Source organism: Pectinophora gossypiella, chromosome 22 (genome assembly GCF_024362695.1).
Source record: "Pectinophora gossypiella chromosome 22, ilPecGoss1.1, whole genome shotgun sequence".
Classification (NCBI taxonomy): Eukaryota; Metazoa; Arthropoda; class Insecta; order Lepidoptera; family Gelechiidae; genus Pectinophora; species Pectinophora gossypiella.
This window is the reverse complement of record NC_065425.1, coordinates 4085189-4225869: the sequence shown is the minus strand read 5'-3', so window position 1 is coordinate 4225869 and position 140681 is coordinate 4085189. Positions and strand designations below refer to the sequence as shown.

Genomic DNA, 140681 nt, shown 5'->3' with positions numbered 1-140681 from the left:
TACGGTTAAGTACAATAAAATATGGCAGTTTAATAGCTATTTAATTATATCTAATCTAGCCGTAAAATGATCCCACTGGGGGGCAAAGGCCTCCCCTACCCTTTTCGTCTCCCGAAGTCTTGTGCGGGGTCGAATATTTATTGCTTTCATTAATTATAAGTATGTTAGGTAATATTAAAAGATAAATATTTTTGAACCTAACAATATTTATATTCATTTGATAAAAAGTAAGTAATCGAAAATCACACGTAGCTACAAACAAACAGTAATAAAATTTATTATATTTTTTTTATTTTTAAGAACTCTGAATGTTCTATTAGTCGCGTTGAAACATTGGCACAGTTAGTAAGAAATTTTTACTGGCCGTAAAAACATGAAATTGTGTTTTTATTAATTAAAATCAGTATCTAATAAATTAAATACTTTGAAAGAAATATAATACTTGGTTAAGACTTGTAGTAATTTAGGAATTCATAGTTTATTATTGACCTAGGAAGCTAACCTAATTGTGTATACCTACGCAAATTTCAAACAAGCGGATCAAAACTTCGAAGTCGTCGTTGACTAATAGAAAACTACCTTGTTTTCGATTAAAGAGCGTAGTGGGGATACAGTGGAGTGGGAGGCATCATGTTTGTGCTTGTACAGTCATGAGCAATATAATGTACCCACTTTAGGACTCTGTCGCGCTAACATATTTGACATTTAGTGAGAATTACAGTTCAATTTGTCAAAAAAGTTAATGTGACATGGTACCAAAGTGTATACATATTAATGCTCGTGACCGTACACTAACTTTGAAACAACGTTCGCCAGTCTCGCACAAACCTAAATTTTAAATTAAATTTAGAGATGAAATGCCGCCATTGGACGAGTGGTTTTATTTATAAGATGTGTAAAAATGTATAAAAATGTCCGTGACATGCTAATCTGATTCGCGCACCGAAGGGTCTGTATTTGTACAGATCCAAAACAAATCAAGGCTTTGACTTTGCCGTTGAAAAACAACTGTCTCCTTACATCGGTGTAAACCGCGAATAGAACAAATGTTCTATTCGAGATAAATATCTCGGGAACGTGTGAAGGTATCAAGTTGAAATTAACATCTAATACTTAAATGTCTGCGGTATCTTAAAACCGTTCGAAGGTTTCACTTATTCGTAAGAAAGATCTTGAGGAGATGGGCCTCCTTTTAGTTACTAACACTCTATGGACTTAAGTTGTCTGAAAATAAACAATTTTTATTTTTATTTATTTATAAATAAACGTCCGAACTGGATGAGTATCTTGTATTGTCCATCAACACATACGAAATGTTTATGATACAGAAGGTTACACGTTAAAAACTGCCTATCTAAAATCCCGGAGCGAATTTAAAATGCATCTGTCGCCTAGTAAACCTTTCACTAAGAGAGAGGTAAGATGCGGGGTTAGCGGTGTGACGTATGTCCAAGCGTGAGTCGAATTTATTTGACACTGACTACAGGATTATTCGGTCTTGTCATACGCCACAATCTTAAAGAAAAGTGTAATGTTTATAGGATAACAAGAATTTCCCCATTCCGTAATTTTCCGGTAGGAAACAAACGTGATGAGAATTAGATCTACGTATGTTTGTTTGAAATAATCAAGGAAAATGTCGCTGTAAGGTTAATATTATGATAAAAGGATATTTCTTAAAATATCTACTACGACTTCCATTGATAAGAAAATATGAGTGAAAATGTAAAATGACGTAGAAAAACGTTATCGCATTTGCTGCCAAAGATTAAATAATATTATGAGGACGGTACTTGTAATAATTTATGAAATAAAAATAATTTATGAAATGAAAATATTTATCTCAGAATAAGATCAAAGTAGTTTGAGCTTGTTTGCTTAGAGCTTGCGGTTAGAGGGCTTAAAATTTCAGGTGCAATGATTATAGGTTTCCATGATGAATTTGAACCTTAAATACCTGGTATACAACATAATTCGAATAATCATCGCTGATCTTGGTAAGTAATATATCAGCATTATTTTTTGTTAAAGTGATTTGTGTCTTTTATTCAATTGCAAAAGTTGAAAATCAGTTTCGCCAAAAATTCCAATGATTTCAATGTATTTTCAGTGATAGAGGTACCTAGCCGATTGTTAAAAAATGAAATTATGTGACTTAATTTATGATTTATTAGCCTTTAATACAGTTGAAGTAGGTACCTTGCTCCAACTGCCTTCACAGATAAGTATTCTTGACAAATTAGCTAAACATCATAATAAATAAGTAGATCATATTAAAATTATGTTCGAAAAACATCAGCACTTTTCCAATACCTATTTTGAAGTACGTGTTGTGAACTCAGTGAAAATAAAACTGAAGAATCTATATTGAAAACTTTATTTCTTAACAAACTATGGAGTTGATTTCACGACTAAAATGGCGATGCCATATAGCACGTCTGCTCTTTTCTTTACTGGTCTGCAGCATTATTACGATATCTGACAATAAGACTACTTCCTTGCATGGGTTGATTTATTATTGTTGATTTCTCTAGTATAATTTTGGACGTTGTTGATTATTGGCTTTGTTGGTATTAATTCAATGTCTTCAGCATTGCGAGATCTAACAAAAAGACCTACTTTTTGCATAGGAAAATCTTTACCTGAAGTGTTCGAATCTGAAATATTGGGCGTAATAGATTTAGAAAGTGTGGACTTGATCGGTTTTTCAATGTCTTCATCATCATTGCGAGATCTAAGAATGAGACCAACTCTTTGCATAGGAAGATCTTCAGCTGTAATATTCGAGTCTGAAATTTTGACTGTAGATTTAGAGACTTTCGGTTTCACTGGTACTTTAATATCTTCATCGTCATCACGAGATCGTAGAATAAGACCAACTCGTTGCATAGGATGATCTTCTTTGGAATCTACCTTTACAGTAGCGGTTTTGCTATCTCTGTCTGTTGTAGAAGTGAGTTCAGTGGCATTGGTTTTTGTAGCATTGTGTATTTCACCTCCAGACGCAAGTAAGCGCTTTTCTTCCTCTTGTTTCCTTCGCATGGCTGATATTTCGCTTTTAGCGGGACTGCAAAAATATAAGAATATTTTTTCTTTATACAGAATGTTAGTGACACCGAAAAGAAAAAAAAATAGAATTGATTGATTGATTTTTGTTTTTATAGCACTCCCCCGTGGTTAAGAAAAGTCACAAAGAGAAAATAAGCCGAAACCGAACAAATCTGACTCGGACGGGACTTGAACCCGCAGCTCTTGTCAAGCCGGGATCAACGTGTTAACCATTACACCACCGGGTCCTCCTCCTGTCCATGCGAAATTCTTTCAAAAAAAGTAGCTAAGGCTTCATCTTTACGATAAGTTGAAATCTACATGTTACTGTAGACTTATCGGTCTAAGTAATATTAGTACTCAATATTCTATACTCAATTTCGCATGGACAGGAGGACCCGGTGGTGTAATGGTTGACTCGCTTGTCCCGGCTTGACAAGTGCTGCGTGCGGGTTCAAATGCCGTCCGAGTCCGAGGAATTTTCCAACAGTAAATTCCACTTGATATCAACTCGGAATAATGTCTGAATCATCCCCCAAAGTTGTCGTTACAATTGTATAATTTTCAATTGTCAATTCCACGGGTTAGTAAAAGTAGCGTAGTGAAATACACTCCATACTGCATCTGTGCAAGAAAATCTTACCCGTCAGGGTGATCAGACCAATTCATCTCCACTTCAGTGTAAGTGTCGCTAGATCTGAATAGTTTATTGCAGTCAGTACTGGCAACAAAAGAAAATAAGGTTAGCATTAGGTATGTTGTTTATAATTTTAATATAGCAAAGGTGGCTCCATCCTATCGTTGTTATATAATTTTATAACCATGGTGCGTCTTATTATTTTACTACTGTCTAGATTAAAAATATACTTAATAGAATGTTTTAATTATTGAATTGTGGACATTTGAGGTGACCGTAGAATCGCCGGTTACTCCAATTTCGTTGGTGTATTTTTAAAGTACGTTGGAAGGAAATATCTGGTGATAGGCACTAGTCGGCATTAAGTGGGCAGCAATTATTGAACACTATTTCAACTTAAAATACGCAGACAAATTACGAGTTAGCGGCGATTCTGACGCACACCATTTGAGCGTCCATCAGAGCGGAGTATAACATGATAATATCACTAATCAAATATAATTAAAATAAAATAAAATAATGGACTCACGCGACGTTTTTGTAAATTGCACAGTTGATAAGCATACGATTCTTGTAAACGCTGGTGTAGAGGAAGGGTCCGTAGCATTTGTTGGTTTTCTCCTTGACTAAACACGCGGAAATGATGCCAATGACCATAGAACTGGTGCCTTGTCCGTGCACAAGAGGGCCGCCGTGGTCGTTCTAAAAAAAAAACAAAATATACAAAAAGAGTCCTTGAGATGCCACGCTACCAACATCGCATTAGGACGTTGATGCTTCATCGTTATGCATCTTAATTATTCCGATTTCGACATGACACAGTCCGTTCTTCCTATTGGGAAGGAGTTTCACGGAGTTCCCAATACCGATAATGATTTTGATTAAAAAAAGCAAGTCACCAAGCCAAGCCAAGTCAGTGAACTTTTAAATGTACCATCGTATAATACAAATAAATCACTAGTGCTTTTTTTCAATAGATAAGTGAAAGTGAAAATAAGCGGAAAAAGTAACTTCAGAAATATATTCGCTAAAATGACATTTAATTTCATTATAAGACCTTTGTATGAATTGACACTTTTATATTTTAAATTTTATAAATTTTGCATGATTTATGTAATTTAAATGCACGGTAAACGATATTTTTGTAACATCTGTCACACTGCATTTATGGCAAATAAACAATCTTATCTAATTATCTTGTCTAATCTTAGGTAACAGCTACACTACCTCACAGAATCCACCATTCTTTATCTTGTCGCCCTGTCTTCTGAAGAATGAGTTGTTGTGGTTTGCAGAGTGCACGCGCGCGTTATCAGGTATGTCAACACTCCATGATCTTCTACCAGCTTCATCAGAGTCTTCTAAAATGTCAGAACAGTCTACGTATTTCTCCTGGGAATATAAATATTTAATATTACATAAAAAATGAACAGCAAACATCTTGCGTTATATTCGTATTGGGATTATTTTTGATGAATTTGTTTCAGATTTTTTGCAGTAAGTAATAAAAAGTAACTAAAGAAACGACGAACGTCGTGTCTTATAAGGCAGTCAAAGAATTGGCCTTTGATAGACTAAAGTGGAGAATACAACACACACAAAAGCAAGGCTCTTAAAATAATGACGATGAATAAAAAGAAACTGGAATGAAAATAACTTTTACAGCCATTATTTTTTATTATGATTACACAAAATTAATACTACTTGCTAGTACGGTGTCAAGACAGCAGGGCCAAAAGATATAGTCTAGAGGTAAGAAACAAGAAAATATATTATTGTGCCAATTGTCTGACACACCATAGGTACAATGACAAAAAACTTATAAGCACTGATTTGCTACAATACTTGAGGAAACTAACCTGACAAATCTCACTCAGTTCTGAAGCCATGTCGTTGGTACAGACCATGTAATTGTCGATGATGTTGTGATACCTTTGTCCCCAACGCTTCTTGCAAGGAATTTTTCCCATTATTGTCACTGGGGCCTCGAGTAGGTTAGTTAGATCCAGGTTCTTGCGTGAATTTACCCACTGCCAAAATTGTAAGCATTGAATAAAGGTAAATATTCATCCAGTTGCAGAAAACAATAAGATAAGGTTCGATTTTTTCTTTTGTAAAGAAAAAATGAAGCCGAAACAATTCTGCCACGGGCTGAAGTTGCGGCTTCAAATCACACCCACGCGGCGCGGTTAGAATTTTCGGATCTAATTTTCTTTTTCCCCTTCCGGTCAATGGAGGAGGTCTGTGCCCAGCATTATAGGCTGTCTTTTGTATGTACATCATGTAATTTTCTATAAAGCACAAGACAGTAAGTGCTATTATAACAAAAATCATTCACATCTTTTTGTTATGTTCTAATACACTTTTTGATCACTCTTCCAAATCCCTGGGATCTTAATTAATAGCACTGGATACATACTCGTATATAGAAGCCCTCATTTTACCTAGCCATAGTGGATAATAAAGATGTGATACAACACCTACATAAAGTTAACATGGTCGTGCATTAGATGATAATTATATAAAAAATACATACGTCATTATATTTATCAGTGCTGCCCCAACCGGCAATAGACGCAAGAGCATTAGCTTCTTCAAACTTGGCACTTTGATTATTGTAACAGATGGGTCTCGGAGCGTAGTCACATCCCCTGACACGCCTTGTGAAGTCGAACTCGTCTTCCAGTTTCACCACAGCGATATCGTTGTTCATCCATCGAATGTTGTCATTCTCATGACCGTCGAACACGTAGTCTGGAAAAAAAATACATGTATGACTCATCAGCATGAGAAACCGTTTTGTTATTTGTCGTCATCATCTCCTTAGCGTTACCCTGTTTTCATAGGGTCCTTTTATCTAACCTGAATATTTGACGAGTCATTTTGTTCTTTGAATCATCTAAAAATTATAAAAAATAAGCAAAAAATAAGAAAACCGTTTGTATGTCAGTTAAAAACATTATAAAACTGAAAAATGTCTTTAAAAAATTATCTTACTTCTTGGAATACATTTCCACACAGCTTTTTTGGCACCGTTTTTGATACAAGGATTGTTATAGCGATCAAACTCGAATGAGAATCTGTGAATACGTAACATATTATAAGCTCACGATTATACTACTAACTACTAAGGGAAAGATAAAATGTAACGAAGATATAACTAGTCACAGTTTGAACATAAATCTTGAAATTCATTAACGGTTTAAACTGAGTCAGCTGATGGCTAATTGTTACCCTTGGACTTGTCAAATGACGACATTATTAAAAGTCTAACTAGTATTATTTACGATTATATCTGATATAATTGTTTTTATCATTAGAGGTACATCCATCGTAAGATAATCTAAGTTACAAAGCTCACTCAGCTATCTGTGAAAGTGAATGATTTTCTATTACTGTTGATAGATAATTTGTAACTTTTCATAACATAACATAGTATCACGTCTATATCCCCAAAGGGGTAAGCAGAGGTGTATCGTATCGTACCCGCTCCTCGCCAGCTATGTTTAAATCCCATGTATTAGGAGGCGAGCTTATTGCTATTAACCGAGTACCAGCAATGCTGGAAACCACATGAAATTAATTATCTATGTATTTCAAATTCTTTGCTAGGTACATAAGGGAATATCGATGATACTTTTAAATGATATTAAAAAGTTAAAGTAAAATACATATCCAAGTTCAGCGGGTTGAGATATGAATATAGATACAACGCAACAGACATACTAAAATTCAAACTAAGGCAGGATGAATGAAATAATAGGTACTATAAAATACTTGTAAGTCCCCGAGACGACGTAGAAATGCCTGACATCTTCGATGCAGGCGGCTGAAGTGAGGATATACTCCTCATGTACAATGACTCCACCACACAACCAACGCCGGTAGTCTTGGAACTTAGCGCTGTTCGAGGGTAGTTTTAGATATACCTGGAAATGTACAAATAGTTTAGAATGCTCATACAAATGTATGAAGACTTTGGTTCCTTATGTTGTTGTCTACTAACCAAATTTTATACCGGGGTCTGTCTGGGTCAACTTTTCGTAATAATACATATAGTTATGAACAATACTACAAAAATACGAGGCGTTCAACAACATCAAGGAGTGGACGAAGGTGGCCACGGTAGAAGAGCTATTCCACATGGTCAGGGACAGGCCCACATTCCTTGAGCTGATCGCCAACCTCCAATAATGGACAAGCAAGACAAGAAGAAGTTATGAAGATTTTCACATTATAAATATTGAAACCTGAAAATATTTTTTCTGACAAAGACCCAAAAATGACTAACATTACATGCTGGAGTTACATTAACTTGCAAAAGAATAATGATATTAATCCGTTGGTCCCCTACTTACTAATGTAAGTAAGTAGTCGTTACATGAGCCATGTCAGAAGCCTCTGGCGGTTCACTAAGCCTGAATCCAGGTTGCTGAGGTTGTAAATCCACCTCATAACCCACAGGATAAAAGATAGAAATATTTCTTACCATATAAGGACGATTATGTGTAGCCTCTGTGCCAGTTATTATCCTTCTAGAGTTGTTCAGAATCTGTCGTATTTCACTGGGATCTGCCTTTTTTATAGCTTCAACTAAATTCTGTGGTAACACTGTGCCTGTCTCTATCGATTGTGATCCTGTACATAATATTTAACAATTAATATTATGTACCTATTTCAATACCTATTATACTTATTTTTTTTTTAAGTTATTTTAATGCCTATGATTCATACTTATCGGACCCATTAGTAACAAATTAACATATTTTACGACACAAACTCACCTAAAATGTGACAAGATGACCAAATTAGACATATTAGTCGATAACTTAACCGGACAGAAGTTTTCATCTCGAATTTCTTATAGAAAGAGTTTTCCAACATAAAAATACGTATTGTTAAATCTTATACATAATTTCACGAATGGTTGCAAAGCTGATTAGTCAAGGAAATCTCGTTTCCGTTATATCGACTCGGTAGATGTTCATTTTTAATATTCCGAGTTTTTATGCTTCCGAGTTATAATTGATTTTATGGAAATTGGCATACCGATGGTTTCGTGAATAAACAGTTTAGAAATGTATTTTGTTGTTTATTTTTACGGTTTTCTGAAATTGTTTTGCCATGTTACAAACATTTTGTTTACTGTAGATCTGCAAATGGTGGACAAGGTGGACCTATTGAAGGTCGCGGGAAAACGCATGATGCGGGCAACAGAGAGGATCGGCTATTGTGGCGAGTCTTGGGGGAGAGCTATGCCCAGCAGTGGACGATTTCCGGTTGATGATGATAATGATGAGATCTGCAAAAAGCTTGGAAACAAAGTAATAGATCTATAAGAACTTTCATTCGGTACTATACCCTGAACATTTAGCAAAAAATCCTGCGCTGATTAGCGAATCTTTTCACTATAATGATAAGTCAAAAAGCAAAAGATATAAATAAACGATCGACATAAAGAGGGGGAAATAAGTACTTCCTCTGCATCATCATCATCCCTAGCTTACCCCATTTCGCAAGAGATCCGCTTACCTAACTTGAAGATTTGGCAAGTCCAGTTTTATACTGGACCGCATTTCTCGGGAATGCGGGTTTTCCCACGATTTTTTCCTTTATCGCTAAAAGTGAATGTGTGAAAGAATGATTATTATAAGCACTTTCGTTAAACATTTATGAGAATTTTTCAAAGTGCATTTTACGAATTTTTACTTTTTTTTTCTAAAGTGTTGAATACAAAATTAGGGTACCATTAGATCCTTAAGGGTCGCGCAAATGATATTTTTCGACAACAAAAAAAAACAACCTAAAATCGTAAATGCAGAGGTGCCTAGAAAAGGAAAAGGCATAAAGGTTAAAATTTTAAGTAGACATTTTTTTGCCGTTAATGCTATTTATAAACATTATAAACATTAATTAATAAATTATTAAGAATTATAAACCTTATCAAAATTAGTTTTTATTAAAAATCATAAATTATTTTTATTTTAGTTACGTTTTGAACGCTTTTATGGAGAAATATAAAAAAATAACAGACTCAATCTTCACTACCTATTACCTTTTTCTTTTATTTGACTTTTTGACCTTGTATTCATGTTTGGATCATAATAATTGATATCATGTGGTTTCCAGGATTTGTGCCTGGTTAATGGCACTAGGATCTATCCCTATTGCTGACGAGTGGGTGTATAAGTATACTATACACTCCTCTGCCTACCTGTTTGGGGACAAAGGCGTGATGCTATGTTATGTGTTACATTCTTTACGCACACATCTCATAAGCACCCAATTTTACTTAGGTACTTAATTAAAATAAAATACTACCTAATTAATAAGTTACTCTAAAATAAATAAATAAAGTGATGTATACGTTTTTACAATAAAATACCAGATAATATTTTGAATTTTTCAGAAAATAAATTTAAAGCTCATGTGAAGCTTACTTTACGTAAAAAAAGCTTATTATAATAAGATTATGATTACCTAAATGATAAAAATGTCTGGTATTGAATGTGTTCCTCTAGTTATTAAATAACTGGTAATGTGCCCTCATTGATTTAAAAGATGTGTTGATGTTGCAGTTTCTTGTCATTTCTTCTCCTCAGCCATAACACCTTGCGAAATGACGTAAATTCAAAAATATTACAAGTGTTAAATGTGACCTTCAACAAGTTTATCCATGATAGTTACGTTGTATAAATGATTCTGATTCTGACGTTTGACCTTACTAACCCTAATAGCGGAATTCATGTGCTACCAAAGATCCTATTTATAAGTAGGTAAATCATTAATTTGTAATTATACTATAATCGTATAATGCAACGGAAAACGCTACGGTTAGATGTGGTAAAAAAATAAATTGGTATGTTCACATAGAAACTGCAAAAGTGATAAAGATAAAACAAACATAAATAGATTTTTTGCAGACCGTACGTAAGCGATTACCCAATGACGCAATGCCAATTCCTTTTAAAAATAATAAAAACAATATTATTCCATTCTACCTTTATAAGTACCATCTAAAAAGCAATATTGTAATTTGACATTTATGCACATAAATGTAGTTAAGAGCAACGCTAACAAAAATGTCAAATAGCAATATTGTTTTTTTAGGTGTGCTTCAATATGGCCATTAATCCCCCTTGTATCATAGAAGGTATTTACTTATAGGTATAATCCTTAATTCAACTTATTCTGCTAGTTAACTCACGTCGGCGTGTGACGCGCACCAAGACATTTCTAGCTGAACCGCTACATCGATTTACCCGCCGTTCATTGCGTACTAATACAAGCGCTAGTTGTGGTAGCGCGATACCAAAGAAGCAATGAATAACGTGGAAAGTTCTATAATACGATCGTTGCCTCAGAGAAACATTTCGTTTTGTGCATATTTCGGTCCCACCAGCTATGCCCAGGCATGTCTCTATAATAAAAACTATGGTAACACTACACAAGCATATCAGGCAGGTAAGCTCAATGAGAAAATAAGGGAATTTCAAGACTACGACCAAAAAAAAAATAGATGGCACTATACATATTGCCTTCGTTTATCGTTCTAATATAATGGATAATAGACAAATATGCATCTTGTGGTTGCGTATGAGACAAGCGGGATTAATGGATGGCCATTAATCCCCCTTGTCTCATAAGGATGAGGTATAAGGATGCATATGGATGCATCCTTTATCTTTGTTTTTGGGTATAAACGATGACCCTTGTTATTGCACCCAGGCACAACACATCTTCCACGCATTATTATTCTGATTAAAATAAAGACAAGCAATACAGGTAACAACATAATTCTATACATATATGATCCAATTATCAAACAATAATTATTTTTACATATCCTCTGCTATTACATTATATTTTTGAAATATACCCGAGCAACGAGAAAATAGGTTATTATTACGTTAAATGTATACAGCGCCATCTATATTTTGTTTAGGAAACGTAGCCTGGAAAGTCCTTCATTCAGTAAAAATAAAAGAGAAACATCAATTACGACACTTTATTTCTGTAATAAATTATGGTGCAGCTGCTGTGGTCGCAACAGCAATTTTAGGAGTTGTAGCCTGTTGAACTTTCGGTTTTAGAGTTTCTTCATCGTCATGGGACCTAAGGATGAGACCAACGTGCTGCAGAGGAGTATCACCTTTGTTTTCAGTAGCATTAGCATTGGATTTAGTTGCATTAGCAACGCTTGCGCCACCACTAGCGGCCAGTTTACGTTTTTCCTCTTCTTCCTTTCTTCGCATGGCTTTGATTTCACTTTTAGCAGGTCTGTGGAAATTTTTAATATGTCAGAACTTTTTTTTTAATTCAAAGAGTAGCGGTGGTTGATATCCACATTACTGTCACACACTGTCTGCTACCCTCACGGAATAGAAGAAAGAAGTTAGAAAGGCCCTAACGTGCATTTTGTATGAGAACCGTTGTCGCCGGTTCAACCCCACTGTTTTTACTACTAATCCTGCAAACAGATAGTAACTAGTATACTAGCTCTACTGCTTCTATAGTAAGGTTTAGCTTTCTTGTGATGAAATAAGGAGGGATCTATTGTCGCCGAGTCAGGGTCCTAACACCCCTATCGTCATTATTTACTTAGGTAGGTAGCACTACTCACGAAAAAGCCAATTTGCAAAATGATAAAGAATAAAAACAACGGTCCGCGCGCAGCCTTCACGATTCAAGACTAAACTATATGACGAAACCTAACCCAGACGCTGGTGGGGAGCGGAGTTGCCGTTCTATACATAGTATTATTTCTTATTCTATGTCTCTGTGGGTACTCATTTGAGAACACAGAATAGATAGTGTTCGTGTTAACTGTAATGTACCTTTTGAGCACAAATGTGGTAGGCATTTATGTTGTCACTTGTTACTTACCACTCTACGCGATATATACACTTAGCTAGCTATTTTCGAAGTTAAAAATTGCTTGGAGTAATTTTAATGATTTCTTACCCATCAGGATGATCAGACCAATTAAATTCCTCTTCAATATGCGTGATGCTAGCTCTGAATAACTTACTACAGTCATTCCTGGGAACAAAAAAGGATAATTGGATTTACACGTTAAAATCGCGAATCTAGTATTAATTTGTATTCGCTTATCTTACAAATAAATGGATCTGTGTTGTCTTTTAATATTTCGAATAAGTAAATATTATTATTATTTGTATGTCGTTTTCATATCTCGGGACTATGGAGTCCTGGACTTTTGGGAGACGTATGTGGGGACCAAGCCAACATCTAGAGCCCCTTAACACAATTTAATCTAAATGTAGAGTGATACCAACAGGCGATTATCCCTGTATGCACTATGGGAGTACACCCAAAGACGATCACCGGTTCGTGTAGGGCTATTGCATAATTTATGGTAACAAGGGGAACTGGACTATTGGGTTGGGGGTTAGTGGACTGGGATACTGGGGCTATGGGGGACTGCCATAGTCCCCCATAGCCCAATGCTTGACCAATGTTGGTAAACATGGATAAAATGAGCACTCACTCGCCACTCACTGGATGGGCCACCTATCTATCGACTCGACAGGACCGCAAGGCATCATGGTTGCGAGCAGCTCAGTGTATCGAGAGGTGTACACCGCTTTCTGCGAAGCGGCTTCTTACCCGCCTCACCAACTCGCGTGCTAATTACTTCCACCCTGCGGGCGTATAGCTCTAAGGCAAGCCAGAGGAGAGAGTCCTGTGGCCCCCGCTGGTGTCCACTCCAGCCGGCCAGTTAAAGCAAGTCGGAGACGGAGGGTCTGACCCACTCTCGGTGGATCTCAGCTCCGTGGTGACGTCATTCACCAACAACTCGCCACAAGCTGGCCTGTTGTAACTGAGTACACTGTTGAATTCACAAGGTTCACTGGTGAATTCACCAAGGCGCAATGGGGTCGTCACATCCCTACGCCCATATTATTATTATTATTGGGTTCCACAGAGGTGTATATTAGATTCGGAATGACGATTTACACTGACGATATCGACAATATCTTACCCGACGTCTTTATAAATGGCGCAGTTGATAAGCACACGATTCTTATAGATGCTAGTGTAAAGGAAAGGCCCGTAGCACTGGTTGGTCTTCTCCCGGACTAAACACGCAGAGATGATGCCAATAGCTAAGGCACTTGTGCCTTCGCCATGCACCAAAGGGCCGCCGTGGTCGTTCTGAAAAATGGAAACATTTTTTATGACGTGGTAACGATTACGTTTCTTTAAAAAAGACGTGGACTAATGAAATCATCCTCCAGATAAAGACAGGTCACTTGAAGCGTAGAGAGCTTACACCACAGAGTATTTACAACACAGAGATGCCGCGGGAGAATAGCCAGTAGGATCGAATTATGCACAAAGCAGTCATGTAATGCAACGATCCTGTTATAAATCTTTCCACGTCATTCATTGCTTCTTTGGTTTCGCGCAAGCACAACTAGCGCTTGTGTTACTGAAGAAGGCAATTCAGTAGAAAGTTCCACAACTGCACAGCTCAAATACTATTAAGCCTATAGGCTAGTCAATGTGGATGTCGCTGGATGAATTTACGTTGAGCGTTCAGACGCGTGTGTATGTTATTATGGAGCTGATGAATACTGCCAAGAATACCAACCGGGTGGCAAAATACTAAGCTTACTATCGATCTCTAGATAAGAAAATGGCGAAAGAACACACCTCACAGAAACCACCGTCCTTTTTCTTCTCACCCTGTCTTCTAGAAGTTGAATAGTTGTGGTTGGCGGAATGCACAGGAATGTCATTTGGATTTAATGATCTCCGTTCAGTCTCATCTTCCACGATGTCTGTGCAGTCTACATATTTTTCCTGTCAGCAAATATTATTTAGAGACATTTTAAGACTATTAAGTTTGATTTAAGCTATTATTTAAATTTTTGCTTTAATTTCGTAAAGATTTGACATATGAGATTCAGTAACTTCAAAACAGTACCTAAGTACTAGTTTATTTAACGAATTTGATGAAATTATTGTGCCATTAATTAAACGATAAGTTATTATAAACTGTTATTTATTATATACAAACAAAATAAAAACAAATAAAGAAGACATGCACCTATCAGAAACTCTCTATAGCAGGCCTCGCGCGCGACACGGCAACGGTGCCGCGCGCGGCCCGAATTATATAAGCTTCGGCCAATAGACGCAGCGAATGCTATCGACGTAGATAGACGTCGTACGGCTATTGGACAAAGCAAAGCCTACAGATGGGTAAGATATAAATGGAACTGCATCTGACCTGGCAAATCTCACTGAGTCCTGAAGTGAAGTCGTTAGTGCAAACCATGTAATTGTCAATGATGTTATGGTACCTCTGGCCCCAACGTTTCTTGCACGCGGCCTTGCCCAAAATTGTGACCGGGGCATAGAGTAAGTCGGTCTGATCGTTTTGCTTACGTGAGTTCACCCACTACGGAAGATAAATAGTGTCAAAAATGTATTCAAAATTAATCACAGACTGTCACAACAATACTAGCACAGGCTAAATCCGTGGTATAGAACTCTTGCGTCGACGTCAGCCTCAAAAACAATGTAACAGAACGAAAATTAACCGAATTGACACAAGCGACTCAGGCCATCACGTAAAAAAATAGCTGTCAATTCCATTCATCACTTTAATTCGAACGAGTCGGAAGAACGCTGATTTCACTGTGATGTCGCAGGTTTGGACTTCAACACGGGCTTAAACCAATGATTTTCGAATTCATGTTTGTATCGGAAATGTTTATCGCGTGCTTAGCCGTAAAGATATACATCGTGATGAAACCCATATTCCCGAGAAATACGTTTCGGAGGTATGTGACTTGTATGGGACTGGTTTTCTCTTCGCGGCTTAAAAGGTCAGTCTGGCAGCAGTCGGTTTTGTAAAAATCCAAACCGGTCAAATCTTCAGGTTAGGTGACCGGAGACTATGAAATACAGGATAAAGCTAATGTTTAGTAACGGCTTAGTGTTGCTTAGAAACATAAGTGTTAAAAGTTAATACATATTGGCGTTGCCCTTAGGTACCAGACGACGAAACATGAAGACGATGGTGAAACATGAAACATATTCACATACGCACGTCGTTATACTTATCAGTACTACCCCAACCGGCAATGGAGCCAGGGGTACCTTCTTCTTCGAACTTGGCACTTTGATTATTGTAACAAATGGGTCTCGGAGCATAGTCACATCCCCTGACACGCCTCGTGAAGTCGAACTCGTCTTCCAGTTTCACCACAGCGATATCGTTGTTCATCCATCGAATGTTGTCGTTCTCATGACCATCAAAGACATAGTCTGAAAGCTCCAAAACGTTGTTTTCCATCCAAAGCTTGTCACTTTTGATTTTGATAAATACACTGGCCTGCAAAACTACTACACTTTCCCAATTTTTTTTCTAAACTACAGAAGTTACATATTTGAATAAAAAACCGTTTTATACATGATTTTATCAGCTTTCTTTGTAACTATTAAACTGTACCTTAGTGACATTTCAAGTCCTTTTTATTTGGGAAGATTATCTTATGTACTTAAAAAAATATTATAATTTTAAAAGTATAGTACTTAGTTTTGCAGGCCAGTGTATTATCCAAATAGTAAGTGACAAGAATAACATTTATGAAACAAATAAAAGAGAAGGTGCAGGTCTTGTCGTATCGGGAGGTGAAGGTTTTGGCGGGAAGAAGAGAGGAATGGCGATTACTCCACCGACAAGAGCGCAGCTCTTAAATGGAGAGAGAGAGAATTGAAAAGGTAGCGGATCATTAATGATCATGATCCGTTATTAAAATAAGCTAAATAATAAGCTACATTTAGTGACAACCACGTAAGCGCCATTTTGGAAAAAATCACATTATGACGTGATTTTTTTTCGAAAAACAACTCGGATTTCTTTCAGTAAATTTCAATCCGGGTAAAAATTGAAACGATAATTATTTACCCGGATTGAAACTAGCGTGTCTATTGAAAAAAAAAACAATAAAAAAACACATTTGAATGTGATTTTTCATACACGGCGCTTATGAAGTTTTCGCTATAAGGCTATAAAGGTTTAACATGATAACTAAAACTTACTTCGGGGAATACATTTCCACACAGCTTTTTTAGCGCCATTTTTGATACAAGGATTGTTAAAGCGATCTTGGTCGAATGCGAATCTGTGAAAAAAATAACATTAGGTATGTTGACTTGACAATATAAGAAAAAGGTGAACGTCGTGTTTTATAAGGAAGTCAAAGAATTGGCCTTTGATAGACTAGAATGGAGAATGCTACACCGTAAAAAGCATGGCTCTTAAATTAATGCGTGTCTGTGGATGGATTGCGTGAGAAGGATGGTCCTGGAGGAAATATTTGAGAACTTGAAGATGTCGACCGACAGAGATGTACGGAAGAAGAAGAGGATACAAGTGGTGCTGATCCCACTTAGAATAAAATGTGGGATACATTTTAGGGGAGAAAGATAATGATATCAATTGTACCACCCGCCAATTGTAACAAGTGTGCGCGATTGTATCCTCCACCAACCCGCATTGGAGCAGCGTGGTGGAGTATGCTCCGTACCCCCTCCCGTTCATTGAGGGGAGGCCTATGCCTACCAGTGGGACGTATATAGGCTGTTTAATATGTATGTATGTATGTGTGTATCAATTGTACACGTGGATTTATGATGAGCATTTAAGCATTATAAAATTACGGCTGTAACTACGACATTCGACATAACGTAATATAACATATTATAAGTATACCTATACACCCACTCCTCGCCAGATAATGTTTAAGTCGCATTTAATAGGGGGCGAACCTCTTGACATTAACCGGGCACAAATCTTAGAAACCACTTATGATCCAAACATGTATATGACGATAAAAGTGATTGGATACGGCTCGATGATGGCTCAGACAGCTTTCATTCTAGACCTAAATAATGAAATAGGACTGTATAAAAAGAACAACAAAAATACTTGTAAGTCCCTGAGACGACGTAGAAATGCTTGACGTCCTCGATACAGGCTGCTGAGGTGAGAATATACTCCTCGTGGACGATAATACCACCGCACAACCAACTGCGGTAGTCTTGGAATTTGGCGCTGTTTGACGGTAGTTTCAAGAACACCTAGAAAAAGATAATTGAGATAAAAGTTGTAGATTTGCGCCCATTAATTGTAAGTAAAAAGCAAAAACATGGAACGGTCGAAAAGATATACACGTTTAAATTTAGTCCCGTCATCTTGTTGTCAAGATGGATCAATAGTATAACCAACAATATGAACATGACAACATTAAGCAATCGGGCGGATCGGTCGTGCCACTTTGTCGCTAATGATTAAAGCTCCAATTAGATAGTTACCTAGGTCAAAGATAAATTATGAAATTGTGATTATGACTAAATAAAGACAGATTTAAAACTCACGAAAAACATTTCCTTTTTTTTCTATTTAACTTATTTATAAATTTTAATCAAGATAAACGAATAAGTGACACATTTTGTCACGTTTTTCTATGACGTCACAGGTTGTTTATTCATATAAATTCCATAGTAATTTCGTGTTTTGACGTTTAGTAAAAAGTAGGTAACTGATTGGAATAGTTGGAAACTACCCTTTTGAGCATAATTAAATATGTATAATGATATAATGACATTTTGAGTGTTGCTCTTTCCATGTGGAGGAAGCAAGAGAAGTTTAGTGTGTCAGGATCGAAACAATTGGAATTCCATAGTTTCCATTTACAGCGAGAAGTAAGCATTAGGTTATGCATATTCTCGGGATTCTCTTAAAATGCATAAATGTTTTTGTCATAATTTTAATTATCATAATCCTTTTTGCATAAGGTTTTTTAGCATAATAGTACTTTCCCATAATAACATCTAGGAATACTGGTTTGTTAGGTATAACTTATTTTTGGACTAATATTTGTTGGCATAAATTTGATTCGCATATAAATAGCTTTCCATAATTCTTTTTTAGAATAACAAATAGTGTTTTGTCATAATTTTTACAAGGGATAATAGTAGGTTAGGGTGCGGCGGGGGTGGCCCTTGGGCCACCCCTACGCCGCCAGCATGTTTATCTTACACATCAAAAGTATATTGAATGATGACCAACAGCATGAAATAGTGTCAAAAAATATAAAAGTCACAATCATGAACCAAATGCAGCCAAGGATAAGTAAGTTTCGAAAATGTTCAAAGTTGTGCCAAAACTTTTCTTATTCGGAGTATAATTTTTATGTTTATAATAATTATGCTTATATATCATTATTGGCATTAATTATTATGCTTATAGTAGTTATGAGTTTCAAAATTATGCTTAAAAGGTTATGACAAATTAATACTATGCGTAACTAATAATAGGACAAGTAACAGTATGCCAAGTTAAATTATTACATAAAATTTTATGAGTAAAAATAGAGAAAACATATTCTCTTACCATATAAGGTCTTGAGTTCGTAGCTTCATGGCCAAGTATAATCCTTCTGGTGTTATTCAGAATCTGTCTGATTTCGGTAGCGTTGGCTTTTTTTACGGAATCAAGTACATTCTTTGGTAACACTGTTCTGGTCTCGAGCGATTGTGTTCCTGTACAATAATTGAGTGAAAAAAAAAAAACAGGATTAAGAGAAAAGGCCGCACGGCCCAGTGCTTTCTGAATAAGATATAACTTATAGCTTTAAGTATTCCAATTCCAAGCTCTGTCTGCCCACTACTTCGCTGCTGAGCTGCTTTGGGCGGACTTCTTGCCAGAGGTAGGGGTGTTTCGACGCTTTAGACGCAATTTTAAGTTTTTAACATTGTATTTCTTCTTCAATTGAGGTATATATCGTATGAGTTGCCTGAATTATTAATTGAATAAGTAAGGCATCGTCAGCATAATTTTACAGGTCGTCTCTGTAGTAGTCTGTCTTTGAACACACACCCCCTAGCATTCGCTAGTTATTCTCGCATTTACCAGGAAGCTGAAGGAAGCAGTTCATTCAGTTATAACTCAAATATGTAGGAGTAGTCTTAGAACATTGCAACACTGCCAAATATTCGACTGCTAGACGTTTCTTAAAAACCTTTACTAGCGTAAAATAAATAGAAGCAATTGACAACCCATAAGTATATTTCCAATGCGTTGATGTTACTCATTGTTTATACATATTATAAAAAAGATTTTCTTTCGATGACACTAAATTGTTCCTGTTACAAATGTTTACAATGCAGCTGTTAATAACTAATGAACACGTTACAAACTCACCTAAAATGCAACAAGACACCCCAATCAGACATAAAAGCCAAAAATCTAAGTCCAAACAGGTTTTCATCTCGAATTTCGTAAAGAAAGAGTTGGCCAATAGCCAATATACACAATTCAAATAAGAAATAATTAATAAGTCTTATACATAATTTCACGAATGATTGCAAAGCTGATTAGTCAAGGAAATCTCGTTTCCGTTATATTGACTCGGTAGACGTTCATTTTTAATATTCCGAGTTTTTATGCTTCCGAGTTATAATTGATTTTTATTGAAATTGGCATATCAGTATGGTTTTGTAAATAAACGTTTCTTGTTTTTATGGTCTTTATTGCATATTTCTTGGACTATGTTGTTTTTCACTTATAAAAGACTTACACATATAGTTTAATTTAAGTTGTTTTTTTAAGTTTAGGATACTGAATTTTGTTATTTTCATGTTATTTAAGTTCCACTTTTCGGCCAAAGGTCTTGTAACCAAAGCCGCAATAAATAAAAAAAAAAGATTTACACTTCAATTTAAATGACAAATACAATCTGAAGAAACCAATTAAGCTACCGGCTACCGTTACGTTGTTAAAACCCATATTATTTATTATGTGCTTTTAGTAAAAGGACGGAGCACGGAGGCTAAAAGCTTTTTACCCTCAAACTTAAAGCTTTATTCTACAATTAACAATAACACTACGTATTACGCTCCGCACCTATTTATATCTCGCCGAAAACAATTCTTATAACTGGTATCATCGCGATATTTTTTTTCTCCGCATTAAGTACCTACGTGATATCAAGTATGATCCAATCTAATCTAATCTAGCCTACACGATCCCACTGCTGGGCAAAGGCCTCCCCTTCCTCTTTCCATTTTCCGCGTCCCTGTGTGTACTCCGGCCCGTCCCTCCGGCAAGCGTTCAAGTCGTCACGCCATCTCTTTCGAAGTCTACCACGACACCTGTACCCGTCATGAGGCGGTTAGGTTAGCGAGGTTATAACTAGTCGGAAAAACAGACGACGGCAAACAGTTCCAGTCCTTTGCTGTTCGCATCAAAAAGGAAGAGGCAAAACGTTTAGTGCGGATCGGTGGTTTATCCACAACATAAGGATGAAATGCATGCCGATGCCAACGTCTAGTTGTCCGTAGATAAATTTGTTTTAGTTACCCGTACATTGCATAATTTGCAAGAATATATAACAAATGTATACATACTAATATAATATGCGTAATATAGTGCTACCAAAAATGCAGAATAGGTGTTTACAAACATTTTTAGCTACTTCTTTTGAGTTTGGCTTAATATTGTGTATCAATTACTGATAATATTATCATGTCCATTGATAAGTTTGCACAAAAAAAATTGTCAAGTAAATGAATTTTCTTATAAGTAAATTTTATTTTTCCAAACAGGATAAAGTACTTATAACAGAAGGGTATTTTTAGTGATGTTACATTAACTCCAAATTATTTTTTAAATTTATTTTCTAGCAGGATAGACTTTGTTATATTATAACATATAGAATTATTTATAGCATTTAAATACAATTTGTCACTTATAAATTAAAATTACGATAAATTAATACATATTAAATTATAGCACAAACACTGCAGGTCAGTCTAAAATACCGCCCCCTCTCGTACCTCGTTCAAAGGTGCCCATTATACTAGCCGCGTTACCGCGCACTATTGCTAAGGAAACCTGTTGAACCAGGAACGAGCTGGCGCGGGGGTCACTACCGTGGTCCCTCAAGCGCCTCCCCAACACGCGAATAAAATCCTTGGCCGCCGAGCACCACACACCCGAAGTCTCGACGGCAAATGGGACAAAATCGCGGGTCCGCGTTAAGTTCCCATATATCAAATTAAAAATTAATTATATTGCAGTTTGACAGTTTTAAGACTAGCTCTTTCCCTTTCTTGTACTTATCGGAAGATAAGGATAGCATTATTCTGAGAACTGACAAAAATTGAGTTATAGTTAATTCTGCGTCGTCGTCTGCCAGAATACGCACAGTAGGTATATGAAACTGAATAAATAAATAAATAAATACCAGGTTATATAGTTATCAATATTTTAGTACGTTTGATTTCTCGAAAATACTTGATAGGATTCTTCGAAACGAAAATATTATAAAGGAAAAAAGTTATAATTCATTCATTTACAGGCTGATCCCTTGTAGCAATACAATTCATCATATCCATTCAAGCTGCAAGTTGTCTTCGATCACTTGTAGCTCTGACCTATTAGGGGTTTGAGTTAATATATGAATGTATATAATTCATTCATTCATATGAACACACACACACAGCACACACGTAGGCACGCACGTGCACATTACAGCATAAAATGACGTAGAAACGTTATCAGATTCAGTGCCAAAGAATAAAGTTGTACAGACTGTTCATTTTACTTGTAGAAAAACGTGCCTATTTTATTTAGTTTGCCTCGGATAGGGGTGAATACCAAAATGTGTCAAGTGCACGAAAAAGGATAGTTCTAGCTGCAAGGAACAAGTTACCTCGTAACTAGAACTATCCATTTTCATGTCGGAACCCAGTTTTTCACGAAAACATAATATGAAAGTTCGTCACCAAACTTGGCACATTTTGATATTCACCCCTAGAAGTCAACGAGGCGGGTTAAAAACTACGAAATAGGTTAGCTACTACAAACATGCACCAGCCAGCAGAATGGTCAAGTATGCACCATATCCCATTCAATTGATTAAGGGTATCTGCGCCTATCAGTGGGACGAAAATAAGTTATTTATGTTTATATTTTTAAATCACTGAAACTGGGAGCACTAGTTCGAATGAATGACCGAAAGTAAGATGATTCGTGCTTCGGAAGTGATCGGAAGGCACGTTAAGCCGTTGGTCCCGGTTATTACTTACTAATATTAGTACGTAATCGTTACATAAGTTACGTCAGGGGCCTTTGGCGGCTCAATAATAACCCTGACACCAGGGTTGATGAGGTTGGTCATCCGCCTCACAACCCACACGATAGAAGATCAGTAGACTGGACCATTTTTCCATAAAGACGGATACGGCTCACTACGTTATTTATTACCAACCAACGTTATAGAACGTTGGTCTAACAGCTCGGTGAAGTGTGGGTACTCAGTTCATCTCACGATGGATGTACCCCTGACTAGCCCAATTGGGAATACAGTGGTGAGCTTAATGTTAACAGCCTCCGTGGTCTAGTGGTTAGAGGCACACGATCTGGAGGTCTTGGGTCGATTCCCGATGGGGACATGGTCGAAATTATCACCTGATTTTCCGAAAAAGTAAGATGATTCCGTACTTATTATTAGCCGTAAAAAAATGGAGCAGCGTGGTGGAGTATGCTCTATCCTCAAACCCCCCCTCCCTCCCAAAGCTGCTAATGTTTTAAGACTAAAAAATATTTATACTTTTATGTCATAAGGTAAAAAAAAATATTGTTTATTTTTAGTAATATTTATTTAAATCTAAATGCTAAGACTAAGTAATTGCGTCCACTATTCTTTGGTTTCAGTACTATTCATTGGTATTATTTTGAAGGTAGTTGCGTTGAAGATGTCATCATCATCATCATCAGCTCGTAGGACAATTTGCTCTCGACCCTTGTCGTTGAATTTGTCCTTTGATGGTCTGTGAAAAACAATGAAATGTTAGTCGGTCGGTGAAGAATGGGTACTTAGTTCATCTTGCGATGGATGTTGGTTCATCCAGTCAGAAGTCTGACTATCCCAATGAGCGTCTTTCCAGGCTATGTTCCTCCAAAAAAAAAAAAACAATAAAGATGGCGTTGTAAAGACTTCCCCTCGTTTAACCTTAAAATTTGGTGGATAACAGACATAATGCATCTTTTATCTTTGTTTTTGGGTATAAATGATGACCCTTTTTATTACACCCAGGCACTATTACATCTTCCACCCATTATTATTCTGATCAAAATAAACAGAAGCCATATAGGTAGCAAAATAATTCTATACATAATGTGATCCAAATATCAAGCAATAATTATTTTTATGCATAGTGTTGGTGATATCGTAACGAAAACTTTGAGGGATGATTCAGACCATGATTCTGAGTTGATATCAAGTGGATTTTTCCGTCACCACCGTACGGATAACTGATATGACGTTGTTTCCAGAATTTGTGCGTGGTTAATGGCAATGGTTAATGGCAGGCTGATCACCTGATTGTCCAAAAAGTAAGATGATCCGTGCTTCGGAAGGCACGTTAAGCCGTTGGTCCCGGTTATTACTTACTGATGTAAGTTAGTAGTCGTTACATGAGTCATGTCAGGGACCTATGGCGGCTCAGTAATAACCCTGACACCAGGGTTGATGGGGTTGGTAATCCACCTCACAATCCACACGACAGAAGAAGAATGGCAATAGGGTCGCTCCCTTATTACATGGGACTTAAACACAGCTGGCGAGTAGTGTACATACTATCTGCACACCCCTTCAGGGAAATAGGCGTGATGCTATGATTGTTTGAGAAAAAAATACTATTCACCCATCAGGATGAGCTTTCCAGGAGAAATACGTTTCAGTGATTTGAGTTCGACTCGCTCTTAGTAGTTTCCTGCACGCCGCTCTGTAAATACAATATATTAGATATAATTGAAATATTATAAACGGATGTAGAATATATCGAAAATTGGTAGACTTATTATTTATTTAAATAGGTAGGTGGATATATTATATGTGGGTAATGATTTAGAGCTGCGTGTCACCTGAAACGTAATCGGACATAATTATGTGAATCTAAAACGCCGCGAGGCATGTGCCCCGCACGCCATGCGCCACAGGCCTCGCATGGTGTATACCTTCATATTTGCGGCGAGGCACATACCTGCTACGCACGGATAACAACCATGGCGCGCGGAGCACATGCCTCGCAATGTTCATTCCACTTATATAATATTGTTATAATTCAATATAGAATTTAAATAACCTAATTGGATACTAGCCCAAACACCAACTCGCAATAAAGCAATGTGTGGTAACATGCTCCATAACTGGATATGATGGAACTTATTATAACAAGGGATCAGCATAAAAGTACCGTAGAGAAAGCGCGTCACGTTTAAAAAATTACGTAGGTATAGTCGTCGTATTAGCATCTATAGAACGTGGTGTATAGTAACGTGGTCGGGTTATAAAAAATGTCAGGCATGCATCTGCTCCAACTTTTCGTCCCACTTTTTGAGCGCTCATGGTCAATCTATGGTACTTGTATTCAATGCAGCTGAATGATAATAAAGGAAATATAATCATATCCCGTTTTTCACAGGGTTCGCTTACCTAATCTACGCTGAAGATTTGCCAGGTCCGGTTTTTTACAGAAGCGACTGTCTGTCTAACCTTCTAACCGGCGAAGGGAAAACCAGTCCAATACAGTTTAGGTTACAAACCTCCGAAAATTCATTTCTGGGGAATGTAGGTTTCCTCACGATGTTTTTCTTCACCGCTGAGCACGTGGTTGTCATTTATGATCCAAACATGAATTCGAAAACAATTCGACATTGGTTTAGCCTGTGCTGGATTCGAACCTGCGGCCCCAAAGTGAGAGGCAAGCGCAATAAAGGCAATATAATGGAGGAAACAAAGACATACCCCATTTCCTTATAGATAGCGCAGCTGATGAGATGTCGGTTGTTGTAGACGCTGGTGTAGAGGAAGGGTCCGTAGCATTGATTGGTCTTCTCTCTGGTGAGACTTGCAGACATGACACCAATCACCGTGGATGTCTTCCCGTGACCAACTACCAATGGTCCACCGTGGTCATTCTATGACCAAAATAGAAAAAAATATAACAACAAACTTTATATTATGGGATTTTTAAAGCAAAATTTAACTTTCGAATTTCTACAAAAAGCAATTTTGCTATTTGACATTTCTTGACATTACGCACTTACTTTCACGTGCCCAAATGTCAAATTGCAATATTGATTTTTAAATTGAATTGCTTCTATGTGGCCTTTTAACCCCCTTGGTGAGAGTGGCCATCTGAGGCAAACCTACAATGAGTCACGTCAACATGGAGAACAATCCAGAACTTTATGTACTACCTCACAAAACCCTCCGGAAATGGGCTTGGATCGCCGACCTCCCAGAGGCTGTAAGTCATCTGGTTGTATTATCATCCCGGACCTCCGCAAATCATCTTCTGTTTCATCGGAGTATGTCAACTCTTTGCAATTTACTTCTTGTTCCTGAGAAAAGATCAACAAAAATTAAGGCCATGTTATAGAATGAGGAATAATACTACGTATATAACGGACATCCTCCGCAACCCCCCCCCCCCCCCCCCCCCCTTCAATTCAGTCTTACTTTAGTCTTCAATCGTAAGGGCGTCAGACGTCACACGCGCGTGTACGGTAACGTCAATGTGGTCAATATGTAGTGTCTGTGTAAAAGGTGTTTTAACCTATATATTTCCCAACATATAGGGTAAACATAGGTTATAGGGTAGGGTGGAGTGGGGTAGGGGAATGCTACACCGACAAGAGCGTGGCTCTTAAATTAGTGATGATGACATAGGGTAGACCTTTTGGTATAAGTACTTTTTTATTAGCCGGGATTGGCCTACTGCTGGGCAAAGGCCTTTCCTCTGAGCTTAATTCTCCCTGTCCAATCCGTCTCAAACACATGCAGGTCTCTCCATCTTTACAAATACACTTTATTGCACCAAAATAAAAAGAAATAATTACAAAAAAAAAACAAATAATTAATAAAATAAATAAAAACAAAAAATAATAAAAAAATAAAATAGAAAATAAAGAATAACTACAAATAATACAAAATAAAAATAATTATTACTATAGTTATTTATGTTTAATTTGTAACGTGTACAAAAAAAAGTATACGTACACTGCAAGCTTTGCTCATGGATTCGGTGTCCATCCCATCTTTGCCGCAGATCATGTAGTCATCGATGATGCGGTGGTAGCGTTCCGGCCAGCGCTTCTTGCAATTCTTCTTCGATAGTAACACCACCTCTGTCTCCAACAGAGTCTCCGAGTTCTTAGCTGACCTTACTATCGCATCCCCAGCCAGAATCTAAACATCATCATCCCCTTAGTATTAACCCGTTTTTCACAGGGTCCACTTACCTAACTTGAAGATTTGACAGGTCTGGGTTTTTTACAGAAGCGACTGTCTGTTTGACCATCGAACCCGCGAAGGAAATACCAGCCCAATACAGTTTAGGTCACATACGAAAATGTATTTCTCGGGAATGTGGGTTTCCTCACGATGTTTTCCTTCACCGCTGAGCACGTGATAATCATTTATGATCCAAACATGAATTCGAAAATAAATTCGAGAACCTGCGACCTTAAAGTGAAAGGCAAGTTCTAAACATAACGTACTATTTTTATGTATAAGGGTCCCGATTCCTGCAGACACCGCCTAATTTTATTTTAAATTAGACCCGTCATTCTCTTATCCGCCGAAAAGGAGAGGGACGGATGTTTGACAAATTTTAATTTTAAAATAAACAGGCGAATAGAATAAGCAACTAACTTGATATGTAACCCATTTGACGGGTGCTGTCAACTTAATTCTGTAGAGTTATTATTGGTCGATGTAAAATTTTGAGAGGGTTGTTTACATTTCTGCTTAAAATTGACGTATGTTCCATAATTTTATTTTTATCATGTCGTCCAAACCGTATCCGGCGACGGCGACTCCTAAATATCTATCCCGGGTCGTTGTTGTGGTGGGCTCTGATGTGGCGGGCGAAACCGAACTTCGACTTGAAGGTCCGATCACACGGCACACAATAAAGCTAACCTAACGAATTGAGTGTGTAGTTATACGAGGGTTTCGGTCGAGTCTTCCGTATTTGGCGCTTTGCGTCGAGATCTTGTAAACGCTTTAAATATACAATGACTCATTGGTGCAAATCGGGGTACGAACCGGTGCCCGTTTGAGAAGCAATCCGATGAAGTACATTACCACAGTGACTACCTTGTCGATACAGAATAAACTGCTTACGTCACTGAAAGCATCTGTAGAACCCCAACCAGCAATAGACGCCAGCGAGCCAGCTTTCTCCATGTCAGCGCTCTGGTTGTTATAAGCGATCTTCTGAGGAATAAAGTCGCATCCTCGAACACGCCGGTTGAAGTTGAAATCGTCTTCAACTTTCACAACTGCAATGTCGTTCGCCATCCAGCGGATGTTGTCGAAATCGTGACCGTCAAATACATAACCTACAAAAATATTGCGTTAATTTGTGTAAATGAAATACTAATCTAAGAACATTTAAAATCAGTGCTTTTTTTGGACGTGATTATCGTAGAATATTCCATTCAGGGGCCCTACCGGCTAACGTGCCCTCCGAAGCACGGATCATGTGGATACGAAATATCCGAAATAAAGTTTTTTTTTTTAATTTATGTTTTAAATAATTTTCAAAGGCACTGTTGTTGAAAAGAATGAAAGAAAAGAATGAAATAATTAGGAAACATGTAGTATCTTTGCACATTTGACTTTTACAAATGCAGACTCAAATAAAATAAAGACAGTTCTAAAGGTAACAAAAAACATTTTCTTTTTTATATTGAACTTATTTATCAAAATTAAAACACATAATAACGGGTTCTTACCGCGTTTAAATGGGGATATGAGACTCCCGATATTTCGACACTGTTGCAAGTGCCATGATCACGGGATGACTGATGAGATTGGAGTGGAGCAGGTAGATCCATAATATCATAATATATATTATTTATCAATTTAAATCAAGAAAAATGTAACAATAAGTGCGACATTTTATCACGTTTTTCTATGACGTCACAGGTTGCTTTTTCATACAAATGGCATAGTAATTTCGTGTTTTTATGTTTAGTAAAAAGTAACTGATTTGACTAGTTGGTAACTAGTCTATGTGAGTGAGTCAGAAAAAACAATGGTGCTAATTCCTGTAAATACCATCTAATTTTATTTTAAGTTATATCTGTCATTTTCTTCTCCGCCGAAAAGGAAAGGGACGGGTAATCGACAAGCATTAAATTTATGGAACACACGTCAATTTTAAGCACAAATCTAAACCAACCATCTAAAAATTTTACATCCGTCAATAACCCGACACAGTTAAGTAGACAGCACGTCAAACGGATTGCATACCAGCGACGTACCTTTTGATTCGGCCGGGTTATTCATTCATTTACTCATTCTTCCTAAAATTAAGAGCTGTGAATCATCCGTCCCTTTCCTTTTCGACGGATATAAAAATGACGGATATAACTTAAAATAAAATTAGGCGGTGTCTGCAGGAATCGGGGCCATTGTCTACTCATTAAACTATAAAATATTGTTAAATAAACTCACTTTTTGGTACGCACTTCCATACAGCTTTCTTCGCACCATTGACTATACATTCGTTATTAGTGTCAGATGCCGGAACCCAACTACAAATATATAAATACTTTTTTTATTAAAATATATAAAAATAAACTCACGACAATATTCCCAATTCAGGTAGTGACATTAATCATACAATACATACTTTTATACATCGATAGGCCTCGCAATAATCAGAAGTAACAATATAATAAAATAATTAACAAAATAATAAACTATTATTACTAAATAATTAATTTGGTTATTATTATTATTACAATACAATAACTCTTTATTGCACAGAAAATAATTATAAAGAATTATTATTATTATGAGGGACTTTCCAGACTACGTTCACCAAAAACAAAATAGGTAGATGGCGTTGTTCAGTTTAAACGTGATAATTATTCGTTGCAGACGTCGCAAGATGACGTATCTATATTTTTGGCGAAACTGATTTACACCTTTTGCATTATTTTAGCAAAACATTGCAGATACGTCAGTTTGCAAAGTCAGCCACGAATTACTTATTTTCTTCTGACTTGGATACATAACATAACATAAACTGCCTATATACGTCCCACTGCTGGGCACAGGCCTCCCCTCAATCAACCGGATGGGGTATGGAGCATACTCCACCACGCTGCTCCACTGCGGGTTGGTGGAGACTTGGATACATACTACATAGTTATTACAAAACACAATGTAATGGCAGAAGCATATTTGACACCTTAAATATGTCTCGATCGCGGTCTAATAGCCGGCCAATTCTTGCCAGAGCGAGGATGTCGGAGAATAAATGAAAATTCGAAGTGAATGGTCGTCAGGTTATATTTTCTGAAGTCCTGAACCGTCGAATGTTGCCAGAAGTATAATATTCGTTCACAAAACAGTAACGAAATGTAATGAACATAATAATTGTATTTAATAATTAAACTATTAAATAAAGCGTGCGTTCCAGAACGCCACACATATATAAAAATAATTGTTGCTTGATATTTGGATCACATTATGTATAGAATTATGCTGCTACCTATATTGCTTCTCTTTATTTTGATCAGAATAATAACGGGTGGAAGATGTAATTGTGCCTAGGTGTAATAAGAAGGATCATCATTTATACCGAAAAACAAAAATAAATATATGTATATCTATTACTCATAATCATGTATCTTTTTATATCTAAGACTGAACGATCTTCAGTCGCATTAATAAACTGATCGTCTTGCCAAATACACGTTTAATTTCTCTCGTATCGAACCTACTTACCTCAGTGGTATTGGTAATGTTCAAGGCCACCAATCGTTACTCTAGTCAGACTAACAGTATTTGGGGTGCATATAAACTGTTTTTCGTTTATGTAAATAAATAATTAAACATTCCAACGAACCTTTTCATCCCGGAGACGACATAGAAATGTTTGATGTCCTCGATGCAGGCTGCTGAAGTCAGGATGTACCGCTCGTCAATGATGACCCCGCCGCATAACCAGTTAGCGTCCACCGTGACTTCTGTATTTTGTGGGTTTGGTGCTGGTCGCATGTATACCTGTACAGGGGTAACAACATAAAGATAAACATAGAATGATGCCTGTATTCCCGAAGGTTAAAGCAGAGGTTATCATCTACCTAGCATTATCCCGTTTCTCACAGGGTCCGCTTACCTCTGAAGATTTGAAAGATCCTTTTATTTACAGAAGCGAATGCCTGTCTGACCTTCCAACCCGCGAAGGGAAAACCTGCTCAATAGAGGTTAGGTTATATAGCTCCGAAAATGCATTTCTCGGGACAAATTAGTCTGGAAGTGACTGAAACACACACTGCACAAATTGAATAGAATCGATTGGATGCGACTAAAACTGTCAAAATTGACTGAAATCGACTAAAATCGATGAGAAGAGATCCAAAATAGGATATTCTCACAATTTTCTAGCAATTTTAATGTTATCAAAAGCAAAAAACACTTACCATATACGGCCTCGTGTCACCAACATCGCGTCCTCTCAGGATTCTTCTAGTCTCGTTCATTTCTTGTGGGGGCAACTCTATTCTGAACAGTGGATCTAAAGGTAGAATAAAAATGGAGGTTTTATGAAAATCAACACGATCGAAACGGCACAAAATGAGATAGACTTTTTAAAAATTTGTTTCGTTTTACTTTTAATAATTATATAACTTGTAATAATAATATTTTCTTTTTATTATTTACAGGCATAATATAATAAAATAATAATTATAAAAATACGTCCATTAATAAATAAAATACATTCATTCATATACACAATTTCAGAATTTTCTTTCTAAAATAAAATGTATTTTCGTAATTTTTGAGTGATTAGCTGTCCATTACAAGAGACGATGCGGGTGTTAATTGAAAAAAGAAATAAATTCTATGAATGTTTTCTGTTCACTTTAATAAAAAGCAAATAAATAACCCAACAAAATAATAAAATAAAATAATGTTAGTTTTAATTATTTTAGTGCTTATTTTGATACTTCAGGAGTTTCGGAAGACACAAACGTCCAAGTTACAACATGTTACTTACTTAATAAATTAAATTACATTCTGTGTGCGTACTTACCAGAACCCACTAATTTTAAAAACATGATAATATTTATAAAGACAAACATCTTTCACAAAATTTTGGACAAGTGTAGTTGAGTCTGACAAGTTAATGAGAAAAAAATATATAAATATAAATAGCTTCAGGTATAATTTCATGGTTGATAGAAAAAGCGATTAATTCAATAAGTGATTTCGTTGCGAATAGAAGAAAGTCGCCGTTTTTACGACCACTCCGAGTCCGTTTTTAATATTCCGAGTTTTTTTACGAGGCTTCCGAGTTTTATGCGGGATAAAAATAATTAAATTGTTTACTAACATCAACATTTTATGCTTATTGGCATAAAAGGTATGTCTGATTATAAACGTTATGTAAATAAACAGTTAAGATACGGTTTGAAATGTTTCTGGTTATGTAGTGAGTGCAAATTAATGTGGAGCCGGCGCGGAAGTCCCTCGGCCACGGCGCTAGTGCCGCAGTATCTGGATAGTTTCTTTTTTATCTTTGATGGGTTTGCTCTTGGCCCCAGACTTGTTCGAAGGCATTGACGAGGCCTAAGATGCAGCTCGCTCGCCCAGAAGATGCCTTTTCACTCTGGCCTTGAAAGCACCCGGGTTATGCATTCGGAAATATACAACACGGCAGATAATTCCACTCCCTAGCAGTGCGCATAATGAAGGACGATGCGAAGCGCTTTGTGCGAATAGTTGGGATATCCACCAAATAGGGATGGAACCCGGCCGTACGTCTGGGAGTCCGAAGATAAATGGGGGATGGTGGAATGAGCTCGTGCGGGCACACTCCCCGAAGTGCAGTCTACAGAATACCGACATACTGGCGACTTTTCGCCGATGTGCTAAGGTGTGTAGCTTAGTTCTTAGCCGCGTGTCGCTGATCATCCTCATGGCTCTGCGCCTTTATTATTAAGACTTGTCAAGTAGTTCCATTAAAATCCGCGGAACTTCTTTCGTGATGCGTACTCTACCTTTGTTTTCTAACCCATCACATTAATAACTAGTAAGTATTACAATGTTAGGTAAATATTGGCCCCGATTCCTGCAGACACCTCCTAATTTTATTTTAAGTTATACCCGTCATTCTCTTCTACGCCGAAAAGGAAAGGGACGGATGATTGTCAACAAGTTAATTTTAAAATGAATTAATAACCCGGACGACTAAAATAGGCATCTCGTTGGTATGTAATCCGTTTAACGTGCTGTCTACTTAACACGGTTGTTTTAGATTTCTGCTTAAAATTAACGTGTATTCCATAAATTTTATGTATAACTTAAAATAAAATTAGATGGCGTCTGCAGGAATTTACACCATTACTGAAGTAAAACGCAGGTATGACTAATATTATTTAAAGTTGATACGGTTTGTTATGTTTCGAGTAATGGCAAAATCTACATAGGTACATAACTCACGGGGTAGGCAGGACCACAAGTAATTAGAAGACACCGTCCACCATGTTGATACGAAGTCCTAAGATGGATATGATGAACGATATGGTGATACAAGGGATCAGCCAATTGCCCATAACAACCCTTCAGTGTCTCCGCCCATAGGTTTTGTGTGTTGTGTACTAACTGAGCAATATCATGTACCCACTTTAGAACCCTGTCGCACTATCATATTCGACATTGAATGAGACAGTTTAATTTGTCAAAAAAGTTAATGTGACATGTTTTCAAAGTGTATACCATATTAGTACTCGTGACCGTACTACAATTACCGACTTGCCATCTACCAAGCTTTCATCTTAGCTTTTTCAAAGCTTCAATTAGAAGTGTTACCACTATTGGCCAACAGATGCCACTCGAATGGTTGTTGTATCCTACTCACCGCTAGATGTCGCTATGATTTATTCAAAGTAAGGTCGTGCTTTTAATAGAGTTCCTTAGATTAATAATGCAATTTAAAAATTGGCTCTACCATTACTAAAAATCGTGTAAAAATTGGTCGGAAGAGAAAATCTAATTTAAATTATATATATTAATGTATTATACGTATATTCATCGGTTATAAAAATATCGCTAAAAAAGATGTCAGGGTCTCGGAATGTCTCCTATGTAAGGGTAGTAATTTTGTGAGGCTTCTCTTACAACCCAGATTCTAAGATTTGTGTTTGTTAAAGAGATAACACAGCATCACACCTATATCCCGGAAAAGGGTGAGCAGAGGTTTATAGCATAGAGAGGGTTAGTGACATTGTAACGATTACTGAGGGTGATGATTCTCATGACTCTGAGTTAATATAAAGCAAGTGGAATATCCCGTCGCAAAATGCATGTTTATTTTTTTCTTTTTAAATGATTTTCAATTTTATACTTTAACGGTGGAAAATTCTCCTTGATATCAACTCAGAATCATGGTCTGAATTATCTCTCAAAGTTTTCGTTACGATGCCACTAACACCATCTACTCCTCACCAGCTGTGCTCCTTCGAGGATACAGGCAAGATCTTCTTTGCAGTCGATGGCGATCGAAACTAAATTTTTGCTGACCAATAATTGGCCACGCTTACGGCATTGTCAGTGGCTTCGTTAAGGTCTTTAATAGTGCAGGTGTAAGGGTAGGTACTTAGGACAGCACAAAAGGTGAGCCTTTTGTACAGGCAAGATGAAGAAAATAGATTACAGGTGGCGATACGGCTCTACAGCTATTACATTGGTCTGACAGAAATCTCGGTGAAGCGTAGGTACTTAAATCATCACGCGATGGTTGTACTGTCATGAGCAATATAATGTACCCTACTTGAGGACTGTCGCGCTAACATATTTGACATTTAGTGAGACTTACAGTTCAATTTGTCAAAAAAGTTAATGTGACATGGTACCAAAGTGTATACATATTAATGCTCGTGACCGTACTTCTGACTAGCCCTACTGGGAACATAGTCATGAGCTTATTTATATATTTATATCAAGTAACAAACACCCATAGAAATATGCCTTGACCTAAAATACATAACGCGCGCTTCGTTTCGCGTTATTTTGCGTTCGTTCATTTGTTTGTCCGACAGGCAGTCACTTCTGTGGAAAACCGGACCTGTCCAATCTTCAGGTTAAGCATGCGGACCCCGTGAAAAAGGATAATGCTAGGGAGATGATGACTGTTCGTCTTGCTTGCCTGAAGCGTCGGAACTCCATTCCCTCTGGCCAGAAGTCCACATGAAGCAGCTCAGCGGCGAGTATTATGTGTTTTTAATAAGAGGTTCCAACTTAAGCGATGGTGCCCCAAAAACACATACACAAGCTCACGTATATCCCAATTGGGGTAATCCAACGCTAGATGAACTAAGTCTGGCGACATATCATAAAAAAATCTACAATGCAATACAGATACACTTTATTGCACCAAAATAAAAAAGAAATAATTACAAAAAGACTCTTAACTAAGTATATGGCAAATAATAATAATAAAATATAATTGTATTGTATTGTATTTGTATCTAATATAATTTTATTCTCAACGTGTTTCAGTTAACATAATAGAAAAATTCTTCTGGATACCTCTGACTATTCCTGTTGGGATGGTGTTATGTGTAATGTAATGTATTGTATGTGTAAGAAAGATATTTATTTGTTTATTGTTACATCACCATTACCATTACAGTCGCCCAAAGCGATAAAAGTTACATCATGAGTCAAATACAAATTACGAATATAAAATATAAATTAATTATAACATGACACAACATAATATTAAGACTAACTAAAAAATATTGCCATTCCATTTCCATAATTATTGTACAATATTTCAAGATACTAATCGATAAATGAGCATTAAACGCTTCGAATCTATCTATTGCTGGTAATCAGTAATTCACTGGTTGATCCATTCATGTCTATTATGTTGGTTGATCGAACTAAACGGCTTAACTATTCAGATTGATTTCAGTACACAATTGCATAGGGGGTACTACACGATGTAGGTTCTCATAAAAGTTAAAATAAAATGGACAAAAATTACGGGTTCAAATCCCGCCCGTGGCTGAATTTTCGATCTTTTTCTTTGGAGTTTCACTGCGCAAGGGCACACCACCCCTAACAATGTGCCGCCTTACCGCGTAAGTGCGAACGAGACAGACAATCCACGTGCGCTCTTGCTTACTCCTTAGCAGCTTACGGCCATTCGGACTAAAAGACTTAGAGGGGGTGAGGTAAATCTAGCTCGGCGCCTGACACGATTTGGTGCGGGGCGCAGAGCGGCCGTTCTATAGATGTGTACTTAGTATTATTATTAATTCTAATATGGATAAGTGTTATGAAAACAAAAAGAAGAATGTTTTTAATTAACTTAATATCTGTCGGATTCACGGCGCGACTACAGCAACTCAATAAAGTTGCAAGCACTAAAAGAGATAAATCCAAAATCGATGTAGTGTCAAAATATATCAAATGGACGTACACAAATACATTTCCAATACATTTGCGGTAACCATTATTGTAAGCAATCTCCGTTCTCAGTTTATCTCGCAGAACCATAATCTTGTAACAGCCTTTGCCACTCTACTGTCTGGCTTAATACCATAAAGTAGCTATCTCCTACAATACATTATCCTTACTTATCTGTGACCATAACACCAAACTTCGGATCTATTTTATTATAAAATGCATTGTCTATGGAAGCTCGGTCGACCGCCCGTAAATAATTTAACTGTCTTAAAAGATTCAAAAATAGTTTCCTAACATTGCCCCCCTTAATATGTACACCATTTGTCAGACCATAACTGGATTTAAACGACGCGTTACAACGCGAGGGGTCACGCCTCCTCACGGAATTAGGACTTCTCTTTCTCTCTTTAGATGTCTCTATAAGCCGGGCGATGTAGAGAAGTGTAGTCATCTCACTCTCACAAACAGCGCTGCTCATGTTTACCTTGTTACAAAACCGATAAAAATGTGGTAACTGCTCTCGTGCGGTGACAGAAGCTACGCTCTACATGTAAACGATAAGGTCGACAATAGCTCAGATCTGAAAACGAGGGGGGATACAATCGAAGCGAGAGAATCCACGAAAGGGACGGAACACCGCTTCGGTTAACTTACTGAGTCCAAACGAGTTTTTATGTTTGGAAATCGTATTAAGCTTTTGTTGGAAACTGTTCCACTCAACGGGCAATAGTTGAGCCGTTTGTACGGTCAAACTATCACGTTCGTAATTCGAAAAGTGGTGGGGGCGAAGCTGATTGGCCGGTATTGTTTGTGCCGATTCGGTCGCGTGCGGTCGACCGTAGCGCGCGAAACGACCCGCTTTTGAATTAAGAACCCGATTTGATTTCGAAATTTAATTGCGCGAATTAGATTATTTTTAGTGCTTTTAAAATGTTTAATGACTGTACACTAATTAGGTGATTTCGTGCCAGTGTTAAAAGACTAAAAGGCAAAATGTCGTCAGTGCATTCGGATGATGACCAGGAGGAGATTAATGTGGACTCTGATAGTAGACTGTCAGGGCACTGCGACAGAAGCATAGCATCTGAAGACAGGGATTCTGAGCATAGTTATCATGACAGGTATCACGATTCCCCAAACGATCATATGACTGACACGCAACAGAGGGTGAACTTACCGTTCAGCATATCACGACTATTAGGTAAACAGTTTGAGGAAATAGAGAAGCGTCGGAATTCAGGGGAGAGTGACGATAGGAGTGATCAGGACACTGAATCCGAGAGTGCTAAAGACGATACCAAAGACAATGGGTTGCCGTTGAACTTTTCGCATACTCCGGGGTTGTATCCTAACTCTGGGTTGTTATTGAGACCAGGGTTGGGTTTGGGGGCCGGTTACGGGTTTGGAGGGAACCCTGGGGTTGTGCGAGTGCCCGCTCACAGGGCGCTGGGTGCCCTGGGCGCGTGGGGAGTGGCTTTGGACCCCATGAGGCAAGCGGCCGCCGCGGCTTTCGCTCATCAAGTTGTTAAGGACAGATTGAACGGTAAGTGCTTAAAGGTGTAGAGTTTTTTATTTGTCAATTTCGATGATTGAAGAGATACTATATGAACACATAGGATTTCTAAGTAGGTATAATAGATAATTTTATAGAATCACAAAAGACGCAAGGTATGTGTCTTTAATGCCACCTGTAAATACTAATACACTTTCTTACTTCAATATTCTTTATTCTTTATTTGCATACTATGATTTGCTTAGCCAAACAACGCGCATCTTTTAATGTTTTGCAAGTAACACCTACATTGTAGGTATTAAATCTTTTTATCCATAATTAACCATTCATACTTATTTTGTTACCTATGCAGTTCCTCTTACTTATAGGTATTTTAAGTAAGAAGTTGTAGACACTTAAGATGCTTGACTACTCCAATTTAAATTACTTATGTAAAAATATTTTCGGAAGTTCGTAAAATATTTTGACGAGAGATTTTGAAAAATAAAATGTAAGTAGATTGAAATATTTAATATGCTATTTCATATTAATCTTGATTACTTTGCATACCTAGCTATTAAATTTAGTCCACACCTAATAAATATTGTAGGTATGTTCTTAGGTGCCTATTGATGACATAATATTTCACTTTTCATACCAATTTATAAACGATCAAAGTATTTTTAAGGAAGACTTACCATAAGTACTTAAATCTGAAGTTAGACAAGACACGAGAACGCTTCCAAAGCTCCAACATCTCCCTACGACAAAACAATAAAACAATTATCAGTTACTTTTACTTATCTGTAACAATACAAACAACACAATTGACTTTTAAATACCTTTGCAACAAAAGAAAAAACAACAATGAAATTACTTTACCGTTGGTATCTATATTTATGCAATCTTTACCGCGCAATAAAAAAAAAACAAAAAAGCTAGTGGCATAATGGCATTACACCCTTGCGTGCGATGACACACCTAGAGAACTATTTATTTTTTCTTTACTTTTTTTGGGTGTTTTTTCCGTCGCGGCGTGAGTTGGAGGCGCCCCGTTGTAATTTGTCGCAGATCCGGCGGGCAAAGGCTTTTATTTTATTTGTTTGGTGACACGTGATTTTGGGAAGGAAATTGGATTTGGTAGAGAAGATTGTAGGTATAATGAGAGATAATGGACGGAGCACAATTATTGAAAGGACTTGGGCTGTTACTTGTTTCTTTTTGCCTAATTTGTACTCTCTCAAGTAATCATTCTCAACGATCATTTAAACCGATTACATCGTATCCCATTCTATGTAATTGAATGGTAATTAGTGAAATCATAATGACTAAATAGTCGACTTGAATAAAACAACACATTCTCAGGAACATGAAACATCTTAAAACTTGAAAAACAGCTTTGCGTTCCGGCTAACCTCTTCTTTAAGTTTAATCAAGATATTTTATATACAAGTATGATAATCTTGCTGTAGACAAAAGTACCTAGTGCAAATAGAAAAAAAACCTCAAAATCGATTCATCAAATGTAACAAATTAACGTCAAACAGACTTTACTGTTTGTAGATCTCCCGCCGCGTGCGTTTTTCTTTTATTTTTTTGCGCGACCACCGGCTACGGCATAGGAAGCGCGGACATCCAGCCTATAATTGAGACAAGTTCCTTGTAAACGCGCGCCGGAAATACTTGAGTGGTGACATAAAAACACCTTCAATTTGGCGCCAATAATTTGACAGCTCGTTTGTTGCGGCCTTTTTGATCGTCGTACGTGTTGGGCAAAGGAAACGGCAATTGGAGTCTCAGTGTATTTTAAAATATGGGGCAATTTTCTATAGAACAATTTAACGAACGTTACCGATTTATAAGCCTGTCCTAGAATTGTAGCCATAATTTAAAAAGCCCCCTAAATGAATATAAAAATGAAAAATAAACACGATTCTCCTACTCCTTAGGGGGTGATTCTTCTATGTTCTTCCCTTCATCTCAAACTATACACATACATACATAAACTCACGCCCGTAATCCCAAATGGGGTGGGCAGAGCCACAAGTAATCAAAGACAACTTGAAAGACAAAGACATCTCAAACTATATTTATACTAAATTTCATCTAAGTCGATTCAGCGGGTTAAGCGTGAAAAGCTAATCGACAGACAGACAGAGTTACTTTCAATTTTATAATATTAGTGTGAAAGTGTGGATTATTTATCAAATTCAAATGAAAAAAACTCCCGTTAAAAGCTTTTTTCGCGTTTTTTACTTTTACTACGACACTTAGCCGCTGTTAGCTGTAACAAAAACGTCTCAGAATCAATAGAGAGAGTAATTGCTATAGTTTCTTGTAATCGCCATGGTCTTTCTAGTAATGGTCATCGTTTCCGGCCGAGGCCTATTACGTAGACCGATAGTAGACCGCAATTTACAACAACATGATCTCTGTGCCAACTAGGTAACTTTTTTATGAAGATTTTTTCGACAAACAAGGTGAAATGAGAATTATTGTTTCAAAATAGAATCAAATCGTAATTGCTGAAAAATTTTGATATCGGTACGTATTTTTTTTTTGTTGTATCAAAAATTGTTTCTTTGGTTTTGCTTAGCTTTCGACCAAAATAAAATACAAAACAAAAGCTTTACCAGCCCAATTCAGCGTCGTGTGATATTTCCCTCACACAAATGAAGTCACATAAAAAAGATTTATATTTTATATTTTTATGTAGTAACAAAAATCGCTACCTATATATAAGTGTCCCTTGTCTATCAAATTCCGAAAGCCACATTCCGTGATACCTAATATCTACCTTATTTAACATAACATGAAGGTAACATAACGAAAGATAATTCTTGTGAATCAACTTTGTATCAAACCCCTCCTTGCCCGACGAATGATTGACCGAAGCATTCACCGAACAACTGGAAATTCGAAATGATGGCTCGTTAAAAATATAATTCTAAAAATATTTCAGTCGAATAAGCATTCATCGAACTACTGACATTCGAACTTAAGTTTCAGACCCAGTCAAAGGTACATCCATCGCAAGATGAACTAAGTACCCACACCTCACCGAGCTTTCTGTACCACCTCATTTATACTTTTAAATTAAGTCATCACTATTGCAATAGTTATAAGTCGTATCCTGGTTCATTCCCACTACTTCAAATTAAGTAATTTACTTTATTAAGGAAGATTGTTTAATGTATGACTGTTTTTATAATCAAGTTGTAAAAAAAAATGCAGTTGTTGAACGAAAGCAATGAATAGATCTTCAACAGAACGTGTTATTAGTACTATTACTGACTTTAACGTAGTTCCGGTATTACCTCATGATTTAGTTATGTTTCTAACCTGGACTGGGAGCAAAAAAAGCAAAGACGGCATGTCGTAGAAACCGACAGAGGAATTGGCTTTTTGAACACCTTAATTTAATGTGACAGAGAGAGTATCAAGCCGTAGAGTCGATAGTGGAAGGCCTAGGCGGACATTATCACACATCACTAATTTAAGAGCCACGCTCTTGTCGGTGTAGCATTCTCCATGCTACTTACATAACATAAACAGCGTATATACGTCCCACTGCTGGGCACAGGCCTCCCCTCAATCAACCGGAGGAGGAATGGAGCATACTCCACCACGCTGCTCCAGTGCGGGTTAGTGGAGGTGTTTTTACGGCTAATAGCCGGGACCAACCATGCTACTTATTAGGGAAAAATAGGGCAGTGGTTTCCCTCTTGCCTTCCGCTCCGCAGTACTCTGTCTGACGCGAGTGGGATGGCGCCCAGAGTGTAGTAGTAGGCGAACATACTGCGACTAAATCTAGAATGTTCTAAAGATAGGCCAGGTTAAGAGTAGTTACTCTAAACCGGCGAGCTTGCATGAACTGGTGAGAGTTGAAGCAGCGAAAGCGGTGTTTCAGGATCGTAGTAAGTGTAATTCTTGATATCTGCCTATCCCAACGAGAAATAGGCGTTATGAATGAGTGATCATCACCCGACACTATACGCTTCATCGTAACCAATATGATCACTTGCTCTGCTCAGCGCACACCTTTAGAAATCACTGTACTGGTACCTACTTTTAATTATTTATTTTGTTAGAATGCACTAACCCGCCATTATTATACTTGTACAAAATTTTCCTGTACCCAAAGGTTGCCTGGAAGAAATTGCTGCATGAGCAATAAGGCCGCCTGTTGTGCTTTTCTGTATATGCTCTCTTTATCTCTGTATTTTGTGTCCATTGTGCTCAATAAAGTATTTTATCTATCTATCTATCTACATACCTACACTCGTGTGAGGTATTGTTGTAGAAGCAGATCTAAAACTTGCAAAAAGAAAACATTCTATTCTATTGTCTTCTTCTTCTTCCTTGCGCTATCCCACTTTAGGTGTGGTCGGCTCTCCTAATTTTGCGGCGCCATGACATTCTAGAAAACATTCTATTCTATTGTATTGTATTATTTGTGGCTGCATCGTTCAGAAACGATGATTCTGCCAACGTCAAGGTAAAAAAAAAAGTCTGTCAGATTTTATTTTAGTTTCGATTTGACAGTTCTAAACTTAGCGCTTTTGGTCTGTGTTTAGTCCTATAGTTACACATACATAAGATCACGCCTATTTCCCGTTGGGGTAGGCAGAGACCGCGGAATTCCTCTTACTACCTATACGATCCTGACACACCAACCTCGCTGCCTCCACTTTCATCAAAGATTTCATGCACGCTCGCTTTTCATTAAAACATCCTATAGTTAAATAGATTTATATACATCAATGGTTCAGTCCAGCCACATCTCATTAATGACATAATTAAAAGTCATCTCCGATAGCTCTTTTACAATACCATGTTTATTTTATTAATTTATTATTATTTTATTAAGACAGCGGTCCGCCGCCGCCATTTTGTAACAATAAAATAATTTAAAATGGAGTCTTGACCGCTTGATAGTATTTATTAACTAAATTATGTAATTGACGCGTTAAAGTGTTTTATCGTTTAATCAAATGGTTAAAATAAGTTCGTGGTAATAAAGAAACGGCTTTTGATCTGGATTGTTAAGTTTTATCTTCGGAAATGTTTAATTAGTATACGGTTTTAATGATAGAGCAGTATAATGTTTGAAACGCATTTTTTAACATAAATTACCTATCTTTATGTCCGCGTCTTCATGCGCATTGACTTACACTTATCACTAAGCCCGGTCTCAAAAGTAATCTATCGTCCCTTTCATCATCTCTCTAGCATTATCCCGTTTCTCCCAGGGTCCGCTTACTTAAGCTGAAGATTTGACAGGTCCGACTTTTACAGAAGCGACTGCCTGTCTGACCTTCCAACCTGCGAAGGGAAAACCAGCGCAATACATGTTAAAAGTAATTTATGGCATCTAAATTTAGCTCTCTTTCTTACACCTATTGTAAGTGAAAGACGGCACTATTCAAACTAACGTAAAATAAAGTTTGGTCCGCCAAAATCGGCACCGATCTGGCGTTAGCCATGTTGCAAACGATTATGACAAGGACAGTGATAAAAATGTATGGAATTGACATAAGGTGACATATATGTCTATCGGCTATATAGGTTGTGAGAAACTGCAGTAGTTTTAGGCGGATGACGATTCAAAGTGTAAGTAGGTACTCGTAGGTTACCTATTATGAATAAAGATATTTTTGAATTTTAATTTGAATCCCATATATCACTGTCACTGTCGATTGTCATACTTCCTGCAACTTGGCTAAGGCCCTTGTGCTATCGAGAACCTTTACTCAAAGATACACATACAACACACGAGATAAAAGGTTAATATAAGAAAAAAAAAAGAGAAAGTAAAAACAAAATATTTCAACGTTTATGTTTCGCTCCCTTCACTACTCTGTTCATAACCCATATATTTTTACTGTATATCGTCTCTGCGGTGCATATGTGCCACAAAATCATCGATACCGAATAACGTGTGGCTAATATTGCCCCATCTTCCCCTCTGATATGATACTAGTGATGTGGCGTGGTTACGTGCCCTCAGATACGTGTCTGGGGGCACTCCCGTGCCCCCGCCAAGACGAGCTAAGTGTACTTCTAAAAAAAGAAGTTGGAAGAAGACTGTCAGCTATTTTTCATACTTATTGGTGTGAAATTAAGTTGCTACTATGCCATTACTTTATTTTGTAACATAAGCTCATGACTATATTCCAAATGGGGTAGTCAGAGGTACATTCATCGAAAGATGAACTAAGCTCACCGAGCTTTCTGTTAGCCAACGTGATAGGTGGTGAACCGTAGCGCCATCTATAATGTAATAGTCGAGTTTTGCTGTTATTTGTAATTTTAGGCAAATCTACAATATGTCAAGTGCAAATAGAAGCCGAAAAGAAGGCCTATAGGATGAGTAAAATGTTATTTAATACATTTATCTTGTACTTTCATGTCCAATAAATTACAACAATTCGAGTGATAGACACACGAAGCAATGACAGACGTTTTTACATACATTGCATCACACCTGCATCCCTGAAAGGTTAGGCAGAGGCATATAATACATCCTCGTCAGCTTTGTAAATAGTTATTATCCCGAAAAATACTCGTTATCATTTCGAATATGATCTGGCAGGAACGGGTACAGTCATGAGCAATATCATATATCTACTTTAGAACCCTGTCGTACTAACATATTTGACATTTAATGTGACATACGGGTCAATTTGTCAAAAAAGTTAATGTGACATGGTACCAAAGTGTATACATATTAATGCTCGTGACCGTTCACCTCCCAAAGCCTTTTGATTCGAAACCTCCGCCAGGTCTTGATTTGCCTTGGTTTACCTGGAAGTCTCTAAATAGACTTCGGATTCAGGTGGGCCGAAGTAAGGACAATTTGTTCAGGTGGGGTTTCTCGGATGGCTCGGATTTAAAGCACTGCTCCCCAAACGATGGAACATCTTGCATCGTGTCCTGCGTGCCCGAACACTTGCACGCAGGAGGATCTGATGAGCGCTGCAGATAGCGCCATACTTGTTGCCAAGTTTTGGGCCGATACTATTTATTTTGCCATCGACACGATAAAAAGAAGATTTCGAATATTAAGTATCGAATAACTGGTAGGTATTACGAGTACATGTCCCATCCCTAGCAAGCCTTTAGCCCGCATTTCCCGAGGGTACAAGCATCGTCGGCGTTATATGAAAATTTGACATGAACCAATACGCGATGATACGCCCCCGGGTTATGGTGTTTTTGCATGTGTTAAATTATACCTCGACTTCCCCTCTGTTATATCCGTATGAAGATTACATGCTGTAACCTACTTGATTTTTTGTTTTTTTTTTTTATCCAAAGATCCGTAATCCGTAAATTGCTGTTATATAAATTACAGTAATTTACATTATGTAACTTTTGGCCCTTAAAGTGATGAACTTAGGTACCTACAATAATATTATTAGACGCAAATATTTAGGGTAGCTATATATTATATAATAAAATAAATTAACCGGCCTTTTGCAGCCGTAAATTTTACGTATTTTACAAGCACTTAACTGAGTAAATGAGTAACAAACAATTCAAAATAATATATTCCAGATTAAAGTTTAATAAAAGTATGTTGTGCCTGGGTGTAATAATCAGGGTTTAAACCCAAAAGCAAAGATAAAGGATGCATATGTCTGTTATCCATGAAATTTTAGAGCAAAATTAAACGAAGCCAAATCTGTACGGTCACGAGTACTAATATGTATGTATGTATACACTTTGAAATTATGTCACTGTTTATGACACTAATTTTAGCATTGTTAAAAGTCATTGTTTATGTTGTTCAGAGACAAAAATAAAGAGAGCTGTTCACTGTTTGATTTTAGCATTGTGTTTGTTTTAAATTAAACGGATTTGTACCTATTTTAATTGAATTTTTATTTAGAGAAACACACGGTTACAATGAATGTTTGAAGGAAGAGGAAGTGTTGCCATAGATGAAAATAAATGTTTATTTACGTCTTGAACAGTCACATTATCTTTTTTGACAAATTAAACCTTAAGTCTCATTGAATATCAAACATGATAGTGCGACAGGGTTCTAAAGTGGGTACATGATATTGCTCACGACTGTACAGCGCCAATTGTTGATTTTTTTGGGAAACGTAGCCTGGAAAGTGCCTCATTGGGAACATACATCTTATATATTACCTATTTATTTCCAAATAAACATTGGCCTCTTCTTCATCACTTCTTATACGACTCATCACGCATTTTACGATATCCGTAAATTTTTCTACCAATAACTACTACATAAAGGACTGTTTTGGCCTCACATAGGGCCACAACTTGATATATTTTACAGCCGATCCATATCTTGAGAGGTTATAAAAAGGGCCATATTTCAAATGTGAAAATATATGGGAGTGGTGTGAGGGAAAGACGCGAATGGACCAATATACATAAAATATTATATTGCTATTTATATTTTTAGAAAGATTAGCTTGGGGGTTAAATTGGTTTGCGTTCAGTGTTTATTTGCTCTGTAGTAAAATTGCAGTGTCTCTTTTGGGACCATATTGATTTTATACATAAAAATAAACACCTATATAAGTTTAAAAACTAAAAATAATGCTCTAAATGGTAAAAAATGGTAAAACAAGAAAATAGGTATATTTCTCAGAAATTCTATCGAATGTGATGTTTAGGCCATAGCCGTGGTAAACTCTTATGACAGATTGGCATACGACCACGGCTATCTTCAAAACATCACTATTTCTTATAATGTACGTATACATTATAATAATTTTAATAATAATAAGTCACAACGAAAAAAAAAACCATGTAGGTAAATAAACAAATTGCAATAAACGCAAACGGAAATTACTTACAATTTCCCAACAAAACCAGAAATAAATGGCATTTCATCCGAAATGTATCCAAAACTAAATTCCCATACGTTTGTCGAGATTACCCGCAATTAGGGACCACTGTGCCCAGTGGTCCGGCTGATGACAGACGGGCAAAATTTTAATGAGCGAAATGAGCGGCCTTGTTCGTAATCGTATTTAAATTTACGAATGTCACATTGAACATTAAGTAAATAAATATTTAAGCCGCGTGTGTGGTTATGCGGAATGAAATCCAAACGTTAAATATTTTAGGTGTTTAACTGTCTGTTTCGACTTCTCAAGATTGTTTGAACATTATTATCGTAGTAGAAATTGATACCTAATTGATGTGACTTTTAAGTTTTTTCCGTTAGAGCTTTTGGGACTCTAAATGGATTCAGCGGTTTATGTGTGAAAATGTAACAGACGACATACTTCAAGTATAGATAGACATTTTTTCTTGTTTCTTTTCTAGACTTTCTGGTAAGTTCTCTGCAGAGTTCGCGACTTACATATACCTATCGGGTACCTATCGGGTATAGTAGGGGTACCTTAGGCTATTTATATTTAATAAGTAAATATGAATTTATTAGTGACGGTAAGTATATACCCTATGCGTGTGGATATTTTTTATATGTGCATTATAATTTTGTTACTTTATCCCACTACATATTTATTTAACGTCGAAATAAAACCTCCAAAAAGGTTTCGAATACAAACAAATTCTCATACAACCCAACCAGATTATCCACAATTAGCCGGTTTACGTAACCCAGTGGTCCGACCGATGACAACGCGGGACAAAATTTTAATGAGTAAATGAGCGAGCGTGCGGATAATCGCCCACTGTGCCCATGTGAATGTCTCACGGACATAATTAACTCAACCTTTATGGTGGAATTCGTTTGCGTGGCTGTTTCTTTTTTAATAGTCTTCTTTGATTTCGATGACACTTAAAAGTCTTAAAGTTTTGAGAAAGCTTTAAAGTCGTAAGACCAAATGTCGTTTTAAAATCCAAACACGATTGTTTATCTTTTGTGTCTTGAAATCTCGGTATTAGGAGGTTAGTAATAAGTTGAAATATTATGTTTTTTTTTTAAGATTTATATAAGCTGAGCCATGTCAGGCGCCTTAGACTTTGACTTGGCTGTTCCATAATAATTCATCTAACCAGAGTTGGATAAATTTCCGTGAAGCGTGTGTGAAATACATAAACAATGCACGTAGACATAATATCTTATAAATGCCTGTAATATTTTATGAAAGGCGAACTTAAAGCAACATCATGTTAGGTCAAGACGATTAACTTTATCACCGCTCATAGGGTCAAAGAAAAGGAACGCTCAGAATTTGTGTAAACCTAAACATACAATGTTACGAATGATAGATAACGCTACCAACTCATACCCGACATACATTTCCTTTAAAATTCAACAACACTACAAGCATTGCATTTCTTTAAAACACACCGTATATTCGACATTTTATGCACAGTGCTTCCTTTTACAGAACAAAAAGGCACATTGTGCAGGCGAAGCACATAGGCGAACGTAACGAAATACGAGCTAGCGTGTAGTACAACTGTTTGTACAAACGAGAGCGCACTAAAAGTACGAACGTCATAAAGCCTTTGTTACCTACCGAAATGCAAGCTAAACCAGTATCCCGATTGCATTCAGCTTTCAACCTGTGAATAGTTCATGAGTTCACCGTATTGCCGATTCTGTACGTTTGGCCCGTAACTAGTGGCAATCGGAATCGCTTGTAACGTGCAATATGTATGAGATTTTGTTCATTTATTTTTTCCGCCGCCCCACTGGGCGTAATTGAAAAATGTTGTCTGTGTTCTTGTATCGATTTTTTATTTACGTATTGATAAGTCTGTTTTAACGGCAGTTTTTATGCAAAGCGAAATAATGTTAATTCGATTAAGTTATCGGCTTTATCAATGCCCTCGTTTGAACGTGAAAGCTTACTTCAAAATGATTTACATTCTTGTAGATAAAAACTCGTTTCGGCCGATTTTAAAGACTACAAGAATATAAATAATGTAAGCAAGTCTTCGATCATAATATGATGAAGCAAGTAAAAAAAATGTTTCTGTGAAGAGCTAAAAAACTAGATGAATACATAAAAAAATTATGTTGAATGTTAGAAATTGGATGTTAGAATGTTTGAAGCGACACAGATGCTTTTTGACTCTTTTTTTATGCTTTTTAACTTGTTTTGTATGTTGTGTGAAATAAAGTATATTTGTATTTTTATAAGCTTTAGCCGACTTTAATATAATTTTTAATTTTCATACGCCCTAAGCGCTTGTCATTTTTTGTATATCACGTAAAAAAAAAGGTTTTAAAAAGCAAGTAATGTAGTATCCGTATTTTCTCATAACCAGTTTTACCCTTGGCAATTTACCCGACCAAGAAGGTTACTAAATACGCCGCGGTCGTATTCTATAAAACAAAACACGCTCACCGCGTCAGCATGCAAAAATTGTGCGTCAGTAAATCTTAAACGCTTCAACAGGCGTGAACAAATGCTAGCAGCGGAGTGATGGAGATACGCGTCAAATCCCAGGTGTCTCCACCCAATTAGAAGTCGAGCATTCGTCTTGCCTCCCTCTCGAGTCGTGGGAGCGAGAATAGCTTCGTTTAAACCGAATTGGGGACTTTATGTCGGATGAAAAATCGCTTAGAGTAAAACCTTCTTTCCTTTCTTTTTTCCGTTTTTTGTCATCGCAAAAGAATAAAATTGAAAATAATTCAAAAAAAGAACATGAATTATGCGACGAAAAATTCGACTTGGTATTAACTCAGAATCACGAGCTAAATCATCCCCCTCAGTATACGTTACGATGCCACTAACACCCTGTATATTATGATTATGTTGGTTGGTGGCAGGTTGTCGTCTGATTGTCCGAAACAGTAAGATGATGCTAAGAGTGGTATTTCTACTATCCTTCGAAACAACATGCTGAGTCAGTCCCATTTCCCTGGCAGTGTATTTTTAATTTGTATACTTATCTTTGTCTTCTTTACTATTGTACTGCACTGTTTTGGGAATAAAGTTATTCTATTCTATTCTATGATTCCGTGCTTCAGAAGGCTTGTTAACCCGTTGCTCCCGGTTATTATTATTAGCCGTAAAAATACCTCTATTGTAGAGTATGCAGCTTCCATACCCCCCTCCAGTTGATTGAGGAGAGACTTGTGCCCAGCAGTGGGACGTATATACGTGTGCAGTTTTTTTCTGTAGACCTTTCTATCGCCCTTTACTAGGTAAAGGCTTCGCCTTCTCTTTTCAACCATCTCTGTCTTGACCAACGTTCAGCCAGGTGCTCTATATTCAAAATTATAAAAAAAATCTTATCGTTCCGGAAGATTTACTAAAAGCAAGTAAGTACTTACTTTCAATAGTCTTTTAAAAACACTTAGAGGAATAGACGCGTCACATTTCAAACCACATAAAGTAGGCTTGACACGGCAATAAAATTGTGTAAATAAAGCAGATTCACTTTGGTGGGCAAACCAGGGATGAGAAGGGTTGCCCGAGGGGACGCGGCTACAAGAGTGTACAACTTCGGATATGCCACAGAATATTTTGACTTCTCATATCGTAATCGTAACTAGGTAAATACGATTTTGACGTTGTGTGCAATGATACCATTGCACACAACCAAACATACAAACATTTAGCAACAGTACAAATGGGCGACCTTATTGCTCTGAAGCAATGTATTCCAGGCAACAACTACCAGGAATCGGCCATAAAAAACACTTGGATGCGGGACGGTGCAACGACAACGGGTATAAACTACAGTTTATATCTATTCGCACACACTATACATTATAATAATATACTCAAAATATACATATAATACATATTAACCTAATAATTCCTAATCACACTATAGAGAAAATAATAAACTGAATAATCAGCATTCTTTTGTTTCCTTACTTTTGATGTCTTGATTCTTAACATCGCTAAAGCATCGTTGTTAGGATATTCAATATTACATAACATTATATAGCATCACGCCTGTATCCCCGAAGGGGTAGGCAGAGGTTTAATAGTAGATATTTGCACCAACCCCTCGCCAGCAATGTTTTAAGTCCCATGTAGTAATAGGGGCGATCCTATTGCCATTAATCGGGTAAAAATCATGTAAACCATGTGATATATTATACATACATAAACTCACGCCTATTTCCCACCAGGGTAATCAGAGACTATAGAATTCCATTTGCTTCGATCCATTATTGTGATTATATTATTGTGATATATTGTCTTTGATCCAAACGTGAATTCAGACTTATAAAATAGAATTCTGCGATTTAGCCCGAGATTCACATAACGTCACTAGGTTTTCAAAGAGATATACATACTTTCTAGCTGAAATAAATTAGTACAGTCATGAGCAATATCATGTACTCACTTTAGAACCCTGTCGCCTACTCGTGACCGTACCTAGTACATTAAAACTTATGTAAGTACCTAACCTTTTTGCGTTAGCAAACAACAAAACTACATCATTGCAGTATTTTGAATTTATCGAAGAGCAAGCACCAAAAGTACCATTAATATTAAAAATATAATTATAGTATTATAATAAAGCACCTTGTGTCGACTCTTTTATATTGCTGTGCCCTTGCAGAGCGTCGCACATACCTTCTTACTATGTTCCACCATCATTATGTTTGTGACATGCAATAAATGAATATGAATGAATGTACGTACTTTTGGGGGGTTAAAATGCCCACATCGAAGCAATTCATCTAAGAATGCAATATTGCTTTTTGACATTTGTTTGCATTGCGCACTTACTTTTATATGCGCAAATGTCAAATTGCAATATTGCTTTCTTAGATGAATTGCTTCGATGTGGCAATTTTATCCCCCTGTCATCATCTCAGGCCTTTACATTTTTATCAGATGATTCAAACAGCGTTTCTGTGGCAGATTTTAAAATGGCTGTAAAGTCCGATGCGAGAGCGACAGTAGCGGCCGCACGACTGGCATCCCCCTGTACTACTTAAAATATATTAGAACTAACCGAAGTTTTGCGTAAGGGTCGAAAAGGGTAGTCCAAAGGATAATATCATAAAGGGATTACGGTCCCAGACGGATCAACCCATCAATGTTAATTTGTTTGTTAATTTTTCTTCGAGTTCATCTCCGTTATAATTACTTTTGCGATTAAAATTAGGGTGATGAGTTTAAAAGGGCATAAAAATTAAAAATGTCTTGGGGTTTAATTTGTTTGAGAAAAACTGTGTTATTTGCTTTGAAACCAGTGAGTCCTGGGGGGTTAAAAAGGCCACATCGAAGCAATTCATCTAAAAAAGCAATATTGTAATTTGACACTTGCGCATATAAAAGTAAGTGCGCAATGCAGACATATGTCAAATAGCAATATTGCTTTTGTAGGTGAATTGCTTTAATGTGGCCTTTGTAACCCCCCTGCTTGGAGAACGGGTGACTTACATCGTAAGATTACGAATCGCGGCTCGAGCTCTAGAATTCTAATTCTAAATTCGACTTTATGAGTTTGAATTCATGTTTAGATCGTACATAATTGATATCACGCGTGTCCAGAATTTGGCCCGGTTAATGGCAACAGGCCTCGACCATTATAGTCGGCGATATGGCTCACCACGCTGGTCTAACAGAAAGCTCGGTAAGGTGTGGGTACTTAGACTAGTTCATCTTGCGATGGATTTACTTACGACTGTGACGTCATAGAAAAGTGTGATAAAATGTCGGACTTATTATTACGTTTTTCTTGATTAAAATTCATAAATAAGTTAAATAAATAATTGTACTGGGTGCTAAAGCGATTTTCACACTGCCCCGCATGATGCAGCGTAGCGTGTGGATGCGTGTCCTTCCGTTGCTTGTAAGTATCCTCGTTTGTATAGAAAACACGCAGAAAATTCATCCACGCGCTACGCTGCATCATGCGTGGCAGTGTGAGAATCGCCTAACGAAGCCAACGCAAGACTTCTTCCTCTTGTGCTTCATTGATATTACGACCGATGTGAACATAAAAAATATAACATCCAAAGCCTACATATACTTAATTCATGTTTACCACCAAACACACGTGCACCATTGTACAGAAAGCACACCGCAGATCCGACATGAATCATACTATAACCGGATTACCCGAGAATCTTGTTACTGCACCCTTCGTGGAGGGTGTACATGAGTACCAATGTTGTACATTATATGTAATGCGGTCTGTTTAGTTTTAACGACATGTATATAAATAGGTTTTATAACAGTGTTTTGAGAGACCTCCGCCAGGTCTTGATTTGCCTTGGCTTACCTGGAAGTCTCTAAATAGACTTCGGACTTAGGTGGTCCGAAGTAAGGACAATTTGTTCGGGTGGAGTTTTTCGGATGGCTCGGACTTAAAGTGCAAGTGCGGCACTGTTCACCAAACGATGGAACATCTTACATCGTGTCCTGCGTGCCCGAATACCTGCACGCAGAAGGATCTGATGAGCGCTTCAGAGAGCGCATGCCTGGAGGTTCAATAAAATAAATTGATAACAATTGAAAAAAATATATCGTCTAATAACCCGCCTACCTAAGAAATATATGTACAAGTTTCGGGTCTAAGAGAAAACAGCGGCAATTTTAAAAGAAACATTGGTTGAATACACTAAGTAGGTATATACGCTTCCCAAATAGAGTTGATATTAGATGCTACGTACAAAATTATATACTCTACTATCAACTCCACTTGGGCAGATTCTAATACACGAAATAACACCAAATGATCCACAAAGCACGTCAACCACTGAAGCTACAAAATTGCATCAACCAAGACTCCAAAGACCTCAAATGAAACCGCAGTAAAAACTCGAGCATTCAACCCGTTCGGTTCGTGTCACAATCACAATCCAACCTTGCCTTTAAACTTTAACAGCAACAAAACGCTCTAAGGGCGTATACAAATGGTACTATATTTACCGCAAGTCTAGGTACCTACACAGGGTGTTAGTGACGTCGCGTCGTAACGAATACTGAGGGGAATGATTCAGACCATGATTCTGAGTTGATATCAAGTAGAATTTTCCTGTCGGAAAAGTTTTTGAAATTATTTTCAGTTCTATACATTTGCGACGGAAAATTCCACTTGATATCTGTCTGAATCATCCTTCTAAGTTTTCGTTACGATGTCGCTAACATGTATATTTTGTCAAGGATTTACAAACCAACCAAAAAGCTTTTGGATATAAAACGATAACAATGAAGTTTCAAATCAATTTTTTTTATTTATTTTTTTACGAAAGAATGAGTGAAGTAGAGTACGTTGTAAGTTTTGCTAGTGAACAGAGGTTTCCCAAGTAAAGTTTTGCTTCAAAATTTGCATTTTCTCGCGGGCTCTGACAATTCGAATCCTTATGGTGATTTTGGCAAAGCTATGTTTATCTTACTATTAGTTTGACCTTAGTTTTAGATTCAGATATATTTTATAATAATTTCCAGAAATTATAACTGTATTTACAGCAAAGAAACATTGTTCTAATTGCCCTTTACCCATCTGTATAAGCCCTAAAGTTAAACAGAGAGGGAACAAAACTCACTAACAATTCTTAAACTATGGTTAAACTTACGTATACCTCGCAATTGCTACGTAATTTGCGGTCACGTGAAGCAGCCATTATGATTGTCGGCCGACCAATCGGAGCGCGCCGTTTAATGCGGTTCCATTTTTGAAAACAAAAATACAATACAATTTGAATTTAGACTAGGGTTTGGAACGGGGTTGTATACGTTTACCTTTTTGTATTTAGAACTGTCTGGGCAATCGAAATGATAAAAAAAGTATATTTTTTTGTATTTGAGTCATAATCAAATTAAGACTGAATAAATAAATTACATTTTGTATTGTCAAAGTTTTTGTGACTTTTCGGTTCAGTAAGTAGTTTAAATCTAATTGAAAACTTAATAATACCTAATGTTGAAGCGTTTGAAATGGATATCAATTTGTAGTCTACATTGATTGCCGCATTCTAGTTAGCAACACGATCTCATCTCACGGATCATTTAATGCAAATCGATCTACGAGCATTACGGAAAACACCGGCCATTACCGAGCGCGGACCAATCACAGCGCGTAGTTTAAACGAACGTAATTGAGTTTCGAATTTTAAAAAATGTCCGCCATCTTGTATGTAATTCGGAGTAACTGCTACTTTGAAGTGATTGGTAACGATTACTGCTTCCTTTTTTAAAAGTCTCTAATGAGGCTATTATGTACAGATATTACGCGGTTACTCTATATCGCCAGTTTCCACGAATGAGTAGGTACTTATATGAACATGTAATTTTAGATTTATTATGGACAGAACTTTTGATTGCTATTACAAGCGGTAATAGCCACAGTGATTGTATGAGCAATTTAACTACGAATGAATTTGATGAGATTTTTATTTATTCATGACTTTTTGTAATGGTCGAACTTTGCTTTATTCGACGATAAGTTCGTGATTTCAATTACAAAGATAAGATGTAAATATACGTTGCTGTAAGTAGTTTTTGTAATTGCACAGATTGTTCTCTAGATATTATGGAGCGAGGCCTGAATTGTAAAGATATTATTAGCGTGGTTCTTAAAAGGTAATTTAATTATGGAGAGTGTAAGTTCGCCCTGCATTTTCCTAAATGAAAACTTTGAAACAAAGAAATTAATACTTTTGAGCAAAATTTTGTAGTTTTCAATTATAAAAGCAATTGTACTCATTTCTTCAGCCCAGTCGTATCGTACATAACCGAAAAGTAGCAGGTATGAACTTAAACCTCCTAAGGCTAAAGATTTCCAGACACAATACTTAAAAAATATGGTTTGGTTTCTTTAAGGACTTTTTATTTGAATCAAAACACGTCAGCTCCATCGATCCGTATTAAATGAATTATAAGGCTTGTAATTAATTTTAAAAAATATTTACACTCACTTATATCTAAAGGCCAGGTGACAGAGCATTCTGGCGGAATCTGGTGTAGGTTGCGCCAAAATTCTTTGTAAAATTCCTGTAGAGGTTTGGATTCGGTTTTACGACTTTAAATTACTTTATATATGTTAAGGACTGGAATCGAACGTTCCAATTTCGTAATTTATAATATGATGTAGATATGATGTATTATATCTATAATATACAGTTCATCATACCCAGATTAGGTAGGGCTTTGATCCAAAAGTAGGTGCAAGTTATCTTTCAGTCGTTTATGTATGTGACTAGGTAAATAATTCCATCAATCGTCTCTCTCTACATTCTTCTAACGTCTATTCCACCTCTTCCAGCATCGTTCCCGATCACGAGGCGAATCGGCCATCCGTACCAGAACAGAACTCCTCCAAAACGCAAGAAGCCCAGGACTTCCTTCACCAGACTCCAGATAGCCGAGTTAGAAAAGAGGTTCCACAAACAGAAATACCTTGCGTCTGCTGAACGAGCGTCGCTGGCCAAGACCTTGAAAATGACTGACGCTCAGGTGAAAACCTGGTTCCAGAATAGAAGAACAAAATGGAGGTGAGGTCACCTATATTTTATTTACTTTTTGATGTCGGTATTTCGTGGTTTGCAGAGCCGTGGTAACCCAGTTAGTAGAACGCTTGCCTCTCACTTTGAGATCACAGGTTCAAATCCAGCATTGGCCTAAACCAATGATTGTCGAATTTAATTTCGAATTTACGTTCGGATTATAAATGATTTTTATACATCCGCTCGATATTTATACATTCGAACGGTGTGATGCGAGATATGACCGACTTGATACTCGAAATTTGCGTTCAGGAGATTTTGAGTCCTAAAAATAAAATGTACATTACCTACCTACTTAGTAGTAAAAGGAATATTTAGTAATCTTCTATTTCCATCAAAACTGACAAATCTAAAATGTTTTAGAACCCATTTAAGTAAGCACCTACTCAGTTTTCAAAAGAAAAAATATAGGTATATGTTGGGTGGACAGCTAGAATCGCGATTTCATTGCGAAAATGTTTGTTTATTTAAGTATTTACTCTACAGGCAATCAAAAGCTCTTTCAAGTAACAAACAAGAAGTTAACAACATAGGTAACGCTATCAATACACCTTTCTTTACTTTTAATAATTTAACCCTCAAATAGTCAACTAATAGACAAAAAAATACTTCTTCTTCTTCTTCTATCGTGTGGGTTGTGAGATGGAATACCAACCTCATCAACCCTAGTGTCAGGGTTATAATTCAGCCGCCAAAGGCTCCTAACATGGCGTGTAACGACTACGTACTTACATCAGTAAGTAGTAAACGGGACCAACGGCTTGACGTGCCTTCCGATCCACGGATCATCTTACTTTCGGACAATCGGGTCGGGTGATCAATCTGTAATGTCCTATCCAAACTAGGGATCACAAAGTAATTTTTAGTGGTAGTATGTATGAATTTGGATTAGAACTCGGGACTTGCGGATCGTGAGCCTAACGCTCATCCACTGGACCACGGAGGTCGTACCGATATACTTAAACGACATAATCATAATTTATTTATAAACACGACAATTTATTCGCAAGACGTAGAAGGCGGTTGCGGGGACTGTTGCGGTATCGCGATTCCGTGCGGGGAGGTGATTGTCCTTTCTGTACACTTAGTACTATATAAATTCTGTGGTACAGGACTATACCGCACCTTACTCATTACAGTCCTTGTATTATGTTGTCCTATAACCATTTGCTTTACAAGATTTCATAGTGTCTCATTTAAATAAATAATACCTTCTAACGATGTCTTATAAAAGTCAAACCATGCTTGACTTGGCTTTCTTGTAGTCATTGAGATAACGCACAAAGTGACCAGGAAAGCTAGACCTTAGGTACCTTAAAGCTAAAATACTGTAGCAGAGGTCATAGCCAACTGGTCAGTGTTACCCTACTAATAGTGTTGGATTGTAAAAACGTAAGTACATGAAGTAATACTGATATCGTTTAGTGAGGAATTTGTTTTAAATTATGGCTCCTCGTAAAATGGTAGAGTTGTTATGTTGCTAGTAAAACCTATTAACATTTTATTTCATAAATATTAACAACTTATAGTATTTTGATATTATATGGGGCGTAAAGACGCGCTATAATCTGCACAACTTTTAAGATGTGTTTAGATACTACCTACCTACTTCATACTTGACATAGGTACAAAAATCGAGAAACTCTTATTCAAATCTTCTTCTTCGTACATTTATATCCTTTAGAATTTGACTTGCAATAATTATGCGAGAGACGTAAAACGTTTCGAGAATTAGCCATTTTCTAAAACGGTCCAATTACGACGCACTTGCCATTATGAGAATTAAGTCTTCTTTGACTATTTATTATTTGTTTATTTATACATTTATGTGACAAAACATTATTAATACATAAACATTATTATTACTAAATACTTTCTTGAAACCTATGAATAAAAACAGCAAAATAAGTTATATTTCAAATTAGGTAATAGAAATTTCTTTTTTGGATATATTTTTGTAATATGCGCAGCATTTTTTTAAATATCTTTAGACATACTTACACGAACCTGTGTCAAACATATAATTAATACAATTCAATCAACGCGACACGTGTTCTTTAAAAGCTTTTAAATGGATATGAATTTTAATATAAAAGACAGCCATACAATAAATTACTAAGGCACACGTTCAAACCTAAGATAAAACTAGAATTTTACGCATTATTATTATGTTCGTTTTACTCTTATACAGTCGTTTAAAAGGTATTTTAAATTCAAATTGATGTTTTTACCATAATTCATTTGGATTTATAAGATGTTGATAACATTTTATTTATGTAGAGCGTTCAGGCAGACAGATGGTGATACAACGCCAATGATTTTTATGCGGAAGTTTTTAACGTAATATTGCTAAATGTGACAGACGATCAAACACTAGTACTCACGCTCGTAATCCCCACCAGGGCGGGCAGAGACACAAATTAGCAGAGATGAAGGCAACTTGCAACCACTTTTTTCTTATTGTTTATTCATGAAAATGTCAAATGGCGGAAATTAATCTCACTAATTAACTTTTGCTATATTAGAAATGGGTTTATATATACGTATTATAATAATGGTTTTCCCTTCGCCGGTTGGAAGGACATACAGGCAGTCGTTTCTGTAAAAAACCGGACCTGTCAAATTTTCAGGTTAGGTAAGCGGACACTGTGAAGTACGGGATAATGCTAGGGAGATGATGACTTAGAAAGGGGAATAAGACACGTAGGCGTATAACAAAGGCTGCTCGAAAGAGATTTGCTACTTACTACTTAGGAATGAGGTCTCATATTGTTCTTTTCTTTTTTTTATATTTTATTTATTTATATCTTGTATTTCCTGTCTAAGCAGTATAGTATTTAATTTGTTATATTATGTAATAACATTACATTACTTATTTTGATGATCAAAATCTTTATTGATTGATCCATTGCCTACAGGTGATTCCCAAATTAACAAAGCATATCCAATCCTTTCCCACCGTCATCAAAAACCCAACGCGTGTATCCGAACACAGAAACAGAATTCCAAATTGAAAAACTGCGAGACAATACGACCGTGTGTTGGTGGCATCACAACCGATTACCTTCTAATGGACAAGCTATGTTTGTGTACGAACCGATAACGCGTGCTCGATACGCGCGGCGCCATGCCACTGCCTTTTATTACAATAAAAAAGTAAAAAAGAAAAACAAAACTAGTGGCGGGAGATACTCGTGATCTACTGGCTGATAGGTTATGTTTTGTTTCCTTTTGTGATTTGCAGTTTTCGTGGCAAAAGTATTGTATGTTTGAGCCTAAGAAAGAAAAAATAAGAGTCATAAACGCGAAAAAAATGTAAATAGACTTAGAAATCTACATAGACTTAGATTTTTTCGCGCCCAATCGTGGTCCTATTATAAATAGTCTTATGACATAATATGATTAGTCCAATCGTTTTGTGACAGAGTACCAACCCAACGCCTATTAATCCTATTCATTATGTTTGAAAACACATTATTTATTAGATGGCTTTAACGAGATGATAAACAGTTAAACACATTCTAAGCACTTATGCTTAATTATTAGCTCTCATTATAGTAGAGAAGCTAATAAATAACGTAAAATATGATGAACCTATTTTATATTATACACCTTCTTTCCAGTGGGGTAACCAAAGACAATAGAATTTAATTTGCTTCGATACTGACACACTTCTCTTGCTTCCTCCACATTCATCCATCGTTTCATACACCTTTTTTTAGTCAATGTATATTGCTGTTTGTGTATATCGGTATATAGACTACACGAAGTGCTATTGATATTCACTTTTAACAATGCCTTTCCAACGTCTTTCCACAATGCCTTTTTCTATCATCCCAAAGTAAACTCAGAAATTCAAATATCTCGAAAACCTTCAAATAAATCGTGGTCCGTATTATCGTAAACTTAAATGAGTGTTTCATTTCGGTAAAACGGTAAAGGGTGAGTGCGACCGAATGACCGAAACCCGAAATTCCAATGTCCTCTTAACATTGTGCCGATGTGTTGGTATTTTAAAAGATTATTCTTTTTTATTTGTTTCAATATAGACAAGAGAAGAATTTACATCATACTGTTTTTTTTTAAATCAACCAATGTTTTGCGTACCTTTTTTAAATTAATTATAATGTTAATAGTTTGACCACAGATACTATGAATAATTTTAGAATGAGGAGAATTAGGAGAATTTAGATTAATAGGAGAATTTTAGAATGAGGTTATAAAGAGAAAATTTAAATAGAAAAGAATCTCACTCCGACGGGACTTTACTCCGTAGGTCTTGTCAAGACGGGACGAGTGTGTTAACCATTACACCACCGGGTCCTCCTCCTGTCTTGCGAAATTCTTCGATCTATGTATCATGAATCGTCATTAAGTCGACGCCTTGGCATAGAATAAGGAATATACTTCGTATAGAACGGCAACACTCCGCTCCCCACCAGCGTATGAGCTAGGTTTACCTCACCCCCCTCGAACATAGTTTAGACTTGAATCGTATGGCGTCAGACGTCACACACACAGATGCGCGTATACGATAACGTCAATGTGTGGTGTCTGTAAAACTAGTGTGTATGAAGTGTCCGGGGTGTGACCTTGGCCTCTTTATGAGTTTCCCTAAGAACGCGTGAATGCAATAAAAAAAATCTAAGAGCATTTTTAAACTTGCCGCAACTCAATTTTGCGGAGACTGCAGCCTTAAATCATATTTTTACTTTATTCTTTTCCATAGGTAATATTCTTATCAAATCTCAAACATTTATAATAAAAAAAAAGAAATGTTTCCGTCAAAAAGATTGGACAGTAAATTAATCAAGCGGACTGAGACTCTATCAACATAACTAGCCGTCAAGTCTCATTAGCAGATAACACTCTTCAAGAATAAGAAGTCCGACGGGCGCCTCTTGTGCGGACAAAAAATAACTTTATTCTTTTAATAAGGAGCTTTAATGAAGATGTGATAAAGTGGATAATTGTTTAGTTATTTAATGAATGTTACATCTTAAAAAACAAAATAACATACAATGTCTCAAATAAAAAGACTAATAAAAAACGCAGAAATTCATATTTAAATAAAAACTATAGCAGGGTTCCCTGCTTAGTCCAACAGAACCCCCCCCCCCCCCCCCCCCGCCTCACCCCGCGCAAAGATCTCCATGACACTCATAGCGTGGCCACATCGAATGGCGATGGACAGCCTTTTCAGAAATACTACATTATCTGTGAATTAACTGACTCCTCACGCTTCACCCAGATATATCACCTCGCATGTCCTTTAGAATTACAATCTTTTCCATCCGAAAGAGTGAAATAAATAGCAATTTAATTATTTATGAAAAACTATTTTGTATAAAAAATAAAAGTTTTATCAGTTGGCGACATTGTGACAATTTAACCGACTTCAAAAAAGAAGTAGGTTATTTACACTTACCTTTTAGAATTGGAATCTACATTAACCGACTTTTAATAATACGCACTGTGACAAAAACGAGGAGCTATAGATAAGCCACCATTAACACGGCCGGTTAATACGACGCGACTGATAAACCGACCGAAAAATAGACGTGTTTTTTTTTGTTTGATCGGAATTTGAATTTTGAATGTCTGGCAAAGATGTGTGCGCCTTCATCTGAAAGGAAAGACTCATCGTAAGTAGCGTTTGAAAACCTATACTTGGCCGGGGAGAAAGGGCACAAATTAAATAAATTAATTCGCTATGATTCGTGAATAACGTATGAATATCGTTTGAATAATAATGAAATCGTAAAATGTACTCGCCCAAATAAAATACCGACTAAGGGAATGGCATAAATGCACAGGAATTCACCTTAAATTTTGTACCGGGTGAGAGCCTTCAGCGCTCCCCATTTGCCCGGCCAAGTAGTTAATGTCATCTGCGGCAAATCTACGGTACGGTCACGTCAAAAAAAAAACAGGAATTCATGATCCGGAACTCTCGAGTTCGAATCCCAGTGGGGACAGATCACAAAAATCCTTAGTTTGGTTAGGACACTACAAGCTGATCACACGATTCTCCGAAAGTAAGATGATCCGTGCTTCGGAAGGATCTTTAAGCTGTTGGTCCCGGTTACTACCTACTGACGCAAGTACGTAGTCGTTAGAAGGCCCTTTGGTGGCTGAACAATAACCCTAACACCAGGGTTGATGAGGTCGGTTATCCACCTCACAACCTACAAGGCAGGAATTCTTTTGTATTTGCTATTTTTTGACTCCGGGACTAACGCAGCTCAGGCCTCATTCAGAGACACGCGTGGCGTCAGTCGGCGACCTTAGGTAGGCGTATGCTTAACCAGAACCATAGAATAAGGAATAATACTACACATAGAACGGCAACTCTCCGCTCCCAACCGCGTCTGAGATAGGTTTACCTCACCCCTTCAGACGTAGTTTAATCGTCAATCGTATGGCGTCAGTCGCCACACACACAGATGCACGTGTACGAAAACGTCAATGTGTGGTGTCTGTGTAAAACGAGGTGTTTTGCATGAAGTGTCCAAGGTGTGCCAGAACATATACGATAAACCGTCTATGTACAATCAAAGAACAAGAGTTCAGTCCAGCGATTATTTTTAAACAGTGGTGAAATTATGAACCATTGGTTGTCATAATTATAAAAATTGTGTTTTTGGTCTATTACAGAAACGACGTGTATTATATTGAGCGCTTCGACCAATAAACTATTAGTCGAAAGCTTCGATATAATTCGCGCCGCGCAATAATGCTATTTGATATTTGCGCATAATAAAAATAAGTGCGCAACGTCAGCAAAAGTCAAATAGCAATAATGCTTTTTAGATTAATTGCTTTAATATTGCCATTTTATTGGTGGCGAGGTCGTGGTGGCGCCACCATGATCCTAGTGAGATATGTCCCTAACTACTTAAGTCTATTCGAAAACTATGTATTATTATGACATCTTAAATCGGTATCAATTCATTAGAACGAGACAGTTCATGTCACAAACGAACTGAATTTATCTATGACAAATGGGTACTCTCTATCGAATGGTCCACCGAAAAAGGCTGGCAACAGAAATAAGAATAAAAATCTGGGCTACCGTCGTCTGTAACATTGATGTATAATATACTAGCGACCCGCCCCGGCTTCACTCGGGTGCAATGCTGAGGAAAAAATGAAATTATTTACGACATCACATTAAAAACCTCAAAAATAACAGTATTTGTCCACTATTTAATGGATGTTATTATACATAATATAAACCTTCCTCTTGAATTACTCTATTTATTAAAAAAAACCGCATCAAAATCCGTTGCGTAGTTTTAAAGATTGAAGCGTACATAGGCATATAGGGACAGAAAAAGCGACTTTGTTTTATACTATGTAGTGATTATGTTATTATAAATCTGTAAGGACATGACGCCATGGAGTAGTAAAGAAAATATAATGAAAAAAAACTATTTATTTCATAGATTATTTGAGAATAACACACCTGCAGGTTTAATGCGCAAAGTGATAAAATTATCGATCGATACAATAAATTTTGTCGAAATCGATATTTTTTTTCCCTAACATGCGTGGCATGTGATTCTGTTCGTATTTTGACAGAACGACATGCCCAGTGCGGATTGACGGTTATTAACGACTGCTAATGCAGCCGGGACCAACCGCTTAACGTGCCTTCCGAAGCACGGAGGAGCTCGAGATGAAAACATTTTTTTTGTGGTCACCCATCCCATGACCGGCCTTTGCGAAAGTTGCTTCACTTCAACAATTGCAGACCGAGCGCGTTTACCGCTGCGCCACCGAGCTCCACCAAGCACCAAATGATAAGACGACATAATTATATCGTCAGAATCGATAAAATGACCGTGACAAAATTTTATCACGTTGCGCGTGTAGTTGCACATACTGGGTAGTTTTTCAAACATCGGAAGTCAATATCGTTATCGTAAATGCAAAAACTATTCAACCAAGCATCTTTACACTTATTATTACGTTTGTGTTAATATAATGAACATCGAACAATGCGTGCTTATAAATAAAAAAAAACATTCTCACGAAAAAAAAAACAAAAGATTACACGTTCCTCATTCTATAAATTTAAATAAATAATAGTTTAAATATCAATTCATCTCGGAACAATAGCACCATACTTTACCTCCACACCTATTTTCATTCACTGGCTTATCGAGTCGATAAGACGGACATTTTAATAAATGAGGTATCGATAAAAATGCACATATCGACACACGGTTCTTGCGTAATCGATTTAGTAGTCATTCCTTTTTTAAATGTCAAATTTATTAACTATGTCATTGATTTAGAAAGTGGTAGGTTAAGTAGGTATTATGTTTTAATTATTTGGGAGTATATATACGAACTAGCTTTTGCCCGCGACTTCGTCCGCGTGGCGTGTTATAAAAGAGATATCTTTGTGCATATCAAATTTAAAGCATCTAACTTATGCAGTTTAGGTTTTTTCATACAATTTTTTTTCCCGCCAACTCCCATTTTTCAAAATACACCCATAACTAAACTTTATATTTACTAAGGTATGCATGCATGCTAGATTGAAAACATCTATCTTACGCGGTTTCGACTTTTTCATTCAAATGTTTTTTCCCGCTAACTCCCGTTTTCGTGGGAATTTTGCAATATCCTGTTGCAACTAAGCTTTAAGTTAACTAAGGTACCTGCATGCCAAAGGATTTTCCCGCTAATTCCCGTTCCCGTGGGAATTCCGGGAATTCCTTTCTTAGTGCACCTCTACGGTACCTAAGCTACGTCCCTTCCAAATTTCAAGTGCCTACGTTTAGCCGTTTAGGCTGTGCGTTGATATGTCAGTCAGTCAGTTCGTCCTTTTATATATTTAGATAAGAAGATGGGTTTATACTACCGTATGAGGGATTAGAGCCCGACTTTATGTATGTAAGTATGTAAAAACTTAAACAAAGACAACCAAACCCCGTATATAACCTTAACACGCAGAGTAAAAGTCAGAAAAATAGGCAATAAACTCGGAATGCGTGTAAAAATGGCGCTGTTTCTACCGCAGTAAATAATAGATGGATCTAACTGCTGAGTTCTGTTCTCATACATTATTCACCTCCCCACTGGCCTGTGTTACCGCCTCTGTTATCCTTCATACATACATACATATAGGATACATGTACCAGACGGGGATAAATACACATGACGTAATTCTAAAAAAAAAAGTTACAATACAATACAATACATATACACTTTATTGCACCAAAATAAAAAAGAAATAATTACAAAAAGTCTCTTAACTAAGTACATGGCAAATGGCGGCCTTATCGCTTAAAGCGATTTCTTCCAGACAACCATAAGGTGGGGGAAAATGTAAAAAAAATATTGAAACGTTCCATCCATGAAGAGTTTATAATGAATCATATTAGTAACCGTGTGTATGTCTTTTGGGAAAACTTGTTACTTCTTGGAAATGAATGTTACTTCTAAATAAGTAAAATTGCTTTACACGGTCTAATATGTTCGCAAAAAAAAGAAGAAAATGTTACAAGTAATTACGCCTGTCCTATTATACAAAAAAAATATCTGAAAAATAAATTAAGTAACTTATCTTATACATAAGACTTATTATAGTTATTTTGCAACATTTCTTTCGCGTGACTTTTGTAAGTTTAACTGCAATACTTGGGCGGACAAATGGGTGCGCTATCCAACTGGTACCAAAAAATACGACAACATGCTTGAGCGTGCCCATTTGGGATCGAACCTCGGCTCAGGGCGTCTGAGAGGATTACATTTAAAGGGTTCGATTCTAGTGGGCCGATGATGGCAATCGCCCCTGTCATCGACTACAATGACAGGGTCCTCAAAACACGCAACAAAACAACAACTTAGAGTTATAAAATAATGGTGCTGATTCCTATATTCCGTGCTTCGGAGGGCACGTTAAGCCGTTGGTCCCGGCTATTAGCCGTAAAAACACCTCCACCAACCCGCATTGGAGCAGCGTGGTGGAGTATGCTCCATATCCCCTCCGGTTGATTGAGGGGAGGCCTGTGCCCAGCAGTGGGACGTAATAGGCTGTTTATGTACACCATCTTATTTTATTTTAAGTTATACCTGTCATTTTCTTATTCCCCGAAAAGGAATGGGACGGATAATCCACAGGCATAAAATTTATGGAACACACGCTACGAATAAATAACACACGTCAATTTTAAGCAGGAATTTTAAACCCCTCCCAAATTTATATATTGGCTAATAACCCGACAGAAATAAGTTGACAGCACACGTCAAGCAGGTTGCATACCAGCGAGATGCCTATTTTTCGCCTGGGTTATTCTCTGGCAATCAAAGTCACTCCACTCACTTCGATTCGCTATTTACACATTCTAAAGGTCCGGATTCTACGAAATCGATTCCGCATTCCTAATCGGATCGCAATATAACACGTAATCGGCAAATAGGACACGAACATCTTTACTTATTCATTCGCCTTGCTTCATTTCCTCCCTGTAATTCATTCCCCCCTATAAGTGAATATTAAAACTAAGAATTGGGGTGCCAAAATGGCTTCTCTGGAAACCTTTTCTTTTTCGCTCGCAAATAGAACAACTTTTGAAAACTGTCTTTTGTTTAATTTTTGCCTGTCATAGCGCTAAAATAGGGTCCAACTAGTCAAATCAGTTACTTTTTACTAAACTTCAAAACACGACATTACTTTTTTTTATGAAAAAGCAACCTGTGACGTCATAAAAACACGTGACAAAATGTCGCACTTATTGTTATATTTTTCTTTATCACACAAAAAATCTAATCAGAATTTCGTAATTTATCTTTCACTTAGGAAACTATGGTATAGACAACGGAATTCTACTTACTGCGATAACGACAGACCACTTTCGTTTCTTCCACTCTGACTTTCCTGAAAATCGTCATGCATTCTCGTCTTTTTCTTTTTTCCTGAAGCATTGTTATTGTGAATTTATTTTCGCGTTCAAGAGATAGAAAGAGTGATTCTTATTTCAAAATTGCGAAGACCCAAAGTTGATTTTGTTTCCGTATCTCATTTTTATGCACATCTTACTGTTTTAGCACATTCAACCTTATTCAGTCTGTATAAGGATCAAGTACTCCATCTGGTTGCGTATTTACAAAATACGAAACGTTGGTAGTAATTTTTGGTTGTCTCCTCAGGAATTAGGGGGCAAATCCCACCGCTGATTGATACGGGGATCGAAGGGGATGCGTGTTTCGTCCTCGTTAATTTTTATTGCACACCGTCTTTCCTTGTCTGTCACTTGTGATAGGATACAACATTAATTTGTTTGGAGTTGGCGGGACGATTTCGCTGTGGACGCGTATTCGTACGAATTCGTCTCGTGCAAACACGTACAAATCCCTAGACGCAGGACAAATAAAAAAAAATGACGTGACTTATTGTAGATTTGCCGCAGATGGCATTGCTTTCACCCAGTACAAAATTTAAGACAACAGGCATGAGAGTTGGGCGTGAACCCCAGTTGGGCGCGAACCTCGGCTCAGGGCGTCGTCTGAGAAGAAGAATATTTGAAAGAATTAATCGATCCTAATGGATCGATAGCGATAAGCGCTGGATGAAGGAAATCGTCGACCACGCCGGCGGGGTCGGTATCGGGGTTCAGGACAAATCTCAACCTTCCAAATAAGTATATAAGACATACTACGGAAGCGCGGACACTGGATGCGAATTGGTAGACCGTACTCGTACGTTTACCGGTCGGTTGTTTCATAACAATTCCGAATTGGTTTAGTCAGGGAATGTGCATCTGACTAGACCGACGCGGACGAATAGACCAAACTAGAATAGACTAAATACCTTCCTTCTTCTCTTCTACAGTTCCTTAGAGTCTTGCCAGTCTCTTTCAAAGAAAAAAAAAAACGTTTTTAGAACTTCAATACCAAGTGTTACGAAGACTATCTACTCAGATAAAGATTACGAAGATTATTTCATCTATATAAGTTTAGGCATGATCTAAACCTGACATTGCATACTTTAGTATGCGATTATTATAATAAATTTCAGTTCATTGATACGAATTCCTATGTTAGGAATTTTTATTTGACCAAAGGTAGATATTACTATCTATCTAACTTTTACAAAAGACAAATAGCGAAGTCGCTATCCTTTTTTTTTACATTAGAATCAGCCAATTCGTTGGCTTTTAACGCGTCTGCTCCTATTGAGCAGCCTATTTTTATTTCTGACATTTGTAATTTAAATTAAATTTAATGACAACAGAGAAAAACTTTGGCTGTAGTAAGTTAAATGAGGACATATTAAATATAAAATGCAATAAGAAAAATACAAATGTAATCAACCTGGTACACCAAAACATACAAGGAATATTGGGCAAGGAACTTGAAATTGAACTTTTTTTAAACAGTAATTGTGTTGATATTATGTGCGTAACTGAACATTGGCTAAAAAAACATGAGTTCGTTTGCTTCAATAATCACCAGGTTGCCAGCTCGTACAGCAGGGAGACGGCTATCCGTGGCGGTTCATTAATATTAGTACGTAATTGTTTAAAATATAAGGAACGAACGGATATTGTAAGTCTCTCAGTTGAGCGAACTGTTGAGCTAGCCTGTATTGAACTCAGCCGGCTTATTGTATTGAGCGTATACAGACCCCCCGCTTCATCTTATGATCTATTTGAGAAAGTTATTGATGAAGCTTTATGCAAATTATGTAATAAAAGCAAACATGTTATCGTCTGCGGTGATTTTAATATTGATATTCTGGAAAATTGCTCATTAAGTACTACATTCAAATCTTTATTTCTGTGTTATAATCTTGTAAATCTTTTTTCAGAACCAACCCGAATCACGTCACAGTCCGCGAAATGTATCGATAATATTTTTAGTAACTTAGAACCTTGTGATAAATTAATAATTAATAAATTAAAGTCAGATCACTGTGGTCAACAAATATCTTTCAACTTATTTGTTGACCGCTCACTGAAAAAGGATGTTACATGCAATCCCATATCAAGTAGTCGTTTAGAACAATTCAAAGATAATATGTCAAACAAATTACCAGAACTTCCTTACTGTGATGACCCAAATTTGTTATATAACTCCCTATTTAATCTAACAAAATCGGAATTTAATAAAGTATTTAAGGCAAAAACAATTAAGAAAGCAGACACACCAATTTTTAGTGACTGGGCGACGGTAGGAATTTATAAGAGTAGAAACAGGTTGTATGAACTTTACGAAGAAAGAACATACAATCATAGCGTAGCTTTTCACGACTATGTAAAACAGTATTCAAAAGTTTTCAAACGTGTTTGCGTTACCGCGAAGGCAATGTTTGTTAGCAGTAAAATTAAAGGTAGCTCAGATATTATTAAAATGACTTGGAAAGTTATTAATAGCGAAACTGGGAAAGTCAAAGCACGCGATCTCGAGTATCAATTACAAATTGACGGTAAACTACTCACAAATGATAAGCAAGTTGCTGAAGCTTTTGAAAAATTCTTTACTGACATTCCATTTTCGACTACCAAGGACTTGAAGTCATCTCCTGCACTCGCTCAATCACTTGTAAGGGAGCACATAGATACGTCCAAAGTAGATAAACTAACATTTACACACGTGAGTCCTAGGGACGTCTTAAGAGCTTTTAAATCTTTAGAAATCAAAAAGACTGCAGATCTTCATGGTCTCTCTGTTAAAGTCATTAACTCCGTGATTGATTGCATAGCTCCCTATCTATCATGTATATTTAATAAATGTGTAGACAATGGTGTGTTTCCAGATTTAATGAAGCACAGTAAAGTCATTCCATTGTTTAAAGCTGGTAGTACTTCTGACCCTACTAATTTTAGACCAATATCTATACTACCCACGCTTAGTAAAATATTTGAAAAAATTTTATTACTGCAATTACTTCAACATTTCAATTTAAACAATTTAATGTCTAATAAACAATTTGGTTTCACAAAGGGTCGCTCAACAACCGATGCTGGTGTTGAGTTAATAAATCATGTTTTTCAGGCTTGGGAGGAGTCCAAAGATGCTATTGGTGTCTTTTGCGACCTTTCCAAAGCCTTCGATTGCGTTTGTCATGATATCTTGATCGCGAAACTTCGTCACTATGGAATAACTGATAATGCCATCGCTCTTTTGGAGTCATACCTTAGTGGCCGCGTTCAGAGGGTTGATGTGCATGGCTGCAGATCGTGTGGATCTAACGTCACTATAGGCGTCCCGCAGGGCTCAATTCTAGGTCCATTTCTATTCCTAGTTTACATAAACGACCTACCTAGTCTTGTAAAACATGAGGTGGTGCTGTTTGCAGATGATACCTCCTTACTTTTTAAAGTAAAGAGACGACAAGATTCCTTTGACGATGTAAACAACGCCATTTCAGAGGTAGTGGATTGGTTTACTGTAAACAACCTGCTACTTAATGAAAATAAAACAAAATATGTTTATTTTACGTTATCGAATGTTAGTAGGCCCCTCGATTCTATTATTGTAAAAAATAAGGAATTGGACCTCACGGATACTGCTGTATTTTTGGGAATTACTTTGGACGCTAAGTTGCAATGGAGTCCTCATATTGATAAGTTGTCCAAAAGGCTCAGCTCAGCAGCATTCGCGGTCAAAAAAATTCGTTTAATAACCGATGTAGAAACCGCGCGATTAGTTTATTTTGCCTACTTCCACAGTCTAATGTCGTACGGCATCTTGCTGTGGGGTCATGCTGCAGATATGAACAGCATTTTTGTTCTGCAAAAGCGAGCCATTCGGGCGATTTACAAATTGGGACCCAAGATGTCACTTAGAAATAAATTTAAAGAAATTAATATTTTAACTTTGGCATCACAATATATCTTTGAAAACTTAATATATGTAAAAAAACATATAGGATTATTTGCAAAAAATAGCGATCGGCACATTGTTAATACCAGGAATAAAAATAAACTTGCTTTACAAGTCAGTCGATTACATAAGATTACTAAATCTTTTAAGGGGCAATGTATACGTTTTTACAATAAGATTCCCATTGACATTCAGAATTTGCCTTTCAACTGTTTTAAGACAGTAGTTAAACAAAAACTTTACAAAAAAGGTTATTATAAAGTTAGTGATTATTTAGAAGATATGAATGCATGGGATTAACTGTCTGAGAACTGATATTAGGCAGCTAAATTACTCAATTGTATACCAATATTTTATGTTTTATGTTTATTTTTATTTTTTTAAAGAACGTCAAGTAGCAATAACTTTATTACGTTTATTTTTATTTTTTTAAAGAACGTCTAGGGCCCTGTGCCGAGGTTTTTCTTGCAGCTTCTTTTCCCCGGCTATACAGGTTGTGAGAAGCTGCAGTAGTTTTAGGCGGATGAGACGTTCGTTATGTAAAATTGACGATTCAAAGTGTAACTATGTTACCTACTGAATAAAGATATTTTTGAATTTTGAATTTTTGAATTTTGAATTTTTGTCCGTCTTGTAATATGACAATACAGTATGACGTCATCTACCGACTAAGGTATATAAACTCCTTACTTATTCATTTTACTCATAAAAATCTGTACGTAAATTGGTACCGTGTTTGGAATTCATAAGTAATTCAATCTGATATATTATTAACCAAGTTTTTACAAAGAAACGTCTCGTTTTAAAACGCCCCGAATTTATGTGACTGTTTTTGATAAATGACGAATAATGCTTTTAACGTTTTAATAACGACAGTGCAGCTTTATTTTTGATAAAACTTTAATGTCAAAAATTATTTTCGATGACAATATTTCTGGAGATACCAAATACTTGAAAATAATTATTTTTAAAATAAAGAGCTACAATTTTGAAAGCTTTTGTTGTTATCATTTTAATGTTATTTATTTTTGAAAACGTCAACATCGAATCTTATATTTTTACGATAGAGGCACCTAATTTCAAAATCATATCCATATTTTACTATTATTGGCTCAAAATTAGCTATTCCTAACCAATTATTCGGAATCCATTATTTTTTTAATTTCAATTTTCCTTCCACTCGACTGGCGAATTCCAATTATTCCAATTTTAAACTATAAAGAATAATTGTCCTGAAAAGTAAAATTAATAAAGCAGTTACACCTAATTGGTCGCCATTTTGTTAGAATCCACGCGTTCCAGAAATGGAACAAAGATATACAGCCGTTGTAAGGATAGAAAGGAAATAAAAAAAAACCGCCGGGTGAGAGCCCTCAGCACTGCCCATTGACCAAGTACCTACCTACAGAACACCATCAGCATAAATCTAGGAAAAATATGGGAAGATTTATTTTGTTTTTGTTTGAACATTGAGAAATGCAACCACTATTTGGCCAGTCAAATGGGATGAGCTGAGGGCTCTCATCTGAAAATTGTGTGGGGTATGCTTACTACCTACCTATTACCTATTATCCACAAAGACATCCTATAGGTCCCATCATCATTGTTTCGAGGAACTTAAAGTAGCTGCAAGTTGTCTTCCAATGATTTATTTGTAACTCTGTCTGTCTGGTAGCTTTTATGCTTAAACCGCTGAACCTTATGTTTGGTATGGCGATAGTTGGAGACCTATTTTTTCATCCCCTAAGTGGAAGAAAAGTGTACGCAAGTAACATGTCACGCGCGATAACCTAGATCCACGAGGACAAAGTCGCGGCTGCAAAGCTAGATATTTATAATTATATTATAATCAATAGGTACCTTTTGTAATCGAGCTCTAATAGGAAAGTCAGAAAATGGCGGTTCCAGCGCAAATTAATTTCACAGTTGGCAAGTTATAAAATAATCAGTTTGAAATCGCTAATTGGAACGTTTGGCTTATTTAAGGGAAGTTTAATTGTGCTTCACTTTATCTAATTATAAAGACGCGGCTTACTCTGGAACTCGCGGCGAGAGGGTTGGGCATCGTATCGATATTTAAGTCGATATTTTTTTTTTAACTCTTTCGCCGCCTTATAGTGAAAACTACGTAAGCGCCTTTTTGAAAAAAGAACACTTTCTGATAGGTTTTATTCAATCAAACTAATCGAGACCACATTTTTTTTTTAACAGGATTCAAACTAGCGTGCCTCTTGGGAGGTTCTGTTAATAAAAATCACATCGGAATTTATGTTTGCAAAAAAGCGCTTACGTGGTTTTCATTATAACACAGATTAGGTAATAGTGGATATAGAGCCAAGTGTGAAAATATACTGATCTGAAAATATACAAATTAAATAAGCTACAAATACAATTTAATTAAATAATCTCATAGCCTAAATTAAAAGGAAGAATCTTTAAATCGACTATATGGTTTGAGTTATTTTATAAAACTTACAATTGTAAATTGCATCGACAGTGTTCGTTGCGTAACTAAAATAAAGCTGATAAATATTTGTAACCACACACTTCTCAATGTACATCGAATAGGCTAGTTTCCAACTAGTTAAATCAGTTACTTTTTACTAAACGTCAAAACGCGAAATTACTGTGTAATTTGTATCAAAAAGCAAACTGTGACGTTATAGAAAAACGTAGTAAAAATAAAAAAATAAATGAATAAATAATAAATGTCGCACTTATTATTATTTTTTTTAAAATTTAGAAATAAGTTAATAAATAAATAAAAAAACTTTTTTGTCACCTTTAGTTCTGACTTTATTTAGCAATCAAAATTTCATAATTTATCTTTGACCTAGGATTGCAAATTGCAGGTATTAAAAAGGCCACATCGAAGCAATTCATCTAAAAAAGCAATATTGCTATTTCACATTTCTTAATATTTCGCACATACTTTTATATGCTGAAATGTTAAATTGCAATATTGCTTTTTAGAATAATTGCTTCTACGTGGCTCCTTTAACCCCTCTGGTGTAAATTAGAAATTATTGTATTTCAAGCTCCGGCCAAGTAGTTAATGCCATCTGCGGCAAATCTACAATAAGTCACGTAAAAAAAAAAAAAATGTATTTCAAGAACTAACGGAAATTTAGAGAAGATAATATTCAACATAACAGAAATAACCTATAATACTTTTCATTGCTAGGCACAGACCTCCCATCAATCAACCGTAGTAAATTGTAACAAATTAAGTTATCTGTTCAAATAAAAACCAAGGCCAATTTCTCCCACTTTAGTTATTTTACGGATGAAAATACTTCTGTAAAATATCGATAGTTTTTCTCCTCATCTAAAACTCAAGGTCCCATCTCTATCCGTACATTAACCGTCCTAATAAAGTTCTTGCAACGATAATAGACTTAACGTTTTGTTCAATCATTCATTAACGCTTGTGCCGTCCAATATAGTTAGACCCTTCAGAACTCATTATACTGCCCCTCTTTGGGTGAAATCCTCATTATTCGTGGAAGGTAAATGAGGGTAGGGATCCAGTTAAATTGGTTGATACGGATCGTCGTATATCATTCAAAACTTTGAATTCAACGAATGAATTAACTTTATACATCTGTCTGTGTTAATGAAACGTGAATTATTATTGCTAATTTTCTACGTTTTGGTATTGTTGTAAGTTTGGCTGATTACATTTTGAATTGGTAGGTAATAACGTCTGTAGGTTTTGATCTATGTCTATAATTAGTTGTAACTCTCAATTTTAGCTACTCACAAACACTAGGAGAGAAATACTAATAAATGTAATAGGTAACTATACTGACCCCGCCGTCGTGGTCGACAATTTCCCTCAATAAGCGCTTATCGTTATCGACCCACTAGGGTCGATTAATTCTTTCAAATATTTGTCCTCTCAGACGACGCCCTGAGCCGAGGTTCGCGCCCAACTCACCCTCAGGCCTGTTGTCTTAAACGTCGAACCGGATGAGAGCCTTCAGCGCTTCCTATTTGCGCGGCTATGGAGTTAATGCCATCTGCGGCAAATCTACAATAAGTCACGTCAAAAAAAAGGTCACACTCCGGACATAATATACAAAAATCTCATTCTTATCGTGTGCCATCTATCGCGTAAGTGCAAGCGAGACAGACAGACCGCTCCCCCTTACTCCTTAGCGGCTTACGGTCGTTTAAGATTAAAGCAAGAACCAGAGGGGGTGAGGTCGGTGCCCGATACGAATTGGTGCGGGATGGCGAGGGATTTTTTTTTTAATTTATTTTGTTTAAAATTGTGCTTTGCTCGCGTTTCACCGATCGGCGTAGGTTGAAAATTAGTGTTGCCCTCTGGGTAATTTTCACTGAACCCTGGCCTTTTTTGGTGAGCTACGGCACCCATATACCTTTATGTTTTCCAACTAAATATTAATGTTTGTATATTTTAGTCATACGTTTTACCTAAATAAACTTTTTTATTATTATTACTTATCGATCTATAGTCATCATCACAAATGTAAGAGAGCCAAGCTCTTGTCGGTGTAGCATTCTCTATGCTGGTTTTTAGAGAAAAATAGAGCAGTGATTTCCCTCTTGCCTTCCGCCCCGCAGTACTTTGTCTGACGCAAGTGGGATGGCGCCCAGAGTAGTCTATTACAAAGCCATACTAGGAATCCTGTCCTCCGCCTCTGAATAGTACTGACGGTTACAGTCTCTGTGACTATTTATTCTTTATTATATGCTAAAACTCAACCGCGTTTTATAATGTTTAAGATAAGAATATTTAAAATATATATATATATATGTTTTACTAATTCATATCCGCTTATCATTTCGTGTATCGTTTAGCATTAAACGCAATACTTATTTTTATCGACATTAATACAAAAATGCGCTAATGAACATTTAACTTAAATGGCTTAATCTTGAGTCGGCTTAAAATTACTGATAAGCCGTTTTTAAACCAGTTTCGATGGACAGATGATGTTGCTTATCGAAATGTCTTGTCAAGTTTGATCATTAATGTTAACCAGAGGCAATTCACGCCCGCAGCCCCCACAGGGGTGAGCAGAAGTCACTATATATCCTACGACTTACGGTACCGTGGTTGGTATTGACGACACAATTCGACGGCCTATTGTCTTAAATTGTTTAGGTACCAGATGAGAATCCTCAGCGCTCCCCATTTGTTCGGCCATGTAGATTATGCCTTGATTTACAAATGTAAAAAATACGTATTTAAAGTGAACGGCAGTGGTACCGCCAAGTTCTCAAAAATCGTAAAAATATCTCGTACAAACTTTATTTCACCAGTAAGAATAAAGGACAAAACATTTTGAATCGCTATCGGCCTTATTACAACAATTTCTTCCAAGCAACCAACCATATGTGTACATTTTTATCTCAGTTCTATATTTGGGTTAAAAGCTTAAATTGAAAGAGGCCGATGCAGTTAACAATTTTGTAGATACAAGTTTAGCACATGCACATGCAAATGAATGATAAAATTGATAAAGGACGCCGCTTCAACTTTTTATCTTAATTAAATTGATAATAGGACTCCGTAAACATCAAGATTTAATTGAGTATTTTTTGGATAACATATTATGCATTTTGAGTGTAAATGGTCCATGACTTGTTTAAAGAAAATATATATAAATATAAATTTACACTATATGTTATATATATATATATATATATAAATAGAAAATATACGTATTATGAATAATCAACCAGATTATCTCGTAGAAATCAACTGCTTGCCGTTCTATTTAATAATTATAGGACATAGATTGATAATTTTCTTTAGAGTTACATTTTGTAAGTAATTTATATATATTTATATATAACAGTTAAAACTCATTTTTGGTTGACACTTAGTTTTAAACTAGTTTTTAATACTTTGCTAAAATTAGAATTTCCTAGTTAAACCAATATATAATGGGTTCAGTTAGCTTCGTTACCAAATCGGTTAGATTGTTCTGATAACAGCGGCCGGCGAGTGCCAGGCCCAAATTCTTGTGAAGCTTGTGATATGACTTATATTAAAAAATTCATTGCAAAAACATCGGACGAGTTTATGTTAACATAACATAACAAATACGTTATTGCACAAACAGGAAACAAAATACAAAACAAAAGAGAAATAGAATGAGTACAATAGGCGGTCTTATTGCTAAGTAGCAATCTCTTCCAGGCAACCTTTAAGTATAGGAGAATAAACGAATACGATGAGGAGGTAATAATTACGAAGAATAAACGAATTTTAATTTCACCGGATAATTACCTACAGCACAATAAAAAAAATATACCGACGATCACGAACCCCTTCTCTGCCTACCCCTTCGGGGTTCAGTTGTGTTTATATATATAAAACTCAATATCTATCATCACAAGCTTAAACATTTGTTTAACATTGATCGCCTTATTCATTTCTTAAAACTGCATTTAACTTTAGCTAAAGTTCAAGAAGGCTTCCACTTTCATTAATATTTAAACTAAGAGACGCTTAGTCTAAAGTGTGTTCACCCCTTTTAAGCAAAGGTTACTAAGAGTTAAATTGTGCCGTGAAATACACCTTTATTCAGAGATGTAGACTTTTTATCAACAGAAGTGACACGAGCGTAGGTTTGTGAATAATTTAAGCGTATGAAATGTGAGTTGTGCTGGCCCCTTTATTGTGCGAACGTCCTTTGCATGAAGGCTTTTAAAATATATATGTTGTGGTACCTACATAAGCTTTTAAAATGAAATAATTGTTTATACATTGTTTGAAATTATGGATCTACCTACTCCACTCCAATCTCATCAGTCATCCCGTGATCATAGCACTTGCAACAGTGTCGAAATATCGGGAGTCTCACATCCCTGCTTTAAACGCGGTAAGAACCCGTTATTATGTGTTGAAATAATTGTTTCCTATACATACACACATGTACGTACAATGACACTCATCATGTACGGGTTATTTTACCTAACAGTGGGTACAAAAATGATGAGTCGTAGTTACAAGATCTAGCCAAAGTAGATATTTAGGCGAAGATTACTTTGCCCATACGCTACTAACTTTTTTGTCTAGTCTCGTAAGGGAAAAGTCATGTAGGATTTTAAAATTCCACGAAACGAATGTATACCTGAGGAAAGAGGTCTATGATAACCAACATTTCTATCCCACAGTCATGTGAAAAAACTAATTGCGTCTGAGATTTTTCCGGCCCAGTAAGTAGTTAGTGGCGTGCTATCTGATGCAAACCTGCATTAAATCACACAAAAAAACACAATTAGTTAACCTAAACCTTGTCACATCTAGATTAGCTTGAAAACAATTTTCAAAACCATCTAAAACAGTGTGACCGCGACTGGTTGCTCAACCGATCCAACTTTGGTTGCAGTGTGGTCTGTGGCCATCCCAGCCATTACAACTTCAAGGCCTTATTTGAATGAATCATCATTTTTAATGACAATTATTTGCGTTCGAGATCTACGGACAAAGAGTCGTTGAGCCAAGATCTTTGTTAGAAATAGGGTCATTGTTTAGAATTTTTTATTAAGTGAATAATATTTGCAAAATAATTACCAACCAGTAGGTCTTAATATTATACTTTCTACGTAGAAACAATCTAACGCCTTCATTATATATATTTAAAAACCTCTTTGGTCTATTCGCCAGAGCTCTTTCAAGTTCAAACATACATACACATACATAAACTCACGCCCGTAATCCCTAATGGGGTGGGCAGAGCCACAAGTAATCAAAGACAACTTGCAGCCACTGCTGATACGAAGTCAAAATCAAAAAGTTCAAAATTCAAAATATAAAGCCTGCGACACAGTTCGATTCCCGATTCGAACCATTAAATTGAAATTCGTTCTCAATTCACGATGGATCATAAATTAATATCGCATTATTCCGGTCAGATAATGCCATCTGCGGCAAATCTACATTAATATCAAAAATGCTTAATCCTGAAGATAAACTCATTTATACCTTACAATATATTTTCTATAAACAGAGAATAAATGAAATGAAAGGGAACAAAGCAAAAAGAGAACGGGAGTTGTGCTTTATAAGAAACCTTTTCTTCTTGAAATAGATGGAAAATGCTAAGTATACCGACTAAAGCGTGGCTCTGGCTAATGAAGAAAATATAACGAAAACCAAAAATAATTCACACTGATTAAAAATCCCTCAAAAGATTTCCTTAAATTAACAAAGAGACGCTATAGCGCAATTGAGTAGATACCCAGACTTGTGCCTCGACAAATCCGGGATGAAGCTTATAAATAATTCAGGGGACAGTCTTAGCGTTAAGAGCGGTCTGCCAGCCGAGTTGAAGTTTATCGCGGTAGACAACGCTTGACTGCGGACTAAAGATCAAATGCGACTTGTTTTGCGACGGTTTAGATGTTTTGAGCAAACTTGTGCTAAGAGATGGATGATTATTGGTGTTTTTTCTATTTTTATTAGCCAACTAAGACTGTGACGTTCCTTTTTTTAAACTAGAGCAGGGGAGGACCACGAATGCTTACATGAGATAAATTAAAGATAAGGCGGACGTCTCCTATACCAAAGAAGTCAATGAAATTTTCTAGCGACATTTGGGAACAGACAAGAGCATTGCCCTTAATTACTTACTGTGTGGTTTAAGACTTTTAAACAACAAATGTAAATTAGGAAACCTAAACCAGTCCTCTACAACCAATCAAGAATAAAAAAAAAATCTCAACGGTCGTAATCCTAGATGACCTATTATACATCTAAGTGAATTTTCTAATAAATACATATCTAACTATTATTTCTGCTTAAAAATATAAGCGACCTTTATGCGACTTTATCCATAGTCTAATAACTTAATATGATTTTAAACATCACTTTTAATCGTCCTATTGAAAATTGAGTTGATTGAATCATTTTCAACCAACACCATCAATCAATGATGTGGACTATTCGAACATTTATAACTAATTCCATGTCATCATGTAGAAAGTTAAAACAAGCATTGTATGCAAATATGAATCATTTACTGAGATTTATTGTCATTAAATTCAATTTGAAAGTCAATCGACTGGCATTGTATTGTGCTGTTTTAGTAGCATACATTGCTATAATAGTTTAATAAGTGATCTGTAATGAATGATCATATACTGAAATCAACAAATTGTCGTATAGTATACATATAATCTCAAATTTGAGCTGAGAGAAGAATTAGTTGAGCATTTATTTATTGTTGAATTTTCTTACTATTTTTTTTTTACATAGTACTACTATTTTTAATTCCCAATTGGTTTCGAAACTTGATTCATGTGTGAAAATTTGAAAAAAGATATGCAAAGTCAACGGAAATTAACTTAAGTAATTTTTGAAAACAATTGTTTACCAAACAATTTGCAACTTACATTTAAAATATATTATTCAAAAAAAATATTCACTAAATCTTCAACAATTTCATCATCATTGAGTATCTTCTTCAATTATCTTTTTGACACCACTCACCATTGCCATCTTAATTATTAAGTAACAAAGCAATTCACCTAACAAATAACTATCAAATTCTATATTCCTCAAGCAACTTAATCAATAAACATTAAAATTTAGTAATCACAAAAGATAAACTATTGGCTATAAGCTTGAACAGACCCTACTAATTTGCCTGTCGTCATTTAGAACCAATTAGCTAGTGACACCAACTGAGTGGGCCCCTCTCCAGCCACATTTCTAAACCTCATGTAATATGCACGAGCTTTCTGAACGTTCAATCGAAAATTTGAGTTGACAACCCGTATAGGGTTGATAGTGTTTAAATTATTATTGATCAATGAAAAAAATATGTACACCATAAACAAGACAGTTACAATATAGATCAATAATAAAAGAAGAGAGGAGCTCGGTGGCGCAGCGGTAAACACGCTCAGTCTGCGATTGTTGAAGTTAAGCAACTTTCGCAAAGGCCGGTCATAGGATGGGTGACCACAAAAAAAGTTTTCATCTCGAGCTCCTCCGTGCTTCGGAAGACACGTTAAGCCGTTGGTCCCGGCTGTAGCAGTCGTTAATAACCACCAATACGCACTGGGCCCGCGTGATAGTTTAAGGCCCGATGCCCCTATCCATCCATAGGGAAGGCCCGTGCCCCAGCAGTTGGGACGTTAATGGGCTGGTGATGATGAATAAAGTATTAAAAACAAAACAAAAATAACATAAGCTCACGAATATATCCCAATTGGAGCAGTCAGAGGTACATCTATCGCAAGATGAACAAAGTACCCACATCTGATCGAGCTTTTTGTTAGACCAACGTGATAGCTATAATGGTCGAGCCAACTGTGTTAGTGAAAATTGCACTTAAGATAAACTAATAAAATTAAATTATACAAAACTAAAAATAAAACAAATGTATTTACTCTTCGCCAAAAGCGTCTTTCTCAACTCTGAATCTTATTTTGGAGAATTACTTATTCATAAAAGTTAAATTACTGTAATTGAATTATTTCCCACGCTAAAGTAATGTAATTGTAATTGACTCGAACATGAAATAAAGGTTGATAGTTTCAACCTTCACAAAGTGCCAATTCAATTATCTTAGATTGGCTGAAATGTACCATAGCTAGCTGCTAGCTCGAAGTCTTCAACATTTTATATTTCTGCTTTGATAGACACCAAGAAAAATCATCACTTTTTGTCATTATATTTCTGTGGGCATGCCACAAAACTAGCAGATGCAGCCATGCCGACTTCGTTCTTCGGAACTAACCAATCTCATAATTAATATATCATTCTTCCTCTATCTCTACCAATGTATTGAATCCCCATGCTTACAAAAAGCTTGAAGTATAATATTTTCAACATCATGTAATAATAAACAAGTTTCCTGTCCTCAGCGACCTGCTTGTTTCAGCTTGATCGATCACCGCTTGGTTGTAATGAAGCGTGACTGTCGTGTTTTCCCCGAACGTCAGAACTTTCTCCACTTTTTAAATTCGAATGTCACATTATTGTTGTGACAGCATTCTAAACAAAACAAACACGAAATATGACAATTCAAGGAAAGGCCGATTTGAAAGTTTTCCTTGGTTTTTATTTTTTTCTTTTAACGATTTTATGGTTCATTAAGTGGACTAACAACCAGTTATAATGGTGTTACGCACTTGTTTGTTTTGCCTTTTGCTCGTTCAACAATTTATTACCTAAAGGGAATTCTTTACTCGCTCAATAGGCATATCGTGATCGTCAATGTATTTTGTAAATTTTCTATTTTTGTAAATCAATTTTTTATTTTTACAATTATGCCTAAAATTAAATTGAATAAGATCTGCTAAGAATTTGAATGAATTTAAATCAGTTGAAAACAAATTGGGGATGTCCTTAAAATAGGTTCAGTACGGTCTACTCTAGCATGAGACGTCAGGATCTTCAAATTTAAATTCAAAAATATCTTTATTCAGTAGGTAACATAGTTACACTTCGATTCGTCAATTTTACATAACGAACGTCTCATCCGCCTAAAACTACTGCAGCTTCCCACAACCTGTATAGCCGGGGAAAAGAAGCTGCAAGAAAAACCTCGACGCAGGGCCCTAGATGTTTTTTTTTTTTTAAAACATGAACAATCGATCTTGGCAAATGGAAATCATAGTCTCAGTTCGTCGCGCATTGCAATTGGCGTTTTATATATACATGTATGTACAAGACTTATTATATCAACAACCCGTGATTCCGGGTTGTTTTCTTTTATTTTTATTGTATAATTAATTTTAACAATTCAGAACCAATTAAATGGGAACTAGACGAGCGTGTAAACTGCCCAGTTTGGTTTGTACGCAGGCTAATGCTTGTTTGAATAATTCACAACCTTCACTGACTGCCCAATGGTCAGTGAATAATTCACTTTGAATAATTGAACAGTGCTGATTTGTGTTATTATCGAACTGTATATGAGTTTCGATATGGTAGGTACTAAAGTGGTTGTTGAATTTTCAATTGATGAACATTTGATTCGTGTCAAAGTTAGTACCAGTACAAAATATAAAAATGGAATTAAGTATACTTATTTCAAAATACTTTTAAGTTATCCTGCAGTTTGTGAGCATTTTAGATTGATTTTACAAAATAATGGAATAGGTGTAAATATAATGTAATTTCCTTAATAGGGGTGCTCTTGTGTGTGTGTACTCTTCCCATGTACACAGATAATTATGTATATAATATTTACATTATTAATTAAACGATTTTCATTTTGTTACAGACGTCAAACAGCAGAAGAACGTGAAGCTGAGCGGCAAGCAGCCAACCGTCTGATGTTGTCACTGCAAGCTGAAGCCCTGAGCAAAGGGTACATTCCCGAACCGCCTCCAGGTGCTACTTCGCTTTCAGCGCTACATTATCAAAGCCAATCTAATACAGGACCGTCACAGCCTGGCAATACAGCGCTAAGCGCTTTACAGAATCTGCAACCTTGGGCTGGGAACCAAGGCGGGTTTCTCAATCCGCCGCCGACGACCGCGCCCCCGCCTCATCCCCCGCCCGTTGCCTCACCTATATGTTGAATTAATTAAAATAAAAAAATATCAATCGGTTAAAAAAGAGAGAACTTGGCAATTCCACTACCATGCGCTTGGACAGTAATCTACACCTAGGATTTTCGCAATCTTAAGTAGGTAGGTACTTAAGTTCAAAAGTGATTTTTATTAACGATATTCGTATGGAGTGGATACATGGTGAATAAAATATAGCGGGAACTGAATGCATTCTTCAGAGATGCTCAGTAAGAACAGTAGGAGAAGAAACTTCACATTCTATGTATAAGCTGATGATGGTGATCATAAATTGTATAAGTTCAAATGTAGAAGAGCAAAGAAGTCCCGCGGCCACAGCGCTGGCGTCGCTGTATCTGTGTAGAATTATTATGACTTGTCATTTAGTAAGCCACTGTAGTCCTGTGGACCGCCAGATCTAACCCCGGTACCGGACTTTTACTTTCACCAATGAGTTATTAATTTACCTTAAACGTAATTTTCACTAACACAAGTTGGCTCGATCATTATAGACGGCGATACGGCTCACCACCTATCACGTTGGTCTAATAGAAAGCTCGTTGAGGTGTTAGCACTTAGTTCATCTTGGATGGACGAGTACTAATATGTATACACTTTGATACCATGTCACATTAACTTTTTTGACAAATTAAACCCTAGGTCTCATTAAATGTCAAATACATATGATAGTACGACAGGGTTCTAAAGTGGATACTCATGTACCCACTTTAGAACCCTGCTCCTGCTGAATATTGCTCATGACTGTACATCCGACTTCCACAATTAAGATTATAGTGGTGAGCGTATGTTATGCTATTTAGTTCCATTGAAATCCGCGGACACGTCTTTAGTGGAGCGTACTCTAGTAGTAATACCAAAATGGCCGTTTGTACTTTGTTTGATCAAATTTTGTTGATCCACGGATTATATGATAAAAAGCTGGTTGTGCAAAAGGAATGTAGGATTTGTAAAAATATTAAAATACTTTAGTCAATCAATCATTCATTACATTGTATTACTTTCAACAAATAAGAAATCTGTGTACTTAATCAAACCATCATAATTACACGATTAATAAACTTAAAATATTTATGAATAAATCCCTCAGTATTAAAATAAAATTTAGAAAATTACTTTATAAGTCTGCATAAAGTATTTAAGTGAATAGTTTTGTATAAATTAATTAAATATTCAAAAAATATCTGAATATTTAGAGTAAAGTATGTACATATTAAATAAGTATATATTTAAAATACGGCTTAGACTTGGCTGTAACACATCACGTTAAAAATTATCATTCCTTTCCCAGATCTCTTATTGTGTATTCAATATTATAAAAATATGTCTCATTTTTATAGTACAATTATACGGTTATTATAAAAACAATTCAATATTCAAAAAACATGATTTTATAATAAACGTATTGAAGTAGAAAAGATATGCTTGTAAAAAAGGCTAAGTTCTCAATTATTTTTAAGATATAGAATATCATATTTAATTATTTCTTCTTAAAAATTAAATTTCATTTATATTTAATAGAAAATAGCTAAAAACTACAATATCGTTTTAAATACATTCCATTTCGATTGTAAATATATATTTAGGAAGTAAGTTAGTTGAATCTGTCGTATTGTAACTGTAAGTTGTAAATTATTGTACGATCATCGAGTTTACATCGCACTGGGTATCCAGATGCTAAAAATTAAAAATAAATATGAAAACAAATAAAAACTATTGTGTTTTACTTTATATTTTGTTTTATTACTGGGAGCGAATAAAAAAGAAACAAATAACGGGTTTTGCTCCTTATTTTCCCGGCCTCGTCAAAAACCGATGTATGTTTATGTATGTGCTTTATTCAATAAAGAAAGCATAAAAATATTTTTCCTGTAAATTGATACTTATATTTTGGAATTCGTCGAAAAGGGCGCTTTTTTCTGCGTGGGATTTTTGCAGATTCTCCATAAGTACTTGACACGTAAGTAATGTTGACAGTTCAAATACCCAGATTAAAATAGAAGGACTAAATTGACAAAGGGCATGTAAGGTAAACTAGGAAACCTTTTCCTAGCAGTAGTTGGACCACGGACGGAATAGAGGAAAGAGGTTGGAAGGTATGAGTAAATAGTTCATACTTCAACTTTGCAACTCGTCCGCAAACTCTACAACGCACGGAGCTGCGCGACAGTGTTTTAAAAGGTCAAATCCCTCGTTATCACAGGAAAGCTAAAAAAATATTGTATACAGTATATTAGAAAAAAGTAATGATACATAAAATATACATTGTAGGTAAAGTGGCTATATGAGAAGCAGTAGATCTGTCGTAGTTATCTGTTTGCAGGAGTAGTAAAGGGCGGTGTGACAGCGGTTCTCATACACAATGCGCGTTAGGGTCTTTCCATCCTCTTTCTTCCATTCCGTCAATGGGACAGTTCAAATGCCACACACGGACATGAACCAAAAGGAACAGTAATAAAAATACTCTCTGTCGTATATTATAAGTCGTGTGTCACCGGTTTGCTTATCAAAACGGGGAACGCCGATTCGAACACCCGGCTTGCGCCAATGCGTTAGTGATTTGCCGTAACTGTAGTTTTCACTGACACAGTTGACTCTATCATTATTTACGACGATACGGCTCACCACCTATGACGTTGGTCTAAAGGACTTATTATACCTACCTCTCCGACTAGCTAGATGCGCCAAAGTCACGGTGGTTGCCATGGTTACTCTCCACCAACTCCCGTTTCCCGATCAGATCGTATATTCTAACAGCAAATCGGCGGGGCGTAACCATGGTAACCAAGATCTCGGGCGAGTTGATGGGGACCCATGTAACCATGGTAACCACCCGTGACCTTGACGCACCTAGCCTGCCGGACTGGTAGGTGTAATAATCCCTTAACAGAAAGCTCAGCGAGTCGTGGGTACTTAGTTCATCTTGCGATAGATGTATCTCTGCCTACAAAGTCGTGAGCTTATTTTATTTTATGTGTTATGTCACAAGTCTATAAGTCCTTTAGATTACATAGGTGGGTTTGTACGAATTCGAACCCGAAACCTCCTGATCCTGAGCACAACACTCCACCACTGGACCACGGAGGCCGTTAACAAAACGTCTAACTACTAAATACACGTACGCACTCTCATACAAAAAATAAATTACCCATTCAAATTACACTCTCCATTTACAAAGAAAGCAACAAACGGAAAACAATTTGTCTTAAACCACAATTTACGAGAAAAAAACAATTTCCGTCCACTAAACTGAACATTTAAGGACTATCCTATGCTCCATTACTACTTTAATACAACTTTAATATCTAAAGAAGGCACATAATAACAAAACATTAGCGGACGTGACTTCTGTATGTATGTCATTAGACCTTTTGTTTCACGAATTAAAGGACAGGCGAACCCTAATATCCCTTTACTATGAAACCGCAACGAAATTGACCTAATCGTTGTATTTCATTTCCATTGATTGTCCTTTCAAGAACTCTTGTAACGACCACCAAAGAAACAGGTAATGGTGAGCGAATAGGTCCAAATCGTGTCTGTAATTTAGGGTTAGTTAAGAAAATACAAAAGTATAGGGTTGCAAAAGGTGATTCGAAATGATTCTTTAAAAGGATGTCTCTGATAATCGATGTTTAGCGACAAAAAATGCTACATTTGAGGCGCCGAACGCGGCCGGTCACCTTGACAGGTCGTGCTGGGTATAACCCCTAATAGTTGTATCCGGTTTTGAGATACACAAAAATATGATTCAACTATCCTAAATGACTCACTATCACAAAATTAGGTATTCAAATCATAATTGTAATTCATTATGATAATATTAGGACATATATACACACACACGTATGTAATTCCTATCGAAGTAAGTCGAAATAAAGGTTGTCATAAGCCATATTGCAGCTACATCTGATATTGGCACATGTCACAAGTCCAAGCTTACATCAATGACGTATTAATTTATCTTAAGTGCAATTTTCAACAACGCAGTTGGTTTGATTACGATCTTCTATCGAGTGGGTTGTGAGGTGGATTACCAACCTGACATGTAACGACTACTCAAGTAACGGCTACTTATTTACATCACGTTCAGAAGTGGTGAGCCGTATCGCCATCAATAACTAGTAACCGAGGCCAACGGCTTAACGTGCCTTCCGAAGCACGGATCATCACACTTTCGGACAATGAGGTGATCAGCCTGTAATGTCGTAACCAAACTAGGTATCACAAAGTAATCTTTATTCGAACCCGGGACCTCCGAATCGTGAGCCCAGCGCTCAACCACTGGACCGCGGAAGTCGTTCGACCATTTTAGACGGGGTATATTATCTGACTTCGTATTAAAAGTAACTTATGCTCACCCAATTGCGGATTACGAGCGTGAGTATAAGAATGTAAGATGACTTACAGGATATGCAGGGAATTTGAAGCAGGATGGAACATTGTAGGTTTTACTGTAATAAATTCCAGACAAATGGTTAATGTTATTTGCGGCAAATCTACAATAAGGAACGTTAAAAAAACATAAGTTGAGGACATAATATCGTGCTCCCGAACTTAATTATAAGCTAATATGAACTTCCAATAAAAAACCCTCAAAAAAGTTCGAACGTCGCGTGACTTGTGCACCAAATTAGTCCCCGATTATCCACAAGGGCAGCCGAGAATCGAAGCTAGGACCGAAGATAATTGGGGTGGCGTGACGAGTGAGCTACTGGATGCAGAAGGTTTGGCAAGTAAGTATATGCTAAAAGAGAAAAATAAAATAAGCTTAAGTAAACGCTGATTGGAGAACTTGGCTAGCACACTGCCGTGCGCTTAAATTAGGGATATACAAAGTATACCTAAGTAAATAAAAAAAAAACATTTATGATGTCGTAATAATCAAACTTTTTTACTTAAATACCTACGCATTGTTAGATTAGTAAAGAATCGATTAACCTAAGCTAGATACATCGCTACGTATGCTAATGAACGTCACAACATTGGCTTCCGTACTTTGACAGATCTAATTCTTACCGCGCATTGAATTTGTCATTGTATCTGTCATTGTGTTGTACTTACCTAAGTACAACTAAAAATAAATGGTTACGATTAAAAAGGCCACATCGAACCGATTCAGATCAATATTGCAATTTGACATTTGATTGCATTGCGCACTTACTTTTGCTTTTTTTATATGAATTGTTTCGAGTGGCCTTTTTAGCCCTCCTGGTCATCATTTCGTCCTAAAACGACTTGATACTATACCCTCTTACAGCAGGATTAGGTGAGGTGACTCTTTCGCAATAACTACATAGATTGTTTTCTATTTCATGTAAAATAGGCATGATTGTATAAGCATAGTGGTTTAAACATTTTATTATTCACATTAACATTTTCGACAAATTATTATTATATCTCGTTTAGCAAAACAGCCTGCGTGGTCTAGTGGTTAGAGACGACGATCGATCACGATCTGGAAGTCCGGGTTCGATTCCCGATGGGGACATTGTCGAAATCACTTTGTGAGACTGTCCTTTGTTTGGTAAGGACTTTTCAGGCTTGAATCACCTGATTGTCCGAAAAGGTAAGATAATTCCGTGCTTCGCAGGGCACGTTAAGCCGTTGGTCCCGGCTATTAGCCATAAAAACACCTCCACCAACCCGCAGTGGAGCAACGTGGTGGAGTATGTTCCGTACCCCCTCCGGTTGATTGAGGGGAGGCCTGTGCCCAGCAGTGGATCGTATATAGGCTGTTTATGTTAAGTATGTTTATAGCAAAACGCTTCGTACCTTAAAGCATTTGAAGACTTGCGTACTTTCACCAGAATCAGAATCATTTATTCAACGTAATTATCATGGATAAACTTGTTGAAGGTCAATGTAACATTTTTGAATTTACGTCATTTCGCAAGGTGTTATGGCTGAGGAGAAGAAATGACAAGAAACTGCAACAGCAACACATCTTTTAAATCAATGAGGGTACATTACAAGTTATTTAAAAACTAGAGGAACACATTCAATACCAGACATTTTTATCATTTAGGTAATCATTAATCTTATAGAATTATACCATAATTCTGAAAATTCTGAAATAATATTTCGTATAGAACGGTAACTGTCCGCCGGGCGCCGACCTCACCCCTCTAAGTCTTTAGTCTTCAAGTGCTCACACTCGACGAGATTTTGGTATGGAGTCTCCGAGGTGTGCCTCGAGGCACTGAAGACTCGACTAAAACTGTACACCCGAAAACTCTGAAGTCAAGTTTCGAATTACTTACCGCATGTAAAACAGTTTATGTCAACTAGTAGTTACGGTAATTTTGTCTGGAGGGCGAAAATGACGTGAGGTAGCGTGTGGCGTGACGACCAAATTATAGTAAAACACCAGTAAAATACCTTTGACAACTTTGACAGTTGTTTTGGTTTTTGAAAATGGGTTCTTTTATTTATTTATTTAGGTACACATACAGCAATACATATTAAACTTTTAGAGACAGCATTATAAATAGAAAGAAAGATTTGGTATATATGCTTGCCAATTACATGCGTACACAGCATTCACCGTAAATGAAAACAAACAAACTACATTAATACTATACTATATAAATTTTAAACTATTATATACTAACACTTTTTTTATGAACATTTTAACAAAATATAAATGTGAGTACTGTTTAACGGTTATAACGACAAGCAAAGTGATTAAGCACTTTACTTTTGTAGCATCGAGGGGAATCATTAAAAATATCGATGTCTGGCAATCTGTCGTTAACTTCGTTGAACGTCGCACACATCCTTGCAATAGGATAGTGAAGGCCCAGATTAGTAAGGTACTGTTTTAAAATGTTTTTTTTATGTGACTTGGACGGCAAATAGGCAGGCCGGCCAGATGAAGGTAATTGGTCACCGCCTATGGACATTTGCAGCACCCGGGGTATTGCCTATGTCGTAGAATAAGTAATAATACTACGTATAGAACGGCAACCCCCCGCTCCCCACCAGCGGCCGAGCTAGGTTTACCTCACCCCCCATCGGTCTTTTTAGTCTTCAATCGTATGGCGTCAGACGTCACACACACAGATGCGCGTGTACGATAACGTCAAAGTGTAGTGTCTGTGTTAATCGAGGTTTTTTGTATGAAGTGAAGGTAAACGATGTATGGTATGCCAAGTAATAATTTAATTTAAAGGTGGAATTTAATTAAGTTTCCGTCCACTCGTATATTTAGCGAATGCGGAAAGCAATTAGCGTGTAAGTGAGACTGATTAGCAGCACATCACGTGTAATCCGGGCGGTAGGGTAATTTGGGGACCAGGAGGTACTAACACGGGGACGTAGAGTTTAGAATTATTATGAAAATATACGTTTAACCCCTTCATGGACAGAGACCATGGGTCATTGATGGTGCATAATAGGTAGTATGAGAGTACGACAACTAGGAATCGGAACGTCATTAGACATTCTGTCCTTTAAAGTGTAAAAACTACGGAAAACTCCCTATAAAGTATGAAACAAGAAAATAGGTATTTCTTAGAAATACTTCCGAATAGTGATGTTTAAGCCATAGCCGTGGTAAACAAACTCTTAGGACAGATTGGATTTTAGGAAACTCTTAGGACGTGTGGCTTTTTTAACCCCTTAGTTTCAAGTGTAGTGCACTTGACTTTGAGGGGGTCATGGGGACCCCCTCTCCGGGATCCAGGAGGATCCGCCGATGCTTACACACAATGAATTCCTACCTCAAGGGCGCATGGGTTAAACATTAAGCCCGGCAGCATAGTAGCACACCACAATCGTGTAATTTTGAACTCTATTAGTAATAATTTAAATACCTAGTTTACATATCTACACAAACACTACTACCAATACTTTGAAATAGACTTCTCTTGTACGGTACCTTTTAGAAAAAAAAAATTGGCTTAGTAAGAGTACACATAAAAGTTACAATGCAAGACATAACATACATAGCCTACATAATGTCCCATTGCTGGGCACAGGCCTCCCATCAATTAACCGGAGCGGAGAGGGGAACGAAAAAATGGAAACAAACACAAAAAAATACATTGAAGACATTTCTTCGCCTCTTTCGTTTTTTTTTTAAGAATTTGACAATTGCGCATTGCTCATAGAATTATATTTTGTGAATTAGTTTTGGAATGCTAATGCTCTTTCTATTATCCATATAGATTACCGGATTGAGCTACGGGTAGGTAAGTAGGTTACTACTTACTGATGTAAGTAAGTAGTCGTTACATGAACCATGTAAGGGCCTTTGGCGGCTCAATAGTAACCCTGACACCATTTGTTGATGGGGTTGGTAATCCACCTCACAACCCACACGATAGATGAAGAAGTAGGTAGATATATCTAAAAATAACTAACAAAATCAAACCAAATCTACGCACAACACACAAAGGGAATTGGCTAATACATTAACACAAAAACAAACTATACTCCCCGTACAGGACAATCAAATCGAAAAGCGTTAATATTTTATAAGTCAACTTTTCAATGTTAAAAATTTTCGTCCCCTATTTTTGGAGTGACTCGATAACGCTTTTATACTGGTTCCCTTCGCGAAAAAAGATGAAATAAAGAGTGAATTTAAAGTTGAAATTGACTTTGATGGATGACAGGCGTCCTGTGACCCTGGCCATCTTGTGCTCAAATATTCAACACGTCAACACTTTGAGAGGAATGATAGGTGTGCTTATAGGGTCCGGATGATGTGTCCGTGAAAAGCACTGTGAAATGTACAATTTTTGTCTTATGACTTGTGACAGACAGTTAAAACTGCTTCCCGTTACTTCAATAAATTATTATGAAATTGTTTCTAGTTCTCTCAGACGACCAATGCCGAGGTTCGCGCCCAAATGGCCTCAAGCCCGTTGTCTTAATACTTTCTGCTGGATATGAGCGTTTTCCATATTTCTATTTGAGGCAAATTAAAAAAAAATAGAGCCGCACATCGCCTTGGTTAAAAAGGCCACATCGAAGCAATTCATCTTAAAAAGGAATATTGCAATTTGATATTTGCACATGTTAATAAAAGTGCCCAATGCAGACAAATGTCAAATAGCAATATTGCTTTTTAAGATGAATTGCTTTGATGTGGCATTTTTGACCTCCCAAGATAAATTGTAACCACACTTGATGGGTAGTTCGAAATTGATGATAATTATATCATTTGAGGATAGGTTACAGACAATGGGCTAATAATAGAAAGAACAACAAGTTGGCGAAGATATAGATAGTTCTTTAGTTCACTTTTATGACATGCTCTTCCTTTTGTAACTTTACTCTTTCATCTTCTTCTTCTATCGTGTGGGTTGTGAGGTGAATTACCAACCTCATCAACCCTGGTGTCAGGGTTACTATTGAGCCGCCAAAGGCCCCTGACATGACTCAATCGATTTATATTCAATGCTATATAGATAGATTCTTTGACTTTTTTATAAGACATGATCTCAAACATGAGTTCACCTTCTCTTCAATTTGTTTTAAGTCCTAAGTGAATTATGATGAACTGAAAATAATGTTATAATAATTTAAATCAATAATCCTTTTATGATCCCCAATAAATACAAGATAAGACCAGTAATTATTGACCTTACGATATCACAAAATGTCATCTTTCACTTGTTCCTCTATCAGAAACAATCAGATATCCGTGCGAAATTCCAGTCCAACAGCACTTGATCTCCATTCTGCTTGTAGCTTCATACTGTTTTGTATCTCAGGGGATCAAGTTAAGCTGGTTAGATGTTCTAAGGGTCAGAAACCTCTAGAGACAAATCATAAATGTTTGGAAATCGTCACACGAGTATAATTGGTACACGCCCTTCGTGAGAGTGGTGTGTGCGGACTTTCTCATAATTTGATGTCATCTGGGACGTATACGAACTTGAGTGATTGTCATTGGCGATAGAATGATATCGTCATCTTTTCACAATGCATAGTAAGGAAATGACTGTAACAGTTTAACATAAGCTCACGAATATAGCCTTATGGTGCCACACCCCGGACACTTCATACAAATAACCTCGTTTTGCACATACACTACACGTCGACATTATCGTACACGCGCATCTGTGTGTGTGACGTTTGATACCATACGATTCAAATCTAAACTATGTTCGAAGGGAGGTGAGGTAAACCTAGCTCAGACGATGGTGGGGAGCGGAGAGTTGCCGTTCTATACGTAGTATATTATTCCTTATAATTATATCGGAGGATTCGGAGGTGTGCTGACGTGCAGTGAATGTGGCCGTACATTCACTGCTAAGATCGGTTACGTCAGCCATATAAGAGCGCATCTTAGGCGTTCCTAGATTGGAGACTTGTCGCCATGGCCGAATACGGCTGGGTGTTGGAAATACCAACATTACAAACGTAATTTGGCTGTCAATTTGACAACCAACTCCTCTTTTTTATAGCTGTCATAATTTTTTATAATGTAATTTTCGCCATATTGATTTATCGAACATCGTCCGCTCGCATTGTACTCCTAATAATAATTGTAAAATTATACGTGAAACCAACAAATCGTGGTTTTCTTCAATCGCATTTCCATCACACACCAGCCCTTCAGCCCAGCAGAAGTTGTACACTGGGAAAGGATATATTATTCCTTATTCTATGATGTGTGGACACCTCATCGAGCTTTCTGTTACATCCTCGCGATTGGTGGTTAGCCGTATCTATAATAATCGAGCCAACTGTGTTTTAATATCTCATTGGTGCAAGTCGGGAACCGGGGTTCGAAACTGCGCTTGCCGTTTTACGAAGAAGCAAAAACCCGGCGCGAGCCTCCCTCATGTATAATTTAATAGTGCATTTCTTCGAGGCATACATACATAACATAAACATAAATAGCCTATATACGTCCCACTGCTGGGCACAGGCCTCCTCTCAATCAACCGGAGAGAGTATGGAGCATACTCCACCACGCTGCTCCACTGCGGGTTGGTGGAGGTGTTTTTACGGCTAATAGCCGGGACCAACGGCTTAACGTGCCCTCCGAAGCACGGAATTTACTTTTTCGGACAATCAGGTGATTCAAGCCTGAAAAGTCCTTACCAAACAAAGGACAGTCTCACAAAGTGATTTCGACAATTTCCCCATCGGGAATCAAACCCGGACCTCCAGATCGTGAGCCTAACGCTCGTACCACTAGACCACGGAGGCTGTCTTCGAGGCAATGACGTCACAAATCGTCTGAAACAGACGTATAAGGCCAATGATGATGATGATGAATACTGCGACAATATCAACTGCCTATATCTTTTCCGGTTCACAATTTACAACCCTTAAATGGTAGAACAGACAAATGGTAAAACATAAGGAGGTATAGACTTTATTCTTCTTCCACAATTCCTTTTCCTGGCAGATATTTTGCCAGTCCTGTTCAAAGATACTCGGATAATATTTTCACATTGTATAGGCCTGCCTGAGTTGCGACGTCCATAATGTAGATCGTGATCGCTTTTGGTGCTTTTATCCGGGTGCATTTTGCATTTTGTGTCTTTTTGTCAACATCTACTTATAATCCCAGTTCATAAACAGATACCTACATTCGTGTTTCTTTTTGATGCCTAAGTATCATATAAAACTTTTTTCTCTAACTTTATCTAATTTCAAAGGCTAAACAGCAAACAGAAGCGACACGCGTACCGAAATAAAAGGTAGAAATCATGACAAGTGCCGCGCACTTGTAACTGAGCACTTTGCGAACAAACAAAGTGCTGTCTAAACAAACAGCACTCGAAACGAGTGACACTGTCGCGAGTGACAATGAATTAAAAAAAGAGGCGTTAGGGTTGTCGCCTTTGAGAAGGAAAATAAATAGAGAACTTTTTTTAAAACCGTTGGAGTAGAAGATTCGGCTAGGTTATCAAAATATTTTTTGTTATATAAAATATTTTCACGCTATTAAATATGTTCACGGTTTTGTAAGTCTCCACTAATCGGATATGGCAGAACACAACGTCATAAGACATGGGGTTACAACAGATACAAAATATTTTTAGGAAAATAAATGATTCTCAAATAAGAATAAGGATAAAATAAATTTATTGCCAGTAACAATTTACATCTGCTATATAAACTAAGTAATTATAAATATTGCGAATACGGGCAAAAGGAAATGGCTCAGCTTGTGCTGCCATGGAGCCATGTTATGGCGCCATCCAGCGCTGGTTTTCAGTCATTTCCAAATAACTTTCAATTTAGTCTGTAATGTTATAATTGATAAACATTTTGTCACAACTTACTTTATGTTTTATTAAATACTTTGTATTATCGTCTTCCCAACTCGTACTGGAGCAGTATGGTAGAGTCTGCTCCATTCATGAACACTTGTGAAGTATTTTTGGTTTATGGTAACATAACATAAGCTCACGACTACATCCCAATTGGGGTAGTCAGAGGTGCATCTATCGCAAGATGAACTAAGTACCCTCACCTCACAGAGCTTTCTATTAGACCAACGTGATACGAAAACGTGACGTGAAATAAATAAAATATATAAATAACATTTCATTTCTATCCTACAACCTCTTGTTCAACCCTAGCCTAGCTTCATACAATAAAAACATGAGAGGGGTGCGCTGATCGAGTTACATCTTAATATAATACAATAGCAACTAACATAGTCGTGTGCGCATCTGATAGCTATTTAACAAGGGGGCTCTGTGCAGATGCATAATTAATGTATTTGTTCTGCTTTATTGATCGTGAAATTGGGCTGGTCATAAAAGGATTAAAGCAAGTGTAAAGTGACATGATAGTCAGACGAGATCACGGGTGAATAGGCATTTTCTGGGTAAGCTCGTTCCACCGTCGGCCTCTTCTTCTCCTCGTGGAAGAACGAAGTCAAGAGCAAACCCATCTTAATGAATTAAAAAAAAACAGTTGTTACCCGAGACTTCGTCTACTCATTTACGTCACACTGTTTCCCGTTAAGTACAGTCTGGACCTCTTCAAGGCAAAAGTGATGAAGCATGTCCCACCCTAGACCACATCATCACTTAGCATCAGGTGAGATTGTGGTGAAATGCTTGCCTATCATGCATAAAAAGAAGATAAAGTGCTATCTGTGATCTGAGGGCTCACAAAGATTGATTGATTTTTATGATTCTCCACCGGTATTCGAACCCGGGACCTCCGGAGCGTGAGCCCAACGCTCAACCACTAGACCACGGCGACCGTTAGAAATAAAAAAAACAACATTATGAATATTTAATACGAATCCAACTGTCTCTATGCAATGGCAATATGTCCAAAAGCTCACCGATTTTCCATCACATTAACTTGTTACACTAAATCGAGCGTGAGAAATTCGCACTACATTTAAACAATCAAATCTCTATGGGACTCATCACCCCTCAATTTTCGTCTCATCTGTACAAGATGTCAGCTATTTATCGAATGTACTCCGGTACAGTCGAGTGCAAAGCGCTACCAACGTTACAGATTATGGGAATCACGCTTAGAGGAGTTATTTTTAAAACGTCCTGTTTGGAAAAAGGCAGTTCTGTTAAAAATGGCGCTTCAATTTATTGGTGTAAAGCTGGATTTTCGTTGGCACTGCAGGTGTTGGAGTAATTACGTCACGCGAAAACAAAATGGCGTAAATTGACAGCATGAAACATTCAAATTTAATCTATGGAGCTTGAACATTTCGGTTGGGTTTTCCGTGTTAAAAAGAATCAATACGCACTGGCATTTAGCAGTCATCCCCTAGGGTGAAATACTCCCCAAAAGCTTTGTGTGGTGGATGGAAAGTTTACGAGGCAGCACTTGTTCCGAGCGAATTACAAAAACTGTGTTATTGTTTCGTTTTTCAAGGGGAGTTTATGAGTTAATAAAATGTGGGGGGAGGGGTATGGGATTACATTTGGCTGTCTAATAAATGGTGTTTTGATAAATGAGATTGTTTTGGTCCGCGCGTATTGTTTCTTGGTTGGTTTATTGCGATTCTGTTTTAGTAACATTGTTTTAGTTGAATCGGGAAGGCGAAGTAAGTTTCTTTGTGTGGATAATACTTTTTAGCATAGACAGGTTTACAAAACAAATTAAACAACATATAACATAGCACCACGCCTGTAAGCACAGATATTAGAAAACAAATCAAATATACTTTACTGCAAATTCCCCTCGAAAGTTATATTAAAAAGAACATCGCTGTATCGCCAGCTATGTTACCTATTGTCACACCCCGGACACTTCATACTAACAACCTCGTTTTACACAGACACCACACATTGACGTTATCGTACGGGCGCATCTGTGTGTGTGTGACGTCTGAAGCCATACGATTGTAGTCTAAACTATGTTCTTATCGTAACTTATTTTTTATTTAAGACACGTTTGAGAGTAACCACAATTTAAACTGATGGTAAAATCTGACGGTACGAAGTCGTTATTGTCCCACATTCTAATCTGTGTGTATGTCTGTCAAAAAATTCAAAAATATTTATTTTTCAAAATTGGCTTACAAAGTTAGCGCTTTTTGAACGTCAAACATAATTAAATTACATATTATGTAACTAGCTGTAAAACAACTACCACATCGGAATCTGTAACGCTGAGGGAAAGACGTGGCCAGAAAACCTCCCAGCACAGGGCCCTAGTCCTACTGTTTCATGTTTTCCTTTCTTTTCTTTTAATCCGGTTTGTATTACATAATTTATAGACTTAAATACAATGGTATTCCAATTACAGTCGGTGGAAGGAAAGTGAAAAATAAAGAGTTTATGTGACTTTATCACAGAAACAGTGTTTTATGAGCTCCCTGACAGAAGCAGGCCTGTCCACATACGCAGCACCCGATCACGAGTTGACGCGAAAGCCAGCCATCGCTCCCTTCGCACTGTCTGTATCGTTATAATCTGGGATTCTTCAAGACTTAGAGTGAATAGGCATTTGCGCGTGATCCACCATAGACCACATCGTGACTTACCATCAGGTGGGATTGTGGTCAAACGCGAGCCTATATTAATTAAAAATAATCTGCTCACATTACAACGCCTTGAGTCAAGATTTGCGTTCACACGTGGGCACTCTCAGACATGATGTTTGTAAGGGCCACAGCTAGGTTCCGGCTTCAGCGCTCCACCATCAGTTGTAGGAGTTGATCGTTAACTCAAAGATTCGTTTAAGTAGGTTAATTTGCTTATTAGCGCTCGTGGCTAGTACGTATCGTTTACGTTCAGTGACCGTTTCACACTGACACACTAATTATAATCGAGTGCGCAGCGCTACCAAAGCAGGGCGTAACGTTAGCAAAATAATGTTCGGTTGAAGACCGTAAAATGTTTTATTATCGGATAAGAGTCTTCAGTGACAAAAACTGGTACAGCTGACGTGAGTAATAAGACCGCCAGACTGTAGTGGGACTGGACTTGTCTTGTATGCCACATGCTTCCCGAATGATGAGCAGAATCATCACGCATTGGGTACCGGGAGAAGGGTGCCGATATCGTGGAAGACCCCGGAAAAGATGGCGTGATCATCTTGGCCGTTTTCGGAGGGACTGGAAAGAGCTCGCACGGGACCTTCAACCAGCAGTGGGATCAAGTGGGCTAGTATTAATAAAATGAAGTCTTCAGTACAGAAGACTGATTGAATCATTAATGCCGTTAGAGTCAAATATTACTTTAACCATACAATTTACTTAACAATAGAGCAATTTCATTATTACTCCTATCCTTATCTTACTAGATCGATTATAATTCGATCACAACCAAATAAATTTTATATACCGACCAATGTATTAAGATCCCTGTGTTTTATAAAGCTTCAAATAAAATCCTCGGAGCAACCGGTCAGATTAAACTGGACACATTATTTAACCCTCAAAAGCGCGTTAAAACTCAATAGAGCGAGGGCCAATAGTGTTCCATAATCTTTGTTACAGAGTAGCTTGCGATACAGCTATAGTTTGTTTTATTGTCTAAATAAAGTGCGAGCCATAGATATAATTTAAAATATAACAGATCTAAAAAAATAACCAGGTGATTTTAAGTTTTTATTTTAAAATTGTAACCTTTTTGCAAATTAATATTTGAATTTAATTCACAAAAGGTATAACATAACAAAATATACTACAACTACTTACAGATTATTTAAAAAAAAATCCAAAGTTTCAAATTGAGGCTCTGTAAACGAATTAGATAAAAAAATGATAATTTATTATTCTTCTCACTGAGCCCTGTATTTACTTAGATTATAACTGAATTGTGTTTCTCTCATATTCACAATGTCTATAAGCTGGAAAAAAATGGTAAAAAAACTTTTTAAGTAAGGTTTCATTTTAATTCATCAGCTGTACCAAAACCTAGAAAATTAAATAGCAAATATTAATAACAAAGACGGGGACAAATATTTCCGTAATCTCTGTTCTTAACTACTCTGCGGTTAACCCCTCATCTGTCGCAATAACTTAATTGTTGGAGGGTTCTAACTGTCGGGCGTTATTGGGACATCATTAACTATGGTTTTGTTTTACTACACCACTTATCATAGTTACTGCTTTTATATGGACCATGCAGCTTCTATTACTGAATTTGGCAATATTAATTTGGCATACTCTCTTTATCTACTTTCCTTGCTAGAGTTGGAGCGACCAAAATTACATAGAACGCGTTCAGCTGCTTATCTTCCTGACACGTCACCACGCCCCAGACACTTCATACAATTTTTTCATTCATCTACCGTGTGCCGCATGTCATGCTTATGTTGTGGATATACCACCAATCCGCACTAAACGTCTTGCCTCTTCCTTTTTGATGCGAACAGCAAAGGACTGGAACTGTCTGCCGTCGTATGTTTTTCCAACTCGTTATAATCTGGGAGTCTTCAAGGCTAGAGTGAATAGGCATTTGCTAGGTACGTGATCCACCCTAGACCACATCGTCACTTACAATCAGGTGAGATTGTAGTCAAACGCGAGCCTATATTATTTAAAAATAATCTGCGCATATCATAGCGCCTTGAGTCAAAATTTGCGTCTACATGTCACTCTCAGACATGATGTTTTATTATCGGATATGGGGGAGGCCTTTGCCCAGCAGTGGAATCACACAGACTAATAATAATAATAATAAATTGTCTTAAGGGGCCTCTACGGGTGGTATTAATAAACTAATCTCAGCTGAGACTGCCCTCAAGATCATGCTCAAGTCCCTGTTTTTATATGAGAACTGTCACATTGACATGATCTTGAGGGCAGTCTCGAAGCTGAGATGGGTTTATTAATACCACTCTACGTGTTGGCTTCGGCCCCACGCACGCCTTCCAAAAGTCCGGGACTCCATAGTCCCGAGATATGGAAACGACATACAAATAATAATAAAAGTCTTCAGTGGCAAAAAACGCGAACCTATATTATTAAAAAAAAGGAACTTAATTCCCTGACTAATAAAACACTTTTACAAGTAAACTAAATAACAAAAATGCAGACCCACACAGTACAGATACAGACAGCAAATAGTCGACAAAAAAGTAGCATCCGAATTGATTTGTAATTGAATTAATATCAGGGGGAGTTTGATGAATTAACGAGGGTCCAATGGTCATGGGGTTGAGACTGGTTATCTCCCGTGACTATACTTGTATAGGTCCATGTGGATTCATCAATTTTAGCCAAGAAAAAAATTAATTCATACATAATAGATTGTCACTTGGACAACCCCTGATTGTAGCGTCACTGCGTCAGTGGTGGTTTTGAAGCGCTGGATTACATAAAAGCATCACGCCTGTATCCCATTCTGTCCGATAAAAATAATTAATGAACATGGAAGTATTAGTATTCATTATTATTATTTAAAAAAAAACCGATGTGTTTCATAATATTTTACAGTAAATAGCGCCAAACTTTTCCATGCATAGCATCACACCTGTACCCTGAGAGGTCTGTACAGTCATGAGTAATATCATGTACCCACTTTAGAACCCTATCGCAATATCATATTTTGACATTTGATGAGACTTAGGTTTAATTTGTCAAAAAGATAATGTGACATGGTATCAAAAGGTATACATTAGCACTCGTGGCCGTACCCACTCCTCGCCAGCTATGTTTAAGTCTCATGTATTAGGGGAGAGCCTATTCCCATTAACCAGGCACCAATTCTGGAAACCACGCGATGTCAATTATCTATGATCCAAACATGAACCCCATATGTGTAAGGGGTAGGCAGAGGTGTATAGTATAGACCAACTCTATTAACGCCAGCCTATTGCCATAAACTAGGCACCAATTCTGGAAACCAACCACGCGATGTCAGTTATCTATGGTTCCAACATAAATTAAAAATTTCAAAGAAGAATTCTATGATTTGGATGCCGAATTGGGAATCGACCCCGTGGCACTATGATGAAAATCACGCAGTCTCTGAACAGGGCTATCACAGTTTCGCTGGATTGCCAGCGAATTAAAGACAAAGAACGCGATGAGCTGCTCGGAAGGAAATAGGGGTTATGGTAAATACCCAATCTTTCCATCACTGCCTGCCTCTGCGTCCAAATGGTGTACACTCCGTGACAGCCAGGACAGGGAGAAGTGGAAGCTCAGGGGAGAGGCCTTTGCCCAGCAGTGGGTAAATCCAGGCTAGTAAAAAAGGCAGATGAATACATTTTCTGTTTTCAAAATAGATATCAAAACTGAACACAATAATGCCATTTAGATGATTATCATTTTATTAACCCAATACATTTTCATGGCCATAAACCTAATATGATTTGCCGCAAGTGTTCTATTTTTGACAATAACGTCGCGTCGCCCGCGCAATCCGCGCGTTAACTAATTAATTAAGCGAACCCACTTTTGTATCTGACTGTATTCGCTTACTACTTCAAACTTATCTCAAGATATTTTAAGAGTTTATTAATGATGAAATCAAATCAAATATACTTACTGCACATAAACAAAACACACAAACATTTAGCAACAGTACAAATGGGTGGCCTTATTGTTTTGAAGCAATTTCTTCCATGCAACCATTAAGCCATACGGGACGATGCGACAACAACGGTTAACATAATACCTATAGTTAATATTTATACAAATGTATTACATATAGAATGATTAATGATGCATATTAAGAGATTTTTTTTTGTGTTGTTTAAAAGTAATTAAATTTTCGTCATGTTTCTTTTTGTATTGGTACAGTAAAGTATTCTCCCACAGACAAACCGAGGAATTGGTTTTGTGGGGTTTTTATTGTACCAATATGTTCTGTATTTTTATGAAAAATAAACATTTTACTTACTTTCATACTTAAATTTGAAATCTACAACTTTTCAAGTATGCATTTATTTCATACTAAATTCTAATTAACATATACCGAATTTTATCCTCAATTATAATATATTTTTATAGCTAGATTAACATGTTTTTTTATCTAAAATAATATCATTTTGTGTCGTTGCAGACTCTTGCAGTTTCTTCAATACTTATTTTCTAGTCAAAAGTAGCAGCGCCCAAACTAAACCGCCCGTGTTATACAGCTACTCATCTGCTAACAACGTCAGATGATACAAACTCAATTATTGAGCAATTTAGCCGCGTGCCTCAAAATTTATCTAGTGGGCGCTCAGCCGAGTAATCTGATTATTGTTGCAGAGTTATACATATTGATTTTTTTTACGCGTGCCTTTGTTCGATTTCGGGAAAACGATTTTGGCCAAATACAGGATGTTAGTGACATTGTAATGAAAACTTTGAAGGATACTACATACCATGATTCTGAGTTGATATCAAGTGGAAATTTCCGTCGCAAAAGTATGGGACTGAAAATAATTAAATACAAACACAAAACCTTTCATGAATTTGCTGACAGGAAATTCCACTTGATATCAACTCAGAATTATGGTCTGAATCACCCCGCTCGGCGCTCAGTATTCGTTACGATGTCACTAACACCCTGTATTTGCTCGAAAAGTTGGATATTGCTTTTTCTTTGGCAGTCGGTATTTGTTTAATGTCAAATTGATTGCGTAGTTTTCCGACGCGCAAATAGCACTGAGTGTTATAACAAAGTGAAGACTAAAGAAAAAAACTAGGTTTAAAATATAATCCGTGCCACGAAAGAAGTCGACGGATTTTAATGAAACTAATTGACAAGTCATAACAGTTCTATACAGAATCTGCGAAAATATAAAAGTGTAATTCTTCTTCTATCGTGTGGGTTGTGAGATGGATTACCAACCTCATCAACCCTGGTGTCAGGGTTACCATTGAGCCGCCAAAGGCCCCTGACATGGCTCATGTAACGACTACTCACTTACAAATTGAACTGTAAGTCTCAATAAATGTCAAATAATAATTATAAATAATTATATTGCTCATGACTGTATGTAGTACTTAATTTTACAAGCCAGAGCATTACTGCTTTAACAATCTCATATTAATTCAAATGACAATAACCCAATAAATTGCGCCGCCAATACATTGACTATCAATAAATTAAGCCTGTCAATATTATTGGTTTTCAATAATTATTCCTGTCAGTATTATTGCTTATTGATTTATCAATAATAATAGCCGTCAGTGCCTGTTATGCTTATGCCATAATTACTTTAATGAATGGTGATTATAATGATGTCTGGTCTTCTCATTATCGTATTAAAACCTGTTTGTTTGAAGTGACGAATGATTTATTATTTAAATTTAAATGTTTTGTAGTACTTAACATGTCATGGATCTTTGAAGGTTGACAGATATTAAATAACATAGGGATAGGCAGAGATGTATAGTATATACAACCACTAAATTACTCGATTGTATAAAAATATTTTGTTTATTTTTTTTAAAGAACGTCTAGGGCCCTGTGCCGAGGTTTTTCTTGCAGCTTCTTTTCCCCGGCTATACAGGTTGTGAGAAGCTGCAGTAGTTTTAGGCGGATGAGACGTTCGTTATGTAAAAATTGACGATTCAAAGTGTAACTATGTTACCTACTGAATAAAGATATTTTTGAATTTGAATAATAGGGGGCGAGTCTATTCCCATTAACCGGGCACAAATCCTGAAAACCACTTGATAATTCATGTTTGGATAATCCAAACACTCATAAATTTGAATTCAGTGGTTTAGAAGATTTGAAAACGTATATTAACAGATAGACAGATATTATAGTTATATTTAAAATTTGTGTTACTGTCATTGTAAAACTATTTGCTTAAGTACTCGTAAGTAATGACGGTATTGTAATTGACTAGTTTCCTAGGTCACAGACAAATTATTACATACATTACACAAAGACATAAAATGTATACACTTCATACAAAGTTATTCCCGTGCCGTCCAGGATAACGTCATATAAAATTAGGGTCCCGATAAAGTCGCGAGAAACCCTCGCCGGGTCACGTAGCAATCGAATCTCTGCAGCATCTAGTTTATGATGCTTGCAGCTGAATATCAATGTGGGTAGTTTGAGAGGAGGAAGGTAATCTATGGAGGGACATATAGGTCATATTATGGAAGGGAGAGACTAGCCACTGGTTATTATTATTTAACTTGCAGCTTTTTTTTGACGTGACTTATTGTAGATTTGCCGCAGATGGCATTAACTACTTGGCCGGACAAATGGGGAGCGCTGAGGGCTCTCACCCGGTACAAAATTTAAGACAACAGGCGGAGGAACTTCGGCTCAGGGCGTCGTCTGAGGGGAAGAATATTTGAAAGAATTAATCGGCCCTAGTAGGTCGATAGCGATAAGCGCTGAATGAGGGAAATCTTCGACCACGCCGGCGGGGTCGGTATCGGGGTTCTGAAGTGTTTGGTGTCGCGAGCTGATTGGGCGCCTCTATAGCTAGAGTAATCGAGTCGTCGGGATCGTATATTACGTCCTTCTTAACTTGCAGCACACCCTATACATTGAGTCATTGACGTTATCGTACACGCACGTCTGTGTGTGACGTCTGACGCCCATATGATTGACGACTAAAGTAAGACCGAGGGGTGGGGACTGGGAGGTGAGGTAAACCTAGCTTAGCCGCTAGCGGGGAGCGGAGTTTTTGACGTGAGTTATGGTTTTAACTACTTAAATTGCACTAATAATTACAAAATTAAATTACACTGAATACCGTCGATATTGAGCAAAAATTCCACACTTAGCGCTTGCTAAATAAATAGCTGGAACGTTAATAGTTAGGTTAGATTAGTTAGGAAACTCATACAAACACAAGTTATTCTCTGAAATTATTACCTTACAGTTAGGGGGTTTTTGATGTGACTTATTGTAGATATGCCGCATGTGGTTTTGACTACTTAAACAAAAGATTAAAACAACAGGCCTAGGGGTGCCCGTTTGGGCGCGAACCTGGGCTCAGGACGTCCTCAGATAGCTATATTCGCCCCCAGTCTAGCATAGAAGTATAAATATGTACATCATACCAAAAGCAACGTTAACGAAATCCACCCAGCGTTCTCCATAAGAAATGTTTGCCGCAAAGTCGTAAATGTCCCTGACAAATTATATAACAATAACACACCACTTTAGGTGGGGTGTGGGTGGGTAAAAGGTGGGGGAAGGTTGGTGAAGGTGGAATACAACCGTTTGAACACTGGTCACGTGTGTACTGCGTTTTCGGTTACATCTAGCTATAGGTGGAGTGAGGAGTTTTGATACTTGATTTTATAAAAAAAGTAATGTTACACTTGTCATTTAGTTAACTTAGTCCAGAACCTTACGTAAGGTTATTTTAAAACTTAGTCAAATGAGATACTTTTGACGAAAATTTATATTGATTTAATAAGAAATAAGATTGATTTGTGATCTTAGACTGGCTTCAATATCTCTATTAATCGCCATTTTATAATTATATATTTGACCCAGTGATAAAATAAAATTCAACGCGTTGTAGCTTCATAATGGAAACGCAATGAAACCACATTGATCTTCCTTATCCCAAGCATGTCGTAATCGAGAATCAAACATGAGGGACAATGTCTTCATTCAGGATAGGTTAGGTTAGGTTAGGTTACAAACCAATCCGTTATTAAAACTAGCCGTCTTAGGACTCTAATTACTGCAAGATTACATGTCCGTCCATCACCCACTATATATATACCTACAATGGCGCTATCTTCAGTACATAATACATATCATGTCATTTTAAGTTATACCTGTCATTTTCTATTATGTCGAAAAGGCAAGGGACGGGTAGTCGACAGGCATAAAATTTATGGAACACAGGTAAATTTTAGGCAAAAATCTAAAACAACCTTCTAAAAATTTTACATTCGTCAATAACCCGACAGAATGAAGTTGACAGCACACGCCAAACGGTTTGCATACCAGCGAGATACCTATTTGATTCGCTCGGATTATTCATTCATTTTAAAATTAACATTTGTCAATCACCTGTCCCTTTCCATTTCGGTGGATAAGAAAATGACAGCTATAACTTAAAATAAAATTATGTGTTTGCAGGAATCGGGGATGTTAAATGAATGGATAATTTTTAAATTCTGATTTAGGTCCATAGATGTTAGTAGGTACAATAGAACTTAATCCTAACAACAACCCAAACCTTCCCTTTACTCTTTACTCCAGGTTCAAAATGAAAAAATACATAACATTAACTCACGATTATATCTCAATGAGGTAGGCAGAGGTGCATCCATCGCAAGATGAATTAAGTACCCACACCTCACCCGAGCTAACTAAAGACAAATAACTAGAAATTCAAATTCTCAAATATCAAGACTTGTTCGTCCTCGTAAGCAGGTTGGGGGATCTCATAAAAATTATATCTAAGTAGGCTCTGTATTCAAGCCGAGTGTCATATCGAACGGGAATGTTCAGCCCAATCACTATAGCCGGAGATCTCGGTGAAGTGCCAATAAATATACAAGAATTGTGCTAGAACATAATATTAATCAATTATTACGTCTAAACAAAAAGATATATAAATATAATATTTTTACTTATTATTTTAGTCCTAGAATGTGAATTCTGATGGTCAATATTACCTGGAGGTCCGGGTTCGATTCCCGATGGGGACATTGTCGAAATCACTTTGTGAGACTGTCCTTTGTTTGGTAAGGACTTTTCAGGTTTGAATCACCTGATTGCCCGAAAAAGTAAGATGATTCCGTGCTTCGGAGGGCACGTGAAGCCGTTGGTCCCGGCTATTAGCCGTAAAAATACCTCCACCAACCCGCAGTGGAGCAGCGTGGTGGAGTATGCTCCTTGCCCCCTCCGGTTGATTGAGGGGAGGCCTGTGCCCAGCAGTGGGACGTATATAGGCCATTTCTGTTACGCACCCGAGTAATGAGAATACAAGTAATTATCACGTTAAAACTGTACAACGCCATCTATATTGTTTATGGTGAACGTATCCTGGAAAGTAGAACACGTTCAGCTGCTTCTCTTCCCGGGCATGTCGTAAAAACCGACAGAGGGATTGTGTCCTCTAACATGATGGACTAATGTTATGGGCGATAGGCTGATCCCTTATCACCATAAGGTTCATCATATCCATCTTTGGACTTCGTATCAACAGTGGCTGCAAGTTGTCTTTGATTACTTGTGGCTCTGCCCACCCCATTAGGGATTACGGGCGTGAGTTTATGTATGTATGTATGTATCCTGGAAAGTCCCGCATTAAACACACTTTTGTTACCCGACTGCCAAAGAAAGAGGGTAATATTTTTAGTAGTTACGGTCACGAGCACTGATATGTATACACTTTGATACCACGTCACATTAACTTTTTTGACAAATTAAACCGTCATCATCACCAGCCCATTAACGTCCCCACTGCTGCACGGGCCTTCCCTATGGATGGATAGGGAGATTGGCCCATAAACCACCACGCGGGCCCAGTGCGGATTGGTGGTTGTTAACGACTGCTAATGCAGCCGGGACCAACGGCTTAACGTGCCTTCCGAAGCACGGAGGAGCTCGAGATGAAAACCTTTTTTTTTTGTGGTCACCCATCCTATGACCGGCCTTTGCGAAAGTTGCTTAACTTCAACAATCGCAGACCGAGCGCGTTTACCGCTGCGCCACCGAGCTCCTCGTCGTCAATTAAACCGTAAGTCTCATTAAATGTCAAATATGATAGTGCGACAGGGTTCTAAAGTGGGTACATGATTTTAGTCAAGACTCTACATCAACCGTCTTCGTAGTCGTCGGTCCGTCTATGTCTTTCTAATGTCATTAACCAAGTAACTATAAGAGCTCTTTATTAACAAAGTGACTATAAGCTCAACAAAGTATGGCGAATAAAAAAATGAAAAGTTAAATAGGTTCGATTAATTACTGGTTTATAAGACTGTTATCAAAGAGTCCAACTTAAAAGGTTTTAAAGCATTCAATATGAGAGGCGAATCCTCACAAATCACTTCGAGCTGCAGACGGTATGCGTGAAACGAGTTTATGGTTAGACGGTTCCGTATATTATTCAAAAATAAAATTAAACCGGTTTTAAAATAATAACTCAACAACAATATAGTATCAAACCTGTACCCCAGAAGGTATAGGCAGAGTTGTATAGTAGACACACCCAATCTTCCAACAATAACCCTGACACCAGGGTTGATGAGGTTGGTAATTCACCTTACAACCCACACGATAGAAAAAGACTCAATTGCCTATGCCAGCTAGCAATGACTAAGTTCAACGTAATAGAGGGTGAACCTATCTTCCAAATATGAATTCAAACTCATAAAGCGAATTCGTCGGTTACCTCATATAATAGAACTATGTTATAGTTTTAAATACCACGTGTAAATGTATATGTATGTATGTATATATATATTATATATGTATGTATATATATGATGTATACTATGTGTATAGTATGCACGTGTAGGTGTTATCGCGTGCTCAGCAGTGAAGGAAAACATCGTGATGAAACCGACATTCCCGAGAAATGCGTTTCGGAGGTATGTGACCTAACCTGTAATGGGATGGTTTTGCCTTCGCGGGTTGGTCAGACAGGCAATCGCTTCAGGTTAGGTAAGCGAACCCCGTGAAAAACGGAATAACGCTATGGCTGTGTGTGTGTTATAGTCTCAAATAACACAACCAGAAATACAAAAAAATATTCCACTGACCCCTAAAACCGAAACAGAAAAAAATAAAAAACACAGATAAAGAGGCAGAAAGGTAAACATTGGACACGTATTGGGCTAAATATAAATGTCTCTGAGAGACATTAAGATAGCACAAGGAATGTTAAAAGCTATTTAATATTATGTTCTGTACAAACTTTATTATGTCTCGGGTGGGTTAAGTAACAAGTTCTAGACTTTAATAAATGTAAATATAGTGCATAAAGTAGTTATTTTTTCAGTACCTATTTAAAATATGAGTTTTCCAGTAGGTAAGTAATTTGGCGTAAATTGGCGCTTAAAGCACTTTTGGACAGAATGAATCAGTCGATTTGTTTTATTTACATGCTTAAATAAACATCCAAAAGTTATTTGAGCCATTTTGATCCATTTATTTGCACCATTCGCATAAAAGTATGTTATTTAATAAGAAAAAATACAACTAACATAATAATTTAATAGATAGTTTAAAATAAAGGACATTCTATTTTACGATTATATTGGTGCTAATTCCTATAAACACCATCTAATTTTATTTTACGTTATATCTGTCATTTTCTTATCCGCCGAAAAGGAAAGAGAAGGGTAATCGACAAGCATAAAATTTATGGAACACACGTCAATTTTAAGCAGAAATCTAAAACAACCCTATAACATTTTCGCATTGGCTAATAACCCGACATAATTAAGCTGACAGCACACGTCAAACGGTTTGCATTTCAGATACCTTTTTGATTCGCCCGGGTTATTCATTCATTTACTCATTCTTCCTAAAATTAAGAGCTGTAAATCATCCGTCCCTTTCCTTTTCGGCGGATAAGAAAATGACAGGTGTAACTTAAAGTACAATTATGAGGTCTCTTCAGGAATCGGGGCCAGTATCGGATTACTGTCCTTGATCTAGTGATGTCAACGAAATCTAAGTATAATGATGAAACTAACTGGACAACTCCCGATGTTTGTGTGTTGGTGTCAGATCTGGCAACCCCATATGCCTAGCTTTGTTATTATAATTATGGTGCGTAGCAACGGGTTAAGAAAGGTTTTTTATAGTACATAATAGTAGTAGCACTTTAATAAACGACGGGAGAAGATTCGTTCGAAAATTTTCAAACGTGACAATTAGTGTGTAGTGTTATTGGCATATCTACTCGATCGATGTTTGTAGCCGTGAATTTCTCCCAAACCTACCTCAGTCCATCCACCGAGACGAGGGTATTTCAATGAACAATATATATCAGACTGTACCTTGATCAAGTATTCTCATATCTGCTAATATGCACCTATAAAATAACTGCCCTATTGCATAAGTACAAATTCGAAATTCAACAATATCTTATTCAGTAGGTAACATAGTTATACTTTTGAATCGTCATTTTTTACATAACGAACGTCTCATACGCCTAAAACTACTGCAGCTTTTCGCAACCTGTATAGGCGAGGAAAAGAAACTACCGAAAAACTTCGGCACGGGGCCCTAAACGTTCTATGAGTTTGAATTCATGTTTGGATCATAGATAATTGATATCACGTGGTTTCCAGAATTTGTGCGCGTTTAATGGGAATAGGCTCGCCCCTATTACATGGGACTTAAACATAGCTGGCGAGGAGGGGTATACAGACCTTTCGGGCTATAGGCGTGATGCTATGCATGAAAAAGTTTGGCGCCTTTTTTTTTTCTTTTCTTTTTTTTTTGACGTGACTTAGGTATTGTAGATTTGCCGCAGATGGCATTAACTACTTGGCCGGACAAATGGGGAGCGCTGAAGGCTCTCACCCGGTATTAAAGTTTAGCGCTTACTGTAAAATATCATGAGACACATCGGTTTTTCTTTTAAATAATAATAATTAATATTTATACTTCCATATTCATCAATTATTTTTATCGAATAGAATTTGAATTTAAAACTAAGTTTACATTTCCACATTCATAATTCCCACGCGGGAATTATAAATATGGAAATTACCTTTTAAGTATTTTGTATTCGGAAATGCAATGCGTTCGAAAACCACTCGAGTCAACTTAAGGAATAGGTACCATGAAATAATTTTATAAATACATTCCAAAGAGATTCTGCTTCCTAGCACAAACTCAGTGATTTACGTGCATCTTGAAAGGCCTCCATGTAAATCTCATGCTATCTAGTGCTCGTGTATAACTCAGATGTAGTCACGGAATAAACTCGTCACCATATCCTGTGTGACTAGGCCTTAGACCTTATTGTTAACATGGGGACGTACACATTGATACGCTGTTTGATATTTCCACGACATGCCATAAGTAGAACCTATTTATTTTGAGAAACTAACATGCTTAAAGGATGTGTCGTAGACTTGCAAACTGAATATATATAGGTTTAAAGAATCATTATTCTCTATAAGAACACAAATTCACTTCCTTGAGAATTCATAAAATAAGTATGGTTAGGTTATGTATTAATATGGTTAAAAGATTAAAATATTAGACTAACGAGGCTTCACCTTTAAGTTATCAGCAAATATTTTAAAGACAAAAAAGGTGAGATGGGTTTTTGTATTTACGTAGGTAGGTATCATCGTTTCGCTAAGAGCGTTATCACTGAAAAAAGCATTTGGTTTTAAATGTTTACAGAAATAGTGACTACATACATACAGAGGTACATACATCGCAACGTGAATTAGGTATCCCTCACCGAGGTTTCAAGCATTATTTGAGCTTTTTTTACTGTTATGATCTGTATATATCTAGCTCAGAAGGCATATGGTCACTAATTCCAGAGCCACGTTCTTGTCGGTGTAGCATTCTCCATTCTTATCTATCAAAGGCCAATTCTTTCACTTCCTTATAAGACACGACATTCAACTTCTATTTAATCAGGGGGTTAAAAACCACACGGCGGCAAAGAGGAACACCGTTGGGTTTTAGTGGGTATACCGGGTGGCGACACCCGGGGAGTCCCACATAACCACGTCGTCCCCCCGGGCGGCGTGGTATGCGTGACGCATTTCCTAATGTCAAAAAAAAGGGGGGTTAAAAAAGGCCACATCGAAGCAATTCATCTAAAAAAGCAATATTGCTATTTGACAGTTGTTTGCATTGCGCACTTACTTTTATATGCGCAAATGTCAAATTGCAATATTTCTTTTTAGATGAATTCCCCTAAGAAAGCAACTAAACCCCCCCCCCCCCCCCCCCCCAAACCTAACTAAGAAGACATAGAGTAAAAATTAATCCGACTATGATACGAACAGTGCAACAATGTCCTTAGTCGCGATGTCTGAATCAAGCAATCTCGTGGACGGGTGAATGGTCGGGTTATCTCTGAATAAAGTGCGACTCACGCGCACGGATCGGCCCACGGCGGCGTCTGCGCATCTACCTTACGAGCCTGATAAAACGAATAGTTTACACCTTTATTATACATATTTGTGATTTTGTCTGTTTCAGAGTATGATTGTAGATAGTAGGTACCTACTTGTTATATGAAACTTAAAATAGACAATAAGTTAAAAAAAATCGTCAATTTTTGAGGTTTTTAATGTGATGTCGTAAATAATTTCATTTTTCCTCAGCATTGCACCCGAGCGAAGCCGGGGCGGGTCCCTAATTATTTATAAATCTTAAAAAAAAGACAAATCATTCGTATTTTATTTTTATGATTCCTTATACATAATATCTTAACTAATATCGGATTAACATGTTCTTCTTCTTCTGTCGTGTGGGTGGTGGGGTGGAGTAAGGTTGATGGTACTCCACCCCACCACCCACACGACAGAAGAACCATCAACCCTTGTGTCAGGGTTACTATTGAGCCGCCAAAGGCCCTGACGTGACTCATATAACGACTAGTTGCTTACATCGCAGTAGGTAAGTAGTAACCGGGACCAACGGCTTAACGTGCCTTCCGAAGCACGGATCATCTTACTTTCCGCCAAGCCTGTTCAACGTATTCTTTAACCATTTATTGTTATTGTAAGTCACTGTTGCCATGTCCTTATAAAGAAAATAAATAAATAAAAATAAAACAAAATGTGTTTTACATTATTTATAACTCTTATTTTAAAAAGTCGAATGCGTATTTAATTTTTATGATTCTTTATACATAATATCCGAAAACTAACGGATAATCCGAAATTATTTAATATCCGTATCCAAAACAGACACTTAATTTCCATAACATGCCTGAAAGATACTAATCTAAGAATGGAAGAATTCAAAATTATTGTGTAGGTAATTCGTCGTTACACAATAAATGAAGCACTTATGTACAGTCATGAGCAATATAATGTACCCACTTTAGGACTGTCGCACTAACATATTTGACATTTGGTGAGACTTACAGTTCAATTTGTCAAAAAATGTTAATGTGACATGGTACCAAAGTGTATACATATTAATGCTCGTGACCGTACAGCTTTTAGTTTAGATCGAGAGCAAAGAAACTGTTACCTACCTAGTCTCTTCTGAATTTAATAGGTAGATATATTCGAGTAGCACGTGCTTTACATGATTGGAATGTATTTTGAACTGTATAATAATATACATATTTATACGAGTAGTATACGCCGCAAAGAGTATAGATAGGGACGTCCGTTTTTATGGTTTTGAACAAAAGACAATCATAAATGTCTCGATACAAAAATACAGTATAGAGAATAAGAATACAGTGTAGAGTAAGTGGTAGAAAAAGTAACAAATATACCTATTTTTATTAAAGCTTACACAAGTCAACATGAAATATTATTAGTAGAGCCACATCAAAGTTAGTTAACATCACTAACAGAATTCAGAATTCATCCCCTCCAAATATAACTCCTAGTCTGGCAATAGCCCGAAAATAAACATCCAAAAGAAAAAAAATAAACCGTACAAAATCAAAAGTCATTAATGTCCAATAAGTTAAAAAGTTAAGTGACGGTAATAATAAATCATTTTTTATTTCATCTCTGTACCAATTTTTCCGAGTCTTTTTTTCATCAATTTAACACGAACAAAAAGTGGCACTCAATTGTAAGCTTTACGCATCCAATTCTTTTTTCGTGGGCAACCCGTTTAACGATTTGGACCAATCAGAGGGCGCGGTGAGCGGGCGCGCGCCACCTCCTGCCCTGCTATTGGTTGATCTGTTGGAACAGATTGTGCGATGGCGGGAAACAGCTTTAAGTTTAGGGCATCTCATTCTTACGATAGCCAGTGCGAGGGTCAGGCGCTGGAATATCGATATCGACTGTTTATTTTATAAATTGTCCATTGTTGAATTGATTATTATGACAGACAGCCACAACTCACATTAATATAATATCCTATTTGGGTAGGTAGAGTCACAGTCATCGGAAGGGTTAATCACCCTAAAAAGTTTTGATGAAAGGTCAGATAGTTACGTTAGGTTAAGTTACCAAATCGTATCACCCATATAATTTGTCGATTATGTTGGAAAGGATTATAATAAGTACCAGTAGATTTTTGTGATATCTTCTATATTCTATAATATAACATATCGTCACTGGAAAGGCAAAATTACGTAAGCGCCAAAATAGGTATTTTGGGTTTTTTATATATTCGGAATCAGCGTTTCATTCTGCGTCGATCTGTCTGGGCAGCATTGCGATACGAGGACTTTTTTGGCGCTTACGTAAATTTAAAAATAGTTGACTTTTTTCAATTCCAGTTTCTTAAACGACAAGATTTTGGTGTTTTTTTCGTGACTGGTGTATAAGTAATATTGTGTTCCTATATAATAACTACATATTAACTTTAAGTAAATTTGGCATTCTATAGTTTGAAAAGTATCATTTTATTAGTAATTTTGGACTACTGAAAATAAAAAATAGACTATGTATAAGTCATTTTTATTTACAGCTTTTAAAATAAGTAAGGCGTATAAGAAAAAAATGTCTTAGCATGTTTATGCAGTGAATGGCGTATAAGTAATTTTGACTTACAGAATTTAGAATAAGTAAGGCGTGTACGTAAATTTGCCTTCGCATTTTTATGCTGTTATTAAGCAAGTTTGTGGGCTAGCAGTAAGTTTCCCAGGAAGTTATTTTTTAACAATAGGTCTAAAAGTAAAACTATTTTAGAATTGATTTTATAATTTATTAGCGACCCGCCCGGCTTCGCACGGATGCAATGCTGAGGAAAAATGAAATTATTTACGACATCACATTAAAATCCTCAAAAATAACAGTATTTCTACACTATTTATTGGATGTTATTATACTTACCTATAAACTTTCCTCTTGAATCACTCTATCTACTACAGAAAATTGCATCAAAATCTGTTGCGCAATTTTAAAGATTTAAGCGTACATAGGGATATAGGGACAGAAAAAGCGACTTTGTTATACTTTTTAAGTTCTGTCGTTTGCATATTTAGCGCCAATTTTGAATCGAGAACTCAAAATTCAAATTTGTTGGAATTTCGAATATCAAAACAATTGAAAGCATTAGGATTAATGCAATTGTTTAGTCACAGCGTTGGTTTGAATCTGTCAGGTCACGTCCGAAAATGAATCTTACAAAGAAAAATGTTCTATAACTTTCGAAGAGGCCTACCGCGACTTCAGTGTTTCAAACAGTTAAAATCTCTATTCCACGATGAAGTGCCATGTCTGCGAACCATCGAACGCTGGTATTTAGAATTCGAGCGTGGACATCCGCCTTCACTGAAGATAATATCGTTGCTGTGAGACAACTAATCCTCAAAAATCGTCATGTCACATACCGAGAATAGAGGTGTTATTAGGCATTTCAGGGACAACCATTTAAACGATATTGCAAGAGGCACTTGGTGTGAGAAAACTAGTTTGCCGTTGCATCCCGCATTTTCTGACGATCATAAGGTAGCCCGCGTCAGATGGTGTAAGAAAACTCTTCAGAGGTTCAACCGAGGAGAGTCAAATCACGTGTACGACATCATCAGTGGTGACGAATCTTGGATTTATGCTATTATCCTGATTCCAAACAACAATCCACAGTTTGGGTCTTCCAAAACGAGTCAAAGCCGACTAAAGTTGTTCGCTCTCGAAGCACTTCAAAGAAGATGGTGGCTACCTTCGTGGAGAAAATCGGTCATGTTGCGACAATTGCACTTGAAGATCGTAGGACGGTTAATGCGGATTGGTATACCACAATTTGTTTACCACAAGTCATCGCCGTACTTCGAAAATCTAACCCAAAGCGACGCATGATGATGCGCAGGGGTGCAGGATGCTGCACCATGACAACGCAAGCTCACACACCGCTCGTCAAACGATTATTTGAAGCAGGAAAACGTAGAAATTCTTGACCATCCTCCATACAGTCCTGACCTAAGCTCCAATGATTTCTTTACATTTCCTAAAATTAAAAAAGAAACTCTTCGCGGTCAAAGGTTCCAGTGCGATGAAGAAGCGGCCAACGCTTTCAAGTCAGCCATTTTGAACACCTCTACTTTGGAGTGGAATAAATGTTAAATAATACCTGGTTCGAGCGAATGGAAAAGTGTATTAAACTTCGTGGTAAATACTCTGAAAAACAATAAGGGGAATTATTGAGGAATTAGAAATTATTGAGGAATTAAAAAGACTTGACCCTTCCAGAGACTTGACTAGACTTAGAGCCACGTATGCTTGTCCTAATTCAAACAATTTTGAGCCCAAATATACTACTGCATGGTCGACTGTGCTGCAAGATATAGCCCACTAGGGCTCTGTTTTCCGCATTTAGACTCTAAGGTGGCCCATTATGCGTGTAATTGTTGACTACGTAAGCCAACCTATCTCCTTCCAGAAGCTCAGAAGCCTCCTGGGGATTTCCCAGGCTTCGCGGAGCGACCCCATTCCTTTGAGGATTTTTACCCATTGTGCCGACACTCCCGTGCATTCCAGGATTACATGGGGGGCAGTTTCTTCTGCGTCCAGACAGCCTCTGCAAAGTGGGCTGTCCGTTATCCCTAAGTTAAATAGGTGCTTGTTGAGTGGGCAGTGACCCGTTATACTGCCCACTACTATTCGGAGGTCATTGCGGTTTAAGCGAAGCAGTCGGCGAGTGAATTGGATATCATAGACATGATATCCTTCGACAGTCTGCATGTGGGCAGCTGTGCCCATCTGTCGTTGTGTAGTTGCTGGTCCCTTACCCACGAGCGTAACTGACTGAAAGGTATCGGCAGGATTGGTTCGGGTCCATATACCCTGGTGTCTGATCCTCTCCTTGCCAGTTCGTCGGCGGCATCATTACCCAGCGATCCACTGTGCTGCCCTGCATATTATGGACGGTGGATGCCAATAACAAAATTAAGGGCAACATCCTTCTTTCAGTCATTTTGTAATATCGTCCATCTTGGATTTGAAATTTTGACATAATGACAGTATTCTACTAGTGTAGTCCTATCATTTGATACCCATATTGAGGGGGTTGTGGAAAAATATGTACCTAGTCCGCTATTTTGGAACGGCGGCCATCTTGGATTTTAAATTTTGACATAATCACAGTATTCTACTTGTGTAGCTATTTCATTTGATACCCATATTGAGGGGGTTTGGAAAAATATGTAATCCCCCATTATGTACCGGCTGCCATCTTAGATTTATAATGTTATTGATTTTATTATATTGTATTGACATCGGAATTAAAGGTGCGTACCAAATTTCAGATCAATCAGACAACAGGAAGGTACTTAAATTGCAATATCTAATTTTGATACAAATATACCGTACGGGTTTAGCTAAATAAAACCGTTTAACCCTTTCACGGACAGAAACCATGGGTCATTGGTGGTTCATAATAGGTAGTATGACACCTTGGAATCGGAACGTCCGTATACGTTCTGTCTTTGAAAGTGTTAAAAAGAAACTTTTACAAACAGATAACGGGTTGTACGCTATTATTTATATTTTATGAAACTTTATTTCTGGCACTTCAGTATTTTAATAGCTATTTTTATAAATCAATTGAAGTAATAAGTAATTTAAGGAGGTATTAAGAATAATTATTTGTCTCTTACGTCTTTTTACCCATGTAAGATATTACAAAAACTTACTTTAAAGAATCTTTGGTGAACTGACATAATCAATCGATCACTTTTTAGGCAATTTTCACATAATGAAAGCAGATGTGTAAAAGTCGTTACAGTAACTTTTACTCCGCTAACATTAGAGTATTATTATATTTAAAGAAATATTGTCGTTCTCGTATGCATTGTCGTAAGAGCTGTAAGTAATTTTGCTTCCAAATAATATTTTAACCAGATGGCGGTTGAGTAAATTTGCTTTACTGTAAACTGAAGTCATTTTTACGTAAGCGCCACTATATCTTAAAATAGCAATCCAACTGTTATGATATGTATTGCTGGACATAGAAAATTAAAAAACAATGTAACCTTACATTGACATCATCTAAATTGGATAATTGGGTAAAAAGTTATGATAAAAAAACGAAAAAATGAAACTTTAAACGGCTTTTTCTCGAAATGGCCTTTTGGCGCTTACGTAATTTTGCCTTTCCAGTGACGATATAATCGATAATGAGTTTTATGTCTAACAAAAAAGTTAGCCTAGAGATGCTTTCTTTTTACCAATCAACATAAAATATCCTTTGGAATACGACTTAAAACGGTTATGACTTCACAAGCAGGTATAATTCGAAAATTATTCAGTGCCGCTGCCGCCAGCCTAGACGTGGTACTTACCTAAGTACTTAAGTAAATATTTATTATAAAAAAATAAGGTCTTACGGGATTATTATGAACGTCATAAAATGAACGTACTACAAATTACAACAGACAAGAATAACTACACTGAAAACGCTCCAAGAATAATAAAAAATAAAATAAGCCAAACTTACATGTTTTTTGTACTATTGAATAAATAATTGAGAAATTAATTTATTTTTAAATTTAAATAAAAAAATAAAATATTTCATCGACACACCTACATCCCTACAGGATCTAATTGAGACGGAACTGCGAACTTCTAAACGACGCTGAGTCGCGATCGTTTGCGGCCACAAATGACATTTAAATCGATCCCTCTTGCGCGGGACACGGTCTATTTTTTATGCCACGTCACAAACTAATCGAACATTTTTAACACTTTGTAGGTTTTATAGAAGCTGTATTTTTACTTAAACGGGTAAGTTTTGCTACTATGTTAAATATAGCCCGTTAATTAGCCCTATATCTATCTACACTGCCTGTACGAGAGACACTTAACAGAAGTCAATATTGTTTTGACAGCTGTCAAATAAATCTTTGACAGCTGTCAAATAAATCGGGCCTTTAGTCGTTTCGGGCCGCAAATGGTTTCGACCACAGTGCGACTATGAGCTGAGTAGAGTAAAAACTCTTTTTGAATGGATCGTATAAATCATCGAAGAACTTTTTTGTAAGGGGTCGAATCGGACCGCACAGTAGAGATAGTACCTACATGTACTTACTAAATGTCATTTTACCCTGTGGTAAATCGACCCATTTCAAAAGTTACCTGGAGCAATTCGCAACGATTTAACGACAGCGTTGCAAAACGACCCAGTTAAAAGTCCAAACCCGAAAGGTACTTAGAGTAAGTCTTTAAAATTGACAAATTAAATTAAAAATCTACTAGAATAAGGACCATTAAGTCTTCCATAAACGATCGGTTAGGTACAGTCATGAGCAATATAATGTACCCACTTTAGGACTCTGTCGCACTAACATAATTGACATTTAGTGAGACTTACAGTTCAATTTGTCAAAAAAGTTAATGTAACATGGTACCAAAGTGTATCATATTAAGGCTCGTGACCGTACATAAGTACGTATGGTAATTTATGGTATGAATCTGTAAGCAAAATGACTTATAATTATCAAATACTAAGCACTTACTAATTACTACAATAAAGACTCATCAATGCCATCACTTTAACGATATTCGACCTCTGTAGCGCGTGTTCTACGTCAATTTACTTCACATGGCTTTTTGGTTCCGATGTAAACGCATGATTAGATAAGTTGTGTCCACACCGCATCGTAATTTATTCTTCTTCTATCGTGTGGGTTGTGAGGTGGAGTACCAACCTCATCAACCCTGGTGTCAGGGTTACTATTGAGCCGCCAAAGGACCCTGACATGGCTCATGTAACGACTACTTACTTACATCAGTAAGTAGTAACCTGGACCAACGGCTTAACGTGCCTTCCGCAACACGGATCATCTACTTTCGGACAATCATAGTATAACTTTTAGAAGTCACTTAAAATGGTTTACATACAGAGTGTTAGTGACATCGTAACGAAAACTCTGAGGGAGGGTTCAGACCATGATTCTGAGTTGACATCAAGTGGAATAATTAAAGCACATAAAACAATGTATCAAGTGGAATTTTCTATCGCAAAAGTATGGAACTAAAAATAATTAAAAAAACACTAAAATTTTCATGAATTAAGATAGGAAATACCCCTTGATGTCAACTCAGAATCATGGTATGAATCATTACCCTCAGTATTCGTTACGGTGTCACTAACACCCATACCTACTTGTATGGCTACCTGTACGTACTTTAAGTGACATCGTAACAAATACTGAGGGGGATGATTCACCTCATTATTCTGAGTTAATGTCAAGTGGAATTTTCCATCGCAAAGCTACAGAATTGAAAATAATTTAAAAAAAAAAACAAAAAGTATCATGAATTTTTGCGACGGACAATTCCACTTGATATTAACTCGGAAACATGGTCAGAATCATCCCCCTCAGTATTCGTTACGATGTCAATAACACTACATACATAAACTCACGCCCGTAAACCCTAATAGGGTGGGCAGAGCCACAAGTAATCATAGTCATCTTGTAGCCACTATTAACACGAGATCCTAAGTTATATATGATGATAGATAGAACCTACTGGAGAGAAGATATCATCCTATCGCCCATAATAAAAGTGATTTTTCTAAAAGGCGCTTACGTGAGGATATTGTATAGTCAGGTTTAGTATAGGCGCACCTTTAAAACTAAAATGGCTACCCTCGTCTCAATACGTTTGTCTTTACGGTTGATTCTCCTTTACACTGCGCCCAGTAATTTGCTATGAAGCTTCATCTATCATTCGTAACTAGTGTTATTATGTTCCTATTACACTGCACGTGTGTTTGTGCCATATTAACTTTCGAGTAATTTTAGAGTAGTTTTATTACTACGGAGGCCGTAATGGGAATCGATGTCATTAGCGATGACGAGGATTATGTAATGTACCTAAGTACCTATGCGTCGATGTCGATAGGTACTTAATATATTATTTATTGTAGTGGTAAATACACACTTCTCATCGAAAAAATCGAAACACCTCGTAGTTAGAATAGAATAGAAGTTTATTGCAAGTCACAAGTTATACAAGGCGTTGTAGTAAGTTTCGTAAGGATTATCAGAAAAAGAAAAATGACCTGAGTTAATATTACATACATAATAAGGATTCTTTTTTCTGAATGTGTTAATGTTCCAAATTCAAATTTTAATGAAAGTGTGTGTTGTACGAAAATTCGGGTGTGAAGCGACTTTTTTGATGAGCTGTACGGTCACGAGCACTAATATGATACACTTTGGTACCATGTCACATTAACTTTTTTGACAAATTTAACTGTAAGTCTCACTAAATGTCAAATATGTTAGTGCGACAGAGTCCTAAAGTGGGTACATTATATTGCTCATGACTGTACCTATTAGATACCTACATAAATAATTTAAATAACCTATAAGAAGTATCTGTAGACACCAAGTATTTTTTTATAAAGGTAGATAGGTACATGAACTCACAGCTGTTATTCCCAATGGGTTTGACAGAGGCACAGACACAGGAGGCAAGTTATCAATACGTCATGTATTTTTTTATTGAGGATTAACAATATTAACATTGTGTAAGTAGGTATGATGAATGATTGTCATGTCAGTGGCATCTTGCGGCCTGTATTAATAACCCACAATGACATCAGGGTTGGTGAGGTAGGTTATTCACCTCAGCACAACCCTGTGAATAAGCTGTTGAATTAAGTTAGTAGGTACTTTACATACCTAACTGGGCTATGCAACATAATAATGTGCTTTACAACATAAACATTGTGTGAAGATTTTAATTTATTTATTGTATTTGTAGGTACACAATAAGAACAGATAACATGAACATACAAAGAAAACAGTATAGGTAAGCTTTTTTGCTTTTCTATTTAACTTTTTAAGAAACAATAAGGTTTCTACGTGTATTGCATATTTCAAAGTCTTATATTGTTAAAAGTGTAAAATATTAAAAATTACTCGTAGTTAGTCGATGCCTCTATTTTAATAATTGTTCAAACACTATAAAAACCTACGCCTTTTGCCATCTAGCGTCCAATAGCAATACTAAAATAATACTGTGTTGTATAGGTAAGTAATACGCTTAATAGTTCCGTTACTTGTCCACAGATGGCGCATACAGTAGTTTTCTATTTTACTCGTTAGATGGCGTATGTTAAGTGTAATAAATACGTGGCTATTTTACTAAAATTTTAAATAATACCAATATACCTACCTAATCCCTAAATGTAAGCAGATGTCACGTCGTAAGAAAAATGTACCTAATGCCGTGGCTAGTATATAAAATATGATACATACTAAGTAGGTAAGTACTTACCCAAAAAAGCTTTTATAATCATCCATCGGCCAATATTCCAAATCCAAATGTTTTGAACAGACTGAACGGGTTTTATGTGGTCACAAATTCACAAGGCTCTATACTATAGACACAATAAAATACCTAAATAAGCACTTACACTCCACTAACGAAGTCACTGAACTACTTAATTATATTCATATTATTTTTCACTAAACACTTAGCATAGGTACAATTGTATTGGAAATTATTTGCATATTTTGATAAACCATCACCATGAATATTAACGTAATGAGCCGCGCGGGCGCGGCGGCGCGGTGGCAACTGACAGAATAGACAGATCGAACGAATTGGAACGAATTTCAAATCAGACGAACTGTTACAATATGAAAGAACGTAACCTTGTACTAGCGGCGTTCATTAAAAAAATTCGGACATATCTATAAAATATACCTCCTTAAGTTAATGTAAGGCTTTAAAAATATTTATCAGTTTTTTTGTAATTGCAAGTGGGTGATATTTAAACAGACGTCTATTTATTAGCATTATTGTCAACTAAATATCTACCTTGTAGGCACTCTGAAATTACAAAGCGAGCCGTCATCAGTACGCATCTAAAACATTATACATATAAACATATTAGCCGCTGTCAATGCGTACTATTATTTGTTCTGTGCGGCTATTAAGCCACTATAAATACAACTCGCCATATAGGTAGGTAGGTAGTACCAAACAGTATGCTTCTAAAATATTTTCATCGTTTAAAATATTATTTTAGTTATATTCATGTGCCGTTATTCAATAACAAAAATACGTCATATTATAATCAGATCCCTGGAGATATCTATGTATTTTCTTATATTTTTGAGGAGCACATTTTGAAGTTGAAAAAACACATAATGCATTTTTTTCTTTTATGCAAAATTTAAAAATTTGTTTCTGCGTAAATAAGCAAATAAGATAAAAAAAATGCCTTTTTTAATCCTTTCCAAAGTAAAGAATACAACTATTATGTATTTATTTAACGCCGCTGTTACAAGGTCACTTTATTTCTTCGGATGGCGTCTAGCGGTCTAGACTGTAGGTATTCTTTATTTGAATTTCCCCGCCCCAGCCTAACCTAAACGACCCTACAAATAACGATCACAGTGCAGTAATAATAAGGTCGATTTTTTTTGAATAAAAATTTATGATTAACGAGAAATTGGTGGATAGATGTAATACAAGGACCAAGTAATAGCTAACTTAAATAAATTCAAACGTCATTGGTAGCAAATCCTACCAAAATGTCCAAGGATAGGTACCTACCTATTACAAAAATGAAACTCTTCGAATGTGGAAGACTCTGAGGTCGTGTTCAAGATAAATTATGAAATTCTGATTAGGTACTAAATAAAGACAGATCTAAAACTAATGAAAATAAAATTTCTTTTTCTATTTAAATAATTTATGAATTTTCATCAAGAAAAATGTAATAGGTAATAAGTCCGATATTTTATTATGTTTTTCGATGACGTCATGGTGTGCTTTTTCCAAGCTTTTTCATACAAATTCCATTGTAATTTCTTGTCTTGACGTTTAGTATCTACAAAGTAACTGATTTGACTAAGTAGGTAGGTACTAGTTGGAAACTAGTGTAATTGGGAATAGCATAACCATGAGTTCGTGTGTTGTGTCCTAAAGACATAGGTAGACCTACACGGAGTGATTAAACATAATATAATAAAATAAATCACAGAGTTTTTTATTAATCACATTTTATTTTCAATATACGAGCAATATTGTTGTCAACATTTTTATAATAATTATTCGCATTACAATATACTTACAAGCTTAATAATGTAATAATTTATTTAAATATTATAATTGTTGTCATTCGAATCAGGTGCCTAGTTTTAAAAATTAAATTATAATTAGGTAGTATATTTTTTTTTAAAAGATTTTCCTCTTTTAATAAAGAAAGTATAATTTGACTGTTTACAGTTAATATTACAATAGGAGTGATTCAGAATCGAAACCGTTTGAATTAAGACTTTAGTCAAATTCAAACTTCGAAGATCAAAATAAAATTCAAAACACTAAATGTACCTACCAAGCACCAACTTTATAATAATAAATACATAATATAATTAAATACTAACTTATTCTTTATATTTAGGTACTCAACATCTGTAATGCATAAATCCAGCCTGTTATGCATAGGAGATGTTAGCTAAAGCAAAACACATTCATAGATAAGAATGAAAACTCACGAAAACACAAGTGCAAAATATGTTTCTCTCGTACTTATAATATTAATTGAATCTTAATACCTGATTTAATCAGGTAAATGTTGAATCAGTTATAAAAAATCTTTGGCACATTTTATTCATTAACTTTCTTAGCGCTATGCAAAACTGAAAAGCTTTACCACTTTCTCCCTTATTTTGTGTGGTAGTGGAAAAGTTTAAAAAAATATACATTATTACAGTTCCAATATACCTATACTTAAATTGACAGCGAATTGTGCCAACCGAATTGTAATTCGTTGAAGAATGCAATAGTTACATCCATCCGAAACAGCGGCCCTAGCAAAATATTTAGGTGGTGCGACACCTCAAAGTGGAACCCTTCAGCTTCTTAAAATACTCATTTCGATTAGTTTACGGCCACCGAAATTTACCTATTATTTTTAAAAAAAAAAGATGTTTTCGGCTACCCGGTATAAGTTTTATGTGGCTGCAATCTAACCCGATGAAGTTTAGTTTGTGGCCAGGGTGAACCAGTCTTGGGTGGTTTTGGCCCCCTCCCTATTTCGGCGCCCAGTGCGCACCGCCCTAGGGCCGCCACTAATCCGAAATCACGGAGTTACAGGAAAGCGTGACTTTACATGTTGCGGAGGTCCGTGTTGCTGTATGCATGTTTCTGATGTCGTACAAGTTACAATCAGCTATATTACAAATGCCGTTTTGTTAGAACGCGACGGATCATTCACCAGCAAAGCCACTCACCACTGATAGCTTGATCACACCCACCGAGTGGACGGGCGAGACAGTGCGGGAAAGCGCAGGGTGGGTACTCGGCCTAGCAAATAGAACAGGGGTCGAGTAGCTATCTCGCCAAATAACTCGGCCGAGCGCTCGGCCGTGCACTCGTTGTAATGTTCATACACACCGAGTACTCGGCCGAGCGCACTGTCTCGCCCGTCCACTCCGTAGGTGTGATCAAGGCATGACTCTAACTATTAATATCTCCGGCATTAGATAAAAATATTGAAAAACGGATTTCTGATTACTCAAGCACGCTCGTCGTGCATGCTTTTTCATGCTCACGTGAGGAGATTGCAAAAATCAAAGTCAACTATCCAATGAAACGAATACTAAAGAAATAAATAAGATACATAGTTTCAAAATATAGATATAAGCTTAACAGATCATTCGTTTTAAACGCTCACAGATTAAAATTCCGTATGCAGATCAAAATCAACTAAATACCTCCTACTCCTGTCATTCCTCTAACTCAAACTCACGCTTTGTCCGGCCAAGTAGTTAATGCCATCCGCGGCAAATCTACAATAAGTCACGACAAAAAAACCTAACTCTCGTATTGGCTTCTGTAAACTTTTAAGTTAGGAGTTCCCAAAAGCGGATAGACTAGGTACTTGCTGAGTAATAATGTCATCTAAAAAATACAAGTAAGTAAGTTTAAAAACTAAAATTCGACTACGGAAAAAAGTATGAAACAAGAAATTAGTCCTCCGAATACTTAGTGATGTTTAGGAGTTAGCCGCGGCAGTTTGCCGTGGTAAATGAATTCTTAGGACAAATTGGCATAAACGCACAAGCCTCATTTTTACCGACTTCAAAAAAGGAGGAGGTTCTGAATTCGAACGTACATTTTTTTTTATGTTTGTTCGGGCATAACTTCGTCGGACATGAATCGATTATTGCTTTGCCGCGTTCTGGTAAAAGTAAGATCAGAAAAGTAACCTTTCCGCTCTATGAATAGTTTGTTGAAGACTCATGTGGACTTTTGGAAGTACCCAACTGCATTCCTCCTCATTCATATAGCTATTAGGTGTTTCTAAAGTTACGAGTTTTATTCTGGGAGCGTCTGCAGTAGTTGTAAAATTATTGGAAAGTATCAAATAGATCTGCATTTCTGTCGTGTTTGTACCGCTTCGGCTGGTTGTCGTCGTCATCTGCGTAGTCGCAGGACGCCAGGACCTGGAAAATTATTGAAATAACTAATACTGGCATGGGGCGATCTACCTTATAGGTAAAGTTTCATTCAAAACGTAAAGTCGATTGAGAATTCAATCAACAATCGATTACCGAGTGATGTGTTCCATAAAAAGCATTATGAAGAGTATAGGTACTATTCCTTAGTACCTTTTGATGAACAGATGTCCCTGTTTTAGCTCATTCGCGCGATATTTTATTTTTTTGACATGACTCGTGTAATGACTACTTACTTACATCAGCAAGTAGTAAATGAGACTAACGGTTCCAACGAACCGGATCTTAGCTTCGGACAATCGGGTGATCAGCATGTAATATCCTAACAAAACTAGGATCACAAAGTGATAAGGCGAAGTGTGAACTTATATGTATACAAATGTAAGTACTTTGTTTCTTATGTAAATGACATGTAATATGTTGGAAAATAAGAAATAATTCTCTTTAACCAGATTTTTGTGATACCCCCACCGGAATTTGAACCCTGGACCTCCGGGTCAAACCCGCCGTTCAACCACTAGACCACGGAGACCGTATAACTTATTTATAACCCAGAGTATGTGACGAAGTCAATTGAAACTCACTCGCTCACTAATAGGCTTTCCCTCCAGCAGATACTTTAGCTTGTTCATCTGGCACGGGCTCAGGATCCTCTCCAGGTTACTGCTGAAAAAAAAGAACAAAAAATATAAAAGAAACTTCTACACTACTATCTACTACCACTTCGGAACGTGTTTTCGCTGAGAAGCAGCAACAGTGAAAGAGTAAGACATGCTATGAGGAACTTTTCAGGCCACATTCTCCAAAAATACGATACGGTTCACCACCTACCACGTTGGTGTAACAGAAAGCACAGTGAGCTGTAGGTACTTAGATCATCTTGCTACAGATGTACTTGCATACAAAATACAGAATACATAACATGTCGTTACAAATCAATTACAAAAAGATAAACATTGTCAATAGGCAAAAACACCGATATATCAAGGGAATATTATTACATACCTATTACAGCCTATTACTCATTAACTTATCAATGATTACATATTATTATAATATTTATTATCGATAACAATTGGGTCGTGTACTAGGTTCAAGATAAATTATGAAATTCTGATTACTAAATAAAGACACATCTAAAACTAACGAAAAACATTTTCTTTTTTCTATTAAACTTATTTATGAATTTTAATCAAGAAAAACGTAATAATAAGTCCGACATTTTGTCACGTTTTTCTATGACGTCACAGAGTGCTTTTTCATACAAATTCCATAGTAATTTCGTGTTTTGACGTTTAGTAAAAAGTAACTGATTTGACTAGTTGGAAACTAGCCTATTATAATTAATAATTACATTACTTTTTTGTCAATTACGATTTGTTTTGTCATAAGCTCTTTTATTTCATAAAAGTGAATACCCCATTGGGATATAGTTGCGAGCTTATGTTATGTTCGTTGTTGCAGGAGCGGATCTAACTTTTATGTCAGGGGGGGTTCACCAGGTAGGAGACAGCCTATCTCCGAAGAAAATTGAATAAAAATTGCAGTGGCCACCCATGACCCAACCTGTCGCCCAGGGGGGGGGGGTCATGACCCCCCATGACCTCTCCCCCCTGGATCCGCCTTTGGTGGGGTGTTAGATCAACGACCGACCTCATCAACCCTGGTTTCATGATTATTGAGCCGCCATAGATATTATTTTCTGTTCTAAATGAGCTGCCAAAGAACCCTTGAGGAAGATGTCTTGCCATGCCCCTGACATGCTTCATGCAACGACTTCATAGTAGCCGAGAAAGACTAATTATACGAGAATACAATACATACGAGATATCCCTCAAGTCTTCACTCCTCTTATGCCCGTCTCGCTTCCCATTGGTCCAGCCGCGGGAGTACTGGAATGTCTGCGCAGTGACAGCTGACAGCGTCACTAGGATCAGGAGTGTTGTTATGTTCGTCACCATACTGGATTCTGGGGACAATTTTTTTTTTATTCATTTATTGCATCACGCCTGTGTCCTGGAAGGAGTAGGCAGAGTTGTAGAATATATAAACACAAATCCTGGAAACTGCGTCTTGTCAATTATCTATGATCCAAACAGGACTTCAAAGTCATAAAGTCTAATTCAGTAGTTTAGAGCCCGAGTCGAGAATCGAACCCGTGACACAGTGACGGAAGGCATGCGTTCTCCGAACAGGGCTAGCACAAATTGTTTACAATATTTAATTATGATATAACTTAACTCCGTGGTCTTTTGGAGCGTTAGGCTCACGATCTGGAGGTCCGGGTTCGATTCCCGATGAGGACATTGTCGAAATCACTTTGTGAGACTGTCCTTTGTTTGGTAAGGACTTCTCAGGCTTGAATCACCTGATTGTCCGAAAAAGTAAGATGATTCCGTGCTTCGGAGGGCACGTTAAGCCGTTGGTCCCGGCTATTAGCCGTAAAAACACCTCCACCAACTCGCATTGGAGCAGCGTGGTGGAGTATGCTCCATACCCCCTCCGGTTGATTGGGCGGAGGCCTGTGCCCAGCAGTGGGACGTATATAGGCTGTTTATGTATGTATTTAACTTAACTACATGCTTCTCTGATTGACTGACACTAAAACCCTGTATCACATCCCCCTCCCCGCGCTTCGGTCTTACTTTAGTAACATAACATAACATAACAAATACTTTATTGCACAAACAAGAAAAAACAAAATACAAAACAAAAGAGAAATAGAATTAGTACAATAGGCGGCCTTATTGCTAAGTAGCAATCTCTTCCAGGCAACCTTTAAGTATAGGAGATATTGAATATTAAGTAATATAGCGGGATAGTGCAGCATGGGAATACTTGTGCATTTAAAAATAAATACACTTTCGACCATATAAACTACATAATAATAATACACATAATTATAATTGTTATAATAAATAAATATCACTACTTAAACTACTACATATACTATGGAAGAAAAGGAGTAGATAGATTGTGAAGATGAAGAGGAAATAGAGGTAAGGAAATGCGCCTTGACTTGCCGTTTAAAGGACTCCAATGACGAAGCTCTCCTAATGCTTTCAGGCAGAGAATTCCACAAACGGACAGCTTGCACCGCTTTGCTTTAGTCTTCAATCGTATGGGTGTCAAACGTCATGCACGTGTACGTTAACGTCAATGTATATACTTTGTGTCTGGTAAAACGAGGTTTTATTGTATGAAGTGTCCGGTTGTGGTATGAACAGTCATGAGCATTATAATGTATCCACTTAAGGACCCTGTCGCACTAACATATTTGATATTTAGTGAGACTTACAGTTCAATTTGTCAAAAAAGTTAATGTGACATGGTACCAAAGTGTATACATATTAATGCTCGTGACCGTACAGTGTACACCCGCTCCTCGGCAGCTATGTTTCAGTCCCATTTAATGCCCCTATTATAATTATGTTCTATTATATCAAAGAAATAGAACAAGGCATAAAAAACTCTAAACCGGCGAGCATGCAAGACTGATTAGCCATAGAGGCAGCCAATCAGCTCGCGACACCAAACACTTCAGGGCCCCGATACCGAACCCGCCGGCGTGGTCGACGATTTCCCTCATTCAGCGCTTATCGCTATCGACCCACTAGGGTCGATTAATTCTTTCAAATATTTTTCCTCTCAGACGACGCCCTGAGCCGAGGTTCGCACCCAACTGGGCACCCTCAGGCCTGTTGTCTTAAACGTTGTACCGGGTGAGAGCCTTCAGCGCTCCCCATTTGTCCGGCCAAGTAGTTAATGCCATCTGCGGCAAATCTACAATAAGTCACGTAAAAAAAAAGGCAAGACTGATGAAAGTAGAAGAAACGAAAATTATGTCAGGATGTTAGTAAGTGGCATAACGGTCTCCGTGGTCCAGTGGTCGAGCGTTGTGCTCACGATCCGGAGGTCCGGGGTTCGAATCCCGGTGGGGACAAATCACAAAAATCACTTTGTGATCCCTAGTTTGTTTAGGACATTACAGGCTGATCACCTGATTGTCCAAAAAGTAAAAAGATCCGTGCTTCGGAAGGCACGTTAAGTCGTTGGTCCCGGTTACTTACTGATGTAAGTACGTAGTCGTTACATGAGTCATGTCAGGGGCCTATGGCGGCTCAGTAATAACTCTGACACCAGGGTTGATGGGGTTGGTAATTCACCTCACAATCCACACGATAGAAGAAGTAAGTGGTATTCCGTGGTTGTTGCCTAACCCAACGGGATATAGGCGTGATTTTATGTATGTATGTAACAACGATTCCTTGTTGACTACAGAATACTAAACACCTGTCAAGTGAGAGTTTGCAGAGGGTTCCGTGCCTCAAAGTTTATTCCCTCTGAGAGGTAGAGGACCCTAATTATGCACTTAATTACAATATATTTTCCTGCTTTATCTCTATATTTTCATATAATTATACCTACATAAACTGTATTAAAAGCAATACATAATTGACAACAAGTTAATGATTATAATAATATACCTTATTAAAAAAATTGTATAACTTAATTCTACATATTAAAAAAAGAACGTTTTTTACACTGTCACACAAAATAAAATAGGCATTATGTTATTCGCCCGAATTATTCATTCTTCTCTCGTTAATTTTAAAATTAACAGTTGTTAATCACCCGTCCCTTTCCTTTTCGGTGGATAAGAAAATGACAGGTATAATATAAAATAAAATTAGGTGTCTGCAGGAATCGCAGCCAATGTATTAAATTTTTCGCTAATAAACGAGTTGTAATAAAATTACCTGAAATACCCATTTTAATGCGTTGTCATAAACGAAACATTATGATCCTTTAATAGAATGCAATAAGGATTAGTTTTATACGTGTATTACCACAACATGAGAGTTTAATATCGAGGGTTTACTGCGAAAAACGACTTGGAAAATACTTCAAATCGAGAAAACTGTTTGTAAAGGTTTTAAAATCGCTTGTCTTTCCTTTTTTTTTTTTTTTTTTTTTTTTTTTGACGTGACTTATTGTTGATTTGCCGCAGATGGCATTAACTACTTGGCCGGACAAATGGGGAGCGCTGAAGGCTCTCACCCGGTAACTTGTCTTTCCGTGCATGTCGTAAAATCAGCGGATTATGTCCTTTCTAACATGATGGAATTTTTACGGGCGTCAGCCGAGATCCCTTCCCATAAAGTTCATCATCATAACAAGTGGCTGCAAGACGAGGCGACTAGTTTTAATCCAAATTTCAAGGTTCAAAGTAAAATCCAAGTCAAATTAACACTTAAACGCCTAGTTGACCGTGACGAAGTTACGTATGTTTCTGATTATGAGTTTGATTTTATTTTTATTTCATAATAATAAATATTGTATTATGTTATTTCTTTTCAATTGGTTTTACCAAAATCTAAAAAAAATGGCATTAAAATAGTTCGGAACAAATATAGTTGAAACAGATTACCAGGGGTTTTAAAAAGGTCACGTCAAATCAATTCACCTAAGAAGCATTATTGCTATTTGACATTTGTTTGCATTGCGCACTTACTTTGCGCAAATGTCAAATTGCAATAAGTATTTTTTTCTTAGAGAATAGGCTACTTAACAACCAAGTCAAATGAGATACAGTGGTAGCCCAGTTGGAAGAAAGCTTGACTCTCACTGTAAAGTCGCAGGTTCAAGTCCAGCATGGGCCCAAACAAATGATTTTTGAAATCGTTTTTAATATTAATGTTTGGATCATAAATTATTATCACGTGCTCGGCGGTGAAGGAAAACGTCGTGAGGAAACCCACATACTCGAGAAATGCGTTTCGGGCGTATGTGACCTAACCTGTATTGGGTAGGTTTACCATTCGCGGGTTGGAAGGTCAGACAGGCAGTCGCTTCTGTAAAACCACCGGACCTGTCAAATCTTCTGTCGATTCTTTAGGTAAACGGAACCTGAGAAATCGGGATAATGTTAGGGAGATGATGATGATGATCAACAGAGATCTTGGACATAAAAGTAATATTGTTTGTTTCATTTCTCTCTTTCTATAATAAGCGAAGAAAACGATGAAGTTTGATAAAACCTGGAGATAATACTCCGGGCATGCTCGGTGAATTTTATAGACCTTCAACTTACGTTCAAACGATCGTAAACACTAACTTTCATACGTAATATAAGCTTGTTTCACAGTCAATTGGTAAAGCCAATATAAACATGAAGATAGATATTCTTCGTCTACTTCTATCGTGTGGTTTGTGACGTGGATCACCTTACATAAACAGCCTATATATGTCCCACTGCTGGGCACAAGCCTCCCCTCAATAAACCGGAGGGGTATGGAGCATACTCCACCACGCTGCTCCAATGCGAGTTGGTGGAGGTGTTTTTACGGCTAATAGCCGGGACCAATGGCTTATCGTGCCCTCCGAAGCACGGAATCATCTTACTTTTTCGGATAATCAGGTGATTCAAGCCCGAAAAGTCCTTACCAAACAAAGGACAGTCTTACAAAGTGATTTCGACTATGTCCCCATCGGGAATCGAACCCGGACCTCCAGATCGTGAGCCTAACACTGTAACCAAGCTCTGTGGCTAAGCTCTAAAAATTAAGATTAAAAAACACAGGTGTCAGGGTTAATATTGAGCCGCCAAAGGCCCCTGACGTGGCTCATGTAACGACTACTAACATACATCAGTATCAACCGGGACCAACGGCTTAACGTAATCAACCTGTAATGTCTAAACCAAACTAGGGATCACAAAGTGATTTTAGTGATATGTCCCCACTGGGATTCGAACCCAGGACCTCCGGATCGTAAGCCCAACACTCAACAACTGTACCACAGAGGCCATTAAAATAGATATTTAAGTAAACTGATATTTTGGAAATTATTTTATTAATAACATCAGACTCTTCTGTACTAAGTAAATAAAAAGCCAGTCAAGAGCAAGTCCGACTCGCGGACCGAGGGTTCCGTCCGAGGCTTTGACTTTACCGATGACTATGACTATTGTCTACATTTATACATCGAAATAGGTCGCGTTTTGTTTACCAACTTCAAAAAAATCACTAATACATTTTTTTTTGCGATTGACATTTAAACTTTTATTTAGAACCTTTTTCCATTAAAATATTTAGCATTTAATAAAACTTTTCATGCAATTGGTCAAATAAGTTAACGACATAGATCTAAACTATATAGCAAGAAACAAAAGGTAAATGACCTGTAGCTTCACATTACTTCATATCATATTTCATATCAATTACATTACATGTAGGTACCATAAAACATAAAACTATGATCCTACGTCGGTTACGGGCTACGCGGCCTACGCGGTGTAGCCGTAAATTGCTACGGCGTAGTTTGAAAGTTGTAAACCGTAGCTTACATTTGGCGAATATATATTTTACTTTTTTCTATCAAATACTACTACTATCAAAATTATACGAGATATAAAAAAACTTAGAGTGGGTATAATTCTTAGCGTTACTGTTCCAAATTCAACTTTAAAATTCATTTAAAATCGTATTTTGTTAAACAAAAATTCGGAATTGTTTTGATATTTTTTATGAGATCATACATAATATTTTTACACACTATAATATTTATTTTTTCTCCTCCTGTTCTTCTTCTATAGTGTGGGTTTTGAGGGGAATAACCCACTTCATTAATCCATCATCAAGGTTAGGTAATATTAAGCCGCCAAAGGCCCCTGACATGGCTCATGACACTGACTGCATAAATATTGAGTACCGATTGCTCTAAGTGCCTTCCGAAGCACGGCACTGGTTCTCTTCCTCCTCCTGTTAATGCAATCTGTCAGCCAGGACGGCTGAAAGTAGACGTAACATTTTTTTTCTCCCCTCCGTTACAAAGGGAGTTGTCAAAGCTCGGTTAACAGTAATTGTGGCTAATTTCAAATGAGACCGAAGACGTCAGGGTCGTAATTAGAGAGTACGGTGTCTCTTAGCTTAAAGATTCTTGTAGAGGTTTATACAGGGTGTTAGTCACATTGTAACGTGATCCGAGGAAGATGATTCTGATATGCAATTTTCCGTCGCAAAATTCATTAATACAAAATTCCACTTGATTTCAACACAGAATCATGCTCTGAATCATCTTTCAAAGTTTTAGTTACGATGTCACTAACACTCTGTATAACTTTGTTCCCTGTATAACTAATACCTATACACACTTGTATGTACCTGTATGTACTTAAAGGTGGTGTTAGTGACAATGTAACAGATATTGAAGTGGATGATTCAACTCATTATTCTGAGTTAATATTAAGTGGAATTTTCCATCGCAAAAGTATAGAACATAAAATAATTTAAAAAAAAAACACTAAAAGAAAATATGAATTTTGCGACGGAAAATTTTACTCGATATTAACTCAGAATCAAGGTCTGAAGCATGCCCTTCAGTATTCGTTACGATGTCACTAACACCCTGTATAAATTGCGTTCTTAGCACTCTTGTGTTGGGTACTTGTTTAAATAAAAATTATGTTTGCTTTTAACCACAGACTCGCCTGATTGTAAGTAACGTTTCGCTGGTAGTAATCTAAGTAAACGACACCCGAGACCAAGGACATGCCGTATCCCGGAATCTTCCTGTTGTAAAAAAAAAACTCTATAATAGTAAGGACTGGTTGCTTTTTTTCAAACTGTTCTTTCTTGTTCTTTGACCCTATCTGCTCGAAAGCTAGGTAATAAAGCTACCTTTCTGCCGGGAATTATCTCAAAATGGGAATTTTCCCGGGACACGACACACGATGTAACCACGCGGCTTAAAGGTATCTATAGTACGCTTTTTAAATCCGACAGAGGGATTTTTGCGTTTTTTTTTATTATTTTCAGGTCTATACTTTTGAGATGGAAAATTGATATTAACTCAGAATAATGAGCAGTATGATCCCCCTCAGTTTTGGTGACGGTGTCACTTACACCCCATACAAGTACGTACAGGTAGCCATACGAGTAGGTACATATGGGTGTTAGTGACACCGTAACGAATACTGAGGGGGATGATTCAGATTATGATTCTGAGTTGATATCAAGTCGAATTTTCTGTCGGAAAATTCATGGAAATTTTAGTGTTTTTTAAATTATTTTCAGTTCCACACTTTTACGACGGAAACTTCCACTTGATATCAACACAGAGTCATGGTCAGAATCATCTCTCATAGTTTTTGTTGCGACGTCACTAGCACACAGTATATGTATGTATGTTTATGCTTTTAGATGAACAAGTACTCAAGTAACATGAATTTTAAGAATATTTTGACCTGATTGCTACGCTGCAATATCCGCCAGGCACCCACTGGGCAAGAAAAACAAAACGAAGTCCACAAAGTAGGAATAAAATGAACGAAAAGTATCATTTATGCGTCTTCCTGTTAAGTCAAAGTAAAAATCATTTATTCAACGTACTTCATTATCAAAGATAAACTTGTAGAAGGAAAAATTTCAATTATTTGAATTATACGTCATTCCGCAAAGTGTTACGGCTGAGGGGAAGAAATGACGAGAAAGAAACATACGCAATCTAACACCCGGTAATCCCTAATAGGATGGGCAGAGCAACAAGTAATCAAAAACAATTTGCAGCGACTGTTGATAAGAAGTCCTTATATGGATATTATGCGCCTTGTGGTGTTAAGAGATCAGCCTATTGCATATAACGATAGTCTATCATGTAGAAAACACAATCCCTCTGTCGGATTTTACGACAAGCCCGGGAAGACAGACAGGAAAACAGGCAGGGGGCAAGAACGTGTTCTATGTTTTTATTCGCATAACTTTAGTTTCCTGAACTTTGGCCAAACACTAAATGATAAGAAATTCCATAGCATTTACATCTTTTAAATCAAAATGTATATTTACTGCAAGTTATTTGGAGGACAAAATTTCTACCAAAATTATACTATTATTATTTGTACTATTCAAAATTTTCACCAGAAATTCTTATTGTTTTGGTAATAGGTTTTTTACACACACATATAGTACGACATAGCTGGCGAGTAGTGGCTTTACTATACACTTCTGCCTACCCTTTCGGGGATACAGGCGTGATTCTATACTATGTTATGTTATTTAGCGTAGTTACATAAACTCTCTTACATAAACATCAAATTGAAAATTATTTTCAGCTATACTCAAAATATCATACGATATTTTGGTGTAAAGTCGATATTACATTACCTCAAAAAATGTTATAATTTAGATAACAATTTATTTAAAAGTCAATTGCCTACCTTATTTTCCAATTTTGAATTAAATCCGGAAATGGCGTTGCTTTGACGAACTGTTTGAAAGTAGAAGACCGTTGGCTTCGAAGGAAATAGTTTGACTACGAGTAACGGGGTAAACCTGACTCCTTTTATACAGGGGTGCGGGCCGTTCTACAGTGGCCGCAATTTGAAACTCATGATATTTTACTACAGCTTGGATTATAACGATTTTTATAATTTAATTTTCGTATTCTTTCGTCGTATTTCGTATAAGTTAATTAGATTATACAATACAGAGTATAGTTTTTTGTGCACAATATGACACACAAAACAGATTTAGAAACAACAAATGGAAAGAAAAAACAACAAGCTGCCAAATTATCAAAATCATATAAAATCGAATATCCTGTATAAAGTAGCGTCATTGTTTTATGAAAAATACATATATAAAAAAAAACGATAGGCTGGTAACCTGGTGTTAGGTATACTATACCACAGGTTATCAAACGTTTAAAATACCTGAATACCCACCAAAGAACCCAAAATACTCATATTACATCCTCCTATTTGTCTAAAATCTGAATACCCATTACATAAATTATATCTGAATGTTTATATATTTTCAAAGTTGAAATAGTAAATTTTTCACTGTAGCTACATTTTAATACAAAAAATGTTATTTCGCGGAACCCTAATGACTTTCCTACTGAACCCCACAGAACCCACTTTGGATTCTACTATTGCTGTACTATTCATAATTGTATTTATTTCAGAAAGCACATCAAAAGGAATAAATAGTGGGTGTGAATTTGTGAGGACTTTAATGAGACTGGAATTATGTCCTTATGGTTTTAACAAAGACATTTTAATATTGAATCAAGCAACAATTTAGTAAATTAAATTCCAATACCGCCGTATCGGTCAAGGTGACGATAAAATTGTCAAAGAACTTAAAATGGAAATGGCCCATTAGAAATATGAATAATAATTTAAGGTACCCGCTCAAAGTGCAACGTAGTTTATACCGTAATAAAGAGTTCGTTAGTAATACTCGTATCTACCTTCTTAATCGTGTGGCCGACCGAAAAAAAGATGGCGTTGCGAGTTGGATGCGTACTTGACTTCTTGGAAAGAAGGAGCTCAAGATCGGGAAGAGTGGAAGAAAGGGAGAGAGGCTTAGTCCTGCAGTAGGATGGTATAGGCTAGTAATAATAATCGTTTTCAGAGATTTAAATCTAAAGTTGTTAAATTAGACTTTAGAGGGAACAGACGGACTGCACCGTAGGTACAACGCGCACGCTATATTCAACTGCGCACATTGTAAATTCGTCGAAAACAAAACATATGCTCACAACTGTATCACACACCAGACACTCCATACAAAAATCTCATTCTTACCGTGTGCCGCCGACTGCTACCTAACACGTGATTGCGAGCGAGACACTCTCCCCCTATTTCTTAGCGACTTGTGGCCATTTAAGACTAAAGTAAGACCCTTTTTTTTGTTATACGTGACTTATTGTAGATTTGCCGCAGATGGCATTAACTACTTGGCCGTACAAATGGGGAGCGCTGAAGGCTCTCACCCGGTACAACGTTCAAGACAACAAGCCTGAGGGTGACCAGGTGGGCGCGAACCTCGGCTCAGGGCGTCGTCTAAGAGGAAAACGATAAGCGCTGATTGAGGGAAATCGTCGACCACGCCGGCGGGGTCGGTATCGGGGTCCTGAAGTGTTTGGTGTCGCGAGCAGAAGGGGGAGGTCGGCGCCTGATACGAATTGATGTGGGGCAGAGAGTTACCGTTATATCTCTCTCTTTATTTAAGAGCTGCGCTCTTGTCGGCGCTGTTGCGCTGTTGTTTACCGGTATATACGTAGTATTATTCTTTATTCTACAACTATATCCCAATTTGGATAGTTAGAGGTATATCCACCACAAGATGAACTAAGTGCCCATACCTCATCGAGCTTTCTGTTTAGTAGTGAGCCGGGTCACCGACTATAACGGCGAACTATGTGAGTGAACAATGCACTTAAGATAAATTAATAACTTCTTGGTGCAAGTCCGGTACCAGAATTCGTCGAAGGTACTATAAAAAAACACAACTTAATAGAAAGCTATAATGCAAAACTTTGACACCATTGTAGATCGAACTAGCGAGTTTCACACCCCCATGTTAACGAGACACAGAAGGACACAGAAGGAGTTACAGGAATATTGACAAATTAAAGCGGAACTTTTACAAAACAAAATCTATTAAAAATGTCACTGTGAAAGTAGATCGGGTTATTGTCACTATCATTTTCATCAAATTAAACTTTTCTTTGTTTATTTGCAGAACAATATTTGTTCAAAATCATTGACTTCGTATATAACAAATAGATTAGCAATATCTGTAAAATAGTGTCTGCGACGCATCTTGTTACTAAGCGACGGCAAAAAAGATCGAATTTAGTCGCAACGGGCGTAAAAACGATGTGATCTTAATTTGAAGAAACTAACTTATAGTATGTACCTATATAATTTAAAATATACGTATTTACAACAGGGTTCGGTCGCTTTTTAGAATAAATCCTTAGTGATTGTGAGTCTATTTCTTTATAGTACGAATATGTCAGGTTCAAAACACAATATTTATAGCCACTTCTCCCGGATCTTTCTTCATTCAAGACCGGTCTATCGCTTCCTGGGACTTACTCTGCCTCTGTGTCCATGAGGTGCCTGGTTTAACGTGTTCTTCTAGTTATTAAATACCTTGTATACCTACATTGATTTAAAAGATGTGTTGCTGTTGCAGTTTCTTGTTATTTATTCTCCTCAGCCATACATATCTGTTTGCGAAATAAAGTAGATTCAAAATAAAATCCATAATAAATTACGTTGAATAATAAATTATTATTATTCTGATTTCAGTGTCCAAGTGTCCGCTTTGTAATAGATTTTGCACACCTAACAGACAACATTCTATAAACATAACCACTATGTCTCATTTGGGGTAGTCAGAGGTACATCTATGGCAAGATAAACTCAGTGCCCACACGTCACTGAGCTTTCTGTAAGACCAACGTGATAGGTGGTGAACCGTATCGCTATCTATAATGGTCGAGCCAACTGTGTTAGTGAAAACTACAGTTGAGATAAATCAA

The 140681-nt window shown here is 36.9% G+C and overlaps 5 protein-coding genes across 6 annotated transcripts; 1 reads left to right on the top strand and 4 right to left on the bottom strand.

The window, feature by feature from the left end:
* Nucleotides 1-2490: 2490 nt before the first annotated feature.
* LOC126376950 (uncharacterized) lies at nucleotides 2491-10363 on the bottom strand. The gene is made up of 10 exons (XM_050024500.1): nucleotides 10345-10363; nucleotides 8175-8323; nucleotides 7463-7614; nucleotides 6683-6765; nucleotides 6222-6439; nucleotides 5545-5715; nucleotides 4913-5077; nucleotides 4215-4387; nucleotides 3692-3769; nucleotides 2491-3067 (listed from the first exon to the last, which is right to left on the bottom strand). The coding sequence occupies exons 1-10, from the start codon at nucleotides 10361-10363 to the stop codon at nucleotides 2491-2493; spliced, it is 1785 nt and encodes a 594-aa protein (XP_049880457.1).
* A 1346-nt stretch (nucleotides 10364-11709) lies between these two features.
* LOC126376949 (uncharacterized) lies at nucleotides 11710-19822 on the bottom strand. Its single transcript, XM_050024499.1, has 10 exons — nucleotides 19819-19822; nucleotides 19122-19270; nucleotides 17655-17806; nucleotides 16766-16848; nucleotides 15771-15988; nucleotides 14946-15116; nucleotides 14366-14515; nucleotides 13692-13864; nucleotides 12650-12727; nucleotides 11710-11965 (listed from the first exon to the last, which is right to left on the bottom strand). Exons 1-10 carry the CDS (start codon nucleotides 19820-19822, stop codon nucleotides 11710-11712), a joined length of 1434 nt encoding a protein of 477 aa, XP_049880456.1.
* Nucleotides 19823-23422: 3600 nt separating this feature from the next.
* Nucleotides 23423-123430, bottom strand: LOC126377111 (uncharacterized). Of its 2 annotated transcripts, XM_050024773.1 has the most exons (11): nucleotides 123148-123430; nucleotides 38431-38493; nucleotides 31245-31339; nucleotides 30668-30825; nucleotides 29266-29345; nucleotides 27928-28145; nucleotides 26800-26988; nucleotides 25998-26141; nucleotides 25543-25715; nucleotides 24440-24520; nucleotides 23423-23563 (listed from the first exon to the last, which is right to left on the bottom strand). In XM_050024773.1, the coding sequence occupies exons 1-11, from the start codon at nucleotides 123167-123169 to the stop codon at nucleotides 23431-23433; spliced, it is 1356 nt and encodes a 451-aa protein (XP_049880730.1). In that variant the 5' UTR covers nucleotides 123170-123430; the 3' UTR covers nucleotides 23423-23430. The 2 variants fall into 2 exon arrangements, with proteins under 2 accessions (XP_049880730.1, XP_049880731.1); XM_050024774.1 differs by lacking the exon at nucleotides 38431-38493.
* Nucleotides 37234-83688, top strand: LOC126377141 (T-cell leukemia homeobox protein 2). Its single transcript, XM_050024820.1, has 3 exons — nucleotides 37234-37783; nucleotides 55886-56114; nucleotides 83189-83688. The coding sequence occupies exons 1-3, from the start codon at nucleotides 37234-37236 to the stop codon at nucleotides 83487-83489; spliced, it is 1080 nt and encodes a 359-aa protein (XP_049880777.1). The 3' UTR covers nucleotides 83490-83688.
* Nucleotides 123431-127227: 3797 nt separating the features above from the next.
* LOC126377258 (pro-corazonin) lies at nucleotides 127228-137633 on the bottom strand. Its single transcript, XM_050024980.1, has 4 exons — nucleotides 137560-137633; nucleotides 129168-129312; nucleotides 127928-128006; nucleotides 127228-127331 (listed from the first exon to the last, which is right to left on the bottom strand). The coding sequence occupies exons 2-4, from the start codon at nucleotides 129302-129304 to the stop codon at nucleotides 127236-127238; spliced, it is 312 nt and encodes a 103-aa protein (XP_049880937.1). The 5' UTR covers nucleotides 129305-129312; nucleotides 137560-137633; the 3' UTR covers nucleotides 127228-127235.
* Nucleotides 137634-140681: the final 3048 nt, after the last annotated feature.

Bases quoted from the DNA above. Each gene is read 5' to 3' on its own strand.
- LOC126376950 (XM_050024500.1), bottom strand. The intron at 7,615-8,174 runs GTAAGAAATATT...GTACATTTCCAG, and splicing joins CACATAATCGTCCTTATATG to GTATATCTAAAACTACCCTC. The intron at 6,766-7,462 runs GTATTTTATAGT...ACGTATTCACAG, and splicing joins GTCGTCTCGGGGACTTACAA to ATTCTCATTCGAGTTTGATC.
- LOC126376949 (XM_050024499.1), bottom strand. The intron at 16,849-17,654 runs GTATTTTTGTTG...TTTTTTTCACAG, and splicing joins GTCGTCTCAGGGACTTACAA to ATTCGCATTCGACCAAGATC. The intron at 15,117-15,770 runs GTGCGTATGTGA...TATCTTCCGTAG, and splicing joins GTACTGATAAGTATAACGAC to TGGGTGAACTCACGTAAGCA.
- LOC126377141 (XM_050024820.1), top strand. From the start codon at position 37,234: ATGTCGTCAGTGCATTCGGATGATGACCAGGAGGAGATTAATGTGGAC. The intron at 37,784-55,885 runs GTAAGTGCTTAA...CACCTCTTCCAG, and splicing joins TGTTAAGGACAGATTGAACG to CATCGTTCCCGATCACGAGG. The intron at 56,115-83,188 runs GTGAGGTCACCT...ATTTTGTTACAG, and splicing joins AATAGAAGAACAAAATGGAG to ACGTCAAACAGCAGAAGAAC.
- LOC126377111 (XM_050024773.1), bottom strand. From the start codon at position 123,169: ATGATTATAAAAGCTTTTTTGG. The intron at 30,826-31,244 runs GTAAGTGTTTTT...ACCCCTGTACAG, and splicing joins GTGACACGAGGCCGTATATG to GTATACATGCGACCAGCACC. The intron at 26,989-27,927 runs GTAAGCAGTTTA...GATGATGTTTAG, and splicing joins CTACAGATGCTTTCAGTGAC to ATTCTGGCTGGGGATGCGAT.
- LOC126377258 (XM_050024980.1), bottom strand. From the start codon at position 129,304: ATGGTGACGAACATAACAACACTCCTGATCCTAGTGACGCTGTCAGCT. The intron at 128,007-129,167 runs GTATGTATTGTA...TTTTTTCAGCAG, and splicing joins GAAGACTTGAGGGATATCTC to TAACCTGGAGAGGATCCTGA. The intron at 127,332-127,927 runs GTGAGTTTCAAT...ATAATTTTCCAG, and splicing joins GAAAGCCTATTAGTGAGCGA to GTCCTGGCGTCCTGCGACTA.